At 42.6% G+C, this 144,179-nt stretch overlaps 3 protein-coding genes across 3 annotated transcripts; 2 read left to right on the forward strand and 1 right to left on the reverse strand.

Moving 5' to 3' along the window:
• Positions 1–50,036: 50,036 nt before the first annotated feature.
• LOC308289869 (uncharacterized protein) lies at positions 50,037–52,551 on the forward strand. The gene is made up of 3 exons (XM_080731639.1): positions 50,037–50,242; positions 50,619–50,718; positions 51,190–52,551. Exons 1-3 carry the CDS (start codon positions 50,191–50,193, stop codon positions 52,094–52,096), a joined length of 1,059 nt encoding a protein of 352 aa, XP_080587765.1. The 5' UTR covers positions 50,037–50,190; the 3' UTR covers positions 52,097–52,551.
• A 4,032-nt stretch (positions 52,552–56,583) lies between these two features.
• Positions 56,584–82,345, reverse strand: LOC308290268 (uncharacterized protein; the record flags this gene model as incomplete). The annotated part of the gene is made up of 19 exons (XM_080732054.1): positions 56,584–56,735; positions 58,019–58,133; positions 59,540–59,711; positions 60,308–60,391; positions 61,145–61,242; positions 61,833–61,905; positions 62,799–62,989; positions 63,526–63,752; positions 66,253–66,361; positions 66,615–66,645; positions 74,388–74,499; positions 75,761–75,875; positions 76,720–76,891; positions 77,496–77,579; positions 77,876–77,973; positions 78,129–78,201; positions 79,568–79,758; positions 80,371–80,597; positions 82,246–82,345. 19 exons carry the CDS (start codon positions 82,343–82,345, stop codon positions 56,584–56,586), a joined length of 2,424 nt encoding a protein of 807 aa, XP_080588180.1.
• A 35,990-nt stretch (positions 82,346–118,335) lies between these two features.
• On the forward strand, positions 118,336–143,639 carry laynb (layilin b). The gene is made up of 8 exons (XM_080732372.1): positions 118,336–118,548; positions 119,811–119,908; positions 120,766–120,980; positions 125,080–125,237; positions 134,165–134,209; positions 136,377–136,454; positions 137,645–137,759; positions 140,996–143,639. Exons 1-8 carry the CDS (start codon positions 118,470–118,472, stop codon positions 141,423–141,425), a joined length of 1,218 nt encoding a protein of 405 aa, XP_080588498.1. The 5' UTR covers positions 118,336–118,469; the 3' UTR covers positions 141,426–143,639.
• The last annotated feature ends 540 nt before the right edge of the window (positions 143,640–144,179 follow it).

Below are 144,179 nucleotides of genomic sequence, written 5' to 3' on the forward strand. Positions count from 1 at the left end.
ATAGAGCCTGGCTGCTTGCTCAAGGGATACATTGAATCTTGACCAACAGGTCAATTTGTGTCAGATCCTGTGTATAAGTGAGACATGACCTTTGACACGATCTAGACTAAATGTCTCAATAGAAGTGCAAGGAGACAAAATACAAGCACACAAGTTATATATGATTAACAAATTGAAAAAAAAAAAAAACATTTTATTCAGTAAAAAGAGTTGCATAGTGCAGGAACCCATTTAGGCCTAGAATTATTGAATGCTTTAACCAGTGAAAAATAGCAGATATACAAGCTCACAGCGCGGCACCGAGTGCCGCGCTGCGAGCTTGTAGATCTGCTATTTTTGAAAAAGTCGTGAAAATGTGTGCAAATCTTTGAATATATGTATTTTCAAAGTGAATGTTTGTAACTCAAATTTTGCTTCTGGGTGGTCCCTGGAACTAGATATTTTGAAATGGGGGTCCGTGGCCAAATAAATATCATTTTGGGGGTCCTTCACATGAAAAGGTTTGAGAACCACTGACATAGTAGTCTCTCAAGAACAGACTAACTGAGCTCCAGTTAAGTGAAAAGGACCTTTTCTTTGACGATGGCTGGCCAGATTGCTGACATAGTTTTTCCAAAAATCTTAGAAGGATTCAAAAGACACTTATAGAATCGGGTCAAAATTCTAATTTTCACGATTTTTCAAAAATAGCAGATCTACAAGCTCGCAGCGCGGCACTTGGTGCCGCGCTGTGAGCTTGTATATCTGCTATTTTTCAATAGTTAAAGCATAAAATATTGTGTCATAATGTGTTCAGGCCTAAATGGGTTAAAGTGGTTCAGTTTACATGACAAATCACTCATCCCTGACTGTCACACTTCTTGCGGTGCACACTGTGACCAACAGGTGGGGCTGTTTAGCTTCACATTTCAATGAAACCAACAACAGTTCAAGGCTCATGGTGATGACATCTTGTCACTGTCAGGCAGAAACTTTTGTTTTTTTCTTTTTGTAAATTAAAGCCCTGCTTCTTCATACAAAAGTGTCGCACAAAGGTAGTGAAAATAGCAAATCTACAAGCACAACGCCTCGCATGTAGATCGACTATTTTCACTATTTTAAATCTTTTTTAAATAACAACAAAAAGGAAGGTTTTGGACATACTGTACAAGGTTTCCACCACAACCAACGATATGATGATCACACTACTAGAGATGGAGCTCGTTAATCTGTATTGATAATGAGCACCTTATCGATTCTGCTTATTGAGCCAGGCTTTTATCGAGCCCTCTATTGAGCGTTTTCTAATATTTTGTGGACAGATGTGAGATGGCACATTCTGAACATAACTGCAGGTATCTTTTTTTATTGGCCAGTTGTTCTGACTGTGAGTTTGTGGCTGTGTTAAATGGCTTTATATTATGAATAGTACTGTAATAATCTCTTGATCGCCTCTTGTCTTGATTGTTTAAACATGACATCATGGGCCGCTATGCTCGATAACAAGCTTGATAAGCCCAAAGCTTATTGATACCGGGTACTCGATAAATCTGTTATCGGGTCGTCGGGCTACCCTTGTTTCGAGCTCTACACTACACACTACACACTATGGTCAACTAGGGTGACCAGATGTCCCCCTTTGCGTGGGACAGTCCCACATTTCCATGACTTTTCAGGCGTACCACAAATTGAGACTCTGTCCCACATCGAGACCGGCACGCAGGCTCCAGTAATAATCAATGCGCAGGTGTTGATAGGTGAGCAAGCTAGACACGTACAGCATTGCTCTCTCACGTGAATAAATTATAGGGTTGGGTATCCTCCTAATAATTGGCTTTCTCTCTCTCTCTTTCTAAATCTCTCTCATTGTCTCTTTCCCTGCAAGATGTTTTTAAGCCTGTTAAAATATCATGAGAAAAATATCCCCTAGGCTACAGCAGGTTACTAAAAAAAACGATAGGCAGTATCAAATGACCTCAAAGCATTTAATAGCAAGCAACTTAAGTAGCCTAAGTTGCTATTAAACCCCCCGCCTGCCCGATCGAGTGCCCGTCCCACATCGTCCCACACAAACAATACTTCTGTCCCTCGAATAACCAGTTTGCATCTGGTCACCCTACGGTCAACTAGGAGCACCAGTCACTCACCAACGATGTCCTCCTTGGTCAGGGCGGTCCCGGAGTCGGGGCAGAGCAGCGGGGCCCCGGTGCCCTCGCCCAGCACCCCCCAGGCCCCCTGGCGCTGGCACTCACAGGACACCTGCTCACCCATCTCCGCTGCCAGGGACGACACCCTCTGGGCCACACTGAAGAATAAGCATATCGTCGTTGTCGAGTGGAAACCTTGTATGTCCAATACCGTTCGTTTTGTATTTATCACTTTAAAAATGAACTAAACTAGTGAAAACAGCCGATCTACAAGCACACAACGCCTCGCACCGCGAGGCGTTGTGTGCTTGTAGATCTGCTGTTTTCACTACTTTTGTGCGACGGCCTTGTATGGTGAAGCAGGGCTTTACTTTGCGAAAAAATGTACAAATTTGAAACTTGTAGATACGAGGTTTCTGCCCGACAGTGACGATATAAAGGGTTCTCAAACTTTTCAGGCCGCGCACTTGGAATCATAGGCATCTGACAAGTTCTTGGAATTATAGGCATTGCATTTCCTTTTACCTCGGTTCTACAGATAAATATTGTGAAAATCTACGAACTTTGTGAGCCTGGGGATCGGCAATTTTCACAATGTTTGCCTCTTTCTTACGATAATTTGGTATTAAAAAGGTCTTAACAGTCCTTATATTTTCACTTAACAAATATATTGGTTTCTTTACTGTTGAGTGAGAAAACAATGTTGCACATTAAGCTAATCATCTGGGGACCCTCCAAAACAATTTAATTTGGATTAACCACTGACATAAGAAAAACAGTCTTAAAATAAGATGAGATACAAAACGATAAGGTCAACCTATATTACTGATCTATGGAGTGAAATTCAGATGTCAAAGAAGCAACAACAAGTAAGAGTTTTAAACCAAGATAGATACAATAAGATCAAAAACAAAATAAAATAATTAGCTTGTATTCTGACACTAGATACGGTATCTGCACTGCTGTCTCCCCTTTTTTATGCCTTTGTATTTGATGTTATGCTTTTTCTGCTTTTGAAATTGATATTATCCTAGATAAAGTACTATGTTCTATCCGTCTGTATTTCAATGTTATATGAGATAGGCCTACCTAAAGTGTGGTTCCTGTGGAAATAAGCCTCGGCTTTCTAGGATCTCCTTTTAGTTGACCTTGTACCAGTGATTTGTACTGTCATGAATCTGTACTTTTTTCTATTGCAAACTTCTAATAAATTCTTCAATCAATCAATCAATCAATCAATGAATATCAATCAATAAATATGAACAGTCTGTCAACAGTATATGAATGGATACTGTAAATTATCTAATAATATCCAGTAGGCCTATTCAATAAAAAAACGGACCCCTTTAATTTCCGGGGCGGGCGCTGTTGGAAAAAAAAAAAAAAAAAAAAAAAACACTTACACACCCTCCCAATATAAGCCTCTAGAGGGCACTGTGTGAGCAGCGTGACCTGCTCCTGTCTCCAAACTACTTCCGGGTGCATTAGAATGACAACAAACAACAACACATAACAGATGCTAGTTTAGCTATAATGTAGCCACCATGTTCAGAGTACATTACACCGGTCCGGGGACCCCTGCGATGGTCTGCGGACCCCCTGATTCAATGCGTGACAAACACAACCCAGTGTGAAGGATATCTACTCAAAAGTGAGTGATTGAATTAAGAGGTTTTGTCTATTTTCCTCCTCCTTCTGTCTGTCTGTCTGCATTGAAGTTTTGCTTTGACATTGGAATGTGTTCTTATTAAGTCACATCTGCTTAATTTGCACTGTTCACGTGTTGTTAATGTCAGCTGTTATTTGCAGCTGAACTGAACTTAACTGTTACATTAAAATGACCAGTGTCCACCTGTACGTGCACTTTGCCGTTAATACAGTACTTGGTTTCAATCATTGAACCCAGTACATTTTACTGGGTTCAAACTTATTAAAATATTGATTTATTCATTTCGATCTTAGAATAGGAATAGGAATATAGGCCTTCTCTCTTATACAGGCCTCCTTCCAATAAAAGCCTGGTGCCCGCTACTCTTGAGACAACTAAAAGCCCGGGTTTCTATAAGAGAATATAGAAATATAAGTATCTATCGCCAATTAACGTATGAAAAAAAAAAACAGCCGTGACTGCTCGGATGGGTAGGCTATTTACAGGAATTAAATGTAGTAGTAACATATACTTTATTTAAAGTCTAGATTATGATTGGGGTGCCCGCTGGCCTAGTGGTCAATGCGCATACCACATACTAGGCTATGATGCCTGCTGGCGTCGCCGGTTCGATTCCCGATCCGGACGACCTTTGCCACTTGTCATTCCCCATCTCTCTCCCCATTTCCTGTCAGTCTACTATCCTATCAATAAAGGCATAAAAAGCAAAAAAAAAAAGTCTAGAATATCAATGTGCGTGCGTGCATGTGTGTGATATAAGGTTACAATAGGGTAAGTGCGTTGATTGCAAGTTCCTTTATAGACTCTGGTTTTCATGTATATCTGTTGTGTTCTTGTTTGTTGCTTAGTGTTTTTTGTGAAGAGGATCACAATGTAGGCCTAAATAAGCCCTCAAGCGTTAATGTGTTTTCATCCTTGGTGATGCTTTGACTGTATGTCGGGAAAGTGCTACGCTATTGTGCTCAACGAACAAGCAACACTGATGTGTGCATCAGTCGTATAGTGTGTTCCACGTGTGTTTTATACTGTAGCTTGAGTCACGTTTTTGGAGAAATACTGATACATTAAGTCAGGGGGTCCTCAGAGTTACTACAGGGAGTCCTCCAAATCTTTGTGTGATAGAAACTTTTTTCTTTTTTTTTTTATATATTAACCACTTGAACCGTAGCGTCCATATTCTAAGAATTTAAGCCAAAAATAGCAGATCTACAAGCTCACAACGCCTCTCGCTGCGAGGCGTTGTGAACTTGTAGATTGGCAAAGAGCTCTGGTGTAGACGGGAAAAAGAGCAAACACAAATTGACATGAATCCAAAATACACTGATGATTGTGCTGACAAAAGATGAAGCTATATGGAATCTATTAACAAGTTGTGGGGGTCCTTGCTTCATCTCTCTCTAAGGCATACATGGGCAACTGGCGGCCCGAGGGCCACATGCGGCCCCCACCTTCACTTAATGCGGCCCGCAGGTTAATACCGGAATACTGATATATTATTGCTTTAATTCCTTCGGTCTATATTAGTAGCTTATTAATGACTAGTATAGTAGTATTATAATGTTTTTTTGTTTTTATGTTCAATGTATTTGTATTCAAGTTCATAAAGTTAACATGAGTATATAATTAAATGCGTTTGAAATTAAATCAAAATGTTACATTTCAGGATTCCAATTCAGAAATCACAAAAAACTATTCAGGATTCCAATTCAAAAGAAGCAAAAAAATAGCCGATCTACAAGCTCAAAACGCATCGCAGCGCGAAGCGTTTTGAGCTTGTAGATCTGATATTTTTTGCTTCTTTTGTATGAGATACTAGAATGACAAAGTAGGACATAGCAATATGCTATGTAGCCCTCTGGAGTGAAGGTGGAAATATAGTGGCCCTCACCATCATCAAAGTTGCCCACCCCTGCTCTTAAGGGGTCCTTGGCCTGAAAGCGTTGAAGACCCCTGCATTAAGTAGCTCGTCAAAGGTTGTGTGAAGATTCTTATAATACTGACTATTGATCACACTTGTGCAAATGATACAAAAGCTGGTATTTGTTTTACGTTTGCTGGTGTTGTTCCCAGAGAGGCCTGTGGGGGTGGTGGTGAGCCTGGGCCAGCAGCCTGCTACACTCTCTGAGGTGAGACATGAACGTCCCATCAGCACTCTGCTGGGCCTGGAGCTCTCTCCTCAGAACCTGCAGGACAAGGGACAAACTCACCATAGTTCCTTCTTTGTATAGGCCATACATGGGCAACTGGCGGCCCGGGGGACACATACGGCCCCCATCTTCACTTAATGCGGCCCCACAGGTTGGGCTATTAGTAGCTTTTTTTTTTTTTTTCAAATACAGAAATTGCAAAAATAGCCGACCTACAAGCTCAAGCGTTTTGAGCTTGTAGGTCGCGTAGGAGTGAGTGTGGAAATATAGTGGCTCTCTCCATCATCAAAGTTGCCCATCCCTGATATAGGCTAATACATTGCTTCTCAAACTTTTACATTTCAAGGTCGCTGTACGGTGTCAGAGTTACAGAATTGTATGGGTCAATTTAGACCCACTTAAAGGAACCCACAGAATCCCTGGAATCCACTTTGAGAACCACTAGGCTAATACACAGACCTCCCCAAGCCCCCCAAAGACCTTTTTTTTTTGTAGTGATGTGTTGTGGCTTGAGCCCCTGCCCTTTTATCCGCCTGTAAAAAGTGACTTCTCCAGACCATGAATGCAGTTTTTACTATGGTGAAGAAATGCAAATGCCCTCTTTCCATGCCATACCTGAAGGCAGCATTCAAGAGAATTGCATCTTATGTTGATTGACCTCTCTGTGTAGAAAGTATTCACTTGATTATGCTTAGTTTAGTGTCGTATCAAGTATCGAAAATAGCCGACCTCCAAGCTCACAATGCGTCGCAGCGCTTGGAGGTCTGCTATTTTTGATATTTTCACCAAAATGTTCAGCCCCTGCCTCTCTAACATTCTCCGCATGTCCCTGAAAGTAGCAGATCTACAAGCTTGAAACGTGCTACTTTTGCTACTGCTACTTTCGATGTTTTTGTGTGACGCTGTAATATGATCAAGTAGAGCGTTAATTTACTCAAAGAAACACAAACACTTCTAATATGGTGATAAGAGGTTTCTGCCAGACAGTGGCGATAGGATTTCTATCATGTTGAATGAGTCCTTTTCTTTTCTTTCTTGATTTTCCTTTTTTCTGTCATTCATTTAATGACTTTAGCCCTTGGCCTGCGATACACACAATGCTCCAGATACAGTAAACCAACAGATGCGCATTAGATAAACAGCACATGTGTAGACAGGTATGCAGTAAGACAAAGAACAGACACTTGAGAAGTGTGTATATAGTCTTAACAATATGCCCATCACTCAAGATGGGTTACTGGGTAATGTGTGTGGCTCTCTCTCTCTCTCTCTCTCTCTCTCTCTTTGTGTGTGTGTGTGTGTGTGTGTGTGTGTGTGTGTGTGTGTGTGTGTGTGTGTGTGTGTGTGTGTGTGTGTGTGTGTGTGTGTGTGTGTGTGTGTGTGTGTGTGTGTGTGTGTGTGTGGACAGGGAATTACTACTTTGTGGGGACCTCATGTCCCCACAAAGATAGTACAATCAGAGAAAAAAACCTTGTGGGGGCTTATTAATAGGTCCCCACAAGGTGTTTAGGGGTTAGGTTAAGGGTTAGGGTTAGGGTTAGGGTTAGGGTTAGGGTTAGGGTTAGGGTTCAAAATGAATGGAATGTCCCCACAAAGATAGTAGACTATGTGTAATGTCCCCACAAAGTAGCAATTGCAAACCTGTGTGTGTGTGTGTGTGTGTGTGTGTGTGTGTGTGTGTGTGTGTGTGTGTGTGTGTGTGTGTGTGTGTGTGTGTGTGTGTGTGTGTGTGTGTGTGTGTGTGTGTGTGTGCGCGCGCGCGCGCGGTGCGTGTGTGCGTGAGAGATGGCGAACGAGTGTAATTGTGTAAAAAAAAAAATATTGTCCCATTGTTATAGCCGTGTGTGTGTGTGTGTGTGTGTGTGTGTGTGTGTGTGTGTGTGTGTGTGTGTGTGTGCGTGCGTGTGCGTGCGAGCGTGTGCGTGAGAGATGGCGAGCGAGTGTAATTTTTTAAATTTTGTACTGTCCCATTGTTATAGCCTAGTGTTGTGTGTGTGTGTGTGCGTGCATGTGTGGCTGTTCACCTGTGTCTGCAAGCGAGTATAATTTATTACTGCATTGTTATATGGTTTATTACAGTATGAATTGTTGTATGATTTATTACTCAATGGTTTATTACTCTACGTATCGTTTTTTAACTCGTAAAACTATTTTTAACTCTTTGCTACTATAAGACCTGAAATTCTCCCCTGGGTGTGGGGTTAATAAAATGTTATCCTATCCTAAATGAGAACCCGTTTGTGCACATGAATCCTAACGACGTGCCTATTCAGGGGCGAACATTCATGTGAAAACAGCAGGTCTACAAACTCACAGCTTTCTGCTGAAGAGATTCAATGTAGTGGGAGGAAAAGGAGCAGACCGTATAGAACCCTAAGGCAAGGGTTCCCATCTTCCCCCCAAAATAATCACAATCGAACTGGTTTGAACATCTTTGTTGATGAATAAAGAATATATATTTAGTCATAGTTTTAGTAAACAAAAACATCGTTTTTATTTCGTTTTCATCAATGATAAAAAGTAGACGTCAAACATTTATCGTCGTAGTCTTAGTCGACAAAATGATACCACTTGTGCCAAGGACGTGCAGAGAATATTAGAGAGGCAGGGGCTGAAATTTCTAAAATGGCTCGTCGCACTGCGGCGCGTTGTGAGTTTGGAGGTCGGCTATTTTCGGTACTTGATACCACACTGAACTAACTTTTTCAATGCTGCCTTCAGGTATAGCATGGAAAGAGGGCATTTGCGTTTCTTTCACCATGGTAAAAACTGCATTTATGGTCTGGAGAGGGCATTTTTTACAAACGGATAAAAGGGCAGGGGCTCAAGCCCCCTTTGATGTCTATGTGCACATGCCTGACTGGTGCATACAGAGGGAGATGAATGTAAAGTGAGGTGTATCTAACCTGTATCTGGGTTCTGAGCAGGGCTTGCAGCTGCAGGGCCAGGGCCCTGCGTCGGACCACCTCCCTCTCCACCTCCCTCCTCAGCGTCTCGTAGCCATGGCCCGCCTTCTCCTCCACGCTCCACAGAGAGTGGATGAGACGCAGCTTACCCAGAACCCCCTGGTGCAGCTCCTTCACCTGCGTGGATGATAGACACAGTGCATTGTTTAATACGATAGGCTATACGGGCACACACAGAATCAAGGATGTGTAACACACGCACAGTACAGTGCTCACAGACCAGCCCTGACGGTACTAATATATAATACCTTTTAAACCTTTATTTAACCAGTAAAAACACATTGGGCCTTTTCCACCAAAAGAACCTTGGTTCCAGAACCTTGGTTTGTTCTTGCGAACTGGCTTGCGTTTCCACCAGATTGAACCATGATTGAACCAGAGTAACCAACGATTTTGTGGTTCCCGTTCGGAAAAGGGCCTTTTCCACCAAAAGAACCGTAGTTCCAGAACCAGTGCCGGTCAACTTTCTTGGAACCTTGGTTCGTTCTTGCGAACCGGCTTGCGTTTCCACCAGATTGAACCATGATTGAACCAGATGAACCAAGGATTTTGTGGTTCCCGTTCGGAACCAACTTTTACGGTTCAGAACCAACTCCGGTTCTCGGTGGAAAAGCTCACCTCTGGTTCATCCCATAGGCGGGAGAAAGAACCAGAACCGGTTCTTTGCCGGTGGAAAAGGCCTGAAAGGGGCGAAGAGCGAGTTCATCCACAAATTGTCCACTGACAGTTAGAAGAAACATGCAGGTCCTAGTACAGTATATTGAGTTTTCCTCGTAAATTAACGCAGTACTTGATCATACTACAGATCACACTAAACTGACTGAGACGATATAATAATCATCACTGACTGATGAATTACACCCGGCCCAATGCGGCCCATACAGTGTCATCACTTCCTGTTCTACCCCTAACGTTCCTTGCTTCTTTCCTGGTTGCTACGACCGTCTCTCTCTCTCTCTCTCTCTCTCTCTCTCTCTCTCTCTCTCTCTCTCTCTCTCTGCCCCACCACCAGGCTTCAAATGTCCCCTAAAGTTCAAGTGTATTTAAACAGATAGGATGTCATATTGGAATGCCTTCTGTTTCACGGTTCGGCCGCACCCCTCCCTCCCTCATCGCCACTCCTTTGGACTTTCCTGTTTCTACAGTACAGATTGTCAGTGGAAGCTAAGAGAGAGAGAGACACAGAGACAGAGAGAGAGAGAGAGTTACAGCCTCCAGGGCAGCTGAGAGTTGACAAAGCGTAAGGGGAGACGGGCCGTCTCCGCATCCTTTTGTCGCTCTGCTAAACGTGCAGGTCTTGCAAGTGGTACAGTAGGTGTACGCAGGGGCGTCACAAGGGGGGGAAAAGTGGGACTGAGTGACGAGGGCCCAAGGTGGGCCCCTTATACTTTAGCTGTTGAAAAATAGCAGATCTACAAGCTCACATAGCTTGTAGATCTGCTATTTTTTAAAAGTCGTATGTGCAAATCTTTGAATATATGTATTTTTTTAAGCAAACATTTGTAACTCAAATTTTGCTTCTGGGGGGGTCCCTGGATCTAAATATTTTCAGATGGGGGGTCCATGGCCAAATACCTATCATTTTGGGGGTCCTTCACATGAAAAGGTTTGGGCACCACTGACATAGAAACATAGGTTTTTCAGCCCAAAACAAAATCACGATTTTTCAAAAATAGCAGATCTACAAGCTCGCAGCGCGGCACTCGGTGCCGCGCTGTGAGCTTGTATATCTGCTATTTTTCAATAGTTATAAATCACAAAATAATGCGTGATAATGCGTTCCCAGTCTAGAACATTCATGGGGGGCCCGCAGTGAATCCTTGTACCCAGGGCCCAGAATTTGGTGCGACACCCCTGGGTGTACATGTGTGCGTGTGTGGGAAGAGGAGCTGGAAAACATGTATGTTTGTATACATGTGTGTAGTCGTAGTAGTAGTAGTAGTAATCCTTGCCGACTGCCAAGCCATGTGACCCCTATAGGGCAGAGGAGCCATGTCTCCTGTTTCTATAGCGTGATGTACAAGTTAAGTACGCCCCTTGGACATGGGCGCTAGTATGTCGCAGGGACTTACCCCTGCATGTGCCAAGCAGGGGGGCTTTGGGTCTTTGGTATGATTCGGCCGGGGAATCAAACCCCAACCTCCCAAATCTCAGGGCAGACATTCTAACCCAGGGCTCTTCAATGTTTTCCGGCCAAGGACCCCTTAGCTGAGAGAGACATGAAGCAGGGACCCCCTCTACATATTGTATAAATGTGTGATACAGATTTTCATTGATTTCATAGATAGATTCATAAACATCATAATTCATTGTTTGACAGCACTGTCATCAGTCAGTTAACCCTTTTGTGTTAATGTTGTTGTTTTTTTACCACTTAAATCATTGTTACTTACTCAACTTGACCCTTCACTTTGTGCTTTTTTAGTCTAAACCGAACCTATTTGCCGAAAATAGACGATCTACAAGCTCTCAACGCCTCACGTTGCAAGGTGTTGACAGCTTGTAGATCTGCTATTTTTGGCTAAAGACAAGTTCTCATCAGAATTGGGATGCGAGGGTTCAAGTTATTAATTTTAAAATAATTATTCTATCACACTTGATTTGGCAGCCTCCCTGTAGTAACTCTGAGGACCCCTGTTCTAACCACAAGGCCACTGAGTTGAAGCATGTACGTGTGTGTGATACACAGTACGCAAGTATTGCTAGCTGTAGCAGCAGTGGCTCGGGCGGTATAGCTGTTGTTTCTGGTTCCTGGTTCGATCCCCAGCTGTCGGCTCAACAGCTAGAAGGTCCCAGCTTCGATTCCCGCCAGGGGACGCTGTGGGCTCTGGGAACGTGTCATCCGTGTCCACACCTTAGGTCAAGGGTCTTCAACAGGAGGCGTGTTGTGAGCTTGGAGGTCTGCTATGTTCAATATTTCCACCAAAAGGCCCTTTTCGAAATTTCAGCCCCTGCCTCTCTAACATTCTCTGCACGTCCCTGGTTGACTGACACAATGTTCAAATGCTTCCGTCATACAATCTGTGCAACGAAGGCGATTCGGAAGTAAAGCAGATAAAACATTTCCCCAACAGCAGTGATACATGAATAAATGACCAGAGGGGGGTTATACTGTATCAAAAGCAAAGGCATGGATCCAAGTTATGGGAACAACTCCCCAGGACTACTTTGTGTTATCCTTTTAGCCTCGATGTATGACTTAAAGGTAGGGTACAGGTTTAATTTAATTCAAATAATACCAAAATGGGTCTATGTTCTGATAGAACTATACTATAGAGTGTTTGTATTGGTCCATATTTGGACTGTTGGGTGGCAAGTTTTGCTAGATAGTGGGGCCTTCCTCCAATCATGGTCGAGTGGGGGAGGGCCTTTGTTGGATAAGGATTGATTGATATCAATATAAAATTACATTTTAGTGTTAGACAACACTTTCAGTTTTAAAAGTGTCAAGGTTATTTTGTTTTGATCTAATAACTAATTACACATGACGAGATGTCTCCACTCCAGGTCTGTACAAAGATGTTGACCAGGGAAATGGTATCTCAATAAATGTCAGACTGCCCAGGACACAGGATAACAAAATTATATTGCCAAGCCATGATATCTGGCCTGGCTACTGGGCCCAACAACACGAAAACATCTGATATCCATTGTTATGTTTAATCGTCCAATCAGAATGTGACTAATGTATTCTGTGACTCCATATATCGGTGAAGTTATGTTTTGTATGAAAAGAGAAACAACTATGGGTGATTTTGTTGTACTGTACTTGCATACTGTACAATTTGAACTCTGAACTATTCTTTCAATTACAACTGACAGAAAACGTAATTACACTGGTGTGGACTCATTTCTTGTGTGCGAGTACTTTAATATATTGGGGAAAACTGTCTTCATATGGAATATAATAATATTTCCATCAGCCTTACACGCACCAATTGCATTGAAAGTAGTTCTTTACTCTGTACTTATAATGATCTTTTACAATTGTATTAAATGTTGTTCTTGTAACTATTTGCGATGAATTGAATGTTAAGGACTTCCAATGTAAACAAACAAACGGTGCAAGAGCCGACTCAGCGCCGTTACCGAGTTATGTGCCGTTATGGACAGAATAGTAAATATTGACATGCAGGGGACTGCTTCTGTGTCCGAATGTGGCTCAAAGGGACTGTACTGCATTAGTATCCACGTTGTCAAAGATAAAAATGAAAAAAAAGGGGGTTTGGTCAGCCACTTGCTAGCTCTGTTCGTAGAGCAGCATGGCTACGATCACCAAGGCCCGGGTTTGCTTCTCACTGAGGATAGATAAATATTCGAGTCAACATGTGTCGGCGCATGCGCACTGAAGCCCGGATCAGAGTCTACGGTGGAGAGCTATCCACCGCAAATTTGAGGTGGAAAGCTTTCCACCTCATGTCAGAAAATAAGTGCAGGCCATCATAGTCATGGCCCACGGTGAAGTCCTTTACCCCGTCTAGACCGGTTCAGGTCGACCAATCAGTGAACGGGGTGTAGAGCCTGCCTGTCTGATAGTAAAAACAGAGAGATGTGTTGGGACTCTCGGTGGAAAGCTCTCCACCACGAGGAATGATGTAACGTTGTAGTTTCATGACTCAAAAAGACTCGAAAAGACTACACCGCCCCGACTATGATCCGGGCTTAACACTCTCCCTCCGCTTAGACGTCAGGGGTGAGAAGCAGGGGGGTGAGAACGAGTTGTGTGTTTGCATGATGTGCATGTGCGTGTGTGTCTCTGACCTCTGTGGTGAGCTGTCCCAGGCGTGTGGTGACTGACAGGCTGTGTCTCAGCAGCAGGCTGTAGAAGGTACTGGTGCTGAAGGCCTCCAGATCCACCTGGAGCTCATAGTCCCAGAACTCACCCTCCGTGTCTACACACACACACACACACACACACAGACACACAGACACACACACACACACACACACACACACACACACACACACACACACACACACACACACACAGACACACACACACACACACACACACACACAGGGATGTGCAGAGAATGTTAGAGAGGCAGGGGCTGATGTTTTTAAAAGGGCCTTTTGGTGAAAATATCGAAAATAGCAGACCTCCAAGCTCACAATGCGTCATGTTGTGAGCTTGGAGGTCTGCTATTTTCGATACTTATTTTACTTGAAATAACTGCCTTCAGGTATGGCATGGAAAGAGGACATTTGCATATCTTACACCATAGTAAAAACTGCATTCATGGTCTGGAGAGGGCACTTATTACAGACGGATACAAATATAAGCTCAAGCCCCCTTTGATATCTATGTGTGCACGTGCCTGCACACACGAGCGCGCGCACACGCACGCACACACACACACACACACACATATGCACACACGAACACGCACATCCGAAATATTTACCGGTATACAGTATATGTCACATACAGTAAGCAGAAGTACAAGAATGCCTTAAGCTTGTACAAAGGACATAAAAACTCCCAACGCAGTCAGACAATTGGAAAAGAGAACATTGTTACATAATGCAATATAGTTGACATTTAGACACAGCAGACACACACGCGCACACATTCGCTCGTGCACACACACACACACACACACACACACACACACACACACACACACACACACACACACACACACACACACACACACACACACACACACACACACACACACATTCATTAACACTGTATTAATACTGTATATTTGTACTTAAGAGAAGTTCTGGATATAAATGTAGTTCCAGTCCTTGATTATGATTGGCAGAGCCACATTCAAAGCTGTTGCACAATAATCACACTTTTTGGGGTTCTTCTGATGATAACATTTTAGCTGAGACATTGGCCATGGAGTTGCTTAATATTGATTCATTTCACAAATAAAATGCCTAATTTAAAAGTTTGTTTTCAATATATTCAGGCTCTTTCATGCGGAGGAGTCCATCTATCTAAATGTAAACCCTGCGTAACAACCTTGTTTGTGCAGCCAGTCGGTGACGACATTCTTGTTCAAATTATTCTTGTGGTGAAATTGATATTAAAATTAGGTCTGTGTAATGTCTATGATTTTCATGTTGCCATATAAGAACCGCTCTATTAAAAGCTACACAAGTCTGTGGTTTATAGTTATTCTAGAAGAGCTAAGGGGTCTTGTTAGGTATGCTGCTCCGTGTTGTGACTTAACAATGCCCCTCAGCTCTTACAGAATCACTATGACCCAGGGGTCTTCAACGTTTTCAGGCCAAGGACCCTTTGCTGAGAGAGAGATGAAGCAGGGACCCCCAGATTCTATATAGGTTCATCGTTTGACAGCACAATCATCAGTGTATTTTGGATTCATGTAAATTGGTGTTTAAGATGTTTAACCACTTGAACCATCAATACTTAATAAACTTGACCTTTCACTCTGTACTTAGTCTGCTCTTTTCCCCCTCTACACCAAACCTTTTTGCCAAAAATAGCCGATCTACAAGCTTGCGAGGCGTTGTGAGCTTGTAGACCTGCTATTTTTGGTTCTCAGAATATGGACGTTAGGGTTCAAGTGGTTAATATAAAAAAGGAGAAAAAAGGTTTCTATCACACAAAGATTTGGAGGACCCCCTGTAGTAACTCTGAGCTGAGGAGCTCCTAGGGGTCCCGGACCCCTGTTGAAGACCCCTGGCTTATTGCTTCAATATATCCTCTCTGTCGGATGCAAACATCATACGTCCAGAACTGTTACTTTTCTGGATTCAAATTCAAAAGCACCAAAAGTAGCAGATCTACAAGCTGAAAACACGTGGCTTTGCGCCGCATTTCGAACTTGTGGATCTGCTACTTTTTATGCTTTTGTGTGACGCTGTAGTATGATTTACAGTAAGTAGTATGACAGCAAATATCATTTCATAGCCCTAAGTTGCATAATCACAAAAACACGATGCACTATAACGGCGTAATGAATATCTCGTCTATGAATAACCAGGCTGCTAATCCACAGTGTTGACATTGTTCCAGGTGTAGTATCAGTGACTAAACGTGACAGCAGCCATTTGACCAGGGACGGAGTGATGTCCCCAAGGGTCACTCACTCCCTCTGTTACATAACCAAGGCTTTCATAAGGCTCTCGCAGGAATACCGCCGGGCGTGTGCAAGTGTTTGTGTAGGTTGTGTGCACGTGCGCGCGCGCGCGCGTGTGTGTATTTGTGTGTGTGTGTGTGTGTGTGTGTGTGTGTGTGTGTGTGTGTGTGTGTGTGTGTGTGTGTGTGTGTGTGTGTGTGTGTGTTTGTGCTTGTGTTACTATACTTGCGAGGACCAAACTGCGAGGACCAAAAAGGTTTTAGGCCTGATTTACACTTATTTCAACCAAAAAATAGATTATCTACAAGCTGGTAGATCTGCTATTTTGGTTGCACGACACCAGTGAACCATAACTTAAACTCTTGCTTCAGATTCAGGGTTGAAAAATAGCAAAATAATTAAAATAAAAGAAGACAAAAAAAAAGGCATTTATAAAATCACCGTCTTAGAATGTATAATTGTGCTCTTTGGTACAAATGGACTAGTCACTATTTCAATTAATTGAGTTCAAAGGACCCCAATGTAAACAAGCCATAATAGTGCTTTCTTGGGTTTAAAGCCTATTATTAGTCTGGACTCGCGTGCAGAAATTTCATTTCCAAGGGGTGGGTTAAAAAATGGCTCTGGACACGATTGGTTAGACCAGACCAATGCTGGGCCCTGATTGGTCCCCCAAATCTTTGGGGGAGAGGAAATGGATTCACAATTCAGTGGGGCCAGACCCATATTCACCAAGGGCACGTTTTTTTGCCCAGGCGGATTGGTCTGGTTCCAGGCTAGTATAGACCCTGTATCATTGATAACTGTACTGTCATGTATCTTCCTATGCGAACTGCTAATAAGGTATTCATTCAATCAATCAATCAATCAATCAATCAATCAATCAATCAATCAATCAAACCCTGATGGAGGTATTGTTGCCGCAACTCGTAGGTCTATTTTTTTTATTCTTGCCATATGCATTAGCCAGACTATTAGCGGCTTTTTAATTTTGGTCTCATGGTTTTAGAGTGCCAAGGTCTCTTCCCTTCAAGTCTTGAAAGGTTAATGTCCTCACAAGTGCAGAAATATGTGTGTGTGTGTGTGCGTGCGTGTTTGCATGCACGTGTGTGTGCTCTTGGGGTTTGTTGTGCTCCTGTGTGCATGAATGTAAAGGTTGCGTTGTTATGTAAAAGCATAAGTCTGGCCTGTGGGGCCAAGCAGTGAATGAGACAGACTTTGTTGCGTGCCTGCCTGCTGTATGTCTGGTATTATCTGTGTGTGCGGGGGGGGGGGGGGGGGGGACAATGCTCTCACCCGGCTCCATGGAGTCCCGTGTCATTCTGGCTTGGAGGTTTCGATGAGTCCTCATCACTGATGTCATCCTGAGACCTTTAGACGAGTAGTCGTCCATGTGGTACCCGGACTGCAGCACGCGATACCTGGCCCTGATTGGCTCCTTGTCGGGCCAACCGTATTCACGGAATAGGATCTGCACTCACAGGGGTGGGGGGGGGGGGGGTGGGTTTGTGAACGTGAATACCGGTAAGTATTATAGCTGAGAGTTTGTTGATAATAGCTGTGAGGTAATAACGTGCGTGCGTGCATGCGTACATGTATGCGTGCGTGTGTATGTGTCTTCTATTACTATTACAACTCTCCCCACAAGTATTGCAACATTTGTGAAATAGGCATTCTGCTGCTTCTCATAAGATATATTTAAATTAGTTGGGAAGTTACATTTTCGATTAGGAAAAGAAGATTGGGATTAGGGCTAGGATTAGGCATTCACAGGTTAGGTTTAGGGTTTAGGGTTAGAGTTATGGCTGATTTATAGTTATACAGATAGAAGATAGATAGATAGACAACTAAGTATAAGTCTATGTATGTATTATGGATGCTGAGATTAATCGATACGGATCGTAATCGCGATACAAACGTGTGCGATACGAGTGAATCGGTTCATTCAGTGTTTATCGGTATACAATTGACGGCTGAAATCGTGATGTATCGTATCGTGATGTATAATATTGTGATGTATCGTTCGCTGTATGTCTGAATCGGTTTTTCATGTAGTATTTCATTCTATCCTGTGTTTCCGAGGTGTCTTGAACCGTTTACAGCAGCTGTGACTGCCAGTATTAAATTGGTTACATTTTGTTTTTACTCTCATTATAGTTTCATTTGATTATAGTTTCATTTGACTCTCTGAGTTATGAAGGTCCTTAAAATGTAAAAGTTGACAGAAAATATCATTTCATAGCCCTAAGTTGCATAATCACAAAAACACAATGCACTTTAATCATATAAGGCCAGGCCGGCGTAATGAATATCTCTTCTATGAATAACCACACTGATAATCCACAGTGTTGACATTGTTCCAGGTGTAGTATCAGTGAATAAACGTGACAGCAGCCATTTGACCAGGGACGGAGTAATGTCCCCAAGGGTCACTCACTCCCTCTGTTACATAACCAAGGCTTTCATAAGGCTCTCGCAGGAATACCGCCGGGCGTGTGCAAGTGTTTTGTTTTGTATTTCCCAAAGAATGTCATAATCTTTTTTTGCATAAACAGTTAACATTTTAGTATTGTGCCACACGCTATGTACTTACTTATAGTCACTTACCACCACTGTGCAGTAGCATTTGTGTTTAGTTAAAATTGACAATTTAGGCATTTAGCAGATGCTTTTAATCCAAAGCAACTTACAATAAGCAGGTAATACATCAATATAAGCAAGATAATATGTCATGTAAATCAACAACAATATAACAAATGCATAGGAATATCAATCTAGAAAACAATAACATGGGTAGACAACGCAAAACTTTTCTAAAACCTAAAAAAAGTTATCTTCATGTATGGTCATTGAGGGAAGGGCAGTGTTACAGTAGTGCTATGGGTTTAGGTGGAGTCTGAAGAGGTGAGTCTTCAGTCCACTGCAGAAGCTAGGGAGTGAGTCTGTAGTGCGACAGGGAGTTTATTCCAAGGAGGGCAAATTGTCTAGGACGAGTGGATTTTCTGTCAGCATCCCTGTGTTGGCTGATCTGAGTAAACGGGTGGGGTTGTAGGGGTTGATCAGGTTTTGGAGGTACAGTATGGAGGAGCTGTACCTTTGGCTGCTTAAGGTCAGCATCAGTGTTTCGTATTCATTTTAGTATTGTGCCACACAGTGGTGGTAAAAGTATTCAAATGTTTTACGGTATTTACTTATTTAGTCACTTACCACCACTGTGCAGCATCATTTGTGTTTAGGTTTGTTGTGTTTTGTGGTGTTGTGTTATGTGTGTGTATTCCTCCTACCAGCAGTGTCATGCACACGCACAGGATGACCACGGCTCCAAATATCAGTCCTCCGGTCACCATCCAGTCGGGTCGCAGCAGCAGGTTGCGTCTCCGGTTGATTCCCACCCTGGTCACGTGACGGGGCAGGGTGGGGAAGAAGGGACCCGTCTCATAGCACTGCCCGCCTGCTGGCATCACCCGCACATACTGGCACACAACACAGTAATAACACTGTTATAGCACTGTCCTAGTGGCATTACCAGCACATACTGGCACACAACACAGTAATAACACTGTTATAGCGCTGTCCCCCTAGCTGGCATCACCCGCACATACTGGCACACACACACAGTAATAACACTGTTATAGCGCTGTCCCCCTAGCTGGCATCACCCGCACATACTGGCACACACACACAGTAATAACACTGTTATAGCGCTGTCCCCCTAGCTGGCATCACCCGCACATACTGGCACACAACACAGTAATAACACTGTTATAGTGCTGTCCCCCTAGCTGGCATCACCCGCACATACTGGCACACACACAGTAACCAGTAAGACTCCCTAATCGGGAGATAAGTGACCGTCAGGTCAGCAGTGTCTAAAAATGTGTTTGAAAAAATCTGCCTGATGGTGGCACTAAATGGGACAGATCCATATTGATGATATGACTCTAGACATACTGTGTACCGCTTTATGTGATTTTAGGGCAAAATCTGTATCAGTGTCTAAAAATGTGTTTTGCAAGAATCTGCCTCATGGTGGCGCTAGAAGAGGGCGATGTGAGAAATGAGGGCTGTGGTTTGGCAGCCAAGGAGTGTGTGTGCAAAGTTTGGCATGGATGGGGCAAAGGTGGCAGAGATATGATTAGGGGAAAAGTGTGATGTGACGGACAGACAGACAGACAGACAGACTGACTGACTGACAGCCGGTGGAGGTTTTGATGGTAACTGCGACCTGACAGTCGCAACAAGAGTTTTACATCACATTTTGTACTATTATCCTCAACCTTTTTCATTTCAAATAATACGGGACCATCTGCAAAAAAGAAAAAGAAAAGAAAAAGCGGAATCTGTTCTTGAGAGATTAATATAGCATCAATATCAGTTTAAACAATTTAAACCTATTTACATCTTAAAAATAGCTTATAAGCTCACGCTTGAAAATTAGGCTAAAAAGGGGAAAAAATTAAATTGTGACATGATATTAGCCTAGTAAACTGACTCCTGCCTTCTGATTTGAATTCAAGGAGAGTCTGGTTTACGAGGCTAACATGATATTGCACAATTTTAAATGATACAGCACTCTTGTATCGGTGTCTCTGGCACAAAATATTGTATGAAGGTGTCCGTAGCCAAATCCAGATCAAATGTAGGTCCTTGTAATGAAAAACGTTGAAAACGATTTGATAAAAACATGTAATGAATAATCTCTGGGATGGCAAGCTACACCCACGTAACATCTGCGTTTATGTGAGAGTTACAGGATCCATTTGGACCCCTGGGGGTCCCCGGACCAGACGTTGACTAACAGTGTTTCATTAAACCGGGTCAACTCATATTGGTTCATATTAAAGAAAACAAATTGTGTGCAAACAGATACTCTGCATATAAATGACACTTACAGTAACAAACAGATATGAATACATTCAAGTATGAATGACAGTAACCTCACACCTCAACCCACACATAAAAAATATGGTGCATAAACCTCACCCACCCAGACGTCACCATTTTTATTACCCCTCATAACGCACGCACACGCACGCACGCACACACACACAAACCATAGGTCAGTGATTCCCAAACAGTGGGTCGGGACCCCTGTCTGGGTCGCTACCCTACCTGATATCCGAGTTCTAGTTCGAAGCACTATACATCATTTTCTGTGCACGCATACGTCATTATTGACCCTGTTCTTTGTTGACTAAGACTTTTATGATCTCCCAGGTGCTCTGGATAAGAACGTCTGCTAAAAGGTCTAATGGTAATGGTAATGGTCTGAAGCCTTTGTGTTTTGATGACACTGTTGTAGCAGATCTCAGGTCATCATCATCATCATCATCATCAGTTTGTTCAGACTGAGATTAGGACCATACTAGTGACTGTCTGCACCAGATGTAGATGTGTTACTCTACAGCAGTGGTTCTCAACCTGTAGGCCGGGACCCCCAGGGGGGTCCCCAAATTAGTGACAGAACATACCATGTGTTTGTAGTGTTGGCTGCTCTGTGACAGAACATACCATGTGTTTGTAGTCCTGGCTGCTCAGTGAGAGAACATACCATGTGTTTGTAGTGTTGGCTGCTCTGTGACAGAACATACCATGTGTTTGTAGTGCTGGCTGCTCAGTGACAGAACATACCATGTGTTTGTAGTGCTGGCTGCTCAGTGACAGAACATACCATGTGTTTGTAGTGCTGGCTGCTCAGTGACAGGACATACCATGTGTTTGTAGTGCTGCTCAGTGACAGAACATACCATGTGTTTGTAGTGCTGGCTGCTCAGCGACAGCACATACCATGTGTTTGTAGTGTTGGCTGCTCAGTGACAGAACATACCATGTGTTTGTAATGATGGCTGCTCAGTGATAGGACATACCATGTGTTTGTAGTGCTGGCTGCTCAGCGAGAGAACATACCATGTGTTTCTAGTGCTGGCTGCTCAGTGAGAGGACATACCATGTGTTTGTAGTGCTGGCTGCTCAGCGAGAGAACATACCATGTGTTTCTAGTGTTGGCTGCTCAGTGAGAGGACATACCATGTGTTTGTAGTGCTGCTCAGTGACAGGACATACCATGTGTTTGTAGTGCTGCTCAGTGACAGGACATACCATGTGTTTGTAGTGCTGGCTGCTCAGTGAGAGGACAGACCATGTGTTTGTAGTGCTGGCTGCTCAGCGAGAGAACATACCATGTGTTTGTAGTGCTGCTCAGTGAGAGGACATACCATGTGTTTGTAGTCATGGCTGCTCAGTAACAGAACATACCATGTGTTTGTAGTCCTGGCTGCTCAGTGACAGAACATACCATGTGTTTGTAGTGCTGGCTGCTCAGTGAGAGAACATACCATGTGTTGTAGTGCTGGCTGCTCAGTGAGAGAACATACCATGTGTTTGTAGTCATGGCTGCTCAGTGACAGGACATACCATGTGTTTGTAGTCATGGCTGCTCAGTGAGAGAACATACCATGTGTTTGTAGTCATGGCTGCTCAGTGAGAGAACATACCATGTGTTTGTAGTCATGGCTGCTCAGTGAGAGAACATACCATGTGTTTGTAGTCATGGCTGCTCAGTGAGAGAACATACCATGTGTTTGTAGTGCTGGCTGCTCAGTGAGAGAACATACCATGTGTTTGTAGTGCTGGCTGCTCAGTGAGAGAACATACCATGTGTTTGTAGTGCTGGCTGCTCAGTGACAGGACCTACCATGTGTTTGTAGTGCTGGCTGCTCAGTGACAGGACATACCATGTGTTTGTAGTGCTGGCTGCTTAGTGACAGCACATAGACCCCAGGCTGGTTGAGGAGCAGAGGGAAGAGGCTGGGAGGGCTCCAGGACAGAGTCAGCTCCTCCTGCAGCAGTCTGAACGATCCCCAGTCATACTCACTGTTGGTGTTGTACAGGTTCTCACTGAAACACACAGTTTACAATGTAGGCATTTAGCAGACACTCTTAATCCAGAGTGACTTGCAATAAGCAGAGTAATACATCAATGCATTAAATGCATAGACATAGTAATCTAAGAAAAATCGAACCTCTGTTCGAAGTGGAGCTGTGTGTGTGTGTGTGTGTGTGTGTGTGTGTGTGTGTGTGTGTGTGTGTGTAGATCATGTGTACCGATTTTTGTGACATTTGAAGAAAATATGTAGGAAAAGGAGCAAAAAGTGTGTTTTGGAGAAAATTCAAGATGGCGGAAAATCTATCCTGGCGCAAATGGGCGTGGCCTATATGGGGAGATGCGTCTTGACCCAAGGAATCCAGGGAAAAAAGAATTTTAATTTTCCGATCTACGGTTCAAGAGTTACGGGGCAAAACGTAAAGTGGGCCGTTATAGTGCCACCATGAGGCCGAGTGATGTAATTATTTTTCGATTCATTCTTAAAATCATTATGAATCTCCTCTCTGAGGTTTGAAACTGTAGCTCCTATGGTTTACGAGAGAAAAATACTTGAAAGTGATTTCTTGCATTGTCCCATTATAAGTCAATGGGGACAATTAAGCGTCGTTTTTTGCCGATTACGTCGGCATGGTAAGGCGGATCGGAACGAAAGGTAATAGAACACCATTCCCGGCCGAGCCGCACATTTTGATGTATATATTGCGCGAGTGGCGTAAATGGTGCGGCACTAGTTACGCGCCGAAGTCAGGCTACATACACACACACAGACACACAGACCCACACAGCCACGTATAGGGAGCTTGTGTTCCACACAGCTCCAAAAACGTAGGTTGACCAGACCTGATTCAGTAAAGACTTTATAAAATCAAAAAACATATCAAAAATGCTATCTAAATTACATGTATGGTCATTGAGGGTCGGCAAATGCTACGGTGCTATGGGCTAAGGTGGAGTCTGAAGAGGTGAGTCTTCAGACCACGACGGAAGCTAGGGAGTGAGTCTGCCACAGTTTGGAGACCAGGGTGAAGAGTCTAGGACGAGTGGATCGTTGTCCTGGGGTGTCATACTCACTGTTTGTGTTGTGAACACACCAAGGCAAGGGTTCACTGCAGCACACAATAGAATAACATCCTCAGAGTTCATTTAAATCAGAGAGAATACAAATCTTGGAGCCATATGGAACCACATGGGAATCATGTGGTTCCATTTTGTACAATCCTTGAATTAACAAGGCATGAGTTTTTACTGTGCGACAATGTTTACGTTACAAATAATATACATAAGTGGGGGAGAAAATCATCATAACGAATTTAGACTTAATCCATGACCAAGCCATGACCATATCGCTGAATGAGAGTAACAACTGAAAAAAATTGTTGTAGGTGTTTTCACTACTGAATAAAAATGTTTCTGACTTTATGTATAAAACACCCTTTGTTAGCCTTCTGGTTGGTCCCTGACTGACCAACCAGCGGGCTCTATCTGCCTTGTCCCGCCCTGGTTCCGCCTTTTTTATGTTGAATTAGCTAAAACATAATTTTTGGAGAAATAAAAACATTTAAAAACATGCTGATTCACTATGCTGCCACTGAGCAGCCCAATTGACTGAAACAAAGTTTGAAATTAGAATTGAGCACACAGAATAACAATATGAAGCAACTGAATTAACATGGCAGTGGATGGAATGCCCCACTGAATGTCCCACCAAGACACAGCAACCAATGGGTGTGGAGAGGGGCAGGACAATGGGCGGGACATTGACAAAGGGTGAATTCTGGGATAAGAGTCAGAACTGCCTGAAAGAATGACAGAATGAAATCTGGTGTTTTGTCAGTAAGTAAATCAGTTATTGTTTTCAAGTGACAAAGAGTATCCTTAGACTGAAGTGTAGCTCACATGTCATACTGAGGGTAGTGTTGCTGGCTGACAGTGAACAGTAGAATGTCTCCCAGATGGAGACAGGCTGTAGGATTCAGCAGCCCAGAGACACTGGACTCTCTCTCTTCTTCTTCTTCTTCTCCTCCTCCTCCTCCTCCTCTTCCAGAAGCTCTCCTGTGTCCTCCCGGTCCGCTGGAGTTCCAGGTTGGAGCAACATGGCTGTCTGAAGGCCCGTCCAACCAGGCCTCAGAATCCTCATCACCGTCTGCAAAACAAAGTAACAACACGTTGGAAAGGGTGACGGATATCGTGAACCCGGCGAACCTTTATTTCTCAAATGTTCTAAACTATTAAAAAAACGCTCTCACATTTTCTAATATTATATATATATATATATATATATGGCCTACTGTATATTAAACATAAGATAGAAAATCTGCTGGCTTACAACGCATCGGAGTGCGACACATCGTTGTTTTCACTTCTTCCGTGTGACAAAGCATGCGGAAGCTGGGGCTTAAGTGACTTAAACGAGTGCATTATAAGTATTCGGACGGATCAAATTTCACTTTTTTTTTGTCCTACTATACCTGCCGAGCTGTGAGCGCCGTCCTGCTCCGCCGCCGAGACAGGAAACAGTTTGCGGACTTCCTCCGGCAGGCCGGTAAGCAGGCCAACGAAACCAGCGTCTGGAGACGAGACAGACAGTCAGTCGGACATGCAAGCCGAGATAATAAAGAAAGAGGGCATGAGGTTGTTGGGTTACTAGACTACGGTGTACAGCGTTGAGAGGAGGGCGTAGCAGGGAGGGACGGAGTCGTCTTCACCAAGGGTGTCGCACCAAATTCTGGGCCATGGGTACAAGGATTCAATTGCGGGCCCCCCCATGAATGTTCTTCATAGGGGGAGTAGGGGGTTTAACCCATTTAGACTGGGAACGCATTATATACGCATTACTTTGTGCTTTAACTATTGAAAAATAGCAGATATACAAGCTCACAGCGCGGCACCGAGTGCCGCGCTGCGAGCTTGTAGATCTGCTATTTTTTTGAAAAATCTTGATTTTGTTTTGGGTTGAAAAACCTATGTTTCTATGTCAGTGGTGCTCAAAATGTTTTCATTTGAAGGACCCCCAAAATGATATGTATTTGGCCACGGACCCCCATCTCAAAATGTTTAATTCCAGGGATCCCCCAGAAGCAAAATGTGAGTTACAAATGTTCACTTAAAAAAATACATATATTCAAAGATTTGCACATACGACTCTTCAAAAATAGCAGATCTACAAGCTCGCAGCGCGGCACTCGCAGCGCGGCACTTCCCCACCCCTCTCTTGACGCCCCTGGACTTCACCTGTGGTCTGAACGGCGTAAACAGGATGCGAGGCGTTGAGACGATCGGTGTCGCCGCACGGAGGAGTCCCACGGGATCCCCGTCGCTTGAACACGCTCTCCAGCTCTCCGCCCGACACACCTGACGCCTGCCGTGCACAATTACACCGTTTTAGCGCTTTAGTGGGTCACAGAGAGACAATGACACTCGCCTCGTCTTTAAGCTTTCCCTAGGTGACACAGAAAAAGACGGTATACATTATTGTTGTGTGCACCACTGTGCACTTTCGAGGTATGTTTTCCATAGCGTTACCTGATGACATGTTGTGAAATCTAAGTGGATGTATATGGTATTCATCTTTGTTTATCTGCAGAGTGTTGTTTATCCTATTGGGTGTCTTCAAGTATACTTGGTTTCGTCTTCATCAGCGTCTACTTATCCTTAATTAACCCGTCGCGTTAAGATGTTCCTCTCTTTTTCAAGTGGGCCCTGGGAAATGTTTCCGCAATAACCTGCTTCACACATTCAAACACACAGTTACATACATCAGTGGTTCTCAACCTGTGGGTCGGGACCACCGGGGGGGGGGGGGGGGGGGGTCCCCATATTGTTTTGGAGGGTCCCCAGATGATTAACATACAGTAATGTGAAACATTGTTTTCTCACAACAGTAAGTGTATCCACAAGTTTCCACAACCGGAGTGCTAGAATGAGGAGCAATACAACAAGTTAGCTGTTTAGCTTAGATTTATCAGATGCATTGTGTCATACATAGACATTTAGTGTTTGCATTTCCCAAGATCACTTTTCTTTCCCATGGCCTGATCAATATGCCTGATTGCAGATACAGTAGAAGCTATAGAGTCTACTGCAATTAGATAATAATATTAAGACCTGGGGTTTAGGAGTGACCGTAACACTTGGTACTAGCAGGGGTGGGCGATATGGAAAAATATCACGATACACAATCTTATCACTATTCTTTTTCATGTTGGTTTTCATGTTACTTAATAGTACAACCACCTACAAGGTAACACAAACAAAAATAAAAAGGAGTAACAGACCATTTAGACCAGTGGTCCTCAAAGTGGGGTCTAAGGACTCTCTGGGTTCCTTTTGGGAGGTCTAAATTGGAGTGACAGCCGCTGTGCTAAATTGATCCTTACAAGTATGTAACTGACAGTTTACAAATGAAACCAAATGGACCGGTTTCATTTGTCAATTCTCAATGGATTTGTCATCTAGGAGGGTTATTAAACAAATTTGGCCGGGGTGTCTTTTTTAAAATGGCGGGGAAAATGTTTGACAGCTAGGGTAATTTTCAGTCTCATTCACTTACTATACACTACACTATAAAGGAAAAAATGACTACCAAAAAAACTGCTTTAAGTGGGATGTGAGGGGTCAAACTAGGGGATTTCTGAATCTATTGCTGAATCTATTGCAAGCATTTGTTTTGCACGAAAAATATTCCTTGGGCAAGAAATGGACCCACAAAACGATGGTTTAGTGATGAGTCATCAATTTTCACAGTCTTTTGGGGTCCGTCAAACATTTTCCCAGCCATTTTAAAAAAGACACCCCGGCCAAATTTGTTTAATAACCCTCCTAGATGACAAATCCATTGAGAAACTGACCTTTTCTCTCGTGGTCACGGAAATGCCATTTTTGACTCAACTAGACAGCTGTTCAGCAGGAAACAATAGATCAAGAGAGGTTTACATCAAAGTACTGATTGATCAACGATATGTAGGCTAGGTGCGATCTCCTCTGATCGCAATCAACATCACTCAGATCATTGATACCTCAGAATGGAGGGACAGCTGTTGTGGGACCTTTAGTTTAGGAGCCACTTGCGCACAGATTTGAGCAGACTGCATATTAACACTTCTACTGCCTCTTATTTTGAAGGGATGCTTGGTGCCTTGGTGCCGCGCCGCTTCCTCCGTAGGCCGCCGCTATTATTTTGAAGGGCCGGGCGGGGTTGGTTTTTTATTTGTATTTACAGTAAGATTGACGGTGAGCGTCGTCAACGGCAGCAGAACTGTTTATAAACGAAATACAAGCTTGCCTAAAGCATATCTATCAAGGCCTACCTGTCTCCCAGCGTGTCTCCACAGCAGCTCCATGTCTCCATTGAGGAGACAGTGCAGCGTCAGAGCGTCATCAGAAGGAGAGTTCCTGCACAGACTTCCACAGTCAGTCCTTCCAAAGGCCTGTCTGCACACACACAGCCCCAGCTCTGCATCGTAACGCTGGTAGTCCTCTGCTCTCTGACACACCTACATGACAGGAACCCCATTAAACACACAGATCAAATCTTTATACATGTATTAACTCATTTAATGCCACCCTTTCACCACTAGAGGGGGCCCAGTGTGCCACAGACAATCCCATAGAGATATGCTGGTATATGCAGAAGCCCTGCAGCCATGACTTGCCTAAACACTTTCCTTTGTGCATGTACAGGAAGAGGATGAAGTTAGCTTGAAGTTAGCTATTGGCTACCAAGCATTTTAAAAGCCTTATTTTCGTCAACTTAGCCATGATTAAACCTTGCACACCTCATGCATGGGAAAAAAACAGAGAAGAATGAGCTCTAAAAAATCCAATGCAATCCTGGATTGCATTGTTGTGGGTTTGTGCAGTTTGTTCACAGCTTTCAAACAAAAAAATCCGATTGGAAATCCGTTCAGGCATTCTTGAGATAATAGCCATTATGTTTTACACTGTTGTGAGCTTGGAGGTCTGCTACCTGAGTTGTATGGGGGTTGTATGGGGGTTAAACATGCAAAATCGCGATTGAAATCATGTTCACTAGTTTTGATGGGGTCCAAAAAAAAAAAATTCAAAAAAAAATTTCAAAAAAAAATTTTTTTTTTTTTTTTTTTTGAATCACGTGTATATACGTGATTGGCACTGTGGGATGCGCTAATATATCACGTGTATACACGTGATTGGCACAGAACTTTAATCTCATCTCTCATGTGTGTTTGCAGAGGGGATAGCTATGCGATTAAGTGAGAGTTTTTCTCTCGAAAGCTTTATCTTTGGTCCAAAATATAGCAGCAGCAGAAGACCCTTTGTAACATTGGTCAGCTTTTTGTATGGGACTATTAAGTTGTCCATCTGAAAGACCAGGAGGAATCAGGTCAAGGGTCTAGGATCAGTCGATCCCTTTTTGATGGCCAAGGGCATAATGTCAGCTCGCATTAAAATAGAACACGCCTACTATAGCCTAGTAGGGGACATTGGGGGGTTTGAACATGTGTGGGGTGTAGGCGACGCACTATGTACGGTCACGAACGATGGCACTTTACAGGTTGTTTTGTAAAAAAATAAAAAAATGAATAGAACAATTTGATTGTCATGCTTTTTCTTGTATTGTAAAAAGGGATTTAAGTGGTCTTAAAAAAAATCATCTCTCATGTGTGTTGAGAGTATTTTCGGCAGGCTAGACTATGTGGTTTTAGTCCTGTTAGCAACAGGGTTCTGTGGATGCTGATGGAAACCATGGTCGAACAGTCAATCAATCATGCCATTCGCCATGTTAGTCCCAAACAACATTTTGCCAACGAAACTCTCCTACCGATCACAGACCGCTAGGGGAAGGCGCGCTCAACTCTAGGCGAGTTTCTTGAAGAATAAGTATTTAGCTGGGTGCAGATTCTTGAAGACAATTTAAAGAAAGGATCATCCGCACTCTCCTGGGTAGTTTTTTATGTTCTTTTATTCACATAAGCCTCTGTGAATAAAAGAACATAAGAAACTATACCTTTATTCTTTTGTGTACCTTCATGCTCCAGCTCCCCAGATTGTGACTAGCCGACAAATCTGCCATTGCAAAGAAAAACATTTCTTTGGCACACAGGCAGTCAGTCAGTGTACAACAATAAAAAATACATAGAATACACAATGAATGCCTTTGTTTCTTGTTGGATAGGAACAAAAACTGCCTCTAGTAGGGGGCGCTAGCCACACTTTTAGACTCATTATAGTAAGTCATTTTTATCATTGGATCTCAACATCATGTTCGGGGACCACCAGGTGAACCACAGTTTGATATAGGCTACGCAACAAACCACAATTTGATACTCTCTCTCTCTCTCTCTCTCTCTCTCTCTCTCTCTCTCTCTCTCTCTCTCTCTCTCTCTCTCTCTCTCTCTCTCTCTCTCTCTGAGCTTGGCCAAACAGGGCCAAACACTTCATAATGACTGATCACTCACTGACTTTTCATTTAGACCACCAGTTTAGAGTTGTAATACATGATAATAGATTCTATTGTGTTATAACCCCTATTATAATCTATTATAGTGTATTATAATCACAGTTATAATCCATTATAGTGTATTATAATTTAGGATAGTTGTAATACAAATTTATATTGTATTATAATCACAGTTAAAACGGTCAATTTGTTTCTTACCGATAGGGGTACTTTTGTGTAATGGAAAATGTAGATATGTGTATGTGGTGCGGCGATGTAGTGTCATGTAGTGTGGTGCTAAAGCTGCAGTCGAAAAGGGGCTTATAGTGGTTCCATTAGGACTCCTGGTGGTCCCTGTACCGGACCCAAATGTTGCACTGTGGACCCCGGCGACCGTGAGAAAGGTAAACAGGCTTGTCTGGGAGCGATCGATGAATGAATGCTGAGTCACCAATTGATGGAAGTACTTCATGCTTTGCGTAATGCAGTGCTACTATGAATCAGGGGCGTCAATTGGGTATGGCAGGGTTATGCAGCTGCCATACCCTGGGTCCAAGGGGGAAAATAAATTCTCCACACTTGTATTCTCCTCATCTTGACAAAATAGCATATTTCCAGGTTCCGTAGGTCAGCTGCACAGGTGCAATGCATTTTATTGTTAATCGTGGCACGTTTACTAACATGCCAAGTTTAGCTGCACTTGAACAACCGTTCCAGGCTGCCGTATCCAGCCCAAGAAACCGTAGAAACCAGAGGAAAAAACCCTATTTTTTCGCGTACGCATGAGGACTCCCATCTTTGCCATACCCTAGCGTTTGCTGAACTGACGCCACTGCTATGAATGAAGTCAAAGCAGAAAGAAAGGCCAATGGCATCTATGCTGCCGCAAGTCACTGGTCCACACTTTGTACCTTCTAACCTTCTTTCTGGGAAGAACCCGGAGTACCACAAACACACAGGCTACACTGTCAGAATCCAGACTGTTACTTTAACCCCCGACAACTGTAAACACGGACCCGCGAGGGTTCGTGTTTACAGTGTCGGAGTGAAATGAACAGTCATGGTTTTATGGTGTATGGTGTCAGGGCCAATAGCCCCATACAGTAGCGTTCACCTTTATCCTACTTTCTGTCTGTGCTCGTGTGTGTGTGTGTTTGTGTGTGTGGGTGTGTGTGTGTGTGTGTGTGTGTGTGTGTGTGTGTGTGTGTGTGTGTGTGTGTGTGTGTGTGTGTGTGTGTGTGTGTGTGTGTGTGCAGGGGTGTCGCACCAAATTCTGGGCCCTGAGTAAAAGGATTCACTGCGGGCCCCCCATGAATGTTCTAATAGGGGGAGGGGGAACGTATTACAACACATTATTTTGTCCTTTAGCTATATTGAAAAATATCAGATATACAAGCTTATATGAGCTTATAGATCTGCTATTTTTGAAAAATTGTGAACGTTTTTGAATATTTCAAATCCTTCTGAAGTTTTTTGAAAAACCTATGTTTCTATGTCAGTGGTGCTCAAACTTTTTCATGTGAAGGACCCCCAAAATGATATGTATTTGGCCATGGACCCTCATCTCAATATATTTAGTTCCAGGGACCCCCTAGACGCAAAATCTGAGTTACAAATGTTCGCTTAAAAAATACATATATTCAAAGATTACCACACATTTTCACGACTTTTCAAAAATAGCAGATCTACAAGCTCACAGCGCGGCACTCGGTGCCGCGCTGTGAGCTTGTATATCTGCTATTTTTTTATAACTAAAGTATAAAATAATTAAGGCCCCTCCACCTTGGGCCCATAGTAACTCTGTCCCACTCTCCCCCACCGCCTTGTGACGCCCCTGGGTGTGTGTATGCGTGTGTGTGCGTCCCCTTCACCTTTTGCCTACAGTGCAGGGCCCATTGATGTCTGTCCAGACAGTCTCCGCGCTGCGTGCGGGTCTTCCCATCCCTGCAGACATCGTACAGGGTGTGGGCGCACAGGTGCTCTCCCTTGCTGGCGCGCTGGTACCCCAGGGCACACTGGCACTGCCCGTCATTCACCTTGCATGGAAAGACATGTATAGGATAGAATATAGTTAACTAAACAACTAAAACTAGACATTAAACAGGCTTTAAAAAAAGCAAGATAATTAGCCTAACAACTGAAACTGTTTTGTGCATTTATGAAACTGACTAAAACAAACTAAAATCATAGATCAAATGTCCTTAGTTTTTAGTCTTCAAAAATCTTCAAAAGTGTATTTCTTTTTATAAAGTGAAAGTGCTGAGCATCGTTTTGTGAGAGTTGAATTTTTCTTTCATTCGGCTCCTTCAGTCACACGTCCTTTCCAATTGTCTTTGCCAGGCCAGAAGGCAAAGTCTACTATGTTTTATGGTTTTATGATGACAAAACAGCTGCTCCTCATCATATACAAAAAAGGCGCCAAAGGTTCTGCAGAGCTATATCATTTATCAGCTAAACCCTGCAAGGTGTACGGTATACTTAATCTTCCCTAACCTCATAAAATGTAAGACGTCTCTGCTCTCTCATCCACTGTGTGTGAGGAGGAGGAGTTGCCTCTTTCCATTTCAAAAGTATCAAGTGTCAGCCAAGAAGGATGCAGATACTGTAGCTAGTCACTTTGGAAGCCAGAGATTAGTCATTGGGGTAAACTCCAAAGGGTGCTATAATTGGTCTAAAGCAGTAGTTCTCAAACTTAGGGTTGTGTCCCGAAATTATTTTGCGGGGTCCCCAGATGATTAGCTTAATGTAAAAATAAAAATGTCTCACTCAACGGTAAACAAACCAACATAAGTGTATACACGGTATCTGCACATTTATAAAGTGTCAATTTAAGGATTTTCAGTTTGTGAGGCGTTGTGAGCATATTTTCACAATATTTATCTGTGGAACCGAGTCACATGCAATACCTATGCAATACCTATTCCAAGTGCTTGTCAGGGTGGAGGTCCCCAGTTCATATATGTTTATGTTGGGGGTCACAGCCTAAAAAGGTTTGAGAACCCCTGGTCTAAAGCTAATACTCCAAGGACCCCAAAAAGTGTTTCAAATGCTGAAGCACAATAATTTGAGAGCAGCTCCAAAATATATGCAAGTCCACATAAGAGAGGATTCCTGACTGCGGTCACACGTTGCATCTGTAGGCTTATCCGGGAAATTACTGGACACAGTGTGCACTTTGCACGGAAAACATTCCTTGGGCTAAAAATGGACCCCACAAAACTGTGAAAAGTGATGACTCATCACTAAACCATAGTTTTGTGGGTCCGTTTTTAGCCTGTATAGTAAGTGAATGGGGCCCAAACTTGAACCCCCTGAATGTACCTTGTTCCACTAAATATATAATTCACAACTTTTAATATATGATGCAGTAGGGTATTTTGACCAATAAAAAAAACATAGTAATGTCACATTACTATTGCAATTTCTTTTAGGTTGGGCCTTTTTTTTGGCTTAGATTGACTGGCCTACTGTACATGTATGTGCACGTGCACAGATATAGGGCCCAGGGTGCACACACAGCGCTCATACATGGCAAGAGTCAGGAGAAAATGAACCACGTTGTTCCTTCTTCACACGAGCCTATGATGAGAGCACAAGTCACCATGCAGAGACAACCCACAGAAACCAGACCCCTGTGCATGGGGACACCCGATCTACAACTCTCTCCTCGCTTCCAGCTACAGATTGTTTGGTCTAAAGTTTCTGTTTGGTCCAATGAGGAGCCCACATAATCCTCCTTCACTGTACTTAGCGTGCAAATCGAATCCTTTACTGTATACAAAAAAAAAAAAAAAAAGAAGAAACACGAGTGACACAGAAAAAACGGGATGATCTCAAGACGTCGGCGTTCAGAACTGGGAATGATTGAAATAAAGGAGGGAGGAACAAGTAGGCCGAGGAGCATAATGGACCGAGAAGTTGGAGACGGTGTTGACGCAATTAAAAGGAGATGGAAGAAGGCTGTTGTATAGTTAGTCAGTCACCACCGACATGGAGAATAATGAAGAACCTGGGACATGGATATTCTTAACCTAAAGACTGCTTAACCTATTTAGAACGGGTTCACATTATTGTGTATCGTTATTTGATGCTTTAACTATTGAAAAATAGCAGATATACAAGCTCACAGCGCGGCACCGAGTGCCGCGCTGCGAAGCTTGTAGATCTGCTATTTTTGAAAAATTGTGAAGGTTAGAATTTTGACCCGATTCTGTAAGTGTCTTTTGAATCCTTCTTAAGGTTTTTTTGAAAAACCCTATGTTTCTATGTCAGCAATCTGGCCAGCCATCGTCAAAGAAAAGGTCCTTTTCACTTAACTGGAGCTCAGTTAGTTTGTTCTTGAGAGACTACTATGTCAGTGGTTCTCAAACCTTTTCATGTGAAGGACCCCCAAACTGATATTTATTTGGCCACGGACCCCCATCTCAAAATATCTAGTTCCATGGACCACCCAGAAGCAAAATTTGAGTTACAAACGTTCGCTTTGAAAATACATAATATATCCAAAGATTTGCACACATTTTCACGACTTTTTTCAAAAATAGCAGATCTACAAGCTCGCAGCGCGGCACTCTGTGCCGCGCTGTGAGCTTGTATATCTGCTATTTTTCACCGGTTAAAGCGTTCAATGATTCTAGGCCCTAAATGGGTTAAAAGAACTAGGTTAATGCTATCAGGTCATTAAAGACGTTTCTTGCCTGGAAGGTCTGTCCCTCTCCCAGGCAGACGCAGGTGTCCTGGTGTGACATGGGCTGCCGTGCGTCAGGGCCGCAGGGCAGGGAGGCCGGCAGGCCCGGTTCGGGGCAGTACTGCTGAGGAGGACAGCCGACGCAGCCGCCTACGGATGTGGCGCCGGCCGTCGGCCCGTACGTTCCTTTGGGACACGGGACGGGAGCCGAACTCCCCTCTGGACAGAAGTAACCTTGGAGAAGAAATTATTACCACCCCAACCATGGACCGTTTCATATTTGCCTGGTTAATAAACCAGACTCTATCACACACTTCGTTTTGGGAAGATGCAAACTATGCAAACTTCTAATAAAGTCTTCAATCAATCAATCAATCAAAGAGAGTCTGGAATTTCAGGGAGAGATTCTTTTTCTGGGGGCGGGCTAAAGCCTATTGACGTAATGTTAGGGGCGGTTTAAAAAAATGTCAAGGTGACTTGCTCTTAATTGCTCCCTTTGAACTTCAAAGGGGTTGTAAACCGCAGTAATTGATTGAGCCATACAAGTGTCAATAGCTCGTTAGTGTTCTCTCTAATCAATGAAACATCAAAGACAACTACCTGTTTGATGCCTGTCATAGAGGGGAGGGGGAGAGGGGAATGTTTTTGTGTCAACACAGCCTACAGCCCTGATTGGCTAACCCTTTCTGGTGGCTGGTGGAAATGGATTCTCAATTGTGAGGCTCCAGACCACACTACACCACGGGGTGGTGTTGTGCGGTCTGGTTTATTAACCAGGCTAGTTTCAGATGCTGCCGAGGGCCAAGTGGCTTCGTAGCCACAGAGCCACTGGCAGTGCAAAATATCTATTTCCTCCAGACAATTGGGCTGATGATCAGGCCAGGAAAAATGTACTTAGGGAATGCTAATAAGTAGCATATCTATAAGGTCACAAAGCATCGCAGCTTGAAGCTGTTTTTAGTGGAACAATTTGGTGCTTTAAAAATGTAACAGTTTAACCACAAATGGCCAAGATCCTGGGGGACCCTGGTCGGGGTCCGCTCATAATTTTGACAACCCATTATCCGTTAGGTTGGTGTGAGGTTAGGGTTAGTTAGGGTTAGGGTTCGTTATAAGGGGGCCAGTCAGACCGACGGGATGTCGGAATTATGGGCTGTCAGAATGGCAACCCCTTGGTCAACTGGGGTAGCCTATACTGCAGTGGTTCTCAAAAGTGGATTACAGGGACTCTGTGGGTTCCTTTATGGGGGTCTAAATTGACCCATACAAGTCTGTAACTCTGACAGAGTGCAAATAGAACCATTTGTACACTGTCAGAGTTCAGGGGAGACCTTGACATTTGAAAGTTTGAGAAACACTGGCCTACTGTATGTACAGTATAATAAGGTTCAAGTGGTTATACAAGAACTGTTAGGACTACAGGGAAGCAGCCTACCAGAGAATGTTAGAGAGGCAGGGGCTGACATTTCTATAAGGGCCTTTTGGTGAAAATATCAAAAATAGCAGACCTCCAGCTTGTAGATTGGATATTTTTGGTGCTTGATACCACACTGAACTAAGCATAATCAAGTCAATACTGGAGACATGGCGTAATGGCATGGATGTCTACACAGAGAGGGCAATTCTTTCAACATACTGTAAGATGCTGCATTCAAGTTCAGGAGAGTTTGGACAAGCCAATTCTCTTGAATGCTGCCTTCAGTTATGGCATGGAAAGAGGTAATTTGCATTTCTTCCACCATAGTAAAAACTACATTCATGGTTTGGAGAGTGCACTTTTTTACTGATGGATAAAAGGGCAGGGGCTCAAGCAAGCCCCCTTTGATGTCTATGTGTGCATGTGCCTGGCCTACCTGGCTGACAGAGAGCTCTCCCTGGTGATGTGTGTTCGGTGAGGTTGTTTCCAGCGATCAGAGTGACGAGCAGAGAAGCGTACAGACAGCACAGACGGCCGAACCCCCTGGACATCCGTCGTTTCAGCATCGGCCCTCTGTCCCGAGCCGACGCGCCCCCGGAAGGGAACATCTGTCTGCAAGTTCCGTTCACCATCACCCGGGGTCTTTATAAAGTGCCGGCTTTCTAATTCCTCCCATAACGTTCCTTTAAAAAAATGATGATTACGATTACATTGGTTTGTCCTCTACCTGCATGCTTGACCTGAGCTGGTCCTCTTGGTAAAAGACTGTGCGAGGTTTTCAGTAAGTGACAGGCGGTCTGGTACCACACGAAGCTGCGATTTATACGTCGTCGTACGGACGTGTCGCGCGCCGACAAATAGCTGATCCGTAAAGCTAGCAGCGCATGGCGGATGCGGCGCGTTGTGAGCTTATAGATCTGCTGTTCTCGACGGGAGCATGAATTAGACATAGCTACTTTCACTGCTGGCCCGCTGAATGTTTCATGAGACATGTGAGCTGAGGTGATGGTGGCTGTGGCCAGAGGCCAGCCGGAAAGAGAGAGCGCCTGCAGACAGGGGTGTCGTAACGAATTCTGGGCCCTGGGTACAAGGATTCACTGCGGGCCCCGCATGAATGTTCTTCATAGGGGGAGGGGGTTGGTTCCCTTTAGACTGGGAACGCATTATTACGCATTATTTTGTGCTTTAACTATTGACATTTCTTTTGAAAGTCTTCGAATATTGTTGTCCCAATTCTATTAAAGTCTTCTAAATCCTTCTAAGTCCTAAATCCTTTTTGAAAAACCTGTTTCTATGTCAGTGGTGCTCAGACCTTTTCATGTGAAGGACCCCCAAAATGTATTTGGCCACGGACCTCCATCTCAAAATATTTAGTTCCAGGGACCTCCTAAGCAAAATTTGAGTTCCAAATGTTTGCTTAAAAAATTCATATATTCAAAGATTTGCACACTTTTTCACGACTTTTCAAAAAATAGCAGATCTACAAGCTCGCAGCACGGCACTCGGTGCCGTGCTGTGAGCTTGTATATCTGCTATTTTTCAATAGCTAGTATAACATAATTAAGGCCCCTCCACCATGGGCCCTAGTAACTCAGTCCCACTTCCCCCCCTTTTGACGCCCCTTGCCCTAGTGTGTGTGTGTGTGTGTGTGTGTGTGTGTGTGTGTGTGTGTGTGTGTGTGTGTGTGCGTGCGTGTGTGCGTGCGTGCGTGCGTGTGTGCGTGCGTGTGTGCGTGTGTGTGTGTGCGTGTCTTTTTACCTGATGCTGCCACGGTCAGGTTACATACTGTATTTGTTCTCTTCAATCCCCAGTGGTGAAAGTGATTAGTCACTTGGCTCCCATCGACGCTCCTCGTCTCGACTTTGCTTTAGCCCATCGACAGACGAGGCAGATGGCCGTCGCTGAACTCATTCATTCGCGACGTGCAGACTTCAGATGTCACTTTCAGATTATTGAGCTTTGCCTGCAATTCTCTCCTGACTAATCTGATGGTGTGTGGGGGGGAAAACACAGTATTTAAAAAAAGAATGGGTGGTCTATTTTTCATAATGGAACCCTAGCCTCTATACCAGGGTTCGCCAATAGGCGGCCCGCAGGCCATTTGCGGCCCGCGGCGGGCTACTGTCTGGCCCACACCAACCCCAGTTATAATGATGGTATAAGAGCAGCAACAACGTTGTCGGCTGAAAATTTCGTATCTCCAAATCTGTATGTTCTTTCGCAAATCATACAAAGCCGTCACACAAAAGTAGTGAAAACAGATCTACAAGTGCGAGGCGTTGTGTGCTTGTAGATCGGCTGTTTTCACTAGTTTAAATAATTTTAAAAAGTATAAATTCAAAACGAACGGTTTTGGACATTTTCACCCGACAACGACGATATCTGAACTGTCGCTGGAGTAGCAGGAACGCCGCCGTCGCCCCCAGCAATGTTGTGGCCCTCGGCTTGGTACCCTAGATATAATTCGGCCCGTGGGGAAAACTAATTGGGGAACCCTGCTCTATACGGTGGTGGTAAACAGGATCTTTAACCCTGTGCAATGTAGAACATTGTGCGCTTGCTTTCTGTGTGTCTTTATTCTATGCTCTTTATTGCCGCACGTCTTGTGCCTGTGTGTGCCTGCACACAAGACAATAAAGAAACCTCGAACCTTGAACCTTTAAACTTGCCACCTGGATGCTCCAATCAGAGCACCTTTGATGAACCTGAACATGGAGACAGCTGTGTGTGATAAGACTGGACAATCTAACCCATTTCTGATTGCGACCGTCAGGTCGCAGTTGCTATCAAAACCTCCACCGGCTGTCCGTCAGTCTGTCAGTCACGTCACGTCACACTTTTCCCCTACTCATATCTCCGCCACCGTTGCCCCTATCCATGCCAAACTTTGCACACACACTCCTTGGCTGCCAAACCACAACCTCCGCCCCTCATTTAGCGCCACCATCAGGCCGATTTTTTCAAACACATTTTTGGACACTGCTCCTACAGATTTTGCACTAAAATCATGCAAAGTGGTAACAGTATGTCTAGAGTCATGTCAGGAACCAATGGCACTTACAGGCCTATTTGTGTATACATGTGACCTGATGGTCGCTTATCTCCCGATTAGGCAGCAGGGGTCTTCAACGTTTTTGATGGGGAGATGGAGCAGGGACCCCCTACCACCTCGTATGGTGGGGGGGTCGGGGCTACGACATATTTTTTATTTAAAAAAAGTACAAGTTACAGCGAGCAGGGTGGGCCGTACCACTACCATTTCTAAACATACTACTTAACTGAGAACAAATGTCAATAATATCAACAATCTGTCAATTGCATAGTAAGCGTGTATTCAAGCTATTCAAAATGGATAGAATCATGATTTATTTTTTAACATAAATGTGGAAAAAAAAATGAAATCTTTTATTTTTATTTTTATCAAGCAATAATTTCGCGGACCCCCTGTAGTACCCCCTGTTGAAGACCCCTGGATTAGGGAGTCTTACTGGTTCTATAAATGTCAGTTTTCTGAAAAACTGTTTTCTGAAAAACCTTTCAATATTAGTGGTTCTCAAACTTTATAAACTCAAGGACCCCCTGATTGATATGTATTTGGCCCTCCAACAATGGACAACACCAAAGGCCATGTGGCCTTGCCCCTAAAATGACGTAATTCCAGGCCTGTATAACTATGGAATGGTGTTGCATCATGGTGGTAGTCATAAATGACATTCCCATAAGGGCAGACAAATTGATATGGTCATTAAATCGCGTGCTAACATCAGTGTAAATACGATTTTTAGTTTGTCTCTCTCTCCCTCTTTCTTTCTCTCTCTCTCTCTCTCTCTCTCTCTCTCTCTCTCTCTCGCTCTCTCTCTCTCTCTCTCTCTCTCTCTCTCTCTCTCTCTCTCTCTCTCTCTCTCTCTCTCTCTCTCTGCATGTGTGCACACAATCACATATTATACGTGTGTCCTGTATGTACATGTAACAATTTGCCCTTTAGATAGATACCTTTATTATCCCATGGGGGATAATAAAGGTGTGCCCAGAGGCAGCACAGCAGTTTAAGGTTACAAGTTACAAAGAGGTAAGAAAAAAAAGAGTACTGTTGTGTACAATCAAAAAATCACACCCGTGTGAAGTGGAGCTGTGTGTGTGTGTGTGTGTGTGTGTGTGTGTGTGTGTGTGTGTGTGTGTGTGTGTGTGTGTGTGTGTGTGTGTGTGTGTGTGTGTGTGTGTGTGTGGATCATGTGTACCGATTTTTGTGACATTTGAAGAAAATATGTAGGAAAAGGAGGAAAAAGGGTGTTTTGGAGAAAATTCAAGATGGCGGAAAATCTATCATGGCGCAAATGGGCGTGGCCTATATGGGGAGATGCGTCATGACCGAAGGAATCCAGGGAAAAAATATTTTTAATTTTCCGACCTACGGTTCAAGAGTTACAGGCCAAAACGTAAAGTGGGGTGTTATGGCGCCACCATGCGGCCAAATGACACAATTATTTTTTATTTAATCCTTGAAATCATTATGAACCTCCTCTCCAAGTCTTGAAACTCTAGCCCCTATGGTTTGCGAGAGACAAATAATTGAATGTGAGTTTTTGCGATTCCCATTATAAGTCAATGGGGAAAATTAATTCACTAATAAATTAATATCAATTAAACTATTGAACCTTTCTCTTAGCAAGTTACTAGCCCACGATTCCCGAGTAAGCCGGTCGATTTGACATATGGCGCGAGTGTGTGGTGGCTAAACTGTGGGACTAGTAGCGTGCCGAAGTTTAGGAAGTTCAGGCTACATACAGACACACACACAGACAGACACACAGACAGACCCACACGGCCACGTATAGGGAGCCTGTGCTTCACACAGCTCCAAAAAGCAAGGCACAATAAAAAGAAGAATATAAACATAGTGTCGAAAAGCTGTCACAAAAAAATAAGAATATATACATAAAGTGTCCAAGAAACATTCAACGCTCATACGTGTCACACACAAAAAGCAATGCACAAAGCACAACTTAACAAACAGTGCCAAACTAAAGTTTACAAAACAGTCATTGCAACACAAGTATCTCACCACCATGTCAACACAGCAATAGTGCAGGGCCAAAAAAAGATTGTCCATAGTCAGTGCAAATAAATCAAGAATAAAAAAGCAAGAAAGGGAGCCACAGCAAGACGCCACAAGCAACCCTCTCTGTGAAAGTACTTAGAGGTCAGAGTCAGTACAACTTTTGTTCCAGTATTGTAAGGTAACAGTCGTAGGTTGTCCTAGGTTATCCTAATTGGCCTTGGCAAGCGACCGTTATGAGTCTAGTTGTATTGCTTGAGAGCAACCGGCACAAGGGACTCTCCTAGTCTCTCGCACCTCCGTCCTGGGTAGCGGAAACGATTGTTTCCTCTCTTACTCCAGTAACTGAAGATCTCAGGGTAGAGGGGATGGGAGGAGTTATTATAGATGGCGACCAGCTTCCTAGACCAGACTGGATGGCAGAAGAGAAGAAGCTGCGTCGCTTTGTTTTCGTTCCTCCGTTTGTTTCCCCAATCCCTATTTCAAATGCTAGAGAAGTGTATTCTTGCCGGTCGCTGTGAGTTGGACTAAAAGATGATATACCAAACACACTTTACAAAAAATAAGCACAACTACGCCGCATCAAGGGTATTATTGGGTAGGTACTAAGATTATGTCCTTGAGGGGTCTCCATATATGGGTAACTGGTCCGATATACATCACTGGCCAGACGGCCAAGACATGGCGCGACCTCGCGAGGTCACTTGTCGCCCTGAGGCGTCTTACTAATTTAGTTGCGACCATAGGTCGCAACTAAATTGTGAACGGTCACAGCTTGTCCGTATGTATGTATCTCTGTCACGCCTGACACTGTGGTTCTATGGGTTTGTCGCTCTGACATCATGCTCTTGCTTCACTGTGATGTCACACTAACAGAATCCCTTTTATGCCCATATATGGAGTATCCCTGATATTAAGCCCATATCTAACAGGACTTCATATGGGAATGCCCATATATGGAGGCCACATCAGCCACATACCACACTAACGGCTGGTTCTACAGACAGGGATCTCCATGTATGGGCATAAAGAATTGGCATGTCGTCCTGAGGCACATATGTCAAAGTCAAGGCCCGCGGGCCAGATCCGGCCCGCAAACGAATTATCTATGGCCCCCGGGATGATATTTAATTACTATTAGAACCGGCCCGCAGGCCACAGCCGCACGCAAAACAGTGTTTTGCACGCACCAGCGTAGCACGACATGCTAAATGTACAGCTAAGGCCAGCCAACCACAAACCACATTTCATGCTTTCCTTAGACCGGGGGTCAGCAACCCGTGGCTCTAGAGCCGCATGCGGCTCTTTAGCGCCACCCTAGTGGCTCCCTAGAGGTTTTTCAAAAATGTATGAAAATGGAAAAAGATGGGGGGAAAAAAAATATTTTTTTGTTTCAACGATTTTTTTTATCGTCACTGTCGGGCAGAAACCTTGTATCTCCAAGTTTCAAATTTGTATATATATATATATTTTTTGCAAAGTAGGCCTAAAGCCCTGCTTCATCATACAAGACTGACGCACAACGGTAGTGAAAACAGCAGATCTACAAGCACACAACGCCTCGCACCGCGAGGCGTTGTGTGCTTGTAGATCGGCTGTTTTCACTAGTTTAGTTAATTTTTGTAAATGATAAATACAAAACGAAGTTTTGGACATACAAGGTTTCTACCCAACAACGACGATATATAAGGCTTTTATAATTTTTTGCGGCTCCAGACAGATTTGTTTTGTTTTTTTTTGGTCCAATATGGCTCTTTCAACATTTTGGGTTGCCGACCCCTGCCTTAGACAGACAGCCGAAGCCAACCAATCACAAACTTCCCCTTGAGCGAAAGCAGGAAATATACCACTGTTGCCTGTTCTAGGCTGTTACGCGTCGCACGCAGTCAGTCTCACAGACACAACGACAAGTCGACAACTCACAGCACAGAGAAATTGAAAAGGAAAGAGATGGATGAAAAGAAGACAACGCTGTTGCATAATCTGCTGATTCTTCAGATTTGGTCGTGAAAAGGGAGTCAACCGCCATTGTTTTGGGAAATTTGGATTTAGAATGGAGGATGTAAAACAGCGCGTTCATGTGTTGTGTATGCGGCCGTGACCCGTGCCGTCCCCCGCCTTGTCACGTCGAAGCAACACAAGCAACGCTGTACAGTTCAATGAGAAGAAAGTAATTTCCCCATCAAAAAAATAAATAAACTCTGCATGCTTGCAACGCATCGCAGCGCCAGTCCAGCCCTCGACTTGTAGCAAATTTCGTTTTTTGGCCCTCTGTGTATTTGACTTTGACATCCCTGGCCTGAGGCATCTCACTAGTATAAATTAAATAACGTATCGCTTAGCAAAATGCAAGCAGAGTCCCGATGAAGCGTGACACGTTGTGAGCTTGTATATCTGCTATATATATATATATATATATATATATGTATTATTTTTTATTTTTGTAGACTGAAAAAGAAGTGCAGTGCAACTCAGGTCCATTTTACAAAGATTTTACAAAGTCAAGTCCAGTATTCCGGCGGCACCCCTGGCCGGAATACCCTGGGAATGACCCTGGGATGCCGCAGCAACCTCTTTGATGTTGTAAATGATGGACTTTGTGTACAAGGAAGAAGCTACACGCTCCATCACGGTATCAATGGACTCTGCTCCTTCCAGTGACCACTTGTCCTGTTCTGTTAGCTTACCTAATAGAACACGCTTCAACTTTCACCCACATCTCCATGCAATGTGTCAGTCAGTCGCTGCAGAGCTCTGCACACTGCTGCACACTGCTGCACACCACTCACTCTCCATTACAAAACACACATAGAAATACGGACAAATACTATCAATAATTGATGATGAATTTCATGAAAATATTGGCATGGAATTCTACAACCTTTTCCCCGACTGAAAAGGTTGTAGATCCCATAAGAGAAGATTTGTGTTGCAAATTGTTCATTCAAAATTGTGAACAAAAATATTTCAAAAATAGAGGGTATGCGCATGCATAAAGTGAATCATTTAACGTCATTAAATGCAATCAGATAGTACTTTTCTGTTTGGATGTATGGGCTGTGAAGGCCAGAAAGTAGTTTTTTGCCACTCAGTTGGAGTAGGGATGGAGCCCGTTAATTTTTATTGATAGTGAGCGCCTCATCGATCCTGCTTATTGGGCCGGGCTTTTATCGAGCCCACTATTGAGCTATTTTTTTTTAAATATTTTGTGGAAAGATATGAGACGACAAATTCAGAACATAACTGGTACCTTTTTTTTTATTGGCCAGTTGCTGCGACTGTGAGTGTGTGGCTGACCACCATCTATGAAGATGACAATTGATAAAAGTAACAAATATCTTTAAATGCCATTAAAACAATCATTCATTAGTGTGCAATAAGTGTTAAATGGCTTTATATTATGGATAGTACTGTAATAATTTCTTGAACACCTCATGTCTTGACTGTTTAAGCATGACATCATAGGCCACTATGCTCGATAACAAGCTTGATAAGCCCAAAGCTTATTGATACCGGGTAATCGATAAATCTGTTATCAGGTTATCGTGCCCTTGTTTAGGGCTCCATCCCTAAAGATGATGATGTCAGCAGGGCATGAGCGCATTGTATCAAAATGTAATGCCAAAGGAATGTGTCACCAGTGTGTACACACACACACACACCACACACACACACACACACACACACACACACACACACACACACACACACACACACACACACACACACACACACACACACACACACACACACATTGAAGCAATAAGCACACACACTTCGAAGCAATAAGCCACCAGATGCATGTGGTTACCTGGTATTTTATAACGGCTGAGAGGCGTGGTGAGACATGAATTAAAGCCGAGTGTCTCCAACCCTCTCAGCCGTTATAAAATACAGGTAACACATGCCTCGTGTGGCTTATTGCTTTTCTAAAACGGTTACAATATGGCAACATGAAAAATCATAGATATTAAAACTGTTCTATTTTACTAATAATTCACTACAAGGTCTGCAAGAAAGTAGTTCTCAGCTACAAGAAAGTAGTTCCCAGCATTTTTGCCAACAACACAGGTGCACTGTGGAACACTGTGGAAAGAAATAACGCACCTGGGTTTTATATTAACTCATTCAAGGTGTGGATTATAGTCGATACCACAATTAAAGGGAAACCAGCCAGAATCAAGGAATAGAACTAGCCGTTTTAGAATTCTTATTATAAATGCCTTTCATTGTCAAACCCTAACCTTAAAGGAGCTATAGTCAACTTTTTCTTGAAAAACGGATGCTAAAATAAAAATAATGTTTCGAAAATATTTTATAAAAAAAAACCTTCATATATTTGTTTCTATTCAAAAATGACCACAAAAAGCGTAAAATAATGATAAAATAATCATTTTGGCCATTGTCAGACTGACACTTTGTTTACATTCTAGTCTATAGACTAGGATGTAAACAAAGTGTCGGCCCTACAATGAAAAAGTTGACTATAGCTCCTTTAAATCGTATCCTAAATCTAACCCTGTTGCTCATGTCTATTCATGGTAATATTATTGTTGCTACTATGCCTGATAAACACAAATTTTATTGTTATGTTAATCTCTCAAGACAGATACTGTACATTTCTTTGGCAGACGAGTTCCCAGATTGCTCTTATGTAAACAAGATGTAAAGGTAAAGAAACCTTGACATTCACCTTGACCTAAGATCTGGTTCACCACACACGCACGCGCGCGCACGCACGCACGCACGCACACACACATACACACACACACACACACACACACACACACACACACACACACACAAGCATGCATGCGCACGCACGAACGCACATTGACTGACCTTTCCCCATAGTGGGGGGGGGGGGGGGGGGGGACTGAGTTACTAGGGCCCAAGGTGGAGGGGCCTGGAATTATTTTATCTACAAGCTTGTAGATCTGCTATTTTGCAATAGTTATAGCACAAAATAACGTGTAATAATGTATTCCCAGTCTAAATGGGTTAAACCCCCTACCTCTATGAACCCAGGGCACAGAATTTGGTGCGACACCTCTGAAAATGATAAATACAAAATGAACGGTTTTGGACATACAAGGTTTCCACCCAACAACAACGATATATAAAACGTCAATAAAATATCATATATTCCTCAGCACAGGTACAGTGCAAAATTTACTACAACAATAACTCTTTTATCCTCTCGTGGCCCGCTGGGTGAACACAAACATTTTGTGTGTAAACAATGGTAAAGCAAATATATTCAAAGCTTTCCTACGTCAACTCTGTTGTTTTTAGATTGAGCTCCATACATGCAGTTGGATCAGACCTGTACAGATCTTGACCCACTAACCCTTACTGCTACTTACAGCAATATGGTCATTCATGTCGTCCGTTCATATCATGGACGACATGGGAAGATAACCCTGTGTGGTGTCACTGGGTTCATCAGGGTCGAGGTCAGTTCTGGAACATGGAAATGCTGCCCATACATTTTACCCCTAGATCAAGGGTCTTCAACAGGGGATCCAGGACCCCTAGGGGGTCCTCAGAGTTACTACAGGGGGGCCTCCAAATCTTTGTGTGATAGAAACCTTTTTTTCCTCCTTTTTTATATTAACCACTTGAACACCCTAGTGTCCATATTCTGAGAACTTTAGCCAAAAATAGCAGATCTACAAGCTCACAACACCTTGCGCTGAGGCTTTGTGAGCTTGTAGATCGGCTATTTTTGGCAAAGAGGTTTGGTGTAGAGTAGAGGGGAAAAAAGAGCACACTAAGTACAGAGTGAAAGGTCAAGTTTATTAAGTATTGACGTTTCGAGTGGTTAAATATCTGAAACACAAATTGACATGAATCCAAAATACACTGTCAAACGATTAAACTACTGTATATGGAATCTATGAACAGGATGTGGGGGTCCCTGCTTCATCTCTCTCTAAACTAAGGGGTCCTTGGCCTGAAATATTTGAAGACCCCTGCCCTAGATGCATTGGATTTGTTACTGGTGAAAGCTACAGTATGCCACTCACCATTGTATCCTCTATGACAAAGTAGGTAGCTCTTCCCTCTCAGAGAGGAGAAATACTGTAGGCACCGGCCGGTATCAGGTATGATGGGAGGTTGCATCATATTACACCCATCCTGGCTGCTATACACTGGCTCCCTGTGAGCTACAGAATCGATTTTAAGATTACATTTATAATTTCTTTCATTTATTTTTTTAGATATGTTTTGGGGCTTTCATGCCTTTATTGATAGGACAATAGACTGACAGGAAATGGGGAGAGAGATGGGGAGTGACACGCAGCAAAGTTAGTAGTAGGAAATTGGGACTTGAACCAGCGACACACTGTCTAGCTACACTGAGTGTTTGTGGTATCCGCCTGGACCGGTAGGTCAGCGGGCGCCCCCGTATGTATCACTTTTAAACCCCTACATGGACCAGGGCAATTAATTAATTGTCCTGTCATTGTTCTAGTTTGTATTAATTAAAAGCATGTTTTTTTGTTCATAGACCTTTGCTGCATTTTTCACAGCACAGGTACAAAACACAACGCAATTCGTGTCAACAATTTTAACCTTCTGCGACCCGTTGGAACACAAACATTTCCGCGTAAACATTTGCAAAGCAAATATCAAAAGTTTCCTACGTCAAGATCCTGTGCCTGCCCCACTAAAGTCTGTTCACAGCAACGTGGTTCCATGGACACATATGGTTGAATAGAAGAGTGGTTCCCAAATTAAATGGTGAGGCAGAGGCCAGTGGCAGACAAAACATACTGTAGTCTTTGTGTCTTTGACATTTACTGGAAAATCTTCAATACTGCAATGCATTGAAACTTTGTTATTTGCATTTTTGAATATTTTTAAAAGCATGTAATTTTGGATACTTGAGTATGTTTAAAAGCAAGTAGGCCTACTCTGCAAGTCCACACGCCAATATGTTTCACATTGCAATGCCTTGCAATTCCAACTAGTTGCAATTCCTTGCAACCATTATCCCCAAATGGCACCGGTCTGCAACTGCTCAGTCCAGACCGTTGCAACTCCTTGCAACTGGTTGCAAGTTGCGACTTGTTGCATTGGTTTAGACTGGCCTTTACTCAGGTATGAATTGGACAGACCTTCACTTGTTGTAGTTGAGTAATATTTGAGTGGGGAGTAGCCTACCTATGCTCAATATACATGCTTTACTCAAGTACTGAAGTTGAGTACTGTCAGCACAAATAAGATTGTTGCCCTATTATCCAGATTGGAATCAGATTGTTTTATCATGTCTTAACAGCTAAAAAGACAGAAAGGAGAGAAAAAAAAACACATAGAAAGTGATCTTTGCTCACCAGGTTTGAACCACTCAGAAATCAACAGAGATGTGTGCCAGGGGTCTTATCTGTATGGCTGTCTGAGCGGGCATGAAATGAACTGAATGAACCTCTGAAGTTGGTTCCAATACATGTGTTGTTGATTTGGACTTAGCTACAGTAGTAGTAGCAGTAGAGTATTTTTAAATGTTTAAAAAAAAAGAAAAAAAAGTTTAAGCATAAAGAAACATACGTAGCCTACATAAATGTTCTAAATTTCTATTTCTGCCAAGCAGCACGCTATATATGCGTGGATGATTTGTATTTATATTAGGACAAATTTACAAGACTGTAAAGACTAAATTGAATCAGGGAGGAGGCGTCACATACTATACGCTTTATCAGGTATCATTTCCAGAGCTTCCATTGCTCGTGAACAGGGGCCCGACATGGGTGTGTGTGTGTGTGTGTGTGTGTGTGTGTGTGTGTGTGTGTGTGTGTGTGTGTGTGTGTGTGTGTGTGTGTGTGTGTGTGTGTGTGTGTGTGTGTGTGTTGGGGGGAGGTCTATTCACTTGCAGTTGAGTAATACATGTCAGTATCTTACTTCACATGACATCATGAGCACAGAGCACTGCCTCAAATCAATGTCCAGGAGCCCAAACGCAATACTTCTTCTCTCTTATACTGGAAAGTTTATTGTTTTTGTTCTGGTTCCTCAGACATTTGTAGCAGCAATAATGACCTTGTGTAAACAGCTTGAAGCCGGTGCCATGGTTCTTCCTCCTATACAAATAATAATAATAATAATACTTTATACGTTTAATAATTATAATAATTGATCCTAAAGCATTGTGAATCTTAGTGGAAGAATGTTATCATGTCAAGTTGACCGATTGGCGTGTGGTGTGCGTGCGTGTGAGAATGTGTGCGCGTGTGTGTCTGCTGTGTCTACATGTCAACTACCGGTATATTGCATTTATGTAACAATGTTCTGTTGTCCTATTGTCTGACTGCATTGGGAGTGTTTATGTCCTTTGTACAAGCTTACGGCATTCTTGTACTTCTGCTTTTGTGGACATACTGTATATACATATTTCGTGTGTGCGTGCGTGCGTGCGTGCGTGCGTGCGTGCGTGCGTGCGCGCGCGTGCGTACGTACGTGCATGCATGCGTGTGTGTGTGGAGATGTGTTATCACTGTGAACCTCCACGTGGTGGCTATGTTGACACAGGCAGAGTTTAACACTGATAACAGAATCCTTTATAAACGGACGTCAGAAGAGCTTCCCTACAGAACCTGTAAGCAAGGTAAGAACAGCCTCCATCATTGATCCACCAGCTTTTGAGTTGTTTTGGAGTTGAGGGAGACTCAATAGAATATTTATTTGTTGGATTCATCATCTGTGAAGATTCTAACGTGTTCCTCTCGCCTGTCTGTCACTCCACAGAAAGATAAACATGCATCTCCAAGTAGTAGTCATCTTTGCGCTGTCATTCTTATCCATATCAGGTAAGGAAGGACACAATCTCACACTTTGAAATGAACGCTTATGTATGTACTTGGGGACAGTGGTGTGAATTTACAAAATACATTTTGAGTTACTTTTACTCTACTGAAGTCCTCCCAATTTTCCATACTTTTACTTCTACATCTCAGAGGCAAATATTGTACTTTTACTTGACTACAATTATTTGAACACTTTAGTTTCTAGTTAGTCCATTTGAAATGGGTTCCTCTGCATAATTAGTGTTTACTACTTTTGGTACTTTTGATACCAATGCTTTTGTACTTATACAAATACATTTTGTTTATTTCTACATTGCAGCATAGATACTTTGATACTATGTTTAAGTAAAATATTTGATTACTTTTCCCACCACTGCAGCAAACCCTCTCCATCGTGACACCGGCATCAGAGAGGCAGCCTGGGCCGACCCCGACGCCAACCATGCCAACGCCAAGACGGAACTCACCAAGGACGCAAAGTAAGTCTCTCTCAAAACAATCACATTTGATCTGGGGACCCCCCCCCACCCTGATGAGCACTAAGAGCTGAGGCATTACATTTTGTATAACAGGGTTCTATTGTGAAATTAGCAGATCTACATGCTCACGTGAGGCGTTGTGAGCATGTAGATCTGCTATTTTCACAATTTCTGCCTCTAATATATGACAATTTGGCCTATGTTTAATTTTTCATTTTAGAGGTATTAAAAAGTCCTTAAATTGTCACTTTGGAAATGTGCAGATACCCTCTATACACTTAAACTTTATGTTGTTTTGTTTACTTTTGGGTGAGAAAACAATGTTGCAAATTAAGTTAATCATCTGGGGACCCCCTTCCAAAATAATATGGGAACCCCCTGCGGTTCCCGACCCACAAGTTGAGAACCACTGCTAGTCTTATTCATTCCAAACGACTGCTATACAAAGCGTCTCTGTCTCTTTGCCCACAGAGCAGCGTACAAGACGCACGTGCACAGCGGCGACCTCTACACCCGGCTGGACGCCCACAGCAACCCCATGGTGGAGGAGATGCGACGGAAGCTCAACGCCGAGTCGGAGCGTCTCCGCGCCCGCCTGCGCCAGGAGCTGGCCGAGCTGAGGGAGAGGCTCTCGCCCACGCCGGCCGCTGCCCGCTCCTCCTCCTCCTCCTCCCCCGTGCTGGGCCTGCGGGCGCGCCTGCGTCCCCTCGCTCGCCAGCTCCAGAGCACCATGAGCGCCGACACCCAGGAGCTGTGCGGCCAGCTGGGGCAGTACCTGCAGGGTCTGCAGGAGGAGGTAGGCCCCGCCGGGCGGGAGGAGGCCGTCGTCTACCTGGAGGCCGTGCGCTGGCTGGGCCAGACGCTGGAGGACAGCGGCGCCCGGCTGGCCGACGTCATCGGCGACTTCCACGCCAAGGCCTCCGGCGCGATCGATCAGTTCCGGGAGGAGGGCGAGGCGGGGGCGGGGATCGACCCGGAGCTCCTGCGGGAGATGGAGAGCCGCTGGGGGCAGGAGGTGGCGTGGCTGAAGACGGAGGTGCGGAGCCGGGCGGCGGCCGTCAAGGCCGAGCTGGCCGCTCTCCTGGTGACCACGCCGCCCTCCGAGCTGGGCGCCGAGGTGGAGGCCACCGTGGAGCGGTTCTGCCAGAGCGCGGCGCTGCAGAACCAGGTGTTCCAGGCGCGCATCAAGAGGCTGCCGCAGGGCCTGGAGCCGCGGAGCGGTGGGGACTCACAGCAGCCTAAGCTGCCCTCCCTCTCCCTGGCCTCTTCCTCCTCCGCGCTGGCCGGGGGAACGTTGCAGGAGGACTTCTCAGCCAAACTGTCCGCTCTGATCCAGGACATCCTGACCTCAGTGCAGTCCCAGGAGGAAGCCAAATGACGTCTCGACGACGTTATGATAACGTCCTCCGGTGACTCCGGTGACGTTCAGAACTAGGCCAGATCACAGCCCATTATGCGTCTGATCTTGACGTCGTTACCAGGACGCAGGGTGTCACAAGGGGTAGGAAAGTGGGACTGAGTTACCAGGGCCCAAGGTGGAGGGGCCCTAGTAACTTTAGCTATTGAAAAATAGCAGATATACAAGCTCACAGCGCGGCAGCGAGTGCCGCGCTGCGAGCTTGTAGATCTGCTATTTTTTTTAAAGTCGTGAAAATGTGTGCAAATCTTTGAATATGTATTTTTTAAGCGAACATTTGTAACTAAAATTTTGCTTCTGGGGGGGTCCCTGGAACGAAATATTTTGAGATGGGGGTCTGTGGCCAAATACATATCATCTTCGGGGTCCTTGACATGAAAACGTTTGAGCACCACTGACATAGAAACATAAGTTTCTTGCACACATTTTTCATGATTTTTCAAAAATAGCAGATCTACAAGCTCGCAGCGCGGCACTCGGTGCCGCGCTGTGAGCTTGTAGATCTGCTATTTTTCAATAGTTAACATTCATGGGGGGCCCGCAGTGAATCCTTGTACCCAGGGCCCAGAGTTTGGTGTGACGCCCCTGCCAGGGCGTCATATGGACTATAGGATTATTGTTATTGTTTGTAATGTTAGTTGAAATATCAGCATGTAAGGTTATATTCCGGAACATATCTGACTAGTTATCATATTTATTTGGCATCGATCGGACCCTCCCTGTGAAATCCAGGACATCCGTTTTTTCGTGGGCAGGATTCATGTCGGTTGAAATCAGGTGACATTCTAGGCTAGATCTGACATCAAGTTATGGTTTGACTTGATCTGGCCCCAATCGAGATGACACTGATTGGTCCAGGTCCTGACCGTGCTTGCTTGGATAGAGATAGAGAAGAAGAGTAAACGAATCCCTGTGGGAACCATTGTGGCAAAGAAGCTCCATTGATGTTCCCGGGTTACAATGGTACCACTTTTTGAACTCTATCTGTCCTCACAATCTTGATTTGACTTTCATCCCGCCCTCTATACGACACCCAGGGTCGGGCGGGGACGTGGGTAGGATCTATCTATACCTCTCTGCTTTTGTTATAACCCTCCCCTCACGTTTTATCCCCAGGCTGTCTGATATGTTTATCCTCGTTGTCGGGTGAAAACCTTGTATGTCCAAAACCGTTTGTTTTGCATTCATCCTTTTAAAAATGATCTAAACTAGTGAAAACAGCCGATCTACAAGCACACAACGCCTCGCATAGCGAGGCGTTGTGTGCTTGTAGATCTGCTGTTTTCACTACTTTTGTGTGACGGCCTTGTATGATGAAGCAGGGCTTTACTTACGAAAGAACGTACACATTTGAAACTTGGAGATACGAGGTTTCCACCTGATAACGACGTTATGCTTGATAACATCTCCATTTTGAAATGTGTTATTTGGAGAAGGAAACTCTTATGGCACACTTTGTCAGTTTAGGGACGGGCGCCTCAGTGAAGCAGCAGTTGTTAGATAGAATGACCCGACACCGTCTATACTACAATAAAGAAAGCTTTTATCATGAAGGCAAGGTTTCGGCCATGGACCTTCTTCAGATTCTTCAGATACCGGAAGAAGGTCCATGAACATGTATATATTATAGGGCTTTAATTGTTAAGCAAGATGGCCTAACCTGCCTGCATGCACCATTGTACATACAGCACCAGCAAACTAAGTCTATGTATATATTTATGAATGCATTGATGCTTGTTTCATTCCACATGTCTGAGTGATGGTGGTCAGTGGATATTGTACTGTAAAAATGTAAATAGACGTGTACGTTTAATACATAAATAGAATTCATGACAAAACATGTCCCATGCTCGTTTTTGTGTTTGTTTGTTTGTTTGTTTGTTTGTGTGTCCACTGATTTTCGTTCACATTGTGAAGTGTCATGTTGAAATCAACAGTGATGGGCAGTAGCTTGCTATAAGTAGCTAAGCTACAGTACATAGCTTAACTACATTTATAAGTAGTGTGAACTAGAGGTGAAGGCTTAGCGCCCCCTAAGCCCCCCCACCCCACAAACCCCATTGTGATGAAAAATATTGAAGGAATAAGTAAATAAGACAACTGACTGACTGACTTCTATGTAAACCATACTATAAAATCATATATTCTTTATGCTGGAAAGCATCTTCAGCCTCACAAAATCCCTATCCGATCACCTACAGTCCTCAAGTTTGGAGCTGGAAACTGCCAATGATCTGGTCTGTTCAGTTATCCACACCCTAAGCGAGAGAATCTCGTGTGTCATATTACTACTATTCATTATTGTTTGTTGCCAAAATGAATTAGCCCCGCTCTAAAAAAGCCAGCCCCCCCCCCCCCCGGTCACAATACTCTGGAGCCGCCGCTGCAGTGAAGTGACAATTTAAAGAAAAGTAGTGTCGATTTGGCTAGCTACTTTTGCCATGTAACTTGTAGCTTAGGTAACTACATGTTCCAGGTAGCTTGCCCATCACTGGAAATCAAGCACAAAAACCCCAAACGTCCAACAGAGTCAAAACTTTATTTTTGTTTTGTTTAAAGTGATGTACAAAGCAGCAAAAGGTCAGAGATGTCTTCAGAAGCATGCAGTAACAGTTCCAAACCATAACAGTCCACCTCATGTGAACATCTAACTAGGGCATTAACCAAAAAGTCGACAAGTCGACTCGGTTGACTTCATTACACAAGTCGACTCCCACCAGGGATAAGAATAGTAAAAGAATCCTTTGAATTTTTTCTATCATTATTTTTGCTCCATTCGTTAATGTGTACAGCATTCAAACGATATAGGATTGCTTATTGTCAAGGACAGAATGATCTCCTTTTCCAACTGTGTTTTTTCAAATGGAATGAAGCACAGGGAGTTTTCACTCAGCCATTAGGATTTAGGCTTTAAAGTCGATTTCGACTCAACTTTTTGTCGACTTGCAAAGATCACAAGTCGTTAATGCCCTAACGTCTACACACCCAGAACCACAGCAGGCAAAACATGCAAGCAAAAGCAAAAGCAAAAATATAAAACACATTTCATATCCCACACGCCAGAGATAGCTCTCAAGTGAACAATAATCAGTAACCTTATATACAAGAACACAAATAAACAATATTATTCCGTCTTCACATGTCTATACAATACAGTATTTCCAGTTTCCTTCATAACCACTGAAACCGCACACCACGTTCTAAATTATATATTATTTTTTTAAATGGCTGATCTACAAGCTCAACTCATCGCATCGTGACACGCTGTGTGAGCTTGTAGATCTGCAATTTTTGTTAGCTTTTATTTATTTTTTACCTTGTAGATCTGCTGTTTTTCTAGCTTGTTTTTATGTATTTTTTTGTATTAATTTGTTTTTCCTAAAGACATGCTTGGGATGCCAGGGTTAAAGTGGATAAACGGTAAAGCGATGTTGTGTGTACAGCATTGATTCTCAAAGTGGGGTCTGGGGACCCCCGCAGGTGTGTGTGGGGTCCCCAGCACAATATGTTAATCATTTCAGCCACTTCAACGATATTTTACATACTTTGGCTATAAAAAAAATAGTAGATATACAAGCTCACAGTGTGTCACTTTGTGCCACGCTGTGACCTTTTTTGAACAATTTTCAAGAAAAAAGAAAAATGTGTTTGAAACATTTTGAATCATTCAACACAAATCTTCTCTTCTGGCCGGGTTTCTGGCACGAAGAAAAAAACCTGATAGGGGTCCGTGGCCAAATAATACACATCGATTTGGGGGGCGATTTGGCACTAAAAAAAGTTTGAGAACCACTGTTGTAGCCTACAGATCCTGACTGTACTAGAGATGTATAAGTTGAATAACATGAATCACAGCATTTTGAGCCCTTTAGGACAGTGACCTGTCATAAAGAGTACACCAGGGTTCCCCAATTAGTTTTCCCCAAGGGCCGAATTATGTTCCCACTACTCCAGCGACAGTTTTCGTCGTTGTCGGGTGAAAATCTTGTATGTCCAAAACCGTTTATCATTTTAAAAATGATAATGAAATTTTAAAAAAATGTATCATTTTAAAAATGATTTAAACTAGTGAAAACAGCCGATTTACAAACACACAACGCCTCGCGGTGCGAGGCGTTGTGTGCTTGTAGATCTGCTGTTTTCACTACTTTTGTGCGACGGCCTTGTATGATTTGCGAAAGAACGTACAAATTTGGAGATACGAGATTTCCACCCAACAACGACGATATACTAGTGTTGTTGCTGCTCTTATACCACCATTATTACTGGGGTTGGTGTGGGCCAGACAGTAGCCCCCCGCGGGCCGCAAATGGCCCGAGGGCCGCCTATTGGGGAACCCTGGAGTACACAGATATAGGAGCATTGCTAACGTGACGTAGCGTGAACTGGACAACAGGCCGTAAGGACCTAACAGTTTGCCGGGTTAAAAGAGGAGGGGGGGGGGGGGCTCAGTTGAAGCTGTGAGGGCGACCTCCCGCCCAGTAATACTTCTTCATGACGAACCAGCCGCCCAGGACCAGCAGCACCGCCGCCGCCGAGCCGAATACGATGCCCACCGCTAGGCCCGTCACGTTCACCTCGCGGGTCGCCACTCCACCGGCTGAGGATAGGGAGGAGAACAGGGAGAGGAGATTTGTCAAGTGTGCATCAGGCACCGTGCACACATAGACATCAAAGCAGCCAAAGGTATGGCTCCCTCCATACCTCCAAAACCTGATCAACCCCTACTACAACCCCACCCGTTCACTCAGATCAGCCAACACAGGGATGCTGACAGAACCCTCACTAAAAAAAACCCGGACAAAAATCCACTCGTCCTAGACAATTTTTTGGCGTCGCAGCCGAGAGCGTGATCTACAAGCTCACAACGGTTGCATCTGCGACGCGACGTGAGCTTGTATGTCTGCTGTTCTCCGGGTGTGTCCCACACATGATTCTACAGTAAATTCTCGCGGAAACAGGTGGATATAAGCCAAAGAGATTTGTTGTAGAGGGAAAGCATCGACCAGTGTTGGTGCAAATTACAGCGTCACAAAAAAGTAGTGTTTCAAGCTATTGGATCTATTGGTGTGCGTGTGTGTGCGTGCGTGTGTGATGACTCACCATAGGCAGCCGAATGGGAACCGTCCTCTGTGTGGGATGAGAGAGATAGAGTTAGTATAGTGCAGTATGACGTTACGTTGCCTTTATCTTAACTTATCTTATCTCATGTTATCTCATGTTATTGTCTCGATGAATTGAATACACAGGACCTTGATGGAAACAACAAGCCCTGCAGGGCTTTATATTTGGGTCGTCCTTTTCTTTTGTATAAATCTGTGCCACCATGCCATTCAATCAATCAATATATGATAACAAGCAGTGGTGTAAAGTAACTGTGTACATTTACCTAAGTACTGTACTTAAGTACAATCTTGAGGTGTTTGTACTTTATGTGAGTATTTCCAATTTTCAGTACTTTTACTTCTACTCCACTACATCTCAGATCCAAATATTGCAGTTTTAGTCCACTATAATTATTTGAAAACTTTAGTTTCTAGTTACTTTGCAAATATAAATAACTATATTATAAAATGTATATTAATCCACTTTAGCCCTATTTTATACCTGGGCTATTTGAAAATAGCCGATCTACAAGCTCACAACGCGTTGTGGTGGAGCTTGTAGATCTGCTATTTTCAAACATTTCTACTTTTATTCAAGTACATTTTTAATTCTGGACTTTTACTTGTAACGGAGTACTTCTACGTACATTGCAGTATTGATACCTTTACTCATTCTTTACTCAAGTTTACTCAAGTAAAACATCTGAGCACTTTTTTCCACCACTGGTATTCAATCAATAAATATATGTGATAACAAGGAAAGATGGATCTTACTGACCGGCTGGGTACTGACCTTTCTTGGCGGTGAACAGCGGTCCCACGGTAACGGTGGCCGAGTCGTCGGACTCTTTTCCAAAGGGAGTGACGGATCTTCGTCTTCTACCAAGACAAGCCTGTTTAAGAAAAGAAACGTTTACTTTAGTTCATAAATATAGCTTTTCTGATAATGATGGAGTCGCGGCAATTCCGCGGCCGGTGCCGGGAAGTGTATTCGCTCTTTCTGTAATGATGTGTCATGATGATGACTCGGGCCCACCTTACTGATCATCACCACGAAAGCGTGGGGTGGCTCAAAGTAGCTGACAGAGTACAGCATCTTGCAATGGGCCTGGTGTACAATATACACTACACCTCCAAGATACACATGTACCTGACAAACTACTTCCTAAAGGTCAAGGATGTTCACAATCACAACACCAGAGGCAGCTCCACTAATCATGTTCAACACAGATTTAACACTAAACAAGGCTCTAACTCGTTCTCCTGCTACACCATCAACATGTGGAACGCCCTTCCACAAGCCTTAAAGGAGAGCAAATCCCTAGCCTCCTTCAACATTAGTGTGAAAAGTCACCTTCAGGAGGCTGCAACCCGTGACTTGTAAATAGACTAAGCCCCTATGCTCCTACCCCCCCCCCCTTTTGTCTGCCTTTGTATTTGATGTTATGCTTTTTCTGCTTTTGAAATCGATGTTATCCTAGATAAAGTACTATGTTCTATCCGTCTGTCTCTCAATGTTATATGAGATACATAAAGTGTGGTTCCTGTGGAAATAAGCCGTAAGGCTTTCTAGGGTCTCCTTTTAGTTGACCGTGTACCAGTGATTTGTACTGTCATGACACTGTACTTTTTTCTATTGCAAACTTCTAATAAATTCTTCAATCAATCAATCAATCAATGCAATGTCATGCAACGTCCTGACAATTTGCTTTGCAAAAATAAAACGTTGCAGCTACTAGCCCTTACGTTGACCAGCTCCTGACACTAGGTGGGTTCACACAGTGTGCAGTATTATATTGTATTTAACCCATTTAGGCCTAGGATTATTGACTGCTTTTAACTACTAGCTTGTAGATCTGCTATTTTTGAAAAATCAGGATATTTCTTTGCAAGTCTTTGAATATATCAATTTAAAAGCGAACATCTGTAACTCAAATATTTGCCTCTGGGTGGTCCCTGGAACAACATATTTTGAGATGGGAGTCCGTGGCCAAATACCTGTAATTTTGGGGGTCCTTCACACGAAAAGGTTTGAGAACAGCATTAGAGGAAGGATTTAGAAGTCGGGGTCAAAGATCGGGTCAAAGATATTCAAAGACTTGCACTCATTTTCACGATTTTTCAAAAAATAGCAGATCTACAAGCTCACAGCGCGGCACTCGGTGCCGCGCTGTGAGCTTGTATATCTGCTATTTTTCTAAAGTTAAATCATAAAATAATGGTTGAAGTGGTTAAAATCTAACGTGACTCGGGCGCGTTCCAGGTATTTGAGTTAAATACTGTAGAAGATAGGTCTTACGTTGACCAGCTCCTGACACTTGGTGGGCTCACACAGCCTCAGTATGCAGTGCAGGTAGATGCTGGACTTGTCCTGGTCCCGGTGCTCCACGAAGCGGAAGGCCTCGAAGTTGAACCGGGCGTTGTTGGACAGACCGTTCTTGGTCACCGCCGTCCTCTGGTCCACCGAACATCTGAGAAGCACGAGAAGCAGTAAAGGTTATCTTCAGAATATGTGTGACTTATTTACTATGACACTATGGCACATTAGGAGTCCACCAGTAGTGGTTCTCTAATGTTTCATTTAGAAGGACCTCCATAACTCTGAGAGTTACAGACCTGTTATGGTCATTCAGGGCCAGCTCTTTATGTGTTTTTTGGTAATAGTATTGTTCACTCATTTTGTATGTCCATGGCAAAAATGGAATTTGGACAAAGATGTCCACCACAAGCATGTTCAGTTCAGTTCAGATCTGCTATTTTTGCAATTTTTGTATTTGAATCCCGAATAAGGTTACAGTATCGGACACATGAGGTTTTCACCCGACAGGGACGATATTGACCCATACAAGTCTGTAACTCTGACAGTGTACAAATGGAACCAAATGAACCCTAACGGGTCCATTTGGTTCCATTTGTACACTGTCAGAGTCAAGGGGAGACCTTGACATTTGAAAGTTTGAGAAACACTGGATTAAAGAGTATATTGTCAACTTAAATTGTTCTGCATGCCAAACATGTCAAGCGTGTGTCGTCGCTGGTGCATGTTGTTGTGTTTGTCTCATCTCACCCTGTGAAGAAGTTGTGACTTTCGGTGTTGCTTATGTTGTACGGAGACGGCGTCGCAAAGCAGTGGTCCAGCAGCACGAAGAAGCTGTGTAGACATAGGACAGAGGTTGAGTTCACCCCCACTAACACTTTCTTCATTACATTCAAAGGAGCTTTATTGGCATGAGAAAACATACGTTTACATTGCCGAAGCAACTGCCAAAACACAAAAAAAGGGGAAAGTACTGTATGTAGCCTAGTTGGAGAGGGGACAGCATTGCATTAAACAGAGCTATGTCACATTGCAACGTTATAGGCTATGTTGGCAAGGGTATAAAGCAAAAATCCTCAGATTTCAAGTGCATGTGCAACAGCTCCATTTTACACGTTGGGTGTATGTACAGTATTTGACCCCCACTAAACACATCGGGCTGAATTCCAAACTGATGCATGCACTTGTATGTGATTCAGAGCCTGCACGATTGTAACGTTTCTTTACCTACCTACCTATGTATTATTTTCAGGCAAAGGACCTTCACATGTCCGCAATCATAAACCACTTAAAGTTTATCAATTGATGAAACCATGAGTTATTAAACCGAAAGTGGACGCTGTTCCGATGATACATTTTGACCTCTATCTGTCTGGCAGGTCCTGTTACTAGACACAGCTGATCTGTTCTATTAGAGTTTCTCATGGATTTAATGCTGATGTTTTATGTATTTCCTTTTTGTTGCCGGTATCTTGGCCCACGACTTATTACGTAAAGAAAATAATACCTGTTCAAAGTAACGTTCTAATCACTAAAATAAAATATGGAATTTGCAGCTTCCTAAATTGTGGGTTTCACTGAACTTACTTCCCGGTAAGGTTCACAGCCTTGACCTCCACATAGATCTTGGTTCTCAGTTCCAGTCCTGTTGAGGGGACCGCCAGTGGATAGGTGTAGTCTGTGTCCTACACAAAGCACACAACCAACAGGCGTGAAGTCACACATGCACAACCAGGGACGTGCAGAGAATGTCAGAGAGGCAGGGGCTGACATTTCTAAAACGGCCTTTTGGTGAAAATCTCAAAAATAGCAGACTTCCAAGTTGTGAGGTTGGACGTCGGCTATTTTCAATGCTTGATTTCTACACGTAGAGGGCAATTATTTCAACATGAGATGCTGCATTCAAGTTCAGGAGAGTTTGGAAAAGGCAATTCTCTTGAATGCTGCCTTCAGGTATAGCATGGAAAGAGGGGCATTTGTATTTCTTTCACCAACGGCCATGGTCTGGAGAGGGCACTTTTTACAGACGGATAAAAGAGCAGGGGCTCAAGCCCCCTTTGATGTCTATGTGTGCACGTGCCTGATACACAACACCAGAGGGAGAGCGCCCACTGATCTCATTCCAGCTAGATTCGGCACAAACATGGGGATCAATTAATACTACTATTATGCCACCAAAATGTGGAATACCTTGCCATCTTATACTGTAGCTTGCCATAAGGAATTAAAAAACAAACAGCAATACATGCATCAAAACGACAACTTGCACACTTACATTATATACACTCATTCTGAGTGTGTTGATGAAGGTTCCATTATTATCACTGGTGGCCACAGACACTGAAGACCTACACGTTAGAGAGGGAGACAAAAAATAACATGACATTATTATGTAGCCTTCCTACATTACATTTTTAATCTCATTTGTCACTTGACTTGCAGCTGAAATTGCAACTGCATGAAGGTAATTAAGATAACTGTCTTACTGTAATAAAAAAATATATAATATTGAGTCGGCAGTGCATCAGGGCCATTTGAATATTAGACCTACCAAATATTATTTATGCAAGTTATTACTGTGCTCGCTATCCAAATGCGCAGAGGTCGTTACTATTCCTCTCACTATTTGATTTATTTCGTCATTAATTCATTCAGATTTGATTTATACTTTATGAAATATTAAACATTTCAAACGTGTTTAATGTTATGCTGGAAGTCAATGGTTGACACACTGTTCCTTCAGAATCAAGGTGTTATTGTACTATTCTTCTCCAGTGTGCAAGTTCTCAACTCAGGACTTGATTCAAAGTTCTAATGAGATGATATTACTCCTGGTCAAATATAACTCAACTACAATTTGAGTAATTTACTAATGTACTAAGTACATTATTCAAGTAAATATACTTTGTTTACATTTACCTGATTTACAATGCAGACAATTGTCTGAAGTAAGCCAAACCGAAATACGTTTTACTCTTATGTACCTGTACAAAAGATGTAACAATAAAGTACAACCTTGAACCTTTAACCTTTGTTACTGTCCCTCCATGGGTTTTCTAATCAGTTTTCAAAGTCAAATGGCTTCTGTTGCCAAATTCACTTCTGTATAATCTTTTTTTCATTTGGGATATAAGAAATATATATGTATACAGCAAACAGACTAGACCTCACCTATAGCCTTGTGAAAACCAAAAACATATAATGACGATATCTCCGACGAGAAGTGGAAAGGTATACTCACGCCACAATCTGGGTGTTGTTGATGAGGTACTCCAGCGGGTAGCGACAGGAGAAGTGATAGTAGAGATCTGTGGAGTAGCTGATGACGCCTGAGTCTGCGCTGGGGGTGTCGATGAAGCCGTAGATCACCACCGACTGGATGTTGGAGAAGGAGGCGAAGGGGCCTGAGGGGTCTGGGACCTCCTCCATGATCTAAACAACACAGCACAGAAGGAAAGACATCGCTTTTCATTGGAAAAGCCATCGGAAATTGAAAAACATTGAAAACATTGAAAAGATTACGTTTAAGAAAATAAATCATCATGATCAATCAACTTGATTACAGTTTTACGCAATAATAATCAGTATTTCCACATTAGCAGCTCTCCGCACTTGCGACCACCCAAAATGATCATATTATTTGAACCGGGGACCCCTCCGCCCACCAAGCATTGAAATTGTAGGAGTTGACATTTAGTTCGACTCTGTCCCACAGATAAATATTAGCAGATCTACAAGCTCGACTATATAAAAAAATCTCACTGTGATGATGATGTTTGTTGATGTATTAGTTTTCTGTACTTTTTTATTTGTTTCAAGATAAATAAAGATCAAATCAAAGCCCATAGGCCATAGCACTTACCCATAGCACTTACCATAGCACTCACCTACCCTCATCCTCATCAATGACCATACATGAAAGCTAGATATAGCACATGTCATGGAGCATATATAGCATAGATAAGGACCTGCAGTGACTGCCGGCAGGGGTTGGCGTCACTGTGGTTGACGTGCAGGTAGTAGCGGATGACGGGCGGGTCCACGGTGGTGTCCACGGTGCCCTGACAGTCGGTGGTGTTGTGCCTGCTGTTGAGCGCCAGGTTGCTGGCCACGTAGCCCGCCCACTGGGCCGTGCACAGGTTCACCTCCAGGGTGATGAGGCTGGGCCCGCAGTCCACCATCAGGTCCTGGTTGTCTGGAGGGAGGGAGGATGGGTGCAAAGACACCAGTGAGACATTAATACCATGACAAGCTGTGTTGGTGGTGAGGGAAATTACTCACACCAAGGCACGTGCACACATTAGGGCATTCACCAAATATTTGAATATTCGAATATCAAAGTCACTATTCGACGTTGTTCACCGAAGTCGAATATTCGCTTTATTTTTATTTTTTTTATTGTTTTCTCTTTAAAAAATATATAGTTTATAAAGCTTGGCTAGATAGGAAGTCATAATAATGAGTTGTCAATGCCCCTGGTGGATGAATTTGTTAATACTCTATACCAGGGGTTCTCAAACCTTTTTAGGCTGTGACCCCCAAAATAAACATATTTGAACCCCACCCTGACAAGCACTTGGAATTGTAGGTATTAACTCATTCTGTGCCAAATGCCAAAATGGCTCCAAGGTAGCTGTGCCACGGTTTTGTATGTTTTTCTTTATTGCGCAATCAAAAAAAATGTTTTTTTTTACAATTTTTTCCCCGACAGAAACAGACACAGTTGTTGTGATTCAGTGGCAAAAAGAATTTTGTCAATCAGACAAATGGTTCCAGAGATAGAGCTGTTTGAATGAAAAAAAGTGTCCATCCACTAGAATGAACACACATTTTCTCAATCAGCTAAACGAGGGAGCCAACACACAAACAGAGAAAAGCATCTCTCTGATCCCAGGTCATTTTGACATCTTTTAAAAAAAAAAAAAAAAATGAAAAAAAAAAAAAAAATTATACAAAAAACTCAAAAGACGTCAAAGACGTCATTGGCACTGAACGCCTTTGCAAAAAAAAAACGTCAAAGACGTCATGTGGCACAGAATGAGTGTGACTCGGTTCCACAGATAAATATTGGGAGGCGTTGTGAGCATGTAGATCTGCTATTTTCACAATGTTCGCCTCTTGCTTACTTAATATTTGACAGTTTGGCCAGTCCTGGCGAATATTCGAGTATTCGAATACTTTGAGGTTGAATAATTCGAATACTAAAAATCACTATTCGTAAATGCCCTAGCACACATAGACATCAAAGCCCTTTTATCCATCTGTAAAACGTGCCCTCTACAGTCCATGAATGCAGTTTTTACTATGGTGAAAGAAATTGACAATGCTTAGTTCAGTGAGGTATCAAGCACCGAAAATAGCCGACCTCCAAGCTCATTACGCGCCGCAGCACAATATTTTCACCAAAAGGCCCTTTTCGAAATTTCAATCCCATGCCTCTTTAACATTCTCTGCACAACCCTGACCCTGCTCACATCTTATGCTTAAACAGGTGATGCCATAGTTTTGTGCGTTTTCGGTTTTATATATCTCCATATTCTTTTTACCAGGAGTAAAATGTTGAATGCATGCCATTTACTTGTAAGAGAGTAAGCCTATACTTTTTTTTTTTTTTTTTTTTTGCCATTGCTACTTATACTTTAGAAAAAAAGTATACTTCCACCAGTGTTAAGTACACGGATGAGTTTCAACTGAAAGTGTACTTCCATTCACAGTGTAAAGTGATATAGTCCTATAGTTGCAACACAGACTGGAGTCAACATTATTTAGAAGTAGATCAAGCAGTACAATAGCACATTCTCTCTGTTCTGAGATTAGATTTAGATTGGTTGCAGCTTTCCCCACAATAACAGAAAACTGAACATGCACTAGCATAGAGCCCCGAGGGACTCCACTAAACCACATGGGTTAAAGGAGTAGCTTCACCCCCAAAAAACTACTTATTTTCTATCAACTACACACCCCATGAAACCTTGAATTCATGGCGATTTCTTTGTTTTTGTAGCATTCCTGAGCCTTTGTTTCATTAGATGACCGACGGAAAGATGCTAATGTCTGCGGTAGGAGACTCCGAAAGTCATATCAAATTATTAGGGATGCGACAAATACTAAAATGCAAGGCTTCATGGGGTGTTGATGGAAAATAATTAATTTCCACCCAGGTTGGTAATGTGTGCAGCAGCACTAGGATATTATAGGCCTGCTATTCAGTGGTGTGGAACAAGTAGGCTACTCTGATGTTTTACTTAACACACGGGTGTCAACAGGTAATTTTGACCGATTTTGAGATTTTGAGAACTCTCCCTGTGAAGGTCTCAGCAATTTCCCCTTCCCTGACTTTTCCTAAATACTCAAGACATATGTTCTCGTTTTTTTCCCCTTCTGAAACGTTTCCTAAGTATGAAATAATATACCATTATACCTGTCTGACTGTCATAAAGACAGTCTCACCCATTCCTCCCCCTCCCAGAAGCAAGGAGAGAATTTCACACCTTTTGCGCTCCCCATTTGAGAGGTTAATTGAAATGCTAATTAACATTTGGAAGACAATAGAACCCCCGCTGGCAGCAGGGGAGGAGGTGTTGCTCTCCTGGGCCAAAAGGGAGAGAATTTACCTGTCAATTTGACTGATAAATGCAGTCAGAGTGGAAGTGATTTTTTTCAGTCACCCGAGTGTTAAGGAGTAGTTTACCCACCTGGGATCCTCTGGTACACAGAGGAGCAGTTGTATGTAGCAGAGAGAGCTGGATGCAGCAGCACCGCCATCAGGGGGAGACAAAACTGAAGAGGACTCATGATGATGTTCTGCAAAACGATTCTTGACTGGATGATATTTGTGCTGAGAGGAAGACACCAGAGACACACACACACACACACACACACACACACACACACACACACACACACACACACACACACACACACGCACACACACGCACACGCACAGAAAATAATTTAAAAAAGGTAAAAAATAAGAAAAAAAGGGTAAAAAAATAGTGCAGAATAGATGAATCCCTCCCCAGACAGACAGCAGAGTGTCAGGTATAGTGCACCTTACCGTAGTGTAGCAGGTGGTGTGGTGAACACAGCTGCAGGTGTTTGTGGTGTGAGAGGCACAGGTTGAAATGTGTCTTTTATACCCTGAGACGGCCTCGAGACATCAGAGGTGTAACTCCTTAAACCCTCCCACCATGACTAATTATAGTAGACCCACATCACGCGTGCACGTTTGCACTCGTGCACACGCATTCACGAGTTCTCTCTCTCTCGTTTTCTCTTCCAGCATCTCCCTCCCTCCCGCCTTTTTCCCGCTTCACATCATCAGCCGTATCAATGGCACCAACCCTCCTACCATATCCAGCTGCACTGCGCAGAGGTGGAAGAAGTAGGCCAGGAATGTGCACACAGCCACACATACCGTAGGCATCCAAGGGGGCTTGCGTCTTGTATCTTTTACTTTTTATCTGTCTGTAAAAAGTGCCCTCGTCTCCAGACCATGAATGCATTTATTTTATTTTTTATTTTTTGTGAAAGAAATGCAAATGCCCTCTTTCCATGACATACCTGAAGGCAACATTCAAGAGAATTGCCTTGTCCAAACTCTCATGAACCTGAATGCTGTGTATTATATTGAAATAATTGCCCTCTCTGTGTAGAAATCCATGCCGTTATGCCATTTCTCCAGAATTCACTTGATTATGCTACTTTCAGTGTGGTATCAAGCACCAAAAATAGCAACACATACGACCTCCAGACACGTTGTGAGTTTGGAGGTCTGCTATTTTCAATATTTTCACCAAAAGGCCCTTTTAGAAATGTCGGCCCCTGCCTCTCTAATATTCTCTGCGGCAACAGTCCGCCATTCCGAAACACCGCTATTCCGAAGCAGGGTTAGGGTTAGGTTTAGGGTTAGGGTTAGGGGTAGGGTTAGGGGTAGGGGTAGGGTTAGGGTTAGTTAGGGTTAGGGTTAGGGTTAGGGTTAGGGTTAGGGTTAGGGGTAGGGTTAGGGTTAGAAGTCAACGTTCGGAATAGCGGTGTTTCGGAATGGCGGGGTGTAACCATTCTCTGCGCGTCCCTGAAAGTAAGCTACTCAGGCTTTTTTCTCGCTTTCCTTTCTTTTCTTTTTTACTTATTCACATCAAGGTTCAAGGTTGTACTTTATTGTTACATCTTAAGTGCACAGGTGCACGGGTCATAGGTCATAGAGGTCAAAGGTTGGGTATTTGTAGTGTGCTTCCCAATCCAGTTACACTGACACCCGGGGGCAGAGAAAGAGAGAAGTAAAGGAGAAAAAGAGAAAAACACAGGACAAAGACGACTAGGACGGCAATAACTCAGTAAAACGTATTGTTGTTGTCCGGGTAACTTCAGACAATGTAGCAGCCAAGGTAATAATAATCCTGACATGAACCCCTTATTCTGGATGAATTCTACAGCTGATCTACAAGCTTGTAGATCAGTAGATCATTTGGTATAGAGGGGGAAAGGAGTGGACCAATAGCTACAGACCCCCTGGGATCAACTATAATATAGGATTTAACCAGGGGCGTCAATTGGGTATGGCAGGGGTATGCAGCTGCCATACCCTGGGTCCAGGGGGGGAAATAAAAGTTACTTTTAAATATAAATCCATGAATGTCACTTTGTCTATCTGTGCTGGTTATTATGTTGTTAAATTACAGTAAAATAACTACAAATGCAAAATGTAACAAAATGGTCAGGTATTCTCACCTTTTTGACAAAATGGTATATTCCCAGGTTCCTCAAGTCAGCTGCACAGGTGCAATTCATTATTGTTAATTGTGCCACGTTTACTACCAAGTTTAGCTGCACTTGAACACATTCCAGGCTGCCATATCCAGCCCAAGAAACCGTAGAAACGGGGGAAAAAATAGAATTTACTTCTTAAAATAAATGTACCATGTCTGTTGCTAAGGTATGGCAACATGACTGGTGTCTTGCACGCGCACGAAGTCTACCTTAGCTTTTTCTGAACTGACGCCACTGGATTTAACCACTTAAACCCCACATGGTTGAGCAGGCTCCCTCAGGTAATTTCTGTTTTCTGTTATTGTAGGAAAAGCTTTCGCAGAAAATAGCAGATCGACAAGCTCACAACGCACTGCGGTGCAACGTGTTCGTGTTGCAAGTTTCTCGATCTGGTATTTTATGATGCTGCATGGTTGATGGATGCTGGTTGATGACGGATGCTGCATGGTTAAGTGGTTAAAGGTATCAAAGCCACAGTGTGCAGAAATACTATGTTACAAGTAAGATTTCTGCATTAATTTGACATAGTTTGGCATTTGCAAAAGTACTCAATTGGTATGCTTATGCATAAAGTGAATGGCAAATAGTGTGGCAAATCGAATGGCAAAGTGAATGGCAAAGTGAGTTTAACGTTGTTTAACATGGTTGAATGCAATCAGGTATAAGACTTTTCTGTTTGGATGTATGGACTGTCAAGGCCAGAAAGTATTTTTTTTGCCACTCAGTAGGCGTTCCCGCATAACTTCCGGGTGTGATGAGGATGTCACGAGCATATATATATGCAGAATGGTTGTATGTAATTGTTGTATTGCAATTAATGAATTAACGCGTTCATCGCTTTAATGTTACAAGGTAAGGGTGGCTGATTTAATTTATTCGCGTGCTGCTGGTTAGTTTGACCTATAATAAAAAACATATTAAACGAGCACAGGTCTCCACCAGGCCGTGCGTCCTGTATAATAGGCCAATGTAAAAAGGGTGGCATTCTTCACCTTAGATCTTTCATGGCAATCGGACGCTGCATGCATGATTTGAAGCATTGTGTTCCAAAAATTTGTTTTGCTAAAGTCTACCTGCTGGTGGCGCTATAACAGGCCAATATGAAAAAGGTAGCATTTGTTCCTTGACCTAGTGGGAATATGTGTGGCAAATTTCACGGGAATCGCAAGCATGCGTTGATGATTTGAGGCATTTTGTTCAAAAACTGAGCAATCCTGCACATTTTGGAAGCTAATATTAGCCAATCAGGATGGAATATGAAATATCAGACGGATCGGACTTGATCACATGACTATAGAGATACTGTGTGCCGATTTGCGTGATTTTTGGATAGAATCTCAAGGAATAATAGGAAAAATTGTGTTTTACATAAGTCGGCCTCCTGGTGGCGCTATAAAAGGCTGATGTGAAAAATGCCGGGAAAGGGTTTTTCCTTGGCCTCTAGGGAGTGCGCTTACAAAGTTTGAAACTGATCGGTGGAGTTATAGGTAAAACCACAAATCGGCCTGTTATAGCGCCACCATGAGGCTGATTTAAAAAATTTGAAGTGGCATTTCACTTCAACTAGTGCTGCACCATTTACGCCACCCCCGCAATATATACATCAAAACGTGCGGCTCGGCCGGGAATGGTGTGCTATTACTTTTCTTTCCGATCCGCGTTACCATGTCGACGTAATTGGCAAAAAAATATTTTTCCGTTGCCATGGTAACGCGAATTGACTTAAAATGGGAGAATGCAAAAATTCACATTCAAGTATTTTTCTCTCGCAAACCATATGGGCTACAGTTTCAAAACTCGGAGAGGAGATTCATAATAATTTTAAGAATTAATCGATAAATAATTACATTACTCGGCCTCATGGTGGCGCTATAACGGCCCACTTTACGTTTTGCCCCGTAACTCTTTAACCGTAGTTTGGAAAATTAAAATGTTTTTTTCCCTGGATTCCTTGGGTCAAGAGACGCATCTCTCCATATAGGCCACGCCCATTTGCACCAGGATAGATTTTCCGCCATCTTGAATTTTCTCCAAAACACACTTTTTGCTCCTTTTCCTACATATTTTCTTCAAATGTCACAAACATCGGTACACATGATCTATGAACCCATGCAATGAACATAGTCAAGGGATATTTCGACAGTCCATACCGTTGGTTCGTAACACGCTTCCAAAATTTAGCGGGAGGGACCCTTTTGGCAAACAATAGCCATAAATCACAAACAAAACGTCGAGTCAACACTGAATTTCAACCACAGGTCGCGGGTGGCATACTCAATGAATCCCCTAAAGCAATTACACTCGGCCTCATGGTGGCGCTATAACAGCGTTTTGCCTGGTCGGAAAATTTTAAAAAAAAATCTCTGGATTCCTTGGGTCAAGACGCATCTCCTTATATAGGCCACGCCCATTTGCGCGGGCGAGATTTTTCGCCATTTCGAATTTTCTCCAAAACACACTTTTTGCTCCTTTTCCTACATATTTTCTTCAAATATCACAAAAATCCGTACACATGATCTATGAACCGATGCAATGAACATAGTCAAGGGATATTTCGACAGTCCATACCGTTGGTTCGTAAAGCGCTTCCAAATTTAGCGGGAGGGGCCCGTTTTGCAAACAATAGCCATAAATCACAAACAAAGGGTTGAGTCAACACTGAATTTCAACCACAGGTTGGGGGTGGCATACTCAACGAATCCCCAAAATCATTTCCACTTCGACCACTTTACGTTTTGCCCCGTAACTCTTGAACCGTGGATTGGAAAATTAAAATTATTTTTTCCCTGGATTTGCGTCAGGATAGATTTTCCGCCATTTTGAATTTTCTCCAAAACACAATTTTTGCTCCTTTTCCTACATATTTTCGTCAAATGTCACAAAAATGGGTACACATGATCTATGAACCCATGCAATGAACATAGTCAAGGGATATTTCGACAGTCCATACCGTTCGTTCGTAACGGGCTTCCAAAGTTAGCGGGAGGGGCCCGTTTCGCAAACAATAGCCATAAATCACAAACAAATGGTCGAGTCAACACTGAATTTCAACCACAGGTTGGGGGTGGCATACTTAACGAATCCCCAAAATCATTTCCACTTCGACCGTCCGTGTTACCATGGCGACGTAATTGGCAAAAAACGACGCTTAATTGTCCCCATTGACTTATAATGGGACAATGCAAAAATTTACATTCAAGTATTTTTATCTCGCAAACCATAGGGGCTACAGTTTCAAACCTCGGAGAGGAGATTCATAATGATTTTAAGAATTAATAGAAAAATAATTACATCACTCAGCCTCATGGTGGTGCTATAACGGCCCACTTTACGTTTTGCCCCGTAACTCTTGAACCGTGGATTGGAAAATTAAAAAAAAAAAATCCCTGGATTTGCGTCAGGATAGATTTTCCGCCATTTTGAATTTTCTCCAAAACACAATTTTTGCTCCTTTTCCTACATATTTTCGTCAAATGTCACAAAAATGGGTACACATGATCTATGAACCCATGCAATGAACATAGTCAATAGACGTGTACGTTTAATACATAAATAGAATTCATGATAAAACATGTCCCATGCTCGTTTTTGTGTTCATTTGTTTGTTTGTGTGTCCACAGATTTTCGTTCACATTATGAAGTATCATGTTGAAATCAACAGTGATGGGCAGTAGCTTGCTACAAGTAGCTAAGCTAACAGTACATAGCTTAACTACATTTCTAAGTAGTGTGAACTAGAGGTGAAGGCTTAGCACCCCCTAAGCCCCCCCACCCCACAAACCCCATTGTGATGACAAATGTTGAAGGAATAGATAAATAAGACAACTGACTGACTTCTATGTAAACCATACTATAAAATCATATTTTTTTATGCTGGAAAGCATCTTCAGCCTCACAAAATCCCTATCCGATCACCTACAGTCCTCAGGTTTGGAGCTGGAAACTGCCAATGATCTGGTCTGTTCAGTTATCCACACCCTAAGCGAGAGAATCTCGTTTGTCATATTACTTCTATTCATTATTGTTTGTTGCCAAAATGTATTAGCCCCCGCTCTAAAAAAGCCAGCTCCCCCATAGCCCCCCCACCCCAGTCACAATACTCTGGAGCCGCCGCTGCAGTGAAATGACAATTTAAGGACTTAAAAAAAAGTAGTGTCGATTTGGCTAGCTACTTTTGCCATGTAACTTGTAGCTTAGGTAACTCCATGTCTTTGGGGTTAGCTTCGCTGTAGCTTTAGCTATACTTAATCGAGTGCAACTTGTAGCTTAGGTAACTACATTTCCCAGGTAGCTTGCCCATCACTGGAATTCAAGCACAAAAACCCCAAACGTCCAACAGAGTCAAAACTTTATTTTGTTTTGTTTAAAGTGATGTACAAAGCAGCAACAGGTCAGAGATATCTTCAGAAGCATGCAGTAACAGTTCCAAACCATAACAGTCCACCTCATGTGAACATCTAACTTAGGGCATTAACCAAAAAGTCGACAAGTCATTACACAAGTTGACTCCCACCAGGGATAGTCAAAGAATAGTAAAAGAATCCTTTGAATTTTTTCTATCATTATTTTTGCTCCATTCGTTAATGTGTACAGCATTCAAACGAGATAGGATTGCTTATTGTCAAGGACAGAATGATCTCCTTTTCCAACTGTGTTTTTTCAAATGGAATGAAGCACAGGGAGTTTTCACTCAGCCATTAGGATTTAGGCTTTAAAGTCGATTTCGACTCAACTTTTTGTCGAGTCGACTTGTAAAGATCACAAGTCGTTAATGCCCTAACGTCTACACACCCAGAACCACAGCAGGCAAAACATGCAAGCAAAAGCAAAAGCAAAAATATAAAACACATTTCATATCCCACACGCCAGAGATAGCTCTCAAGTGAACAATAATCAGTAACTTTATATACAAGAACACAAATAAACAATATTATTCCGTCTTTACACGTCTATACATACAGTATTTCCAGTTTCCTTCATAACCACTGAAACCGCACACCACGTTCTAAATTATATATTATTTTTTTAAATGGCTGATCTACAAGCTCAACTCATCGCATCGTGACACGTGTGAGCTTGTAGATCTGCAATTATTTGTTAGCTTTTATTTATTTTTTACCTTGTAGATCTGCTGTTTTTCTAACTTGTTTTTATGTATTTTTTTGTATTAATTAGTTTTTTCCTAAAGACATGCTTGGGATGCCAGGGTTAAAGTGGATAAACGGTAAGCGATGTTGTGTGTACGGCATTGATTCTCAAAGTGGGGTCTGGGGACCCCCGCAGGTGTGTGTGGGGTCCCCAGCACAATACGTTAATGTAGCGTCACAATCATTTCAGCCACTTCAACGATATTTTACATACTTTGGCTATTAAAAAAAAATAGTAGATATACAAGCTCACAGCGTGTCACTTCGTGCCACGCTGTGAGCTTTTTTGAACAATTTTCAAGAAAAAAAGAAAAATGTGTTTGAAACATTTTGAATCATTCAACACAAATCTTCTCTTCTGGCCGGGTTTCTGGCACAAAGAAAAAATAAACTGATAGGGGTCCGCGGCCAAATAATACACATCGATTTGGGGGCGATTTGGCACTTAAAAAAGTTTGAGAACCACTGTTGTAGCCTACAGATCCTGACTGTACTAGAGATGTATACGTTGAATAACATGAATCACAGCATTTTGAGTCCTTTACGACAGTGTTTCTCAAAGTGGATTCCAGGGACTATGTGGGTTCCTTTCTGGGGGTCTAAATGGACCCATACAAGACTGTAACTCTGACAGTGTACAAATGGAACCAAATGGACCCTAACAGGTCCATTTGGTTCCATTTGTACACTGTCAGAGTTAAGGGGGAGACCTTGAAATTTAAAAGTTTGAGAAACACTGCTTTACGACAGTGACCTGTCATAAAGAGTACACAGATATAAGGAGCATTGCTAACGTGACGTGGCGTGAACTGGACAACAGGCCGTAAGGACCTAACAGTTTGCCGGGTTAAAAGACTGGCGGGGGGGGGGGGGCTCAGTTGAAGAGGTGAGGGCGACCTCCCCCCCTGTAATACTTCTTCAGGGCGAACCAGCCGCCCAGGACCAGCAGCACCGCCGCCGCCGAGCCGAATACGATGCCCACCGCCAGGCCCGTCACGTTCACCTCGCGGGTCGCCACTCCACCGGCTGAGGATAGGGAGGAGAACAGGGAGGAGATTTGTCAAGTGTGCATCAGGCACCGTGCACACATAGACATCAAAGCAGCCAAAGGTATGGCTCCCTCCATACCTCCAAAACCTGATCAACCCCTACAACCCCCACCCGTTCACTCAGATCAGCCAACACAGGGATGCTGACAGAACCCTCACTAAAAACCCCCAGGACAAAAATCCACTCGTCCTCCTAGACAATTTTTTGGCATCGCAGCCGAGAGTGATCTACAAGCTCACAACGGTTGCATCTGCGATGCGACGTGAGCTTGTATGTCTGCTGTTCTCCGGGTGTGTCCCACACATAATTCTACAGTGAATTCTCGCGGAAACAGGTGGATATAAGCCAAAGAGATTTGTTGTAGAGGGGATGCATCGACCAGTGTTGGTGCAAATTACAACGTCACAAAAGAGTAGTGTTTCAAGCTATTGGATCTATTGGTGTGCGTGTGTGTGCGTGCGTGTGTGATGACTCACCATAGGCAGCCGAATGGGAACCGTCCTCTGTGTGGGATGAGAGAGATAGAGTTAGTATAGTACAGTATGACATTACGTTGCCTTTATCTTAACTTATCTTATCTCATGTTATCTCATGTTATTGTCTCGATGAATTGAATACACAGGACCTTGATGGAAACAACGAGCCCTGCAGGGCTTTATATTTGGGTCGTCCTTTTGTCATTCTTTTTTTATAAATCTGTGCCACCATGCCATTCAATCAATCAATATATGATAACAAGCAGTGGTGTGAAGTAACTGTGTACGTTTACTCAAGTGCTGTACTTAAGTACAATCTTTCTTGAGGTATTCATACTTTATGTGAGTATTTCCAATTTTCAGTATTTTTACTTCTACTCCACTACATCTCGTTACTAGTTACTTTGCAAATATAAATAACTATATTAATCCTCTTTAGCCCTATTTTATACCTGGGCTATTTGAAAATAGCTTATCTACAAGCTCACAACGCGTCGCGTAGCCTGTAGATCTGCTATTTTCAAACATTTTGTACTTTTACTTTTGGTACCCTAAGAAGTACTTTTGTACTTTTATTCAAGTACATTTTTAATTCTGGACTTTTACTTGTAACGGAGTACTTCTACGTACATTGCAGTATTGATACCTTTACTCATTCTTTACTCAAGTTTACTCAAGTAAAACATCTGAGCACTTTTTTCCACCACTGGTATTCAATCAATAAATATATGTGATAACAAGGAAAGATGGATCTTACTGACCGGCTGGGTACTGACCTTTCTTGGCGGTGAACAGCGGGCCCACGGTAACGGTGGCCGAGTCGTCGGACTCTTTTCCAAAGGGAGTGACGGATCTTCGTCTTCTACCAAGACAAGCCTGTTTAAGAAAAGAAACGTTTACTTTAGTTCATAAATATAGCTTTTCTGATAATGACGGAGTCGCGGCAATTCCGCGGCAGGCGCCGGTGCCGGGTAGTGTATTCGCTCTTTCTGTAATGATGTGTCATGATGATGACTCGGGCCCACCTTACCGATCATCACCACGAAAGCGTGGGGTGGCTCAAAGTAGCTGACAGAGTACAGCATCTTGCAATGGGCCTGGTGTACAAGATACACTACACCTCCAAGATACCCATGTACCTGACAAACTACTTCCTAAAGGTCAAGGATGTTCACAATCACAACACCAGAGGCAGCTCCACTAATCATGTTCAACATAAACAAGGCTCTAACTCGTTCTCGTGCTACACCATCAACATGTGGAACGCCCTTCCACAAGCCTTAAAGGAGATCAAATCCCTAGCCTCCTTCAAAATTAGTATGAAAAGTCACCTTCAGGCGGCTGCAACCCGTGACTTGTAAATAGACTAAGCCCCTATGCTCCTACCCCCCCCCCCCCCCTTTTGTCTGCCTTTGTATTTGATGTTATGCTTTTTCTGCTTTTGAAATTGATGTTTATCCTAGATAAAGTACTATGTTCTATCCGTCTGTCTCTCAATGTTATATGAGATACATAAAGTGTGGTTCCTGTGGAAATAAGCCGTAAGGCTTTCTAGGGTCTCCTTTTAGTTGACCTTGTACCAGTGATTTGTACTGTCATGACACTGTACTTTTTTTCTATTGCAAACTTCTAATAAATTCTTCAATCAATCAATCAATGCAATGTCATGCAACGTCTTGACAATTTGCTTTGCAAAAATAAACGTTGCTATAGCCCTTACGTTGACCAGCTCCTGACACTTGGTGGGCTCACACAGCCTCAGTATGCAGTGCAGGTAGATGCTGGACTTGTCCTGGTCCCGGTGCTCCACGAAGCGGAAGGCCTCGAAGTTGAACCGGGCGTTGTTGGACAGACCGTTCTTGGTCACCGCCGTCCTCTGGTCCACCGAACATCTGAGCACGAGAAGCAGTAAAGGTTATCTTCAGAATGTGTGTGACTTATTTACTATGACACTATATGGCACATTAGGAGTCCACCAGTAGTGGTTCTCTAATGTTTAATTCAGAAGGACCTCCATAACTCTGAGAGTTACAGACCTGTTATGGTCATTCAGGGCCAGCTCTTTATGTGTTTTTTGGTAATAGTATTGTTCACTCATTTTGTATGTCCGTGGCAAAAATGGAATTTGGACAAAGATGTCCACCACAAGCATGTTCAGTTCAGTTCAGATCTGCTATTTTTGCAATTTTTGTATTTGAATCCCGAATAAGGTTACAGTATCGGACACATGAGGTTTTCACCCGACAGGGACGATATTGACCCATACAAGTCTGTAACTCTGACAGTGTACAAATGGAACCAAATGAACCCTAACGGGTTCATTTGGTTCCATTTGTACACTGTCAGAGTCAAGGGGAGACCTTGACATTTGAAAGTTTGAGAAACACTGGATTAAAGAGTATATTGTCAACTTAAATTGTTCTGCAATCTGCATGCCAAACATGTCAAGCGTGTGTCGTCGTTGGTGCTCTTGTTGTTGTGTTTGTCTCATCTCACCCTGTGAAGAAGTTGTGACTTTCTGTGTTGCTTATGTTGTACGGAGACGGCGTCGCGAAGCAGTGGTCCAGCAGCACGTAGAAGCTGTGAAGACAGGACAGGACAGAGGTTGAGTTCACCCCCACTAACACTTTCTTCATTACATTCAAAGGAGCTTTATTGGCATGAGAAAACATACGTTTACATTGCCAAAGCAACTACCAAAACATTAAAAAGTATGTAGTATGTAGCCTAGTTGGAGGGGGTACAGCATTGCGTTAAACGGAGCTATGTCACATTGCAATGTTATATAGGATATGTTGGCAAGGGCATTTAAGCAACAAAACTCAAATTTCAAGCGCATGCTCTGCATCAGAAGTGGTGGGTTTCACTGAACTTACTTCCCGGTAAGGTTCACAGCCTTGACCTCCACATAGATCTTGGTTCTCAGTTCCAGTCCTGTTGAGGGGACCGCCAGTGGATAGGTGTAGTCTGTGTCCTACACAAAGCACACGACCAACAGGTGTGAAGTCATAGGCTTTTTGCATTATCCTCAAAGTGTTCAATCAATCAACCAATAAATCAATCAATCATCAATCAATCAATCAGACCAAACAGCAATACATGTATCAAAACAGCGACTTGCACACTTACATTATATACACTCATTCTGAGTGTGTTGATGAAGGTTCCGTTATTATCACTGGTGGCCACAGACACTGAAGACCTACACGTTAGAGAGGGAGACAAAAATAACATTATGTAGCTTTCCTACATTACATGTTTAAACTCATTTAGACCGGGAACGCATTATTACGCGTAATGTTATGCTTTAACTATTAAAACATTGAAGATATACAAGCTTAAAGCGCGGCACTCGGTTGTAGATGTACAAGCTTGTAGATCTGCTCTTTTTGAAAAAATCCTGGACATTTGTGCAAGTCTTTGAAACTTTTTCATGTCAAGGACCACCAAAATGATATGTATTTGGCCACGGACCCCCATCTCAAAATATTTAGTTCCAGGGACCACCCAGAAGCAAGATTTGAGTTACAAATGTTCGCTTAAAAAATACATATTCAAAGATTTGCACACTGTTCCTTCAGAATCAAGGTGTTATTGTGCTATTCTTCTCCAGTGTGCAAGTTCTCAACTCAGGACTTGATTCAAAGTTCTAATTAGATGATATTACTCCTGGTCAAATATAACTCAACTACAATTTGAGTAATTTACTAATGTACTAAGTACATTATTCAAGTAAATATACTTTGTTTACATTTACCTGATTTACAATGCAGACAATTGTCTGAAGTAAGCCAAACCGAAATAAGTTTTACTCTTATGTACCTGTACAAAAGATGTAACAATAAAGTACAACCTTGAACCTTTAACCTTTGTTACTGTCCCTCCATGGGTTTTCTAATCAGTTTTCAAAGTCAAATGGCTTCTGTTGCCAAATTCACTTCTGTATAATCTTTTTTTATTTGGGATGTAAGAAATAATATATGTATACAGCAAACAGACCAGGGACGTGCTGGCCATTGGGAAAAGCGGGACAACTCCCGAACGGCCGGTTCATTCCCGGCCGGTCCAGGCCGGCCATTAGGAAAAAAATTAAAATAAAATGTCGTCCATTTTGGGGGCTGGGCAGCCAACAAAGTAAATCGTCACTGTCGGGCAGAAACCTTGTATCTCCAAGTTTCAAATGTGTAATTTTTTTCGCAAAGCAAAGCCTTACTTCATCATACAAGGCTGTCGCACAAAAGTAGTGAAAACAGCAGATCTACAAGCACACAACGCCTCGCGGTGCGAGGCGTTGTGTGCTTGTAGATCGGCTGTTTTCACTAGTTTAAATCATTTTTAAAATGATAAATACAAAACAAACGGTTTTGGATGTACAAGGTTTCCACCCGACAACGACGAAATATATTTAAAAAAAAAAAAAAAAATGAGGGCCTCTCCAACTCTTTTTCCCGGGCTGAATCAGGGGCCCAGCACGTCCCTGAAACAGACTATATCTCACCTATAGCCTTGTGAAAACCAAAAACATATAATGACGATATCTCCGACGAGAAGTGGAAAGGTATACTCACGCCACAATCTGGGTGTTGTTGATGAGGTACTCCAGCGGGTAGCGACATGAGAAGTGGTAGTAGAGATCTGTGGAGTAGCTGATGACGCCTGAGTCTGCGCTGGGGGTGTCGATGAAGCCGTTGATCACCACCGACTGGACGTTGGAGAAGGAGGCGAAGGGGCCTGAGGGGTCCGGGACCTCCTCCATGATCTGAACCACACAGCACAGAAGGAAAGACATCGCTTTTCATTGGAAAAGCCATCGGAAATTGAAAAACATTGAAAACATTGAAAAGATTAAGAAAATAAATCATCATGATCAATCAACTTGATTACAGTTTTACGCAGTAATGATCAGGATTTCCACATTATTAGCAGCTCTCCGCACTTGCGACCACCCAAAACAATCATATTATTTGAACCGGGGACCCCTCCGCCCACCAAGCATTGAAATTGTAGGAGTTGACATTTAGTTCGACTCTGTCCCACAGATAAATATGAGCAGATCTACAAGCTCGACTAAAAAAAAAGAAATCACACCCAGTGTGAAGTGAGCGGTGCTATTTATGAGTTAATTTCGTGAAGCGTCACCCTGGGCATAGTTTTTGTGAGGTTAAGGAACTGTGATGACGACGTTGATATATAGTTTTCTGTACTTTTTTATTTGTTTCAAGATAAATAAAGATCAAATCAAAGCCCATAGGCCATAGCACTTACCCATAGCACTTACCATAGCACTCACCTACCCTCATCCTCATCAATGACCATACATGAAAGCTAGATATAGCACATGTCATGGAGCATATATAGCATAGATAAGGACCTGCAGTGACTGCCGGCAGGGGTTGGCGTCACTGTGGTTGACGTGCAGGTAGTAGCGGATGACGGGCGGGTCCACGGTGGTGTCCACGGCGCCCTGGCAGTCGGTGGTGTTGTGCATGCTGTTGAGCGCCAGGTTGCTGGCCACGTAGCCCGCCCACTGGGCCGTGCACAGGTTCACCTCCAGGGTGATGAGGCTGGGCCCGCAGTCCACCATCAGGTCCTGGTTGTCTGGAGGGAGGGAGGATGGAGGCAAAGACACACCAGGGTGACATTAATACCATGCCAAGCGGTGGTGGTGGGGGAAATTACTCACACCAAGCAGTGTTGGTTTTGACAGCAAATTTTGATTTAGTTTTAGTCATAGTCTTTTGAATAAAATGTAATTTAGTTTTAGTGATAATTTAGTCACCTGAAAAGTTTTAGTTTTAGTCGAATTTTAGTCGACTAAATATCATAAGATTTTAGGCGACTAAATCTACAGTTGATTTAGTCGACTAAAAATGCATTTTGGGAGGCCTTGATGGCATCATAATGACTGATTTTACACTTGGTTGTGTGCTGAAAATAGCCGATCTACAAGCTCACAACAAGTCGCAGCGCAATATTTTCACCAAAAGCCCTTTTTCGAAATTTCAATCCCTGCCTCTTTAACATACTCTGCACAACCCTGACCCTGCTCACATCTTATGCTTAAACAGCTGGTGCCATAGTTTTGTGCTTTTTCGGTTGTATATATCTCCATATTCTTTTTACCAGGAGTAAAATGTTGAATGCATGCCATTTACTTGTAAGCCTATACTTTTTTTTTTTTGTTTTTTTGCCATTGCTACTTTAGAAAAAATAATCTGAGTATACTTCCACCAGTGTTAAGTACACGGATGAGTTTCAACTGAAAGTGTACTTCCATTCACAGTGTAAAGTGATATAGGCCTACTGTAGTTGTAACACAGACTGGAGTCAACATTATTTAGAAGTAGATCAAGCAGTACAATAGCACATTCTCTCTGTTCTGAGATTAGATTTAGATTGGTAGCAGCTTTCCCCACAATAACAGGAAACTGAAAATACACTAGCATAGAGCCCAGAGAGACTCCACTCAACCACATAGGTTTAAAGGAGTAGTTTCACCCCAAAAAATACGTATTCTCTATCAACTACACACCCCACGAAACCTTGAATTCAGGGCGATTTCTTTGTTTTTGTTGCATTCCTGAGCCTAATCATTAGATGACCGACGGAAAGATGCTAATGTCTGCAGTAGGAGACTCCGAAAGTCGTAACAAATTATTAGGGATGCGACAAATACTAAAATGCAAGGCTTCATGGGGTGTAGATGGAAAATAATTAATTTGTGGGTAAACTACTCCTTAATTTAACACACAGGATTTTGAGATCGCAAAGTACAATAACTCTCCCCGTGAAGGTCTCAGAAATGTCCCCTTCCATGACTTTTCCTAAATACTCAAGACATATGTTCATGTTTTTTTCCCCTTCTGAAACGTTTCCTAAGTATGAAATAATATACCATTATACGACTCTGACAGTTAGTTATCGGTCATAAAGACAGGTCTCACTCATTCCTCCCCCTCCCTGAAGCAATGAGAGAATTTCACACCTTTTGCGCTCCCCATTTGAGAGGTCAATTGAAATGCTAATTCACATTAGAACCCCCGCTGGCAGCAGGGGAGGAGGTGTTGGTCTCCTGGGCCAAAAGGGAGAGAATTTACCTGTCAATTTGACTGATAAATGCAGTCAGAGTGGAAGTGATTTTTTTCAGTCACCCGAGTGTTAAGTAAAACATCAGAGTAGCCTACTTGTTCCACACCACTGAATAGCAGGCCTATAAAATCCTACTGCTGCTGCACACATTACCAACCTGGGATCCTCTGGTACACAGAGGAGCAGTTGTATGTAGCAGAGAGAGCGGGATGCAGCAGCATCGCCAGCAGGGGGAGACATAACTGAAGAGGACTCATGATGATGCTCTGCAAGACGATTCTTGACTGGATGATATGGTCCTGTATGTGTGCTGAGAGGAAGACACCAGAGAGCCGTGGTTAGCATCAAATACCCACTGTTCAGTTAACTCTGAGAGTGTACAGAATGGAACCAAATGGACCAGTTCCAGCATGTCCATTTGCACACTCTTAGAGTTACAGACCTGTAAGGTTACACAGTAGCCTATCATAGTATTACAGTATTACACAGTATCATAGTATCTATGAGAGGCCGCTATACACACTAGGTACTTGCATTGGATAGCTGTGTTCTCAGTCAGTCTGTGTAAACTGCATGTGTTCCTATCAAATAAACCATGACCACAACAAAATGCTGTGCAGTGGTGTAAATATTTTACTCAAGAAGGCTACTAAGTAATAAGTTGAGGTAATTTTATCTTTGAATATTTACTTTTACTATTAAAAAATAGTTTGTTTTTGTTGATGGAATGAAACTAATTGTTAGCATGAACAGAGCAAGGCAAAACACTGTGATACCACATTTTCTTGCAATAACTTTTGCTGAATAAATCCCTTCCAGTATAACGTCCAATGCCAACTTATGCCAATTAAAACTTTCCAGTTTTAAAAGTAAAATAAATTAATGAATGAATAAATAGATACCATAAATACATACCGTACATACAGTAAATCAAAATAAATAAATAAATATCTATACAAAATAGAGTGTGTGTATATATATATATATATATATATATATATATATATATATATATATATATATATATATATATATATATATAGCCTAGCCTACACACACACACATCTGTATACAATAATACATGCATACATGCATGCATACATACAGTACATATAGCCTATACATACATACATACATACTGTAGTATACTCACGCACACACACACACACACACACATGCACAAAAAATAATTAAAAAAAAAAGGTAAAAATACGAAAAAGGGTAAAAAAAAAAGTGCAGAACAGCTGAATCCCTCCACAGACAGACAGACAGACAGACAGACAGACAGCAGAGTGTCAGGTAGTGTAAGACCTACCGTAGTGTAGCAGGTGGTGTGGTGAACACAGCTGCAGGTGTTTGTGGTGTGAGAGGCACAGGTGAAATGTATCTTTTATACCCTGAGACGGCCTCGAGACATCAGAGGTGTAACTCCTTAAACCCTCCCACCATGACTAATTATAGTAGACCCACATCACGCGTGCACGTGCGCACTCGTGCACGCACACGCATTCACATAAGCTCTCCCTCTCGTTCTCTCTTCCAGCATCTCCCTCCCTCCCGCCTTTTTCCCGCCTTCACATCATCAGCCGTATCAATGGCACCAACCCTCCTACCATATCCAGCTGCACTGCACAGAGGTTGGAAGAAGTAGGCCAGGCATGTGCAGTGCACTAGGTATCCAAGGGGGCTTGTGTCTTGTATCTTTTACTTTTATCCGTCTGTAAAAAGTGCCCTCGTCTCCAGACCATGAGTGCATTTATTTTATTTTATTTTTTTGGTGAAAGAAATGCAAATGCCCTCTTTCCATGCCATACCTGAAGGCAACATTCAAGAGAATTGCCTTGTCCAAACTCTCCTGAACCTGAATGCCGTATATTATGTTGAAATAATTGCCCTCTCTGTGTAGAAATCCATGCTTTACGCCACATCTCCAGTATTCACTTGATTATGCTATACGTTCAGTGTGGTATCAAGCACCGAAAATAGCAGACCTCCAAGCTCACAACGCGTTGCAGAGCTTGGAGGTCTGCTATTTTTCGATATTTTCACCAAAAGGGCCTTTTAGAAATGCCTCTCTAACATTCTCTGCAGGTCCCTGAAGTAAGCTACTCAGGCTTTTTTCTTGCTTTCCTTTCTTTTCTTTTTTACTTATTCACATTCACACAAGGTTCAAGGTTGTACTTTATTGTTACATCTTAAGTGCACAGGTGCATAGGTCATAGGTCATATAGGTCAAATGTTGGGTATTGGGTGCGCTTCCCATAGACACTGGCCCGGGGGCAGAGAAAGAGAGAAGTAAAGGAGAAAAAGAGAAAAACACGGGACAAAGACGACTAGGACGATAATAATTCAGTAAAGCATATTGTTGTTGTCCCGGTAACTTCAGACAATGTAGCACTGTAGCAGCATAGGTAATAAGAATAATAATAATTAGGGCTTTGTAATTAATTAATCGAAATTAATCGTATGTTTGATCACATATAAATATTTGATCTGAGAGACAAAGCATTTTGGTATATGAGTGAGTTTTTAAATCAAAATAATAAGCGGCCTGATCGGCAGCTTCTCCCTTTGCTTGAACTGGGGTTTGTGGACTGTTGGTGGAAACTCGTCCAGTGAGAAAGGTTCTATGATGCAAAAACTAAGCACGATTAAGAAAACAAAGAGAGAAAAACAAGAGCAAAAAAGAGTCAATAGTTTTATACTAATAGGATAATAAAAATAGATCAGGGTTTGTACAATCAGTATAGCTGCTACAGTAGTAGGCCTACAGTACCTTGTATTTTAACAACATGAACCCCTTATTCTGGATGAATTCTACAGCTGATCTACATGCTTGTAGATCTGTAGATCATTTGGTATAGAGGGGGGAAAAGGAGTGGACCAATAGCTACAGACCCCCTGGGATCTAGGATTTAACCACTTAAACCCCATATGGTTGAGCAGGGTCCCTCGGGTCTTTTCTGTTTTCTGTTATTGTAGGGAAAGCTTTCGCAGGAAAATAGCAGATCAACAAGCTCACAACACGCTGCGGTGCAACGTGTTGTGAGTTTGTCGATCAGGTATTCTGTGATGCTGGTTGATGGATGCTGGTTGATGACGGATGCTGGTTAAGTGGTTAGGTAAGGGTATCAATGCCACAGTATGAAGAAATTCTATGTCACAAGTAAGAATCCTGCATTCATATTAGATATTTTGGCATTTGCAAAAGTACTCAATAGAGGGTATGCGTATGCATAAAGTGAATGGCAAAGTGAGTTTAACGTCGTTTAACATGGTGGAATGCAATCAGGTAGTACTTTTCTGTTTGGATGTATGGGCTGTCAATGCCAGAAAGTAGTTTTTTGCCACTCAGTAGGTGTTCCCGCATAACTTCCAGGTATGATGATGATGTCACTCGCATACCCTCTATATGCAGAATGGTTGCATGTAATTGTTGTATTGCAATTAACAAATTAACGTGTTCATCGCTTTAATGTTACAAGGTAAGGGTGGCTGATTTAATTTACTCGCGTGCTGCTGGGTAGTTTGACCTATAATAAAAACATATTAAATCATCGGTTAATAAATGTTATGTATTAATAATCTAAATCTGCAAAGTAATGAGTAAATCAGGTAATTGTGTAGTAGAGTAAAACTCCTCTGGTCTTTGTAATCCCCCCCCCCCCCACACACACACACACACACACACACACACACACACACACACACACACACAGCACACAGCACACAAACACTGCCATCTCTATTCCAGCACACACTTATAACAAATCGATGCCCACATAAGAAACCTTTCCTCTGAGATGTAATGAAGTATAACATCACCGTCCGGCAGAAACCTCGCATCTCCAAGTTTCACATTTGTACGTTATTTCGTAAATTAAAGAACTGCTTCGTCATACAAGACTGTAACACAAAACCAGTGAAAATAGCTGATCCTCAAGTACACAACAAAAGAAAGAAAACTATTATTGAGCGAAGTAAAAGCACCTGAAAATGGCACAGTACTTGAGTAAATGCACATAGTTATTGTGGCCTACATGGCAGCAGACTGTCAGAGTGTGGTGATATCAGGCGCGACGGGCACGTGCACCCATATACATCAAAGGGGGCTTGAGCCCCTGCCCTCTTATCTGTCTGTAAAAAGTGCCCTCTCCAGACCATGAATGCAATTGCCCTCTTTCCATGCCATACCTGAAGGCAGCATTCAGGAGAACTGCCTTGTCCAAACTCTCCTGAACTTGAATGCAGCATCTTATGTTGAAAGAATTGCCCTCTCTGTGTAGAAATCCATGCCGGTACGCCACATCTCCAGTATTGACTTGATTATGCTTAGTTCATTGTGATTTCATGCAATGAAAATAGCCGACCTCCATGCAGTGCGACGCGTTGTGAGCTTGGAGGTCTGCTATTTCCAATATTTCCACCAAAAGGCCCTTTTAGAAATGTCAGCCCCTGCCCCTCTAATATTCTCTGCACGTCCCTGGGTGACATAGATCCCAAAGGTTCACTTTAACTTTAAATTGCTGCTTCAGGTTTCCATCCAACAAAGCAGATTCCAGCAGAATGCAGGCGAGAACCGGCTGCATTGTTGTAATCTGTTACATTAGATTGAGGTTTACATACTGCGCTGTGCGCCGCATGGTGTCATGCTAATTATCATTCACATGCATTTTTAACTGACCATATTTCAACTTGACCTTGTCTGATCGTGTTTCATAAGAAGGTTCTGCAAGTGATGTTTATTTAAGTTGTTTGGTTTTGTTTTGTTTGTTAAAAGCTTAATTGAGATGGCAGCCATTGCTATACAATAGGGGTGTTTGTTTCAGAAGGGGACTTCCCAACTCCTCGGATCTTTAGTAACTATATAGGAAATACAATTTCAGGTGGGTCACCAATTTCATCCAATCAGAAGAGAGTACCCATTCATCAGCTTAAATTGTATAGTGTTCCAGCTCCAATTGTGTCTGCGCGTTTTGTTTATTTATTTAGTTTCATGATTTCCAATGTTCATCCTGTGAGTTCTCTCTCCTGATTGGAAATTGATATCCTGACTGTATTGCATTTTCTGTTTCATATTTCAAGAACCAAATATCACTTACACCTCCTTTAATACCTTATTTGTTTCGTTTGAGTCATTTGACTTGGCTTGGTTGTGAAAAGTGTGCCGTTTTCATTCCTACAAGCGAAGAGGTTTTGAGGATGAATATTTAGCTTGATTGGTCAGTCCATACTGTAGTAGGCTACTCGTATAGGGTTGGATTTGCTGGGTGGGACTGGAGGGCGATTTTCTTTTCTTTCTTTTTTTTCGCTCTTGAAAGATCTCACAGAAAAAGAAAATAATCAACAGTGATGGTTTTACATTCAGATTAGATTTGAGGGAGGGAAAATAAATGATTACATTTAAAAATGCAGTGTTCAAAAGGTTTTACTTCAACATAATTCCCAGTCTGGAGTGTTCTTCTGACGAGGAACATTTACATTTGTCTGAAATGTATTGGGCTGAATGGTTACTGTATGTATTGTAATACAATTGTGTATCATTATTTTATGCTTTATCTATTAAGAAATAGCAGATATACAAGCTCACAGCGCGGCACCGAGTGCCGCGCTGCAAGCTTGTAGATCTGCTATTTTTGAAAAAGTCATGAAAATGTGTGCAAATCTTTGAATATATGTATTTTCAAAGCGAACGTTTGTAACTCAAATTTTGCTTCTGGGTGGTCCCTGGAACTAAATATTTTGAGATGGGGGTCCGTGGCCAAATACATATCATTTTGGGGGTCCTTCATATGAAAAGGTTTGAGAACCATTGACATAGTAGTCTCTCAAGAACAGACTAACTGAGCTCCAGTTAAGTGAAAAGTACCTTTTCTTTGACGTGTATTGGGCTGAATGGTTACTGTATGTATTGTAATAATAATACAAATCAACAAAGTAACTAGTAGGCTAACTAACGTTTTCAAATACTTGTAGTGGAGAAAAAGTATAACATTTGCCTCCGAGATGTAGGATAGATCAAGTAAAAGTATTGGAAATACTCAAGTAAAGTACAAATACCTCAGAATTTAAGTACAGTACTTGAGTACATGTACTTAGTTACTTTCCACCACTACAGTGCAGCCGGTGTATTGCCATACAGTGCACTGAGTATGCACAATGACTGACCCTACTCAGAAGTCAGAAGTAGGGTTGTGTGAACTGTGAATGCTAATGAAAATTCCTGATTTTTGCTGTAAACCTCACTGCACTTATCTTCAATTTAAAATAGAGTTTGCAGTTCTTTATTAAAGCGTCATCTGTAAAAAAATAATAATAATGGATTGCATTTTTATAGCACTTTTCTAGCAAGTTGCAAACTCAAAGCGCTTTACAAAAATAAATGTGTTCAATCTGGCATATAAATCGGTCATCACCTGGACACAGGATCTTGTTTTGACCTGCATGACTGGCAAGATTCAATGTATCCCCTGAGCAAGCATTCAGGCTCTATTAGCTCAATGGTAAAGATTTCAGCACACTTGGGTTCAAATCGGGGGTAGAAGAGGAAAGTTGCATAGTTCACCTTTAACTATAATTTGTCTGCGTTGTTGCTATATGACATTATTATAATGTATCAAAACTAGGAAAATGTACATAGAATACATTGGGGAAATGCACTCAGTCAGTGCCCAGAAATTATGAAGTAGTATAGAGGGTATGCGTGACATCATCATCATACCCGGAAGTTATGCCGGTTATAGTCTAGTTTTAGAATACTTTTTTTTCCTAATTCAGCGGATTTGCTAGATTCTATTCATTTTTTATTTGTGTGACTTGTCTATCATTTCTTATGTTATACCGTTATCCAGTTACAATAGTTATCGTTTTATATATATATATATATATATATATATATATACATATATATATATATATATACATATATATATGGGTCAGTGACGTGACGCCCCAAAAAATGTGTTTTTAAAAAAACTTTAAATTGCAGGCATAAAAGTTATTTACTTTTGTTCTACTCACTCTCAACCTTATGGAAATACATTTTGTTTTTAGATATTTTATTGGAATCAGACTTTATTCAGCAGTTTGTTGTACTTGTGCCTAAAATCGTCATATGGTGTGACATGAAAATAATTGTTCATAAAATGAAAATGGAGTACATCTTTCTTAAGTTACTCACTTTATCAAAGTCCTTTATCATAACTAACCAGTGATCCACTATAGTTTTTTGAAAATTAATTATATCTGTATATTTTTTTCATAATCGACACTCTGTGTGAGGCCCATGTTCATGATCTTACAACATATTTTAAATGTATTCTGTCAAAACTTTCTCTAAAATTACACAAATATTTGTGACTCTTCCTGATAATATTCTCTATGTAATCCATAAACATTTTTTTGGTTTAATCATTAATAAAGGTATGATTTTTCACTATTTGGAATGTCACACCAAATGATTTAGTGTCACACCGTATGATCATATCTTCATGTGTCAAAGCAAACTGTGTTTTAACCTACCTATTAGTGAGTACTGAACTTTACTGATTGATTAAACAATTACCCAGGATAACATGGCCTTAATATTTCTGAACAGGATATTATTGTAGGGCTTTAACATGGGATAAGAAAGAATTGTAGTAGTAGATGGATGATGAGGATGTGCACAGGAATGCTACGCATACCTAAGTCTTCTGCCGGCCCACGGCAGAAGGATCCTAAAGAGACAATAAGGCGCATAGCCACACTTGGAGCCAAGGCAACATTTTATTAACACCAATTAGTGGAAACAGAACTCAGCATTCAGGTAAATTGCTTTTTTCCGAAGTCTCCTGAACTTGAACACAGCATTTTGTGTTGAACAAATGTAATTAGGAATCATGACATTACACCACATCTCCACTAGCTAAAGAGTGCTGGGTTGCGCAACTCCGAAAATAGCTGATCTACAAGCTCTCGCAGCACAACGTGTTGAGAGCTTGTAGATCAGCTATTTTCGCTAGTTTTGTCTCGGGTCCTACCTTAACACTGTCCACTGTCCAGTCCAGTGAGTGAAAGTACAAAAGTATTAGATCAGATTAGATTATACATTTAGACTGTATTGTACATCAGCCAGTCGTATTTGGTGAGGGTAGCAAACCGGCTGCCTTGTTGCGGTTCTGCTATGCCACAGACAACCTCCTGCTCTTCGTAGAAAATGCAGTCTCGCCCCTTTGGCTCCTCTCTCCTTGCTGGGTCATTGTTTAGTTTCTCCCTGTACTTTCTCGTTCTCTCAGCACTTGTCATTTTCCAGCTGACAAAAGAAAATGGAATGTATAGTTTAAGACAAAGAGAAAATATTGTTTAGATTGAAACAATATGTTAAGGTTTCTGTGAAGGGGTTTCTGATCTGTCTGATGAATTTGAAGTATCACTGAATGAAGCTAAATTACATTTTATGTAAAAAATGTTTAAAACAAATGTTTAAATGTACAAAAGAAACATGGAACTTTGTTATTTATTGTTATATCTGTAGTTAAATACAGTATAAATCATATGGTGTGACAATCAAGTCATATGGCGTGACAAGCAGACATGTCACACCATTATGATTAAGTGTCACACCATATTACGTTTTCTGCATTTAGGTTAGAGCTGGGATACCCGACCGAAATCCGACGGGACCCGACAAGCCCGACGGGCTCGGGCTCGGGTCGGACGCATTTTCATAATTAATTGTCGGACGTCGATTCGGGTCGGACATATTTTTGATATAGCCTCTGCCTACCTATGACATGCATCATGCACTCTCTCTGATGATGCACACAGCCTGCAACTCCTGTGTGTGTGTGTGTGTGTGTGTGTGTGTGTGTGTGTGTGTGTGTGTGTGTGTGTGTGTGCACTGTGTGGCACTGTGTGTGTGTGTGTGTGTGTGTGTGTGTGTGTGTGTGTGTGTGTGCTGCTCGCGCTAATGCTGCAGCCACGGAGACAACTCTGACCACGGAGAAAAGTCCCACGCTGAGGTAAACGCGCAGCGCGCTGTTGTGGTTTGGAAGTGGCGTGCTGCTGAATGGAGCTCCAAGCTTGTGTTCCACTACTGTCCCTTGCATTGGATGTTTATTTTTTGGCGCTGTTGTGTGCAGTCGCAGTGCACTGTGCCAGGCCAGCCTCGTCCGTCCGCCCGTCCGTCCGTCCGTTCAACACACATCACATCACTCAAGTAAATCCTGGCTTATACTTCTTCATCACGGCGTGTTCCATGTGGAAAATGTGGCTGATCTGCAAGCTAACAACGCCTCGCATCCGCGACGCGTTGTGAGCTTGTAGATCTGCTCTTTTCCAGGCGCAGAAACTTGCAGAATGAATGAGTCACTGTCAGCCGTCCAGCGCAGCGCAGCGCACGTTATTATTTTTTATTATTTAATAATCGACATATCCTACTATTTAAACACTTTCACACGCTACAGTGTGGCTTAATATTCACATTAAGGTTAACAAGCAGGCACTCTGCATATTAGAACAAGTTTGCTAGTGAGTGTAAATCAGTGGCTTCCTCAAAGAAAAAGAAACGAGGCGAAAAAGCGTTGAAAACATAAGGTTCGGGCCTCGGATCGGGTCGGACGCTTTTTAATGATTAATGCTCGGACGTCGACTCGGGTCGGACAGAAAACTGTCGGACACAGGTTCGGGTCGGACAGAAAAAATGGGCCCGATCCCAGCTCTAATTTAGGTTTACCTTGAGGCTACTATGTACACATTAGCATGCTAACAGCATGCTAGCTATAACAAAGCAACCTAGATCTACATGGAAATATGACCAAAACTTCAAATAACTTAAGCTTTTATTAATGAAAAGGTGTCACACCAACAGACATCCAAAGTGGTGAGTTTGTCAAAGTTTCAACAAGATGGCATTTCATGAAAATGTTAAAATCATAACTCACCTCAGACACCTGTCTTGCAGTTGTGCTGGGAGTGCTGAATAGCCTTACAGAAGAAGGACCTCTCTAGCCAATAGATGTCCAAATAATTGCCTGTTTAATTTGTCCAAACTAGTGTCACACCAAATGATTTTGGTTTGGGGGACAAAATGTTTTTGATCAGAAATGACTGAAAACATTATGCTTTGACTTTGAAAAGATATAGGCTCACAAATAGACATTTTTTTAGCCTAAATTCATTTTCAAATGATTTTTAGCAATTCTTTTTCTTAGTTTTATTCAAGTTCCCACTTTGAGAAACAAGGTCAGGACAGTCACACCATATGAGTTTTGCCATGTTTGGTTGAAAATTCTGAAGAAATGAGGAATTAAATGTTTTAATCTTGAGTAAGTTCACATAAAGCTTAATGTCCTGCACAATATTCAGAAGGTTTTTGACAAATATATTTTTTATTTATACATGTTTGACACCGAAGACAGCGAAAACGTTACGTCACGTCACCCACCCATATATATATATATATATATATATCTTTTTTATTTAGTTCAGTGAACGAAAATGTCAGTTTGTTATTTTGTTAATTTTGGTTTGGTATAATAATAACCAGTATAGATAGATAGATAACTTTATTATCCCAAGGGGGAAATTCAGTTGTCCAGTTGTAGCACAGCAGTATACAGTTATTTACAAAGTTACAGAGAAGTAAGAAAAAAATCACACCCGTGTGAACTGAGCGGTGGTCGTGGGGGGGGGGGGGGGGGGGGGGTGCCTGTGTGTGTGGGGTGGGTGTGTGTGTGTGTGTCTGGCCTGGCCTGAACAACAGCGCCCCTCCCTTAACATGTGTGGTGAAAAAAGGTACTTCAGGCTACATACAGACACGCACACACGCACGCATACACACACGGCCACGTATAGGAGACGCTCAAAAAGATAGATAATAGGAAAAAACAAGAGCAGTACAGTACCAATAAAGAGAAGGTGCATCAACAGAGGGGGCGAATAATATATAAGTATATTATATACATAAAGTGTCTTACAAAAAGAGACCATAACAGTCAATGCTTTTTAGTGCAACAAGTATCTCACTGTCATTGTTAAACAAAGCAAAATATTCAGAAACTACCAACAAAACCTAATAGTGCAATGTCAAAAATCAGTGCGAAAGAAACAAAAAAACAGCAGTATACAGAGTTACAGCGTGTATCATTAGTGGGTCAGAGAAGCAGCCCAGGACAGCTTGTCTTACGGCAGTCTCTCCCAGGTGGCACAGAAAGAAGCATGTAGTAATTGGCTGCTCATTCACTCCACATACTCTGCATGTGTTATCTGATGACATGACGTTCTGTAACTCAAGTTGTTGCACTTGTATTCACCTTGTTTATCTAGGGACTTGTTTATCCTATTGAGTGTCTTTAATTATCCTTGACTTACAATATATTCTTTTGTGTGTTTCGATATGTACCATGTGTATTATTTGATGTGTGTCTTCTTGGGCGTGTAATTGTGCCACATTTGCCCTGGTAAATATCCCTCCAAAAATACCCCCAGGACATTTTATTCCATTTCCAAACCACAACATCATATTTCATTGTTATGCTGATGTTATGCTTGAACTCTTGTGGTGCAGGCCATAATGTCCTGGATCCTCCCATGTCTCACTCCCAGCTGACTAACATTGCTAAAACAAATTAAGTCATTGTTATCATTTAGCTTGACCTTGAAAAGATAATTTACGCTTTAATTTCATCACGCCTAGAAGTCCTTGTACTCTGGGCTGAGATGTAAAGATGTTATTTCTCATCTTCAACTACGGGTGCAAAGTTCTGCCGCTTATTAGTAACTATAAAAAATGATTTCTGGCGATGAAATCCAAAATTGATTATAAGATTTTTTAGATGACTTTTGAATACTTGCAAGGCCAGGTTCCTAGTTAGATTTGAGACGTGCTGGTCGTGGTCTAAGGCTGGGCGAAAGGCTAGGAAAACCTTCCATATTCGATAACGTTGTTGAATACCTCGATATCGATATTACTCACGATATTAGGAAGAACTAGCATTATATAGTTTTTAATGTTTTTCTGCTTTAGGTCCACTGCCTGCCTAACCCAGATAATGAATAGCATATCCATGCATGCACACTGCACAGTACACATAGAATGGTTAGGTAGGTTTTATTGAAATAACCACACTTGGTTACAGATGGACTGCTTTTCTGCATGTGTTACGTGCATGCATAGTGTGTCTGTTAATTAATTTGACACATACACAATACCTCATTTCAAGGCATCTTCGTCGATATGTATACCTTGCATGTTGATACCTCGATATTGATATATTTTCGATATATTGCCCAGCCTTTTCATGGTCCCCTATGAACATGAGCATAGCCTTATATCCTCAGATAGAGGTATAGGGCCTTCTTGGTTGTTCCTATCTCATTACCCAATACTGGGTCATCAGGGCTTTTGCAACTTGGTCATGCTCTAGAACAGGGGTTCTCAAACCTTTTTAGGCTGTGACCCCAAAAATAAACATGAATAAGTGGCCATTTGCCACTTCGTGGCCTTGGCCACTAACTAGAGTTCTCAACGGGCCTGAAAATTAAGGCCCGGCCGTAACTGGGCCCTACCCGGCCCTACTAGTCAGCATACATTTTAGGCCCTACCCGGCCCGAAAACGCCAGGTCGGGTCGGGTATGGTCGGGTCTATCATATAATAATAGTAATAAAATAATAAAAACAAATATTTTATTTTTTCATTGAGCCCGAGCCCTACCCGGCCCGACTAATTAGCTTACATTTTAGGCCCTACCCTACCCTAAATGTCGGTCGGGTTCGGGTATGGTCGGGTTCGGGCAGATTTTGAGAACTCTAATATGAACTGGGGACCCCCACCTTGACAAGCACTTGGAATTGTAGGTATTACATCAGAAGGAGAGTTTCTGCACAGACTTCCACAGTCAGTCCTTCCAAAGGCCTGTCTGCACACACACAGCCCCAGCTCTGCATCGTAACGCTGACCCTAACCCCATTAAACCAGAGAGGCAGGGGCTGACATTTCTAAAAGGGCCTTTTGGTGGAAATATTTCTATTTTGGGTGAGTGATACCTCATTGAACTAAGCATAATCAAGTCAATACTTGAGATGTGGCGTAGCAGCAGAGTTCAGGAGAGTTTGGACAAGGCAATTCTCTTGAAAGCTGCCTTCTGGTATGGCATGGAAAGGAGGCATTTGCATTTCTTTCACCATAGTGAAAACTGCATTCATGTTCTGGAGAGGGCATTTTTTACAGACGGATAAAAGGGCAGGGGCTCAATCCCCCTTTGATGTCTATGTGTGCACGTCCCTGCATTAAACACATAATGCTGGTAGCCCCCTTCTCTCTGATACACCTACTGTTTGTTCCTGTTGAGGTTGTCAGCTGCCCAGATCACACATGTCACACGGGTCTTCTTATTTTTCTCTCAAAAAGCGCCTGCAATGTAGTGCATTTGAAACTACATTGCATTGTACATCATGGGGTGATCACTGCTTGCCTCCTGTGAATTGTTGTATTTTTTATTTTAGCTTATTTTCTGTTTATTTCGTTGCTGAGTGAGGTCAGCAGACAAAGTGAAGTGAGTGAGATGAAAAAAACAAAAAACCTGGGTGAAATGTGTCAATCTCAACAGGAAACATCGGTAAATGAGAGAAACATTTTTAAACACAACCCCAAATGGTCAAATCTTTATACATTTGTTAACTGTAACTCTTAGCGTCTTATATGTGCTCCAAGTAAGTGTTTCTCCTTCTTTGGAGAGGTCTATGTGGTGTTACTCCCATTAGTGACTATAGGGCTATGGATCGGGCAAACAGTCCAAATTGGTCCATATAATTCATGTAATTTCCGTCCCGAACTAAAATATTGCCATGGCATTGGCTGTTGGATTTTCAAAAGCCAATACCTGCCAAAACCTGGCTCTTGGTGGGTGGCCCTCAGAGAGAGAGAGAGCGAGAGCGAGAGCGAGAGAGAGGGGGAGAGAGAGAGAGAGAGAGAGAGAGAGAGAGAGAGAGAGTAAGAGCGAGGGGGGGGGGGGGGGGGGGGTTATGACTTGATGTTACCTCATAAAATCTTGTTTATTAAGGTCAAAAGTTTTAGTTGCATTTTACTACTAATGAAACACTTAGTTTTTTTTAATGGATAAATACAGTTTCGTATATAGGCCTACTGTAGGCACAGACAAAAGCATTTCTCAGTGATTCAACCCAAAGTGGATCCGTGTCTTCAGATACGAAACGCTGTGAATGCCTGAAACGTGATCGTCAACCTTGCCACAAGCGATGAAGCAGTATACCAGCCTACCAGAAATAGCCTTTGTTAATTTCCCCCTTTGCATGTTACTCCTCTCTTCCATTGTGACCCGGGAGTTGCAGTGCAGGTACTTTTTAGCCATGGGCTATAAAAGCCAACTGATCAACTGAGAAGTCCTCATTGTTCTTCCGAAATATGGCATGAAAAGGCCATCCGTGTTTTTGCCAGAACGCCCGTGGTGATCCGAGACATTTGTCACACTATCCAGAGATGCGTCATTTCTCGCATACAATCCCCTTCGATTCTCCTCTATGTACTTCTGGGATAATGTCTCCCATGACACCAGTTTGGAAACACCTACAGTACAGTAGACTGGCCTCTTAATCGCATCCTGCAATCCCCATAATCCCACTTGCTACAGGGGTCAGGCGGGTGACAATGACAACCGCACGTTATTACGTAAAGATCTCATGCAAGGGACATCGCGTGCTCACCTGTGCAGGTGACTCGGGGTCCAAAAAAACTTGATCTCTGAAGAACTACAACTTTAACTGCAGGCTGTTTTACTCATTGTTTGTGTGCAAATAACTGTAATAACGAAATGACATGTAGAATGTGAAAAAAGACAAGATTAGATAAACGTGTATATTGATCCCTTGGGGGGGAATTCCGGCGTCGTAGAAGCGACATCATGTAAAAGTCTCAAACACAGGAGAGTTACGGCAGAGTAATAAGTACCGTATATCAGTTAACTTGTATATGTAGACTCAGGTGGGGGCTGGCCTTCTGGCATACAGGGCATTTGCCCGGTGGGCTGGTAGGCTAGGGGGCTGGGGGGCTGGTGGCCAAAAAAAAAAAAAAAAAAAAAAAGACAGTAACATACCTATGTAGCCTATTAGCCTACTGCATATCGAGCAATCAAATACAACTTGTTTGTCCAATTCTCAGATCAATATGCTTCTTTACCATTCATTAGCTAACTAGCCAAAGTTCTGACACATTTTGGCACAAATCATGTTCATACTCCGCTTGTTGGTGGTGAGAACTGTACTCTAACTTATACAATTTATGGATTGTGTAGTTGTGTAGTTATCATTTATGTTGTCGGTAAAAGTTGTGGTATTAAAAGCTTGTGTATTTATATGTGCCGCCCTCGACCCGATGAGTCGGTAGAGTATCTGCGCATGCTGGTTGTGGGGGCTGGTCTGGCCAAGATGCCAGGGCTGAATTTTAGTCCCAGTCCGTCCCTGTGTAGACTCCACGGTCAAGCCCAGTAAGTATGGGTGACTGTGCCTACGCTGTGCTGGCACCGAAGTTGTGGGCAAACTCTTTTTGAGGATCAACTGCTGTCCCCACCCTAGAGGGACTTTTAAAAACGTGCTTAAAGGACAACTTTGTTTTTTTATAACAAGGATTCATAATTTAGATAGTCATTAGAGAAAAAAGAATTAGAGTTTTGAAATGTTTTCATTTACTTATGTCTATCATTTTAGTAGTTTTGAACGATTTTGATTTCCAAGTGGCTAAATATGTATTTTTAGACACAATAAGCCCATTCCCAAGATGCACCGCAATCTTTCACAGGCAGATGTGACTTATGGGGGCTGGTGTAAATAGTAACAAATAAATTGCCGGCTTATTGTGTCTAAAAAAAGACACTTGTATGCATGCCCCCAACCACTGAAGTCAAAATACTAAAAATCGTTAAAACAATTGAAAGCAGTAAATGAAAACATTTTAACGCCAATCTTTTCTTTTCTCTAATTACAATCTAAAATATGAACCCTTGTTGTAAAAAAACAAAGTTTTCCTTCAAGACCCCACCTTGTCATTGTAGAAGACTCCAAGCTTCACTTGTTGTATTGTGTTGTTTTGTGTGCGTGCGTGCGTGCGTGCGTGCGTGCGTGCGTGCGCGCGCGCGTGTTTGCGTGCGTGTGTGCGTGCCTGCCTGCCTGCCTGCCTGCCTGCCTGCCTGCCTGCGTGTGTGCGTGTGCCTGTGATGACTCACCATAGGCAGCAGAATGGGGACTGCCATCCTCTGGGATGAGAGAGATTGAGTTAGTATGTACAGTATAATGTTACGTTACCTTACCTTAACTTATGATATCTTATCTCATGTTATCTCAAGTTATCTTTTCCGTTTAGTTTCTTCTCCTTCCTGTTGTGACTGACTGACAGAGTGACTGAGTTCTTGTTGGCCTAGTCTAGTATTCTTTGTCTTGTCCTATGTTTTATTATTTGATTTTTGTCCCTTTCCCTTTCTGTAATAACTGGATGGGGGGCGCATTACAAATACCAAACATATGAACCTACAGATGTGCCATTTCAAAACTTCGCGCATCCTGCCATTGGCAAGACAGTAGATTTTCAGGGGATTTGCAGAATATTGAGCTTGTAGATCAGCTATTTTTGCGATGTTTATGACCTTCGAAATGTAAATCTACCTATGAAGGTGGATTCTGCTTTTCATTGAGAATGCCCTCCTGGCCCCAAAGTTGTGGAATAAACTCCCTGTCGCACTTAGAACAACGGACTCACTCGCTAGCTTTCGCCGTGGACTGAAGACTCACCTTTTCAGACTCCACCTAAACCCTTAGCACTACTGTAACACTCAATGACCATACATGAAGCTAGTTAGCATTTGTTTTTAGGTTTTTTTAGAACCTTTTTTTTCTTGACTGATTATATTGTTTCCTAGATAGATATTCATTTGCATTTGTTATAATTGCTGTTGATGTACTGACATATTATCTTGTTTATTATAGTGATGTATTACCTGCTTATTGTAAATCGCTTTGGATTAAACTGTAAACTGTAATGGAGTGGTTTCTTGCCATTTGCGAGTTTCTGCAAAAATACGCTCCTTTCTCTATAAAAATTAGAAAGGCAAAGCAGGGACGATGGCCGGCCAGATTGCTGACATAGAAACAATGGGTGTTTAAAAAAAAAACCTTAGAAGGATTCAAAAGACACTTGTAGAATCGGGTCAAAATTCAAATTTTCACAATTTTTCAAAAAAAGCAGATCTACAAGCTCGCAGCGCGGCACTCGGTGCCGCGCTGTGGGCTTGTATATCTGCTATTTTTCAATAGTTAAATCATAAAATAAGAGAAACCTCTGGGAAAGATGCATTTGCAGGAAATGTTCAGGAAAAGAGCAGTATACTTATTGATTGATTGATTGATTGATTGATTGATTGATTGATTGATTGAAGACTTTATTAGAAGTTTGCATAGGAAAGGTACAGTTTCATGACGATTTCAGATCCTAGAAAGCGCTTGGCTTATTTGCACGGGAAACCAATGAAGTATCTCATATAAAATTGAATGACAGACGGATAGAACACAGTACTATGCAGTAGATATAGTCAGAAAAAGACTAAATAAAAAAAAGTGGGCAAAAAAACAGTGCAAGAAAAAATATATACGGTAGATAATTACTGAAGAGTTGAAACGGCACAACTGTACGAACCTTAAGAATTAAGAATAGAATAGATAGGCTGAGAGTCATTAGACATCAGACATCTGCACTGGCTCAGTGCATGTAGGCATGAATATACATTTACTGTATCGCCTATGAATGGATATCGTCGATGTCGGGTGGAAACCTCGTATCTCCCATGTTTCAAATTTGTACGTTCTTTCGCAAAGTAAAGCCATGCTTCATCGTACAAGGCCTTCGCACAAAAGTAGTGAAAACAGCAGATCTACAAGCACACAACGCCTCGCGGTGCGAGGCGTTGTGTGCTTGTAGATCGGCTGTTTTCACTAGTTTAAATCGTTTTTTAAATGATAAATGCAAAACGAACGGTTTTGGACATACAAGGTTACCACCCGACAACGACGATATACGGTATACTGTATGTGACTGGTCAACAATGAATAACGTTGCAGTCAGGCATGACCAGTGGTGTAAAGATTCCAGCAGAGTGCATGTGCAAGTAACAGAAGATGTATAAGAATAGGTATGGTTCCGCGAAAGTGGGGCTAAAACGTGCCGTGGCCCTTGTGTGTGTGTGTGTGTGTGTGTGCGCGCGTGCGTGCGTGCGTGCGTGTGTGTGTACCAATAAAGGCCATTGTACATCTTTTACTGTCTCCTTCCTTTTTCTCAGAAATCCACAAAGTGGTGACGGGTAACCTGATCGCTCGCACCGTCGGCGAGCGAGTCAGTGGTGGACGGAGATTTAATTCGCGCAGAAAGAGGATACTCTGGGAAGGGCTCCTGGACTGGAGCCCCAACGGCTGCACTGAGGTAATACACATAGTAAGTAGTAGTGAGTGACCCCCCGGGGTGCCCCTCCCACCCTACACCAACAGAACCTTGTACAGGTATGCAGGGGCGTCACACCAAATTCTGGGCCCTGGGTACAAGGATTCACTGCGGGACCCCCAAGAATGTTAACTATTGAAAAATAGCAGATATACAAGCTCACAGCGCGGCACCGAGTGCCGCGCTGCGAGCTTGTAGATCTGCTATTTTTGAAAAATAGTGAAAATATTTGCAAGAAACCTATGTTTCCATGTCAGTAGTGCTCAACCTTTTTCATGTCAAGGACCCCCCAAATGATATGAATTTGGCCACGGACCCCCATCTCAAAATATTTAGTTCCAGGGACCCCCCAAGAAGCAAAATTTGAGTTACAAATGTTCGCTTAAAAAATACATATTCAAAGATTTGCACATATTTTCACGACTTTTCAAAAATAGCAGATCTACAAGCTCGCAGAGCTTGTATATCTGCTATTTTTCAATAGCTAAAGTATAGGGCCCCTCCACCTTGGGCCCTAGTAACTCAGTCCCACTTTCCTACCCCTTGTGACGCCCCTGCCCACCCTACACCAACAGAACCTTGTACAGGTATGTCAGGTATTAGATGGCCAACTAATTGAGTACCTGAGACGAATAACAGTCCAAGTCCATATTTCATTTTTTTTATGTAGATATTCTTTTGATTTACCAGACTGTAAACCACAAACTAGTCATTTTTAATCTGTTGCAAATTGTTAATGCACTCCCCCCTCATTTTGTTCAGTTGTCTGTTTTAATGTTATCTGCTCCCTTTGCTGAATATTGCTTGTACGGACTTATACTGTTGTTCCACAAACTGTTGGAGATATACTGTTTTTTTCCACTTTCCATAAGTATTATCTCTTATAATTCTTAATATATATGAGTTAAGTAAAACAATAATAATTCACCAAAATGAGGGGGGAGTGCATTTCAAATTTAACAGATTAAAAACTTCTATAGTTTGTGGTTTACAGTCTGGTAAATCAAAAAATATCTTAGATTGTTATTCGTCTCAGGTACATAGTGCACATAGTAAAGGGTGCATTTATAAATGGTAAATGGTGCACTGTATATAACGCTTCTTTTATCCAAGGTGCTTTACAATGATTGTGCATTACATTCACCCATTCACACACACATCCATACACCGATGGCGGAGGAAACCATGCAAGGCACCAACCTGCTCACCGGGCGGGAGCAACTAGGGGTTCAGAGTCTTGCTCAAGGACACTTCGACATTAACTCAGGGGGAGCCCGGATTCTAACTGGGAACCCTTTGTGCTCTAATGACGGTTTCTCTACCCCTGAGCTAAGTCACCACTCACCAGTGGAACCAGACAAAATAAGTATTCGAAAGTGAAAAATCACACCCAATGTGAAGTGAGTGGTGGTCGTGCTTGCATAACGTCTTCAGACTAGGATTTGAGTCTAGGATGTACAGGCTATGCTACACACACGTTTTGCTATGGCAAAACGCTGAGGAAAAAGGCTACAGACACACGCACAGCCACTCTATGGAGCGGTTTACCACCGCTCAAAAATTGGAGCGCTCGAGTGGCGCAGTGGTAAAGTCCCTGCCCACCACCACGGAAAGTTGTGGGATCGAATCCCCTGTTGTGCGACCTGCTATGTCGGGCGTCTGTGCGAACACAATTGGTCCGTGTTCGAGGGAGGGAAGCCGGACGGGGAGGGTGATACTGGTCATTGCATGTATTCCTACGGGCTGGGGCGGCACCTGTCAGCAGGGAGTGTTGGGTGGGAGGAGTAGGGCGAAGGCTCTACGTGAGGGTTCCCCAATTAGTTTTCCCCAAGGGCCGAATTATGTCTAGGGTACCAAGCCGAGGGCCACAACATTGCAGGGGGCGACGGTGGCGTTCCCACTACTCCAGTGACAGTATATGTCCAAAACCGTTCGTTTTGAATTTATCATTTAAAAAATGATTTAAACTAGTGAAAACAGCCAATCTACAAGCACACAACGCCTCGCAGTGCGAGGCGTTGTGTGCTTGTAGATCTGCTGTTTTCACTAGTTTTGTGCGACGGCCTTGTATGATTTGCGAAAGAACGTGCAAATTTGGAGATACAAAATTTCCACCCGACAACGACGATATACTAGTGTTGTTGCTGCTCTTATACCACCATTATTACTGGGGTTGGTGTGGGCCAGACAGTAGCCCCCCGCGGGCCGCCACCTATTGGGGAACCCTGCTCTACGTCCTCCCGGTGGGGGCTCCTCACTGGCAGGTGAGCCATCCATCCATCTTCAACCGCTTATCCGGAATCGGGTCGCGGGGGTAACAGTTCCAACTGAGACTTCCAGATTTCCTTATCCTGCGAAACTTCCTCCACTCCCTCTGGGAGTATACCGAGGCGTTCCCAGGCCAGTCTGGAGATATAATCCTTCCATCTGGTCTTAGCTCTGCCACGGGGTCTCCTCCCAGTGGGACGTGTATCGAGGACCTTCCTAGGAAGGCGCTCGGGGGGCATCCGTACTAGATGCCCGAACCACATAAGCTGACTTCTTTCCAAGTGAAGGAGCAGCGGTTCTACTCCAAGTCTCTCTCGGGTGACTGAACTTCTCACCCTATCTCTAAGGGAGATACCAGCCACCCTTCTGAGAAAACTCATTTCGGCCGCTTGTACCCGAGACCTTATACTTTCGGTCATGACCCACACTTCATGACCATAGGTGAGAGTGGGAACGAAGATTGCTCGAAAGACAGAGAGCTTTGCCTTACGGCTCAACTCTTTTTTTTCTTCACAACAGTGCGATTCAGCGACTCCGATTCTCCGGCTGATCTCCTTCTCCGTCAGTGGGATAAAACAGCAGTGACGACACAGAAATGTGTGTGGGGAGGAATCACTTGGTATAACGACTAAATTGGTGTGAAAAAGGGGTAAAAAATAATTGGCTAAAAACCCTCTGGGTCTCAAATTAAAAAAGAAATAAAAGGGAAAAAATATTTTCCAGAAAGTGTTTCGAACTTGTGGATCTGCTACTTTTAATGCTCTTGTGTGATGCTGTAGTATGATCAAGTAGGGCATTCATTTGAGAAAAAAAACACGAAAAGTTAAAATATGGAGGTTTATGCCCGACAGCAATGAAATGTAAGTACAGTACACAAGTAGACCTATGTACTTTGTTAGTGGCCAACACTGGCAGGGATTCTCAACCATATAGCCCAGTGGTTCTCAAAGTGGATTCCAGGGACTCTGTGGGTTCCTTTAGGGGGGGTCTAAACTCTAAACCCATACAAGTCTGTAGCTCTATGACAGTGTACAAATGAACCCTGATGGGTCCATTTGGTTCCATTTGTACACTGTTATAGAGTTTAGAGGAGACCTTGAAATGTAAAAGTTTGAGAAACACTGATACAGCCTACAATCCTGCATGGCTCATAATTGGGTGTTCAGCGCCCTCTGTTGGTCTGCAGAATTATTAAAAAGGAGTGTTCCATTAGTGGGCTGCTCATGGCATGGTGACAAACAACCGTTAGCTTAAAGCTTCACTATGTAACTTCTTCCTCTTCTAATCTGGATTTGAACCATGGTTTCCTGTGAAAGCGTGTCATTTTTACCATTGAGCTTGACTAATAGATACCTATTTCCTCCCGTGTGAGGGAAATTCAGTATTTTCAGCCCAACCCAGCTGATTTGCTGCCCACAAGGTGAGCAATTAGGGGTTAAGAGTCTTGCTCAGGGACACACATCAACATTGCTACCCCCCCCCCCCCCCCCCTCCCTAGCCTGGTGTTGAGCATACTAATTCCTCGCTGCGTGTCGGATATGAGTCTAGAGTCTAGACTAATATCCGAATTCTGCTTGTGAGTCTAGACTCGAGACTCACAAGCAGAATTTTCATTTCCAAGGGGTGGTTTAAAACATTTTCAAGGTGACTTGCTCTTAATTGCTCCCTTTGAACTTCAAAGGGGTTGTGAACTGCGGTCATTGATTGATTGATTGAAGACATTATTAGAAGTTTGCATAGAAAAAGGTACAGTTAATGACGGTACAGTTCACTGGTACAAGGTCAACTAAAAGGAGATCCTAGAAAAGACTAAGCTTATTTCCATAGGAAACCATTGAAGTATCTCATATAACATTGAATGACAGACGGATAGAACACAGTACTATAGTAAAAAAAAAAAAAAAAAATTGTAAATAAAAATAAAATAAACAGTGCAAAAAAATAGGTAAAAATAGGCAAAGTAGGTATTGAGCCATACAAGTGTCAACAGCTCGTTAGTGATCTCTCTTATCAATGAAATCATCAAAGACTACAACCTGTTTGATGTCTGTAATAGAGTGGAGGGGGGGATGTGTTTGTATGTACACACAGACCCCCCCGGGGACCCGACCCACAGGTTGAGAACCGCTGCTCTAGAGGAGGAATGAGGGGCGTCCATTTTATTTCTACACAAATTAATAGTTGTATATTTTCATTGTGCGATATCTCTGAGAACGAGAAGATTAGAAGAGTAGAAGTAAAAGTATCGGTACTGAACACTCCAGTAAAGTAATAATACAATAAATAAATAAACTAAATTGTTAAGTGTACTGTAGGCTACTTAGTTACTTTACCACTGGATTCATTTCATTGTCTTCATGAAAGCAGAAGGGAGCTTTTGAAACCAGTTTAGTCTCATACTACAAGTTTTCCTTTGCTGTCATCTGCTGGCAGAGCTCATAATTCACAAGCAAGCCATCATTTTAACTATAGCCGACAGTACATGAGCCCTGTCTTAATTTGTGGGCATGTCATGTCATCATCAGAGCAAAAACTTTTCAAAACATCCACAAGCCCACAGCTCATTGTGACATGTTGTGAACTTGTTTGGCTATTTCTGTGTAGACAGAGCATGAAGTGAAAGGCTCACAGGCTTGGTTTTTGAAAAGCTTTGATGGGGGGTAAGAACTTTGTATTTGAAATCCGAATGTTTATGTAGATGTATACGGACCAAAAATGGAGAAACTGCAAACACTATTTTGAAGATCATCCATTACGGTCATGACATACAGCATACATGGGCAACTGGCGGCCAGGGGGCCACATGCGTCCCCCATCTTCACTTATTGCGGCCCGCAGGTTAATACCGGAATACTGATATATTATTGATTTCAGCTGTTACAATTCCAAACATGACCTGTAGATCTGCTATTTTTGCTTCTTTTGTATGAGATACTAGAATGACAAAGTAGGACATAACAATATGCAATGTGGCCCTCTGGAGTGAAGGTGGAAATATGGTGGCCCTCACCATCATCAAAGTTGCCCACCCCTGACATACAGTATGACCGTCTTGTCTTCTTCTTTCGTATATCATCAGATGGCCAACTCAGTATCATGCAGCCACGCCCTCGTCTCCGGGCCAGCGGTCCTTAAGTCGAAAAGGCCAGCTTCTGAGGGTGGGCTATATGGGCAGCCAGTGATTATGTGCTCAGCAGTTTGTTCAGGCTTGCCACAGTCACATGCCGTACTGTCCGTTAGGCCCCACTTCTTCAGAGATGACTTGAAGCGTCCAATGCCAGAGTGCAGGCTCTGACCCAGGAGGAGCCAGGAATCGAGCCGGGAATCTATGGTACCTCCTGAACCACTGCCACCTCTACTGATTCACTCTCGTATGTGTCAGTCAGCATTGGCTACTGATATTGTTGCTGTTGGGCTGAAACATCTTATCTCCATATTTGAACTTATTTTGTTTTTCATATTATTCATTGAACACACTACCACATCACAAAAAGCACCAGATCTACAAGATCGAAATGCGGTGCTAAGCGACACGTTTTGAGCTTGTCGATCTGCTACTTTTTTTTGCAACTTTTACATTTGAAAACAGTTTTGGACATACATATGAGGTGTCCAGACTTTTATACTTGTGACACATGGTGACTGCTTTATCAGGACACCGTATCCCCAACAATACGAGATGCACCTGTTGTTGAAGTACCACTCATCTACATGCTGTAGAACATCATGTTTTATTATGTCCTTATTCATATCATACTCTGCTCCTTCTGTTCCTTTCTGCATCTGTTATGACTCACGTCTCCTGCTCACATAATGTGCACACTGTACACAGTACGTAATATTCTCTATGTGTTTAATAAACTTGAGAACATGTGTGATACTGGCTGGTGTCATCTTGTTCTCTTGATCCCAGAGGAATATACTTCAAGGGATATAATAAACGTTGGTCATTGTATCGTATAATCAGGCTTTTGTGAACACCCCAGACAGTGTTTAAGTTGCTTGAGTCAGTATTTAGATATTTGATATTCATTTTATCAGACACGTTCCCTTCCTACAAACCCATTGAACTTCAAACTCCATTTTAACCATGATAGATTCATCGAAACCACCCGTCCGTCCTTGGTTCTGGTGACTCATACTGTCCTCCTAATACGTGAGGGGAGCCGTGTTTTTCCAATTAGGAAGGGGGTGTTTCTGATCAAAATTTGATCAGAAACACCCCCTTCCTAATTTAATGATATCAAATATCTAAATAAAGACTGAATGGAGCAACTTAAAAACTGGGGGCTCAGAATAGCCTGAGCAGACGTTAAAATGACCCATTTCTTCTGAAAGTCAAATATCCCTTTAACCCTTAAACCAAGGGTCTTCAACAGGGGGTCCGGGACCTCTAGGGGGTCCTCAGAGTTATTATAGAGGGTCCTCCAAATCTTTGTGTGATGTAAACTTTTTTCTCCTTTTTTATATTAACCACGTGAACATGGTTAATGTTCACATGGTGAGAACTTTAGCCAAAAATAGCCGATCTACAAGCTCACAACGCCTCACGCTGCGAGGTGTTATGAGCTTGTAGATCAGCTATTTTTGGCAAAGAGGTTTGGTGTAGAGGGGAAAAAGAGCAGACTATAGTGAAAGGTCAACTTTATTAAGTATTGACGGTTCAAGTGGTTTAAATATCCGATTACTGTCAAACGATGAAACTATATGGAATCTATGAAAAGGTTGTGGGGGTCCCTGCTTCATCTCTCTCTCAACTAAGGGGTCCTTGGCCTGAAAACGTTGAAGACCCCCGCCTTAAACCCTTAAATGAATGCTTAGAAATACACATTTATTATGAGGGAAGATTAGGAACACGAGTAATTTCATGCTTTTCCAAAGATTTACTTATACCTACAATACAGGCATGCAGGCATGCCGGACGAAGGAAAGAAGAGCTCTACACCAGGGGTCTTCAACGTTTTCAGGCCAAGGACCCCTTAGTTGAGCGAAAGATGAAGCAGGGACCCTCACAACCTTTTCACGGATTCTCTACACCAACGTTACGTGCAAGGCCTCTATTTAAGTGACTTAGCTTTGGAATGGTGGAACCGTCACAGCATCACAGCGAGGGACGTTGCGTGACAAGCATCCGACAGGCTCAGCCTTACATTAAGACACAGCTCTCATGAGACACAGACACTCGTGTCGCCAATGACCAGACATGACAATTAGACAGGGATATTTAGATAGGGAGGGAGGGGTGAACGCTATAGCCCTTTGATCCGAACCGCTCACCCACCAGACAGACAGACTGACAGACTGAGAATTTACAGTTTACAGTTTAGGCATTTAGCAGACGCTTTTGATCCAAAGCGACTTACAATAAGCAGGTAATACATCACTATAAGCAAGATAATATGTCAGTACATCAACAACAGTACAACAAATGCATAGGAATATCAATCGAGAAAAACAATAATATAGGTAGACCATGCACCTAATCTCTAAAAAACTTGTCTAAAACCTAAAAAATGCTAACTATCTTCATGTCTGGTAAATTCCTGTTACAGTAGTGCTATGGGTTTAGGTGGAGTCTTCAGTCCACAGCGGAAGCTAGGGAGTGAGTCTGTATTCTAAGTGTGACAGGGAGTTTATTCCACAGTTTTGGGGCCGACTGACAGACAGATGTATACCGGTATGTCGAGATGTGACACGTTGTATTTTTTTTTTAATAGCCAAACCTATAAAATAGGGCTTAGGTTTTAATTGCATGTTTTGTTGCGACCGTAGGTCGCATTTACTACCAAAACCTCCACCGGCTGTCCGTGGGTCAGTGAGTCAGTCAGTGAGTCAGTCACACTTTTGCCCTGCTCATATCTCCACAACCGTTGCCCCCATCCATGCCAGATTTTGCACACACACTCCTTGACTGCCAAACTACAACCTCCAAGGACCCCCGGAGCCCCAGGGACCCCCAGGTCCCTGGGGGACCCCCAGATGTAAAAAATGACCAAATGTGCAAAAATGACCAAATGACCACCCCAACGGGGCTGCTCACGGGGAATTCCCGGGGACCACCGACTCCTGGTGCTCCAGAACGGATGCAAAAGTGGTGGCGCCCCCAGTGGAGGACCCCCTGCCACTGCAGCGCACATAAAATGCCGTAACTCGGGCTAGGAGCGTCCGGGAGAGCCGGGGCCGGTACCTATTCGTCCGCCAAGGCAACGCGGAGACCCCACCCCTCATTTCTCACATGGCCCTATTCTAGCGCCACCTTCAGGCCGATTTTTAAAACACATTTTTGGACACTGCTCCTACAGTTTTTGCCCTAAAATCACGAATATCACTACACAGCATGTCCACACTCATGTCATCAACATGGATCAGGAAGATTTTGAAAAAACAAATTTTTGCCCTATTTGTGGAGATAAGCCACCTACGGTCGCTTATCTCCCGATTAGGGAGTCTTACTGGTATTATTAATAATCTATATCTGCAAAGTTAACTACTAGTAAAGCATATGAAATAATTGTAGTGGAGCACAAAACTGCAAATTGCCTCTAAGATGTATAGCGGAGTACAAGTGTAAAGTATCAACAAAGGAAATAATAATACTCAAATTAAGTAAAGGTACTGTACCTCAAAATTGTAGTTGTGTACAGTACAGTACTTACACCAGTGTTGATTTCGTCGACTAAAACTATGACGAAAAATGTTTGTCGACTGCGTTTTTTTCACTGGCGAAAACTAAATAAAAACTAAATAAAAACTAAGCTGTGATGACTGAAACGAAGACTAAATACGTTGGCAATTTCGTCAACAAAATAAAAACTAGACTAAAATGTCAGGGAGGAACTGATGGAGAAGAGAGTCATTTTATGTTTGGTTGCTCTCCGGTGTTGCGTGCTGAAAATAGCAGATCTACAAGTGAGCTTGTAGATCGGCTATTTTCAGCACGCAACCAAGTGTATTTAGTCGACTAAAATTAGACTAAAACTAAAACTTTTCAGGTGACTAAATTATGACTAAAACTAAATGACATTTTATTCAAAAGACTATGACTAAAACTACATCAAAATGTGCTGTCAAAAACAACACTGCCTTACACCAGACCAGACACAGACAGACAGACAGACAGACAGACAGACAGACAGACAGACAGACAGACAGACAAGAGGGACAACAGAGCAGCTACACATGCAGACACAGACACAGGCGGGCTTGTGTGTCCTCTGCCACTTCCTTTCTCCACATAGACACACATGTGTTGGTGACACGGTGCCTTCGAGGTCACACAGCTGTTGGTGGGCGGGCGTTGATAGAGCCAGACTGACTGTACAGCACGCCTACTACACCGCCTGGGCTGTGGTCTGGATGTGGCTGACTACTGTGTGTGTTTACATCTAAATATACATGGAGATAGATAGCTAGACAGACAGATTGGATCTAAAGTGTTTCAGAAGACAACTTGATCTGATAGACCAGTGGCGTCAGTTCAGCAAAAGCTAGGGTATGGCAAAGATGGGAGTCCTCCTCATGGAAAAGAGTCATCACATTTTGTATAAAACTGTTCTATTGTGAAAATAGCGCGAGGCGTTGTGAGCATGTAGAATAGATCGGCTATTTTCACAATGTCTGAAAAAAACGAATTTGTCAGTTCTTTACACAGGTTTCTACGGTTTCTTGGGCTGGATATGGCAGCCTGGAACGGTTGTTCAAGTGCAGCTAAACTTGGCATGTTAGTAAACGTGCCACAATTAACAATAATGCATTGCACCTGTGCAGCTGACCTGCGGAACCTGGGAATATACTATTTGTCAAGATGGGGAGAATACAAGTGTGGAGAATATAACTATAATAGCTTGTTAAAGTGACCATTTTGTTACATTTTGCATTTGTAGTTATTTTACTGTAATTTAACAACATAATAACCAGCACAGATAAAGAGACATTCATGGATTTATATTTAAAAGTAACTTTTATTTTCCCCCCTGGACCCAGGGTATGGCAGCTGCATTCCCCTGCCATACTCAATTGACGCCCCTGTGATAGACCAGTGGTTCTCAATCTGTGGGGGGTCCCCACATAATTCACCCTTTGTTAGCCTCCTGGTTGGTCCCTGACTGACCAACCAGCAGGCTCTATCTGCCTTGTCCCGCCCTGGTTCCGCCTTTTTTATGTTGAATTGCTAAAACATCATTTTTGGAGAAATAAAAACATTTAAAAACATGCTGATTCACTATGCTGCCACTGAGCAGCTCCAATTGACTGAAACAAAGTTTGAAATTAGAATTGAGCCCACAGAATAACAATATGAAGCAACTGAATTAACATGGCAGTGGATGGAATGTCCCACTGAATGTCCCACCAAGACACGGCAACCAATGGGTGTGGAGAGGGGCAGGACAATGGGCGGGACTTGACAAAGGGTGAATTATGGGGGGTCCCCAGATGATTAACTTGACGTCTCTCTCTAGGTTGTCCTCAGACGAGCCTTCCATCGTCGCTTCCAGTCATCAGGGTTCTCCATACATCCGGCCAGCTCGCTGGTGCTTTGCGCTCCTGCGTCTTTCTTGAGTACATCCACATATGTTAGTGTGGGACGTCCTTGTGTGAAACGTTGTTTTCTCACTCAGTAAACAAACAGTAAACAAACCAACATAAAGTTTAAGTGTATAGAGGGTATATGCACATTTCTAAAGTGACAATTTAAAGGGATATATTCCACTTTCAAAAAAAACTTTTGGTCACTTTATCATCTAATCAGGCTTTAATGAACACCCTTAACAGTTTTTAATTTGCTTGATTCAATATTTAGATATTTGAAATGACAAATTAAACATTGGCCAAATATTCATAGAGGCTGAAAATGAAAAATAGCCGATCTACAAGCTCATCGCCTCGCAACGCGAGCATGACTCAACTCTTAGTGCTCGTCAGGGTGTATATGAATATCATTCTTTTGGGGGTCGCGGCCTGAAATGGTTGAGAGCCACTGTGATAGTGGGATTTGGTAGAGGTCAACTTATACACCCGGATGTTTGTGAGGAACTGATCCGAATCAACTGCTCAAATGCCACACATAGATGTACAGCTATGTACAGTAATAGTCTTATAATGCTACTGGACAGATGAAACCGATGGATTGTGCAGTCCAAGTAGGGAATGAGGCTTTACTCCAGGTGAAGGAGTTTAAGTATCTCGGGGTCATGCATGTTCACGAATGAGAGAAAGGGGAAGACGGAGAAGCAGATCAGCCGGAGAATCGGAGCAGCAGGAGCGGTTTTGCAGTCGCAAAACTGTTGTGAAGAAAAAAAGAGTTGAGCCGGAAGGCAAAGCTCTCTGTCTATCGAGCAATCTTCGTTCCTACTCTCACCTATGGTCATGAAGTGTGGGTCATGACCGAAAGTATAAGGTTGCGCGTGCAAGCGGCCAAAATGGCGGCGGAGATAGGGTGAGAAGTTCAGTCACCTTCAGTCAGACTTGGAGTAAAACCGCTGCTCCTACACTTGGAAAGGAGTCAGCTTAGGTGGTTCGGGCATCTAGTACGGATGCCCCCCGAGCGCCTTCCTAGAAAGTTCCTCGATGCACGTCCCACTGGGAGGAGACCCCGTGGCAGACTAAAGACCAGATGGAAGGATTATATCTCTAAACTGGCTTGGGAACGCCTCGGTATACTCCCTGAGGGAGTGGAGGATGTTGCTCGGGATAAGGAAATCTGGAAGTCTCAGTTGGAACTGTTACCCCCGCGACCTGATTCCGGATAAGCGGTTGAAGATGGATGGATGGATGGATGAAGATCATCTGTGTTGCGTAACATGAGGCACACGGACTTTCACAACCAGTGACAGAGAGAGAGAGAGAGAGAGAGAGAGAGAGAGAGAGAGAGAGAGAGAGAGAGAGAGGGATAGAGAGGGAGAGAGAGACATTGGCAATGCCTGTAAACAGAGCCAAAAGGGCCGAACAGGAAATATGGCATTGAAAAGAGGAGCTCCCCTCTTCCTCTTCCTGTTCCTATGCAACACACACTCTATGCATGCACACTATGTTCACGGCTTCACGCACCCACAAATGCACACACACACACACACACACACACACACACACACACACACACACACACACACACACACACACACACACACACACACACACACACACACACACACACACACACGCACACACACACACACACACACACACACACACACACACACGTGCATCCTCGGATCTGACAATAGTGACCATAAATATCTGATTGTCCTCAGATTTGTCCACAAAATGTGTCACAGTTATAAACAAGATCATCTGAAACAGGCAGGACTATGGGGAAAGTGGAAGCCTAGAAGAGCATTCACTGTCACATCCAAGAGTAGGCCTACAACAACTTTCAACCATGCGATGCCTGGTGAAATTGGAGATCTGCTATCTTTGCTACAGTCATTTTGTGAAAATAGGAAAGAGATACACACTCCCTTGTATAATTCGGTAACAATTGCTAAATATGGGGCGGCCATATACTGTAGAGCAGGGGTCTTTTCAGGCCAAGGACCCCTTAGTTGAGAGAGAGATGAAGCAGGGACCCCCAGATTCCATATATAGTTTTATCCTTTGACAGCAAAATCATCAGTGTATTTTGGATTCATGTCAATTTGTGTTTTCAGATATTTAACCACTTGAACTGTCATTACCTAATAAACTTGACCTTTTACTCTGTACTTAGTGTGCTCTTTTTACCCTCTACCCCAAACCTCTTTGCCAATCTACAAGCTCACAACGCCTCACGCTGCGAGGCGTTGTGAGCTTGTAGATCTGCTATTTTTGGCTACAGTTCTCAGAATTTGGACGCTAGGGTTCAAGTTGTTAATATAAAAAGGATTGGAAGATTTGGAGGACCCCCTGTTGTAACTCTGAGGACCCCCTAGGGGTCCCGGACCCCCTGTTGAAGACCCTTGCTGTAGAGGCTTACAGTAAAGAACGGGTTTATCGTATTGTTTGGTTTGTCAGTGTGTTTGTCTGTTTGTCTTTTAACTCTATTCATTATTTCTAACATTAACTGCCCTTTTTTTTGCTTTTAGCTTTGCCTTGTTTTGTTTTGTTTGTTTTGGTCTTGGTGGGTATATGTTAATGCGACCGAAGGTCGCAGTTTACTATGAGAAACGTCACAGCTTGTCTGTGTCCGTCTGTCTGGACGTGTAGACGCGTAGGCTACACACTTTCACGTTCTATGGTTTGCCGCTCTGACATCGTGCTCTGATGTCACTGTGATGTCAGGGGAACCACTCTAACAGAATGGGTTTGCCACTCTGACATCACGCTCTGGCTTCACTGTGATGTCACACTAACAGAATCCCTTTTATGCCCATATATGAGGCGTCTTAGTACTCTAAATATTATCTCTGTCAGGTGGAATGTGTCCAAAACTGTTACTTGTCAGGATTCCAATTCAAAAGCATCAAAAGCAGCATATCTACAAGCTCAAAACGAGTCGCTTCCCACCACGTTTCGAGCTTGTGGATCTGCTACTTTGGACGCTTTTGTAGTGACAGTGTAGTGTAATCAGGGGCGTCACAAGGGGTAGGAAAGTGGGACTGAGTTACTGGGGCCCAAGGTGGAGGGGCCCTAATAACTTTATCTATTGAAAAATAGCAGATATACAAGCTCACTGCGAGCTTGTAGATCTGCTATTTTTGAAAAGTTGTGAAAATGTGTGAAAATCTTTGAATATATGTATTTTTTAAGCAAACATGTCTAACTCAAATTTTGCTTCTGGGGGTCCCTGGAACTAAATATTTTGAGATCGGGGTCCGTGGCCAAATACATATCATCTTGGGGGTCCTTGACATAGGTTTATTGCACACATTTTCACGATTTTTCAAAAATAGCAGATATACAAGCTCGCAGCGCGGCACTCGGTGCCGCTCTGTGAGGTTGTATCTGCTATTTTTCAATAGTTAACATTCATGGGGGGCCCGCAGTGAATCCTTGTACCCAGGGCCCAGAATTTGGTGTGACGCCCCTGAGTGTGATCAAGTATTGGGCGATGATTTACGGAAAAAACGTTAAAATAGGGAGATAAGAGGTTTCTGCCCGACAGCGACAATATGGAAAGCATAAATAAAAATAGAAAAGTGAGTGGACCCATGGGTCCATGGCTGGAGCTCGTCCCATGGTGGGACAGCCTTTTACTGGAACGGCAGCGTTGTTTAAAGACACCACTAGAGTTTTCCACACAGCTCACAGCAGCCACAGCTCAGTCATGTGACCAATAAACTTGAGCTGAATCACAGTGGAAGAAGTACTCACTTTACTTAAGTAAGAGTAGAAAAACAATAGTAGCAAAACATATCGTCGTTGTCGAGTGGAAACCTTGTATGTCCAAAACTCTTCGTTTTGCAGTTATCATTTTAAAAATGATTTAAACGAGTGAAAACAGCCGATCTACAAGCACACAACGCCTGTGTGTTTTCTGCTGTTTTCACTACTTTTGTGCAACGGCCTTGTACGATGAAGCATGGCTTTGCTTTGCGAAAACATGTATACATTTGAAACTTGGAGATACAAGGTTTCTGCATGCCCGACAGTGACGATTTACTTTGTTGGCCACCCAGCCCCCAAAATGGAACGAAGGCCGACATTTTATTATTATTATTTTTTTCCTAATGGCCGGCCTGGACCAGCCGGGAATGAACCGGCCGTTTGGGAGTTGTCCCGCTTTTCCCAATGGCCAGCACGTCCCTGGCCACAGCTCAGTCATGTGACCAATAAACTTGAGCTGAATCAATGTTCAGAAATATCAGATCTACAAGCTTGTAGACTGGCTATTTTAGAATAGCTGATGGCTTGGTATAAATAATGAGAATCTGCAAAATAACTGGCAACTAAACTTGCCAAATAATTGTAGTAAATAATATTTGAGATGTAAGGCAAGGACAAGGCAATGCAGTTTTATTTTTTTTACATTTCAACAGCAAGGCAATTCAATGTGCTTTACCCATGACATCATGCAAAGGAAACACAATTATACATTGACATCTGCATACAATTAAACAAAATAAGTAAAACAATAGAACGATAACACAACAAAGAGCAGAAGAGAAATAAAAAGAAGTGGAGTAGAGGTAGGCCTACAGTATAACGTATCAAAAAACATGCTGCACTAGTAAAGTCAAAAGTACCGCAAGTACTAAATACAGCACTTGAGTGAATGTACTTAATTACTTTCCATCACTGCGCAGATATTTTGCTGTGGAGGACAATGAGGGGAACAAAAATGGAGCCAGGCTTTTTAAATGTCCCACAACACTGTTCTGTTTGAAGTCAGCTGGCCTGCTGAAATATTCTGTTGCTTCATGATAGTCTGTCCTTATTGGACAGCACTCTCAGTGTGTGTGTGTGTGTGTGTGTGTGTGTGTGTGTGTGTGTGTGTGTGTGTGTGTGTGTGTGTGTGTGTGTGTGCGCGCGCGCGCGCGCGCGCGCGCGCGTGTGTGTGTGTGTGTGTGTGTGTGTGTGTGTGTGTGTGTGTGTGTGTGTGTGTGTGTGTGTGTGTGAGAGAGAGAGAGAGAGACAGACAGACAGACAGACAGACAGACAGAATGAGAGAGAGATCTGTCTATATTTTTTGCACACTAGTCATGTCACCACAGACAGAGGACCCTATTCATCCCATTAAAATTCCACAGCTTAAAGGGAAATGTCATGTTTGGTATAATTGTGTGTGGGGAGGACAATGACGAAGGCACAACTAACTCTACATGGGATTTAACCTTATATATGAGGGAAGAAGGGGAAAGATAAGATACACTCAGTAGGCTAATGTGAAGTGCATTATCTCTGACTTAGCCATAACTATATAAGGTTAAGTTAGCCTTTATGTCTCCTGTGAGCAGTGAGCACAACCCACCCACCCACCCACCAAGAAGCCATAATGCTGGCGGGCAGAAACCTTGTATCTCCACATTTCAACTTTTTTATGTCAGGGGTCTTCAACGTTTTCAGGCCAAGGACCCCTTAGTTGAGAGAGAGATGAAGCAGGGACCCCCACAACCTGTTCATAGATGCCATGTAGTTTCATCGTTTGACAGCACAATCATCTGTTTTTTTTGGATTCATGTCAATTTGTGTTTCCAGATATTTAACCACTTGAGCCGTCAAAACATAATTAACTTGACCTTTCACTCCATACTTAGTCTGCTCTTTTTCCCCTCTACACCAAAGCTCTTTGCCGAAAATAGCCGATCTACTGCGAGGCGTTGTGAGCTTGTAGACCTGCTATTTTTGGATAAAGTTCTTAGAATAGAACTTTAGCCAAAGTTAGGGTTCAAGTGGTTTATATAAAAAAGGAGAAAAAAGTTTCTATCACACAAAGATTTGGAGGAACCCCTGTAGTAACTGCCTTAGAGTTACCCCTAGTGGTCCCGGACCCCCTGTTGAAGACACCTGTTTTATGTCACACTTTTGAGGTATTTCCAATTTTCAGTAGGCTATACTTTATATTTCTACTCCACTACATCTCATAGCAAATGTTGTAATTTTACTCAGTTTATTTTAAAACTTTAGTTTCTAGATTTGATTACAAAACATACCTTGGCTTAACCACTTCAGCACTTTATCAGGCTATACGCCTATTTAAGTATTTTTTAATGATACTTTTGTACCGAGCCTGTAGCCCTATACTCTGCCTATTTCTGCAATCAGGTATTGATACTTTTACTAAAGTAAATTGACTTCTTCCACCAGTCAGTGGTGTAAAGTAACTAAGTACATTTACTCAAGTACTGTAATTTTTAGGTATTTGTACTTGAGTATTTCCAATTTCCAATACTTTTACTTCAACTCCACTGTAGGCTACATCTCGGATCCAAATATTGTACTTTTACTCCACTAAATGTAGGCTATTTGAAAACTATTTTTTTTACTGATTACTTTATAGATTTGAATTATTATTACAAAGAATCTATTACCCACTTCAACCCTATACATTTCAGCCATTTGAAAACAGCAGATCTACTGTATAAGCTCACACACATTGTGAGCTTGTAGATCTCCTATTTTCAAAATATTTTTTATACATTTGAAGACTTGAAATGGGACATTCTTTCTGCACAATGAAGCAAGCCTACTTTCTACTTTTGGTAATTTAAGTCCATTTTATACCAATTACTACTTTTGTCCTTTTGTCCTACTTTTGTCCCTTTACTCAAGTATTTTTTTAGGCCTAATTATTTCTCCATTGCAGTAGGCCTAGGCCTATTGATACTTTTACTCAAGTAAAACATAGGAGTAGACTACTTTTCCCACCACCACCACTACTAAAGTAAAATGAGAGTAGCCTACCCTAACCCTACCCTACTTCTCCCACACCAGTGCTTTTGGACATTATTAGGCTATTTGCACATAGGAGGTTTCATTCGGACAGCGACGAGCAGCCTGCATGCATACCTCAACCCTCAACCAGCCCACCTCGCCGTGTGATTGGACGGACAGCCGCTCCTGACTGCTCCCTGGAGCCTGGAGTCCACAACTAAACTAACTGCCACAGAGAGAGCCTGCCATGCCTGGAGGAAAACACCAGTTAAAACCCAAATAATGTGTTCCTATCTGGACGTGTATTGACCGCCGCCAACACAACCAAAGAGTGAACAATGTAGACATGGATCTGATGAAACTCTTTGGCACCGTGATCGCCGTCTTCTTCCACCATGGATCCTGCAGCGCGTCTAAAATCAATGGTAAGCTCCTGTTATGACTGCGGATCGAGCAACTAACCGAAAAACTAACGGAAAGTGGGACATATAGTAATATAGCTGCTATGAGCGTGTTTTAGTATGTTTTTATATAGGTTACTTTAGCCTACTTTCAAAGATGGGGATTTTGTGGCGTTTTTTCCACACACTAAAGTTGTGTTGTAGCCTAAAACTAATCTTATACAAGTTTATGTTTTCTTATTAGGGATAATTTGCGCCCTGTTTACATTAATATATCGTGAAATATATTGATATAGCCCCATAGCCTATATAGGCTAGTAGGCCTTTCTAAGACGACCAACACACAAAACAAAACTAGCACATGATGTGGAAAACGTCAACGTCAAACTCGGCTGAATTTCAAGTTCGATTTTTGAACATTTGCTTTCTAAAAAATAATAGAATTTCATAGCCTATACTATATGATCATAGCCTTGGCCTATATATTATGATCTCACATTGAATATGGGATGGGGAAATAATCTGGTCAAAGGTTTTGTTTTCTGAAGCAAGATAAAGTGATTTAATGGCTTCATTATTTACGATGCCATGTGCCTTTTCCACCAAAAGAACCTTGGTTCAAGAACCAGTGCCGTTCAACTTTCTTCCTGTGAACCGGCCGCGAACCGGCTTGCGTTTCCACCAGATTGAACCAGAGGAACCAAGGATTTTGTGGTTCCCGTTCCGAACCAACTTTTAGGGTTCAGAACCAACTCGGTTTTCTCGGTGGAAAAGCTCACCTCTGGTTCATCCCATATGCAAGAGAAAGAACCCAAACCGGTTCTTTGCCCGTCGCAAAGCACCCTAAGTGTAGAATCAATCAGTCATTAAAGGAGTAGTTCACCCCCAAAATGACTTTTTTTCTATTGATTAGTCACGCCATGGAGACTAGAGTTCAATAATATTTTCTGGTTTTTGTCACATTCCTAAGACAAAAATTTGATTTGAGTAAATTTACCCCCATTGATTCCGGATGGTGACCCGTTTCGAAACGGGTCCCCATCCGGAATCAATGGGGGTACATTTATTGTTATCACATTTTTGTCTTAGGAATGTGACAAAAACCAAAAAATATTATTGAACTCTAGTCTCCATGGCGTGACTAATCAATAGAAAAAAAGTCATTTTGGGGGTGAACTACTCCTTTAAGATTTCACATTTCATTCAAAAGACTATGACTAAAAAACGAAATCAAACTTTTCTGTCAAAATCACCACTGCGTCTGTCCGTCCATCCGTCCACGCCAGGCCAGAGGATCTGTCGCAGAGGGACGGAGCGTCCGTGCTACAAGGTGTCCTACATCCAGGACAGCAGGCGGAGGCTGACCTTCGAGGATGCCCGGCAGGTGGGGATAAAAAAACACTCACGATAATCGTATGGTGGAGATTTAATCTATCGTGAAATCGTCCTCCGTCATGCACTGGGATAATTCCACCTTTAATTTGCATTAGCTGCATATCCGGTACCATTTAAACCCTCTATTGGTAAAACGTACTTATAATATACGTACTTGATAGTCTTTTTTTCACTCTCTACCAAATCTCTTTGCCAAAAAATGGCCGATCTACAAGCTCACAAAGCGTCGCGTTGCGACGCGTTGTGAGCTTGTTGATCTGCTATTTTCTTCGAGTGCCGCGCTGCGAGCGTGTAGATCTGCTATTTTAGAAAAATCGTGAAAATTAGAATTTTGACACGATTCTAAGAGTGTCTTTTGAATCCTTCTAAGGTTTTTTGAAAAACCGATGTTTCTATGTCAGCAATCTGGCCAGACATCTTCAAAGAAAAGGTTCTTTTCACTTAACTGGAGCTCAGTTAGTCTGTTCTTGAGAGACTACTATGTCAGTGGTGCTCAAACCTTTTCATTTGAAGGACCCCCAAAATGATATGTATTTGGCCACAGACCCCCATCTCAAAATATTTAGTTCCAGGGATCACCCAGAAGCAAAATTTAAGTTACAAACGTTCGCTTTGAAAATGCATACTTCAAAGATTTGCAAAAATTTTCACGACTTTTTTCAAAAATAGCAGATCTACAAGCTCCCAGCGCGGCACTCGGTGCCGCGCTGTGAGCTTGTATATCTGCTATTTTTCACTGGTTAAAGCATTCAATAATTCTAGGCCTAAATGGGATAAATCGCGAGATTTCTTTGGTCACAATAATGGTGATGTGAAATGTTCGAATCGTCCCATCCCTCCCGGCAGGCGTGCCGGCTGGACGGAGGGGACCTGCTCAGCATCGAGACGGAGAGCGAGCAGAGGCTGATCGAGAGGTTCATCCAGCAGCTGCAGGCCGGCGACGGCGACTTCTGGATCGGCCTGCGGCGGAGCCCGCTGCGCCACCGCACGTCTGGCAGCACCAGCGCCCCCGCCTGTCCGTCGCAGTACTACTGGCTGGACGGGAGCAGGGCCAAGTTCAGGTTTGTTGTTTTTACACTGGTGTTTATAATTAGGGCTGTCACAATTATTACATAATCGTCTAATCGTGATTAGTTGACATAATCGCGATTATTTTTCATAATCGTCATAATCGTTTCCATGTTGAAAAACGTTCATATATTTAAAAAGAAGAGTCAAAAATAGTGGAAATAGCAGATCTACAAGCTCACAACAATCGATTCCAGGCCTGACCAGCAATGTGTTGAATATGACCGGTTAAAGTGTCCATTTAACGGGGGGAAATTCAATGGCTGTTAGAGTCTCACTTTTCGCTTACTTTTGCCATGTTTGTATTTGTTTTTTGTATTGATTTTGAAAAGGCAAGCTTGCTCTGTGGCTTAAGGACAGCCTTAAGAAAAGCTTAGAGCATGCTTGTCTCTTCAAAACTTGGTTCTAAAAGCGAGAATAGGTACAAAGGAAGCTTACTACACAAGGCCTTATGAATATTATCCTTCACACTCTTCATTCACTTTAACTTCACCAGTCAGTTCCTGGTTGTGCACAAGGAAGTTATTTTAGAAGGAATGGAAGCACGTGACCACCGGGCATGTGCCATGTCTGGCTATGAAGCTCACCATGGGTGCCCGAACCTGCAGCCGGAAGTGCGATAAAATACATGTCAGTGAAGCGACCGCGGTTTTCCCAACGACCCTGAGCGCAACGGTGGGGGCCGATCAGCTCATGAACAAACCTGGAACCAAAACTATTTATGAACTACTGAGACTTTTGTCATATAATCTGTTCAGGAATATAAAAGAAGACATATCAAAGGTATTTTTACAATCACTTGCTTTTCGTCACAGTAGATAATGAAATAATAATAATAACAGTAAATAATAATCGTTTCTGTCTCCGAAGTATCGCGAGATTTGGTTCCCAGACAGGAAACGGTGGATAGTCTCGCGATACTTGGCTCGTTAAGAAACATACTTTTTGCTCTTTAGATACTGCTATAAAATGACACAGTGCGCACATCGAAAATCCACACAGCACAAAAAAAATGTGTGAGATGCCTTCTTTTATTTTCCTGAGCTGAGTATGTTATAAAGGTCTCACTTTTTCATAAATAGTGTTTGTTCATGAACTTCATGAGCTGCTGGGAGGCTGCTCCACAGTCTTCCACCGAACTTCCGGCTGCAGTTTGGCACCCATGGTGCGACGAATCTGACGGTTGGAATTGCGAGATAGCGAAAGGGGCGTGGATGTCTTTACCTCTTTATTTACCTTGGTTGTGCACGCTGTTCATGCTGTGTTTGTTAATAATCTTAAGTGGAAGGGACAGACGTATAGGCTTAGGCCTACACAAATGTAGGCCTAAAGGCCCATTCCCACTGGGCCAGATAACAGATAAAAAAAATCTCTTTCTCCAGATATTTTTCCATTCAAAGTGGATGGTAGATACAGATAAAAAAATATCTGCCACAGATAAAAGATAATATCTGTGGCAGATATTTATTTTATCTATCTACCATCCACTTTGAATGGAAAAATATCTGGAGAAAGAGATTTTTTTTATCTGTTATCTGGCCCAGTGGGAATGGGCCTTTAGCCATGATACATATTCCTACAGAGTAGGTGATTGGTATTACATTGGATGTTACCACTTACACTTTGTGGGAGTTGTGGATGGGAAAGGGTAGAGGGACGAATGGTGGTGCATTTCGTGATGCTGCTTTGTGCTTGTTAGTGTAAGACCTATCACGATTAACTTATGTATGATGTTTTATGATGGATATCGTTTTTGTTTTTATGTTTCGGACTCTGCAGGAAGAGTAGCTTCGAATGGGGATCTGAATAAACAATAAACAGACATTGAGCACATGCTGAAAATGTCATACAGCCCACTTTTTTTAACTCACCATTTATTAATACAGCAGTACAGCAAAGGGACGTGTACAGTCAGTGTGTTGCAGAGTGGAATAATTAATTATGAGTGCAATTTCTTCATTATTGTAAAATTAACCAACCACAAATGCATTGGACATAAAAAAGAGACTAGTTGTAGGCTACTAGTCATCAAGAAGATACTAATATACAGTCGACTGAAGTAATTGAAGCTGGTCAAGTTTGCACGTTTGGAATTTTAACAGCTGAAACCAGTAATATATCAGTATTCTGGTATTAACCTGCGGGCCGCATTAAGTGAAGGTGGGGGCCGCATGTGGCCCCCGGGCCGCCAGTTGCCCATGTATGCTGTACTTGGTCCACTCCATTTCTCCCTCCAAATCTAAAATAAAATCACACAACACCTCGCATTGAGCTTAATGGATCTCTATTCTTTACCAAACGTTCCAGAATAAGCATGCTAGGGCAATGGTTCTCAAAGTCGGGTCCCCACTTTAGTAAAAGTGATGTTGATACAGCATCACAATCATTTTAACCACTTTATGCATTTATACATTGGATATTCAAAAATAGCAGATCCATCTATAGACTATTTTGGAAAATATCGAAAATGTTTGGGAAGTTTGACCAATTTTGAATTTTCTTAACACAAATCTTTTCAAATGGGGCGTCGGTGGCCAAATACATACAGTTTCAATTTGGGGTAGTGGGAGTGCTTCAGGCAAAAATCGTGCACTTTACGATAAAAGCATGACATTTGGCACACAGTTAAAACATGCCATAATGGAAATTTTTTGGCTATAGGGCCATCGCAGATTTGTCTTTTTTTGCCAATCAAAGTTGGGGTCTCATTGACTTTATTATACAGTAAAATAATACAAAGAATCTTCTTTAACACCCAAGGAGCCAAACTCATTCAGTAACGAGTTAAGGCCACTAGGTGTCACCCTGCCAAAAGGAGTTGTCTCGTCCCTGAACGAGTCAACGAAGGGTTAACTGTACGTGCAGCTGCCTGCCCTCTGAATGACCCGAGTCCATACGTCACCCCGTAGCAGAGAGAGAGAGAGGGAGAGAGAAAAAAAAGGCACGAGCTGGTTGCATTGTTTTCCATTCTACTCTGAAACATAAAAAGGGCTTTATCTCTGAATGAGGTGAAAAGAACGCCAGGGAAGCAGAGATCTGATTGTTTTCACGGCGACACTATAACGCGATGGTCGGCTCCCGTTTGGATTTTAGTTTCGCGAGCGTTTGTAAACAAAGGGATTATCTTCCTCAATCGTCAGTGGACACCCACGTGCACAGGCACGAAGCTTCCGAGCAGCAACAGCTAGAAATGTTATAAACCTGAGCAGCCCATGTGTTAAGTAGCATGTGAAGGGTCAAACTACTAAGTCTTTTTTCAGGATTCTGAATCCAATGCAAGCATTTGTTTTGCACGAAAAACATTCCTTTCCGAAAAACGGCCCCCACAAAACTGTGAAAAGTGATGACTCAACACTATACTGCCCGAAACGCTCCCACTCACCCAGGTCCTTGACACCAAAAAGTTTGAGAAGCACTGCGCTAGGGGTCATGTGGTTAGCGAACCTGACAGATTTCATAACGCCACGAAAGAACCTTAACCCATTTAGAAGGGGTACACATTTTGTGTTTCATTATTTTATGCTTTAATTATTTAAAAATAGCAGATACTGTATACAAGCTCACAGCGCGGCACCGAGTGCCGCGCTGCGAGCTTGTAGATCTGCTATTTTTGAAAAATCTTGAAAATTTGAATTTTGACCCGATTCTATAAGTGTCTTTTGAATCCTTCTAAAGTTTTTGGGAAAAACCTATGTTTCTATGTCAGCAATCTGGCCAGCCATCGTCAAAGAAAAGGTCCTTTTCACTTCAACTGGAGCTCAGTTAGTCTGTTCTTGAGAGACTACTATGTCAGTGGTTCTCAAACCTTTTCATGTGAAGGACCCCCAAAATGATATTTATTTGGCCACGGACCCCCATCTCAAAATATCTAGTTCCAGGGACCACCCAGAAGCAAAATTTGAGTTACAAACGTTCGCTTTGAAAATACAGATATTCAAAGATTGCTCGCAGATTGCTCACGTGCCGCGCTGTGAGCTTGTATATCTGCTATTTTTTTTATAGTTAAAGCATCCACTCATTTTAGGCCTAAATGGGGTAAATGATCCCACTGAGGGCACAACATCAAACGATTTCCAATCCACTTTCCTGCAGGAACTGGCACTGGGACGAGCCGTCGTGCGGCAGAGAGATGTGTGCGGTGCTGTACCACCAGCCCTCTGCCCCGCCCGACGAGGAAGGACACTTCCTGTTCCACTGGAACGACGACAACTGCAACGCCAAGAACAACTATGTGTGCAAATACCCTGAAGGTGAGCGACCGTCCCACTCGCTGCTCTTGTTCCTGGCTCGCCAGGAGTGTACATCTAGGGGTCTTCAACGTTTTCAGGCCAAGGACCCCTTAGTCGAGAGAGAGAGATGAAGCAAGGACCCCCCCCCCCCCCCCCCCCCCACAACCCATAGATACCATATAGTTTCATCGTTTGACAACACAATCATCAGTGTATTTTGGATTCCTGTCAATGTGCACGTGTTTCCAGATAACCACTTGAACCGTCAATACTTAATAAACTTTACCTATTACTTTATACTTAGTATACTGCTCTTTTTCCCCTCTACGCATAACCTCTTTGGCAAAAATAGTCGATCTACAAGCTCACAATGCCTCGCAGCACGAGGCGTTGTGAGCTTGTAGATCTGCTATTTTCGGCTAAAGATCTCAGAATATGGACACTAGGGTTCAAGTGGTTAATATAGAAAAGGAGAAGATATCACACAAAGATTTGGAGGACCCCCTAGGGGTCCTGGACCCCCTGTTGAAGACCCCTGGTGTACATAATGGAACCACATGGACATGTTGCGGGGTCCGTTTGATTCCATGAAGTCAGTTGTTGTCAAGGAGCCTCAAATTGATCCGGCCGCGGCAGGGGCTGCCACATCTGAAAAACGTTTCGTGTCATCATGGGACCCACCTCTGAAAAAAACATTTAGTGCCTTGGACCCTGTCGGTGCGATGCCGCGCGTTGTGAGCGTGTAGATCAGCTTTTTTCCCCCCACTATTTTAAAGCTTCACTCATTCTTCTTCTACCTCCCGGATTTAAACCAGGCTGTCCTGCGCAAGTGCTGACATTTTTACCATTGAGCTAATAGAGCCTGCCTGCTTGCTAAGGCGATAAATTTAATCTTGACCATCAGGTCAATATTTGTGTCAGATCGTAGGTGTCTATAGCAGGGGTCTTCAACGTTTTCAGGCCAATGACACCTTAGTTGAGAGAGAAATTAAGCAGGGACCCCCACAACCTTTCAGAGATTCCGTATAGTTTCATTGTTTGACAGCACAATCATCAGTGTATTTTGGATTCATGTCAATTTGTGTTTTCAGATATTTAACCACTTGAACCGTCAATACTTAATAAAATTGACCTTTCACTCTGTACTCAGTCTGCTCTTTTTCCCCTCTACACCAAACCTCTTTGCCAAAAATAGCAGATCTACAAGCTCACAAGGCCTCGTGCTGCGAGGCGTAGTGAGTTTGCAGATTTACTATTTTTGGCTAAAGTTCTCAGAATATGGACACTAGGGTTCAAGTGGTTAATATAAAAAAGGAGAGAAAAAAAGTTTCTATCACACAAAGATGTGGAGGACCCCCTGTAGTAACTCTGGGGACCCCCTAGGGGTCCTGGACCCCCTGTTGAAGACCCCTGTTATATAGGTTAGACATGACCTTTGACACAATCTAAATGGAGAGAGGGCGAGTGCCAAAGTCCGGCCGGGCCGGTAGTACGGTAGTTTCGGCCAGTATATTCGGTCGGCCGCTAGTGAATTCAGTCGGCCGGTATATTCGGCGGAGGTCTTTTCGGGGTCGGGTCCTACTCTGACGTCATATGGAGGTCTTTTCGGGGTTGTACGTCGCACGGAGGTCTTTTCGGGGTCGGATCCTACTCTGACGTCATATGGAGGTCTTTTGGAGGTCTTTTCGGGGTCATACGTCGTATGGAGGTCTTTTCGGGGTCGGGTCCTACTCTGACGTCATATGGAGGTCTTTTGGAGGTCTTTTCGGGGTCAGGTCCTACTCTCACGTCATATGGATGTCTTTTCGGGGTCATAAGTCGTATGGAGGTCTTTTGGAGGTCTTTAGGCCGGCCAGCTGGCCGGTACATCTGGCTGGCCGGCCGGCCGGTACATCTGGCTGGCCGGCCGGTACATTAGTTTGCCATATGAGTGGCCCCTGGGGGGCCCTGGGTGCCAAAGGCGCACCGTTGCTCGGATCTGCACCAAATATGGCACAAACACTGTCCAGGGGTCTACCATGACAATATTCACACCAGGGGCAACCTCACAGGCCTCATCAGTGTTTATGGTGCAGATCCGAGCAACGGTGCGCCTTTGGCACCCAGGGGCCCCCAGGGGCAGGGCAGTTCCGTAGAAATGCGGGGCCCTGTGCGAAGTCCTGTGCGCCACGGGTGTGATTGTTTGCGTATATGTGTGCGCACACGATTTTCAGTCGCTGCGCATCTATAAATGCAATGGAATTATGCAGCTACTCTACCTCTAAAACGGTAAGACAGTAGCATGTTTATTCTGCTGCTTTTATTGTCCACAACGGATAAAGTCATTATGAGGACACACACACACACACACACACACACACACACACACACACACACACACACACACACACACACGCACGCACACACACACACCACCGCTCACTTATAGCATAATGAATCAATAGCGTGGTCTCAGTTGTTATATGAGATACATAAAGGTTTCCTGTGCAAATAAGCCGAAAAGCTTACTCGGATCTCCTTTTAGTTGACCTTGTACCAGTGAACTGTACTGTCGTGAACCTTTTCCTATGCAAACCTCTCAAGTCTTCAATCAATCAATCAACCAACCAATCAATCAGGGATAGATAGCACCTTAACTCTGGGGCTGCATGGAGGCACTCCAACACAATAGTGCACCAGTTATTTAACCACTAATGTTTCTTCAAAACCCTTAAGTGTATCCAGTCGTTACAGACAGCAACGTTAGCTTAACTTAGCTTAGCTCATTTGAATATCTTTTGTTTACAGTTGATCCTCTGGTGCCCCCCTGGTGCCCCCACATCAAGCTATTATAAATCCGGCCCTGGCTATCAATCAGACACTGACAAGATCGTCAGATAAGTCAGATGAGGGGATTCCTCATAACTTTGTAGAATATTACCCTGGCCTTACCTCACGCAGATATGATGCTCGCTCTCTCTCTCTCTCTCTCTCTCTCTCTCTCTCTCTCTCAACTCTCTCATAAGTAACGGAAGGGAAGGGAACGCTGAATCGAGTTGATCCCGGTACGTGTCTCAAGACTAGATACATTAAATCCCATAGCCCGAAGGGACAGTCAGCGTTTCACTGGTTGTTGCTGGTTGTCAGGGAGATATCACAGCCAATCGGTTGACAGGCTCTGTCTCCGTCCTTCAGATTGCGGTGTTTGTGTGAAGATTTAATATGAAAACAAAACTAAATCAATTAACCAAGCCTAGCGCGGGGCCCTTGCAGGGGCGGGGCCCTGAGCGACCGCACCGTTCGCTCTACCTTGGCTCGGCCCTGCCCAGGGGCCACTCATATGGCACACTGGGGCCGAATGTACCGGCCAGCCGGCCGAATATAGCACCGGCCGTCTGAATTTACTAGCGGCCGTCCGAGGTACTAGCAGACTTTGGCACTCGCCCTTACTGTCTAAATGTCTCAATAGAAGAGCAGGGAGACAAAATACAACCACCCCAATTGTATAAGTTATATTGTATTAACATACTCTACCATACAGATTGGACAAAATTACATTTTATTTTTTATTTTTTATTTTTTTACATAGTGCAGCTTTAAAATCTTCTTTAAATGTTGATAACACATTGATAGCACACCCCATCCTCCGTACTCCTTGTCCTCTTAGCTCTATCTCCTTATTTCTTTTCTTCTATCCCCCCTCTCCTTTCTCCTAAATCATTTATCATTATCATTAGTATATTCTTAAATGTATCTTCTCTTCTCTTCTACTCTTCTTTATTTTCTTTCTTCTTCTCTCTAAGTCAAAAAAGTTAACTACTCAAAAAACATAAACAAATAAACAACAACACACATAATCCCAACGGGTGAAAAATTAAGGGTTCCAAGTGGGTGGGAAAGGGATTTGTTTTGTTTGTAACATGTAAGTTCCTTAATTCTTTCGTTATCATTAATACCATTATTATTATTTTGCTCTACTTCCAAATTCCTATGTCTGTATGTTCATCCGTCACTTGATGTATTTTAAATAGAAAAATATAGCTGCAAGCAGCGATAAAGTGTCCAAGGCATAAAAAGCAGGAAAGCAAAAAGGCATCAAGGGAAAGCAAAGAAGAATATCAAAGAAAAACTAGAAGCAGTGTTCTTCCGAACAGGACTCCGGCAGGTCAGGTAGGTTTTTTTTTGGCCTACTATAATAGGCCAAAGTGAAAAGGGTGCCACGTGTTCTTGGGCCTTTCACAGCAATCGGACGCTGCATGCGGGATTTGAAGCATTTTGCTAGTATGTCGCAGGGAGTTACTCCCAATCCAACCCTTGATGCTGAGTTTCAAGCAGGGAGGCACTGGGTCCCATTTTTTAGAATCTTTGGTATGACGCAACCCAGGTTTGAACCCGGATCTCCCAGTCTTAGGGCCGACACTCAAACCACTAGGCCACTGAGCTGGTACATGATATCATTGCAATCCTTGGAAATCACAACATAGGTGTAGACATGACAGTTTGTATTATAATGCTTGTTTCAGGATTTATGATGCATTATACATTATTTAGTAATGGCGGATATTCAAATACGCATCAAGGGGGGTTGGGGGACATTTTTAGGAAGGCTCCATATCAGACATTGTTCAAGGAACCAAACTGTAAAGCCTACCAAATGTCATGGTTTTATGCTTTTATAAACCCCAGGCGAGATTCGATCCAACGACCTTCTGCATGAAAGGCATATGCCCTGACCACTACACTAGGCAGCCACAGTATCTGTTAACCATGTTTGTTTAAAAAAGAAAGTCTATGTAGAATGAGTGCCTTGATTTTATTGATTTCTTTTTTATATTTTGGAGGCTTGGGGTGAAATCAATCTGAGTAAATGTAATCAGAGTATTTCTGACATTTTCGAGTGATCATATTTTCTTTTACTCAGAACAGAAAAAAAACGGACGATAGAGAAGGGCTCATTTTAAACATGAACGTGATCTGGAGTTAGATCGTGATCTGGAGTTAGATCAGACGTGTCAACATTAAAGAGTTTGACATATGCACATGCCATGGGCATCCAGGATGTTAACATCAACTCAACCCGACGTGGAGTTTGAACTGACAACCATCCGTATACCAGGCACAGGCACTGACCACTACACTGACCACTACACTACGGCAGTCACACATAATGGACCTGCCATTTTTCTAAAAAAAGAAAAGAAAAAAGAAAAGGTTTCATGTAAATCTACAGTAGTTGTGGGGCTCATTTTAAACATGAACGTGATCTGGAGTTAGATGAGACGTGTCAACATTAAAGAGTTTGACATATGCACATGCCATGGGCATCCAGGATGTTAACATCAACTCAACCCGATGTGGGGTTTGAACAGACAACCATCCGTGTACCAGGCACAGGCACTGACCACTACACTACGGCAGTCACACATAATGGACCTGTCATTTTTCTAAAAAAAGAAAAGAAAAAAGAAAAAGTTTCATGTAAATCTACAGTAGTTGTGGGGCTCAATAAAAAGTTTCATGTAAATCTACAGTAGTTGTGGGGCTCATTTTAAACATGAACGTGATCTGGAGTTAGATCAGACGTGTCAACATTAAAGAGTTTGACATATGCACATGCCATGGGCATCCAGGATGTTAACATCAACTCAACCCGATGTGGGGTTTGAACCGACAACCATCCGTGTACCAGGCACAGGCACTGACCACTACACTACGGCAGTCACACTTAATGGACCTGTCATTTTTGAAAAAAAAGAAAAGGAAAAAAGAAAAAGTTTCATGTAATGTACTTGACGCCTTCTTTCAAAATGATATAGCGCCCCCCTTTGGCCAATTGGGGTAAGATTGGTTTCAGTGATATTTGGACTAACCCTCTACAGTAGTTCATCATGAAAATTTTACTTTGCATGTATGTTTTAGAGGCAGAAGAATAATTTGCATAAAACTTGCAATATTCATTGAATTATTAAAAAAGCATGTTTACATTTTTAAAAAATCCGATCTGACAGATCTTTAGATATTGGTCCAAAGTTCATGTAAAAAAAGTTCCGTGCACGTGACGCGAAAGTTCCGGAATAAAAGCGGGTTTAAGTGTTTTACAAACTGCTCCAAATGGCGGAAAATCTAAGGGCGGAGCTTACTTAACAAAGACACAGATGTCTTCAGCTTGAGTCAAGGCACGCGTGTAAGCAAGTTGCATGTCTTCAAACGAAACGAGGCATGACTTATGCCCCTTTAAAGTTTGAGTTTTCAAACGCTTCGTATAGCGCCCCCCTTTGGCCAATTGGAGTAAGATTGCTTTCAGTGATATTTGGACTAACCCTCGACATATTTGCCAAATGCCATGAACGTGTCACTTTGCATGTATGATTTAGAGGCAGAAGAATAATTTGCATAAAACTGCAACATTGAGTGAATTATTACAAAAATAATGTTTCGCTTTAAAAGAAATCCGGCCGCTGTGCGATGACCGCATTGGTCCAAAGTTCATGTAAAAAAAAGTTTCGCGCACGTTACGCGAAAATCCCAGGAGGAGATAGATTTTGACTGTTTTTCATATAATTCAAAATTGTGGGAGAAGTAAAGGTCAGAGGTCAAAAGTCAGAGCGTAAAAGTTGTTCGGCATGAGGAGACGCATAAGTGTATACAGGTTTCATTGCTGTACCTGAAACAGGGCATGAGCTACACCAGTTCAAAGTTGGCATTTTTCAAAGGCTTCCTACAGCGCCACCCTTTGGCCGATTGTTGCGAGCTTCGCGTTTTAGCCGTTTGGCATAGTCCTCTGCCATACTGCCGAGTTTCATAAAAAGCGACTGCACGGTCTAGCCGCTAGAGAAAAAGTGGCGGAATAATCTATCTATAAATGCGAGAAGTCTCTGCGTGTGTGTTTGTAATCCGCGTATCTCGAGAACCGTTCGTCCCACCGGCTTCAGATTCGGCACGCGCGTTCCCCGCCGCGGCATGGAGTGCAGTGCCGGGCCTCGACCCGACCCGACGCGCGGTTTTCCCTAACCGGCGCGAAACGTTCGGAATCTCCTTATGCGGAAATCGGCGCAAAATCGGCGCAAGCGCTGACTCATTGTGACATCACTGCAGTGCCGGGCGCAAGCACTGAGTCATTGTGACATCACTGCAGGCAGATACAGGGGCCTAGCCTCGACCCGACAGACTGAGATCTCCATATATGGGCATATGGGAAGATACAGAGATCTCCATATATGGGCAATACAGGGGCCTTGCCTCGACCCGACAGATATCTCCGTATATGGGCATAAAAGGGACACAGACAGATATATCTCCGTATATGGGCATAAAAGGGACACAGACAGATATATGGGCATAAAAGGGACACAGACTGAGATCTCCATGACAGATATCTCCGTATATGGGCATAAAAGGGACACAGACTGATACAGAGAATGGGCATATGGGCAGATACAGAGATCTCCATATATGGGCATATGGGCATAAAATGGACGCAGATATATGGGCATAAAAGGGACACAGACTGAGATCTCCATATATGGGCATATGGGCAGATACAGAGATCTCCATATATGGGCATATGGGCATAAAATATGGACACAGATAGAGTATATGGGCATAAAAGGGACACAGACAGATACATAGATCTCCATATAATGGGGTTTGCATTAAAGGGTGGGGCATTCATTCCCTATTTACATCGTTCCCGAGTTGGCCAGGTCGCAAACTCCATATATGGGCATAAATGGGCACAGGCAAACAGATGGTCAAACCAGGTCCTACAGAGATCTCCATATATGTCAGAAAATGGACGTAGACAGACATATCTCTCCATATATGGGCATAAATGGACACACGCAAACAGATGGTCAAAACGGATCCTATGACAACAGACATATCTCTCCATATATGGGCATAAATGGACACACGCAAACAGATGGTCAAAACGGATCCTATGACAACAGGTATAATGGGGTTTGCATTAAAGGGCGGGGCATTCATTCCCTATTTACATTGTTCCCGAGTTGGCCAGGTCGCCGACTAGACGCTCGGCCGCCCGAAGGGCGGCCGAGCTTCTAGTAATAATAATAGTGATGAAGTCCAATAACAATGAGTGGCCAAGGCATTGCCACTTCGTGGCCTTGGCCACTAAATAAGCATATGTATTTGTACCTATCTCTGCTTCATATCTCTTGCTGAATGCTGAATAAAAAACTGAAAAATTAAATGTTGATAACAAAGGAACTGTTGTGTGGACACAATGATTACTCCCGACAGCGATACACATGCGTAGCTTCTGGATCTGCAGGGAACGCTTCCTGGAAATGCCAGCGTTACGTAATAATTAAATGAGCGCTGGAGTCCAGTGATAGTACAGTCACAAGGTCTGCGGCGCATGTTTTATTCCTGAAAATGTGCACAATGGGCTCATTCTGCATAATTAGTACTTTAACATTTGGATTCGTGTCAATGTGTGTTTCCAGATATTTAACCACTTGAACCGTCAATACTTAATAAACGTAACCTTTCGCTCTGTACTTAGTCTGCTCTTTTCCCCCTCTACACGAAACCTCTTTGCCGAAAATAGCCGATCTACAAGCTCTCAACGCCTCGCAGCGCGAGGCGTTGTGAGCTTGTAGATCTGCTATTTTTGGCTAAAGTTCTCTGAATATGGACACTAGGGTTCAAGTGGTTAATATAGAAAAGGAGAAAAAAAGCTTCTATCACACAAAGATTTGGAGGACCCCCTGTAGTAACTCCGAGGACCCCTATAGGTATATTTTGACGCTGGTACTTTTGTAGCATTTCACCCACACATAAAAAAATGTAATGCAGAACTTTTACTTTCTACATTGTGCTCTATTGCTACTTTTACTTATATAAAACTAACGGATTGCTTCTACCGTCTGCTGCCTGAGTCAAGAAAGACCAGTTGACTGAATGAGGCTATAACTAACATCCTTGCAATCTTTGCCTTTTTACAGATAGACTGCCAGTATTTACAGTGGCGTGGAACACGGTACAACCAGGTAGGCTCCTGTACATTACAACCAACCAACACACACAGAATGTTCATGTATTTGTGCCTTGTATACCTGAGAAAGTAGACAGACAGTATAGACTATAGGTAGCATGAAGGATCAGTCAGAAGCCAGAAGTATTACTGTTCCTATCCTCAGCTTTTCTTTAGGTCTCTTTGTTGTGTCCACTTAGATCTATCTGAAGGAAGCCCTCTAGTGGTCAAAACAGGCAGAGGTCCTCTGTTACATAACCTCTAGCATAATCGTTGGTTGCTCCGTCTGGCAGAAACCTCGTATCTCCGATTCTCCATACGATTTTTATCCCCCGTAAATGAATGGCACTCACCACACAAGAGCAGTGAAAATAGCAGATCATCGCAAGCTTGTAGATCCGCTATTTTCACCATTCCAAAAGGTTTTAAAAGTACTAATAAATGAAGGGATGGTTTTGGACATACAAGGTTTCTACATGGATGACAGCAGCAATATTTCAGTTTGTACCAGAATCAGGAATATGTAAATTCCACAACTTTAATCATTCACAATTGTGTTAGTGTCAGGGCATGCAGAAACCCTTATCTCCATATTTTGTCTTTTTGTAGTTTTTTTCTTTTTTGGAAATGTTTTGGGACTTTTTCTGCCTTTATTGATAGGTGTACAGTAGGCTGACAGGCAGTGTTGTTTTTGACAGCACAGTTTTAGTCATAGTCTTTTGAATAAAATGTCATTTAGTTTTAGTCATAATTTAGTCTCCTGAAAAGTTTTAGATTTAGTCTAATTTTAGTCGACTAAATATCATAAGATTTTAGGCGACTAAATCTACAGTTGATTTAGTCAACTGAAATGTATTTTGGCAGGCCTTGATGACATGGTAATTGCTGATTTTACACTTGGTTGCGTGCTGAAAATAGCCGATCTACAAGCTTGTAGATCTGCTATTTTCAGCATGCAAAACCTGAGAGCAACCAAACATAAAATGACTCTCTTCTCCACTAGTCCCTCCCTAACGTTTTAGTCTAGTTTTTATTTTGTTGACGAAATTGTCAATATATTTAGTCTTAGTTTTAGTCATCACAGTTGACAATCATTTTTAGTCATATTTTTAGGCGACGAAATCAACACTGCTGACAGGAAACGGGGAGAGAGATGGGGGGGGGGGGGGGGGTGACACGCAGCAAAGGTTGTCAGGATCGGGACTCGAACCTGCGACGCTGCGAGGGCTGGATTACCAGGCTAGGTGCCTGGACCACTACCCTGTGTATTTTTTTCTTTTTTCATAAATTGATTCCCTACTTGATCATACCACAGCGTCACACAAAATCATCAAAGGCAGTAGTTCTGAAAGCTCCTAGCTTGTAGATCTGCTATTTTGCTATTTTTGAATTCGAATCCTGAATGGTTTTGGACATAATATGAGTTTTCAACCCGACAGAGTTATATTTATGTATTCTACCGACATTAGTTAATCAGCTAACTCTAGAATCAGGATCAGAAGGTTTTTAATTGTCACCATAACACGCAAAATGCAATTTTGTGCGGTCCACAGAGGGTACTGTGCTAAATACCAACAATTACAGTCAATCGTGTATTGGGTTTATTTTTATCCTCCACGCATTCTTTATTCTGGTGTTTGTTCTGTCACTTTCTCAGGTTCTCAACGAGGTTAAGCCATTTAATTTCTTTATGCTTTAACTATTGAAAAGCAGCAGATTTACAAGCTCACAGCGCGGCACCGAGTGCCGCGCTGCGAGCTTGTAGATCTGCAATTTTTTGAAAAATCGCAAAACTTGAATTTTGGCCCCATTTTGACCCGATTCTATAAGTGTCTTTTGAACCCTTCTAAGGTTTTTTGAAAAACCTATGTTTCTATGTCAGTGGTTCTCAAAAATGTTCATGTGAAGGACCCCCAAAATGATATGTATTTGGCTACGGACCCCCATCTCAAAATATTTAATGCCAGGGACCACCCAGAAGCAAGTTACAAACATTCGCTTTAAAAATACTCAAAGATTTGCAAACATTTTCACGACTTTTTCAAAAATAGCAGATCTACAAGCTTGTATATCTGCTATTTTTCAATAGCTAAAGCATTCAATAATTCTAGGCCTAAATGGGTTAATTTGTGTATAAATGACAGTGTTTCTGATGGTTCTCATCTCATGTCTCCCTGACCCAGTTCCTTCACTGAGGCCACACGTACCATCTACCACCGACAGGGATGAGAGGATAAAAATAGGACAGCTTGAGCCATCAGGTAGAGGAAAGAAAACCCTCTCATCTTCTCTCACCTTTTGATGCTTGATATTTATTTATTTAGGATTAACGCTCTTTCTTTCCCCAATAAAACAAAAGTGATAGAAAATGACTGAATCGTGAACCCTGTGTAGTTTCTCCAGAGAAGACTGTAGCCTAGTTTAAATACTTTGTTGGGCTGCCAAACTGACGAAAGCAACTAACTTTTCAACCGAAAAACTTCAGCTGAACTTCATTTGAACTTCTCAACTGAAAAGTAGATTAAAGTAAGTTCTTTTCGGTGAGCAACGCAGTTGTATTACTAAGTATAAATGAGGCTTATCCACTTAAAACCCTATATATACTTAGTTGACCGGGGTACCCCCCAGGGTTCTGTAATAGGTCTGCTTCTAATTTCCCCTCTGCACCAAATCTCTTCGCCAAAAATAGCATAACGACTACAAGCTCACGGCGGGTCACATCGCAACACGTTGTGTGAGCTTGCAGATCAGCTATTTTTGCAGAACGTTTGCCTATTTTTTGTTGAATGTTATTATGACCTATTTATGACATGCCCAAAAATAGGTATACGCTAGGGTAGGGGTTTTCAAAGTGGGTGACGGGGCACCCTGGGGTGCCGCGAGATCATTTGATAATATTTGGAATTTATTTGGACACTTGAAAAAATATTTAGTATCATTTTAAACTTGAAGTACAAAGTTATTTTCAGTCAGTTCTAACCAAAATGGCTATTATCTCAACATTTTCCTCGCAACATAATCACTAAAATATCGTCACTGTCAGAAACCTCGCATCGCCAAGTTTCAAATGTGTACGTCTTTTGGTAAAGCAAAGCCCTGCTTCATCATACAAGACTGTCGCACAAAACTAGTGAAAACAGCCGATCTACAAGCACACAACGCCTCGCGATGCGACGCGTTGTGTGCTTGTAGATCTGCTGTTTTCACTAGTTTAGTACATTTTATAGATGATAAATACAAAACAAACGGTTTTGGACATACAAGGTTTCCACCCGACAACGACGATATGCTATAAATATGAGGTGCTAGGAGTGAAAATTATAATGTAGGGGTGCCTCGGATTAAAAAAATATTTATGGGGTGCCCTGAGACAAAAAGGTTTGGGAACCCCTGCTCTAGGGTTCAAGTGGTTAAGTGAAGTAATAGCCAGCAATGTGTTGTCACTCCGCAGTGTCCCTGTCAGACAACAGTCTCCGTCTGTCCTACGTCCTCTACGGCACCATCCCTGTTCTGCTGCTGTTGGTGCTGGTCACTGCCTTCTTCTGCTACAAACGGGTGGCTAAGAGGTAAGAGAAATCCCCACCCCAAGAAATAACTTGATGCTGTTTTGAATCAGTATGTACTAGGGCATTCACCAAATATTAGAATATTCGAATATCAAAGTCACTATTCGATGTTGTTCACCAAAGTCGAATATTCACTTATTTTTATTGTTTTCTCTTTAAAAATATATTGTTTATAAAGCTTGGCTAGATAGGATATCATAAGAATGAGTTGTCAATGCCCCTGGTGGATGAATTTGTTAATGCTCTATACCAGGGGTTCTTTTAGGCTGTGACCCCCAAAATAAACATATTTGAACTGGGGACCCCCACCCTGACAAGCACTTAATGTGACTCAGTTCCGCAGATAAATATTGTGAAAATTGCAGTGAGCATGTAGATCTGCTATTTTCACAATGTTTGCCTCTTGCTTACTTAATGTTTGGCCAGTCCTGTCGAATATTCGACTATTCGAATACTTTGAGGTCGAATAATTCGAATACTAAAAATCACTATTCGTGAATGCCCTAGTATGTACTGTATGTAGGCCAGCCTAGTCGCCTCGTGGTTAGTGTCCACTGTCCGCCCTGAGATTGGGAGGAACAGTCATAGCCTCATGGGTTCAATGCTTGGCCAAGTCATACCAAAAACTATAAAAAATGGTGCCCAATGCATCCCGGCTTGGCACTCGACATCAAGGGTTGGATTGGGGGGAAGTCCCTATCTGCGACATGCTAGGACTGGGTCATGTCCAAGGAGTTTACTTGTACATCATCAAAACCACCTCACGCTCTAGGAAACAGGAGATAGGCTCCTGGCAGCAACAATATTTACATTGGGGTTTCTGAAGAACAGTGGCAACAGGGTTTGTTGAAGCAAACTACAGATAAATCACTCCAGCTGTCAAACGATGTCATTGTCACGTCAACAACATTGCCTCCAGGAGAGAAGTGATTGATTATGACTGACTGTAGTGATAGGCTATAATGCTGCTGTGATGATAATGGATGATAATGGTCTATCCTACCCCATCTTATCCTAGTGTTCTGTGAAATGGCATGCATGCTTGCCTACCAGTTTTTTGGGGTTACAAAAGAAGATACTTTTGGCAATATTTAAGGTACCAATTCCAGAAGCAAAATAGACTCCCTTTTGATTTAATAGATCATATTTGATGTGTGCCTGGTGGTCGTTGGTGGTGGTTTAAAATGGGTTTTGATGATATGATGAATGTGTTTGTGTCAGAAAGGTAATCAATCTTTATTTCAGACTCAGGTCCATATCACATACAAATGACAAAACACAATAAATACATACAGTATAAAATAAAAAAAATAAAAGCAAAGGAAAGATAGCAAAAGAGACAGATAAAAGAGGATATATATATGGTCACAGTCTGTAGAGGCTGTTGTGCCAATGTCTCCAGATCATGGACGAGAACCAATTAGAGCTCTTTACAGGGTTGATTAAAATCACTATGATACAGTTGTCAGACTCTTCTAATTGACACATAAATGTATACATTACATTTCTTACAGGGCTTGACAGGTAGGCACCCCCAAGTTAATAAACAGCTGGCTGACACTGTGCCATCTCGGTACCCTCACCAGTAACCTTAATGCATCATTGTATCATGCCACCTTAAGTTTTTGCATACTATTAGCCCTGTGATTACTCCACAAGTGAGCAGTATACAATGGTGTACAGAATGCTTTAAAAAGTGATACCTTGACATCTGAAGAGCACTTGTGAAATTTTCGCATTAACATGTTTGCCTGGGCATACAGTTTACAACGTTGTCTATGAATGTCTTTGTCATCAGAGAGATCATCAGAAATATAATGACCCAGATACTTAATCTCCTTGCATGCTAAAAGAGGTAATAAGAAACAATATGAGGATGATCTTGCAATTTGATTTCTTGAAGCTAAATGACCATAATAACCTGACTAGAGATCCCCTCATTGCTAGTAATATGCAAACATAGAACAACTACTGTGCATACTGTACCTGTATGCACATATTCATGCACCAGTGAAGTTGGGGGCACGTGCAGTTAGCCTCAAGTTACTAATCCCACACATCAAACAGTCTTAGAACATCATGTGAATGTCTGTGTGCTATTCTGTAACCACGACCCATAAACGTAGCTCCAGGCACCCACAATGTTCTTGATAATATATGCTAATATATGCATTTTGTTCTTGGAAACAAACTGGGGACGTGCACGCAAACAGATGTTGTGGGGCATTAGTGGCAGACCTGAAATTCCACCTTGTAAACAAGGGAGAACGAGCCTTCTCTGTTTGTGCCCCAAAAATGTGGAACGCCCTTCCCAAGAGCATCCGACAAGCGGATACTATTGCATCCTTCAAATCTAACTTAAAAACACATCTGTTCAGAAAAGCCTCCCCCCTCCTGCCCCATTACATTTGTACATTTTGTCTGTTGAACTTTGTATACATTTTGTTGATAGATTTGTTGTTGTTTTTATGTCGCATCCTTTAATCGTGGTCATTTTACCGTAGACTTATTTAATTGTTGCTTTTGCATGTTGCGTCCATTAAGTATTTTTGTTTGTGTGTAGATTTGATGTGCAGCACTTTGTGACTTTGTCTAGAAAGGCGCTATATAAATAAAGTTATTATTTATCCCATTCAGAACGGGTACAATATATTGTGTACCATTATTTTATGCTTTAACTATTGAAAACTAGCAGATATACAAGCTCACAGCGTGGCACCGAGTGCCGCGCAGCCCGCGCTGCGAGCTTGTAGATCTGCTATTTTTGAAAAATCGTGAAAATTAGATTTCTTTTTTTTTTCTTTTTTTTTTTAACCTATGTTTCTATGTCAGCAATCTGGCCAGCAATCGTCAAAGAAAAGGTCCTTTTCACTTAACTGTCTGGAGCTCAGCTAGTCTGTTCTTGAGAGACTACTATGTGAGTGGTTCTCAAACCTTTTCATTTGAAGGACCCCCAAAAGGATATGTATTTGGCCACGGACCCGCATCTCAAAATATTTAGTTCCAGGGACCCCCTCCAGAAGCAAAATTTGAGTTACAAAACGTTCGCTTTGAAAATACATATATTCAAAGATTTGCACACGAGATTTTCACGACTTTTTCCAAAAATAGCAGATCTACAAGCTCGCAGCGCGGCACTCGGTGCCGCGCTGCGAGCTTGTATATCTGCTATTTTTCACCGGTTAAAGCATTCGACAATTCTAGGCCCTAAATATTAAAGTTATTATTCATTACAGGAGGAAGGCAGAGGCGGACGGCTATCCCGGCGCAGCGACAACAGAACCCTGGATGTCAACAACAAGAAGCGGGCCAACACCTGGCCCTGCCGCGGCAGTACAAGGACCTTATGCTTTCAGTGACATCGCCAAGCTCCGGCAGCACAACCCTGGCGCTCCTCTGGCCAGCGTCACGACGGCGGCAGACTTCAAGAGGATGACCTTCTGTGTTTCCTCCTCGACTGACACCTCTGCCAGCACCACCACCACCGCCCAGTGCAGCGGCGGAGACTATGAGAACGTGTCCTGCCCGGAGGAGAGTGAGAGCGGCTTCGTGACCAACGACATCTACGAGACCTGCAGGCAGCAGCAGAGTCGACGGCAACAACAACAACAACAACAAGACCGCAGCCTGCATGCCGGCTGGGTGGAGAACGAGATCTACGGATAGGATGATAACGGCTGTTTGTTTTAGGGTTGTTGGGCAATACAGTATGTTGTTGTCACTTCTCTGGGCAGAAAGCGATCCTATCTCCCATGTTTTAACTATTTGTGTTTCTTCTTAAAGGGGAAAACCACCCATTTTCAATATTGAACTATGTCATTAAAGGAGTAAAAAAAATAACTTTTTTTCTATTGATTACTCACACTATGGAGACTTGAGTTCAATGATATTTTTTGTATTTGTCGCATTCCTAAGACAAAAATTTGATTATACAGTAGTAGATTTACCCCCATTGATTCCGAATGGTGACCCGAATCGGTTTGGGTCCCCATCCGGAATCAATGGGGGTAAAGTTACTATAATAAATTTTTTGTCTTAGTAATGCGACAAAAAACTACAAATATTATTGAACTCAAAGTCTCCATGATCAATAGAAAAAAAGTCATTTTGGGGGTGAACTACTCCTTTAATATACCTTAGAGGAGTTAAAAAAAAGTCCCCCCGCCCCTTCTGTGTTGCCTAGAACTGGAGGATTGATTTTGGGGTTTGTATCTAGGTGGTCTGATCCTACTACGGCATCACACGAAAGTAGCAAAGACAGCTGATCTACAAGCTCGAAACGGCTTGTAGATCTGCAATTTTTTAATTTGAATCCTGAAAAGTTTCGGACATTTCCACTCGACAGAGTTGCATCAATATCTTGATATGAGATACCTTCGACGTTTTTAGATTAGTTTCCCCAGGCGGGACTCTCTAATCATTCTGCTATGGCCACGCTACTTATGAGATTATTATGTTCACGATACGATATTATCGTCACAATATTGATACTGATGTATTTGGTAAAAATGACATTTGATTTATTTTGTCGATCCCTAGATAGTTCTTCTGTGAGTCTCAGTCAGACCCTATGGTCAGACCCAACCCTGCCCCCACTCCCTTCCCATCCCACTTTACCAGCCAACTAATGCGACCCATAGTCAGGGGATATCTTTAGAAATAGTGTCAAATCCTGGAATAAATTCCTTACCAAAAAAAATCTTCACCAATGTGTTTGTAAAGGTGTCTAGTAACACATCTCACAAAGACTGAAATTCAGTTTCCCTAGGAAAATCTTTGACAGCTAGGGTAATTCTGGGTCTCATTCACTCACTATACACTATACTATAGGGGAAAAAATCACTCCCAAAAAATATGCTTTAAGTGGGATGTGAGGGGTCTAACTAGGTGTTTTTAATTATTCTGAATCCATTGCAAGCATTTGTTTTGCACCAAAAACATTCCTTGGGCTAGAAATGGACCCCTATACCACTGTGAAACGTGATGACTCATCACTAAACCATCATTTTATGGGCTGTTTTTAGCCCAATGAATGTTTTTTTTGTGCAAAAAAAAAATGCTTGCAATGGATTCAAAATAATTAAAAACACCTAGTTAGACCCCTCACATCCCACTTAAAGCATATTTTTTGGGAGTGATTTTTCCCCCTATAGTATAGTGAGTGAATGAGACCCAGAATTACCCTACCTGTCAAAGATTTTCCTAGGGAAACTGAATTTCAGTCTTTGCGAGATGTGTTACTAGACACCTTTACAAACACATTGGTGAAGAAATTTTTTTGGTAAGGAATTTATTCCAGGACTTTTTAAGATATCCCCTGATTACCAGGACACAATAGTTCTGTGTTTTCCAATAATTTCCTCTTCTATACCCTGCTGGTTGGTTGTATAGTGCAGGAATTCCATACTTGTATCCAGTACATTCCACCCTGGAATATTTGGATGCTGGCTGTGTAAATCTTCTACCCTGTGGATCCAATGTTCCAATGTCTTTATTGTTCGGTCTTGTGTACAGGTGCAAAAGACTAAAATACTTTTGTTTGTCTCTTTGGACATGCAGCAGCATAGTAATAACATTGATAAACAGCAGTATTGATAGAAAAAGAAAAGCAAACCTGTATTATACAAATATATATATACATGCAATAGCAGTCAGTGCATAGTCATAGCAAATAGAGACGAAGTGACTCCACACATCATTTTGTCGGCATGTTGAATGCTGTAAAAGCGGCGTGTGTCATTGTGTTTGTCATTGTCCTGGCTCTGGCGCCTGCTAAAATAAAACTAGTCCTGTACAGCTAATTCCAAGCTAAATGGAGTGTGCATACATTCAGTCTGACTAATGCTTTACGTATATAGCAATAAAGTATTTCTTTATTAATCCACTGTAGCCGGGGTTCAAGTTTTGCTGCCTGACACAACCAAGCTCGCAACGGACAGCAACACATTTTTGGAGCTGTGTGAAGCACAGGCTCCCTATACGTGGCTGTGTGGGTCTGTGTGTCTGTGTGTGTGTGTGTGTGTGTGTCTGTCTGTATGTAGCCTGAACTTCCTAAACTTCGGCACGCCACTAGTCCCACAGTTTTGCCACCACACACTCGCGCCATATGTCAAATCGACCGGCTTACTCGGGAATCGTGGGCTATTACTTTTCTAAGAGAAAGGTTCTATAGTTTAATTGATATTAATTTATTAGTGAATTAATTTTCCCCATTGACTTATAATGGGAATCGCAAAAACTCACATTCAATTATTTGTCTCTCGCAAACCATAGGGGCTAGAGTTTCAAGACTTGGAGAGGAGGTTCATAATGATTTCAAGGATTAAATAAAAAATAATTGTGTCATTTGGCCGCATGGTGGCGCCATAACACCCCACTTTACGTTTTGGCCTGTAACTCTTGAACCGTAGGTCGGAAAAT

The sequence above is a fragment of the Nannobrachium achirus genome (assembly GCF_963921795.1).
Source record: "Nannobrachium achirus genome assembly, chromosome: 8".
Lineage (NCBI taxonomy): Eukaryota > Metazoa > Chordata > Actinopteri > Myctophiformes > Myctophidae > Nannobrachium > Nannobrachium achirus.

Excerpts from the sequence above, each read along its gene's own strand:
- laynb (XM_080732372.1), top strand. The coding sequence starts at position 118,470 with ATGGATCTGATGAAACTCTTTGGCACCGTGATCGCCGTCTTCTTCCAC. Across the intron at positions 118,549-119,810 it reads CAGCGCGTCTAAAATCAATG|GCCAGAGGATCTGTCGCAGA; the intron begins GTAAGCTCCTGT and ends CGTCCACGCCAG. Across the intron at positions 137,760-140,995 it reads TACAAACGGGTGGCTAAGAG|GAGGAAGGCAGAGGCGGACG; the intron begins GTAAGAGAAATC and ends TATTCATTACAG.
- LOC308289869 (XM_080731639.1), top strand. The coding sequence starts at position 50,191 with ATGCATCTCCAAGTAGTAGTCATCTTTGCGCTGTCATTCTTATCCATA. Across the intron at positions 50,243-50,618 it reads GTCATTCTTATCCATATCAG|CAAACCCTCTCCATCGTGAC; the intron begins GTAAGGAAGGAC and ends CCACCACTGCAG. Across the intron at positions 50,719-51,189 it reads GAACTCACCAAGGACGCAAA|AGCAGCGTACAAGACGCACG; the intron begins GTAAGTCTCTCT and ends CTTTGCCCACAG.